The 144,179-nt window shown below is 34.6% G+C and overlaps 1 protein-coding gene across 3 annotated transcripts; it reads left to right on the top strand.

The window, feature by feature from the left end:
- The first annotated feature begins 27,361 nt into the window (after window positions 1-27,361).
- On the top strand, window positions 27,362-118,012 carry Ccdc172 (coiled-coil domain containing 172). Of its 3 annotated transcripts, none has more exons than XM_087185254.1 (9): window positions 27,362-27,437; window positions 27,779-27,921; window positions 28,134-28,219; window positions 55,621-55,701; window positions 62,831-62,996; window positions 78,515-78,616; window positions 78,958-79,060; window positions 96,511-96,598; window positions 97,492-118,012. In XM_087185254.1, the coding sequence occupies exons 2-9, from the start codon at window positions 27,843-27,845 to the stop codon at window positions 97,555-97,557; spliced, it is 771 nt and encodes a 256-aa protein (XP_087041380.1). In that variant the 5' UTR covers window positions 27,362-27,437; window positions 27,779-27,842; the 3' UTR covers window positions 97,558-118,012. The 3 variants fall into 3 exon arrangements, with proteins under 3 accessions (XP_087041380.1, XP_012925280.1, XP_021109027.1); XM_013069826.3 differs by having other exon boundaries at window positions 55,585-55,701; window positions 97,492-118,011; XM_021253368.2 differs by having other exon boundaries at window positions 55,585-55,701; window positions 96,511-96,618; window positions 97,492-118,011.
- Window positions 118,013-144,179: the final 26,167 nt, after the last annotated feature.

Raw genomic sequence — 144,179 nt, 5'->3', positions numbered from 1 at the left:
AAAAACAATGCAAAATAAATGGAATCTCATTAACTCAAACTTTTCTTACCAAGCACCTTTGTTGTGGCTTGAAAAGTAACAAGGTTTTAGGCAGAACGTAAACTCACTTTATGTTAGAAGAGGTGCATATTTGGGCAGAATCCACAGGCAGTGACATTCCTTAATGGAAATCCTAACAGGACAAAGCAATCACTCTTGAGGGACTCAGAATGTATTGTGTATGTCACTAACTAACTTCTGATTTATGGGTGAGACATGTGCTGTAACAGAATATGAATCTGAACTTCCTCAGCCTGGCCACTCCTTTCAAATCATTGCTAGCTAACACCTTCCCCAAAATAATAGTCAACTGTGGTATCAAAATCAAGTTGATCACCCTGCATCATTGGACTTGAAATGTTCTCTCTAACCTGGAACGGGAAGCAGATTTGCATATTAGAGAAATCTATTAGTTGGAATGCTTTTAGATGGAAGTGACAGAAACCATACTCAAACCAGCTGAAGCCAGGATAATTTATGACCATGGGTTATTGGAAAATTCAAGTCAAGCAGGATCCAGGAGTTTAAGTGATGCCATCAGGACTGTTTGTTTCTCTCCATCTCTCAGCTGTGCTTCATGTGTAATGGAGTCATTCTCAAACTGGTTGCGACCACGTGGAAGACTCCTGACAGCAGGGCTGCTGTGAGCTGTTGCAGGCCTGGAGGAAATGTTTGTCAGGGTGTTCCAGCAAGAGTCAACTGGTTTCATATATAGTAAACTGGTTTGGGGTCTATTTGTACACTAGGCACAGAGGACTCTTTGGGACTTTAATATGGTCCCAAAGCCCATATTTGAGCTCATAGTATGGTCACATGTGCTATCTACCTCTCCACCTCTATATGCTTTTAACTTTTCCCTTCATTGGCCCGGATCATAGGTTTCCACAGTTCTAGATGTAGAACCTCACCAAACTGTAGTCCTTGTCTCTGTCTTCCTCTTTGTCTGCTTCTCTCCCACCTCCTTGATTCCCAATCCACATGTAATTCCAAACCAGGACACCCATTGGTCCTGTTAGTGTAACCCCTAACCCTGTCCAATCACAATGCCCTATGAAATGTAGTATTCTGATGGGCCTAGGATATGCCTGCCCCATGGATACAGAGCCTGTCTTGACAGGCCCATGAATTACATGCACAATGGAGTGAGGGAAGCAGTCCCCAAAGGAAGCATGCTATCTTGCACAAAGAAGAAACAAACTCCATCTCAACTCTTAAACTACTGTGTAGAGTGGGGATTTGTTGTTTGATGCTGTTCTCCCTGAATCCAGTTTTCTAACTCAGCTGAAAGCCACAACATTCTAAAAAAGTAGTTGAATTAAGTTAAATCTGGAAATTGGCACTAGAAACTAATTAAGGAAAGGGAGATATCTTCGTTCTTCATGCTATGGTATTGGATCCTTCCTCACCAAAAATGTGTTGCTCAAACTTGTACACATTTGCCAAGGTTCCAATGTGTGAACATGGCTCTGGGCCCTAAAATAATGAAACTGGTGGTTACTGTAGGAAATTCCCTTAGAAGGTGACTAAAGTGGATGTGCCATTCCTGATACAAACTGGGTGAAATAAAGATGTCTTGATCACCTCTTGAGTATCGGGCATTATAGGTACATATTGATGAATTAAAAAACAAAATTTCCTGCCTTCAGAAAATTCACAGGTTTTAGGGAATGACAGCTATCTACAATGACATGATGGGATTGATGCTGATAATGGATATAAGAGAGTATTAAAGGAGCAAAGAGGAAAGAAAGGTGATTAATTTTGCTGGGAATGGACTGAATGAGCAGTAATCAGGAAAAAGCAATAGAGGAAGTGTCCGTATAAGTTTCCCAGGAGGGTGACATCTGACCTGAAGGATGAGAGGGAGTGTGATAACTTTGGGAGAGAATAGCATTTCAGGCAGAGGAAACAGTGACAGAAGGGAGAGGGAAATCAATCCAACACGTTTTAATAGTTGCTGGCCAACTTTCCAAGGCCAGCACAAGAGGGAGGATTGAAGCAATTATTGAGAAAATTGTCTCAATCTTTTCTCGTCTCCTGGCTGTGGAAATTTGGCCATTGCTGTGTTTTTCTAAGAGAAAGAGTCTTGATTCCAGGGACCACACAATGTTACATGATGGAAAAATTATTTTGTAGACAGAGCAGAGCAAAATCAGAGCACCTGAATTCAACTGGGAAAAACTTGATGTTGTAAAAGAAAAAATGGAAACCTTTCTTCTCTTTCTTCTCTATCTCTCAGTCAACTCACTCTTCCCTTTTCTTTTTTTGGCAGGGAGGGGAAAGTCTCATTTTAAATAGCAAATTCACTGAGCAAGAAGCCTGAGTACATACACATTCGATGATTTGTGAGAGCTTATAAATACTTTAGTAAGATGATGGTAATTATTAAAACAATTTTTAAAGAATTTACTAATATCAAAATCAAAATAAAATATAGCTCAGGAATAGATTCCTATGCCCTCTTCTCCATTACCCTATCTCCCCAAATATCTGGGTAACATGTTAGCATTCAAGGCTGCCTTGGAAGATTAAACAGCATTAAATTTTTGTCTTGCGAGGAAAGGGATTATGAATTTATACGAAAACAAGACTTGGGTAAAAATGTGTGTGGGAATCTAAAGAGGGTGGATTCTGGCTTAAAGTCTGGAAAATAAAATACACTGCAAATGAGCAGAAAATGAAAGGACCTCTATTTGAGTTTTAGTGCCATCATTTATGAACTATTTGCTTTTGGACCAGTTTCTTTATATCTTTAAACCTCAGTTTTGGAATCAAGGTAGTGACAATATCTACAGACTAGAATTGCTTTGAAGATTAAAAGGAACAATCAATACAGGAGTCTTCAACACAGTGCCTAGTACATGGTATTATCTTGAAATCAACAGAGCAATGGAAGTACACAAAATTTTCCCAGCATTGGCACTAACCACGAAGCAGACATTATATCGAGATTGTAATCTGGTACCATCTGCCTCATCTGTTTGTCCCTTCATTAAAGTGTTGCTATGCACACGATTTGGGGGCTGTTATTATGACATTGATCCATATGTTGGATACTACCAAAGGGCCTAGGGATTACCTTTAGTATTTTTGACCCTCCTGTTATTTGCCAAAAGGAAAAAGAAGGGCATTAGATTCCCTTCTCTGAAAACCGTGGCCTTTTGGGATAACAAGAATTTGATTTTAAAGAGAAATGGAAGAAGTCCTAATATGATGTTAACACTGACCCAAAAGGCCAAGACAGAAGCCCTTCCAGTACCCTGGGGCAGAACAGCTTATAGCCATTAAGTCTTAGAATGTGCTAATGTTCACCATTTGCCTTGAGTTGCAAAGAAGAAGAAGGAAGGAAGAAGGAAGAAAGTATAAGTTTCTTACTAAAGTGTAGAGTGGCTAACAGTGGAGTTGTCTATAGTTCAAAAATGAATGTTCCCTTTATGTTATACTTCAGAAGTATACATAATTCAATACTGTGTGTCTTTAAATATATTTGCCTATTGGGTTCTTGGCTTTGGAACTGACTTCTTACAAAGAAACTAAAATATTCTTCAAAGGGAGAATTTATGTGAAAACAGAAGTCATGATAGAATTTCTGGTTATTAGTATAGTAAACAGATGTTTTTGTACCTTATTTTTTTGCATTATCAATTATTCATTTTAATCATTGGAACATTTTAGATATACAATATAATGACATTCATCATTGGAAATTTGCACCTTTACATAATCTCTCTTGGTTCTTATTTTTCCCCCTTCCCCTGCCCTCCCTTCAACCCTTCCATCCCTCCCTATTTACAAAGACTTTGTCTCCATTTTTTCATTTTCTCATATTAATTCCATTCCCTTCTTTCCTTTCCCTTACCCCTCCCACTTCTCCTTCCCCTTAGCCCCTTTTCTTCTTATTTTACATTATCTATTATATGTTTTAGTCCTTATTTACACTTTCAGTTTCTCACACCAGAGAAATTATTCGGTATTTATATATGTGTGTCCCATTTATTACACTTAAGAGTATCGCCTCAATGTGCATCCATTTAACTATAAATGTCTCTAATTTCTCATTTTTTAAGGCTGAGTAGTACTCCATTTTATTTAAAAAACCACATTTTCTTTATCCAGTCTCCAGTTGAGGGGCGTTTGGGCTGTTTCCAAGTTTTAGCTATTATAAACTGTGCTGCTATGAACATGGGTGCACATATATCACTGTGGTATGATTCTTTTAATTCTTTGGGAAGACACCCAGCAGGAGAATAGCAGGGTCAAATGGGACTTCCAGTCCTAGTTCTTTGAGGTATCTCCATACTGATTTCCACAGTGGTTGCACTAGTCTATATTCCCACCAGCAGTGGAGCAGGGTTCCTCTTTCCCCACAGCCTGTACCTTATTTTTATAGCTATCTCAATCTATTGCTAATTTATCACATTTAATATATATATGGAATAAAATAGTTATATAGGATTATAGGTATAAAATTGAAAATAAGCACTTGGGAGGGAGTGCTTAGGGTTGTACACATGGGCAGAATATCCTATGCTCATATACCTGCCATTTAAATTCACTTTTAGGCAGACATGTAAACCGAGGGAATGTGTTGGCTGTGACTTATTGAAACAGTGGACAATAGGAGTATAGGTCCTTGTGGTCATCTCTCAGCCTGAATGATTAAGTACAAAAGAGAGATATAGTTTAGGAAAAAAAACATAAAATTGGGAAACAGGAATGAACCATATCATGATTTGTATTCATAATCAAATTTCAGAAAAAATTAACTGGAAAATCATAATAGATACGTTACATTTTGCAAGATCAAATAAACATGACTATGCTCAATGGTGAAAACATGATTTCATTCATAATTAAATAGTACTTTCTTAGGTTAGTTTTTCATGTGACCTTATTATGGTCTCCATTTCTCATCTCCATTAAAAATTATGAATTTGAGAGATTTTCTTTTTTAATGGACAAATAAGCTATACACTTTAAAGCTTTTAATTTAAGAAAAAGTTAATCAAAATAGGGTCTTTTGAGCCTACAGCCAGCTTTGTCACTTTGTAGATGAGAGCCTCAGCTTTCTGGTCTGTAAAAGAGCAATGTATGCACATGCCCTGTTTCTCTGGTGACAAGCAGTTTACTAGAATGTCAACCTAGACCAGGATTACAACTGTTGGAGCTCCTGGTCCAGTGCTCTGCAATTAAGGCCTTTGTACCTGCCTAAACAGAAATCCACACCAGGGGTTGAACCACAAATTATATTTTGGAGAATACTGTTAACCCTAACATATTTAAATACACTTCATAAATAAAAAGAGATTGGTGGCTAAATAAATTGGAAATATTGTACTAAACAAAATGAACCAGGTTTCATTATTGCAAGCCTTCTCAGAACCTTTAATAAACAAATGTGCATTGTGAATCTCCAAGGAGCTTTAAGACTACAATTTCCCATTTTATTTTTATGTGGAATAATAATTTTTGTTTTCAAAAAAGCTTGTGAAAAATCTTGAGGAAAATAAGGAGTTTCTTAAAACACAGATTGTAAAATATTTCTTCATGTAATTTTTCTCAAGTTCATTCACATCTTTTTGGCTGCTGCATTTTAAATAATAGGATGATGTTGTAGTCAGGATTTGCAAGGGAATTGATTTAATACTGGGTATATAATTGATAGGATTATTTTACAATATTCACCAAAATATGTCAAGTTTTGGGAGTGTAAGAGATCTGTCCACACACTAGAGATGTGAAGAATCCATCTGAGGCCCTGGATCCCATGGCAATGTCCTGCACAAGCCCAGCTGAAGGCCTCGAGCCCAAGGCAGTGTCCTCCAAGAGTCCAACGGGAGGCCTCGAGCCCAAAGCAATGTCTTATGCAAGTCCATATGGAGGATCTGAACTGGAAAGGCCCAAAGGCCAGTGGTGGAAGCCAGAAAACCTGCACCAGGGGGTGAAGGACCTGTGTCACCAAGGTGAGCGATCTGCACTGGAGCCAGGAAGTGATGCTCCCTGTATTGACCATCCTTGGACTCTGTCATAAATATTTCTTATGATCATAAACTCCCCTTTCAATACCCATATAAGCCTAATTCCTTTCCTAGTTAGCTGTTAACATCTCTCTTGACATTAGCCCATCCACTCATGGATAAAATCTCTCCCAGATAGTTGCTGATAGTTCTCTTTCAAATGTCGGTCCATCCACACACGGATGGGTGAAATAAACTTGACTTTTCCCAGCTAGCTGCTCAAATCTATCCCTGATTTTAGTCTCTGTTCATTGGAATAAACTTTTCATTTCCTCACAAAAGCTTGTCTCCAGGGAGTGCTTTCATGTGTACCATTTAAAACAGAGTTAATTATGGCTTGTTAGTGATTTTGAAACGAACATCTTCCAAGTCCTAGAGATTGTTGTAGAACATAGAACAACATGCAACATAAAACTAGATGTAAGTGAGATCTTTTTGGAGCCCCTTAGTGTAATTTAGAGATGATAAAAACTTTCTTTTTATGGATTAAAACAAAATTGTTAACTGCAGAGCAGAAGTCAGGTCAGACAGTTATACTACTCCTGAGAATGTGCTGATTACGATTTGTATTTTATGGTAGCTGAAGAGTTGGAGTTGCTTGTTAATGAGATCAAGTACCATTACATATATTAGTAGCATCCTTAGAAGCTGCAGATTCATTGTGAAACAACTTTATGCTACAATTGTTCAAAGCATTGTCTTTCTGTTAAATGAATTCACCTGCACATTATATTTTCTCCACAATATATTACTGATAGTCTGAAAAATATTTCTATGTATCTCTTTGTCTGAATTTGGAAGCTATGTGTTTTCTTTGAGCTCCATTTTTTTCCTGAAAACTAGTTGTTGACAAATAAGACCGTCAAAATGATTGCAGGACTATATTACCCTGTTGATTTCCTAATTTGTTGCCTGAGTTGTAATGTCTCAAAAAAGTGCAGTTTCTCTAAAATATTTTGTCATCTTATGTTGTTTGAAAGATAAATGGTCTTAGAGTAGTTGTTGAGTTTCTTTGCTAGAACTGAATTTTTAACATTAAGTTCTATATCGAAGAAAATGTAGGTGGCAGGGATTTCTCTTTTTGAAGGAAGCTTTTCTAATTTAAGTGGTAGAATTCTAGAGTCAAGTTTAAAGTAAAAATGAGATAAAGAAGATGGATTTTCAAGTTAACAAGAAAATTGGGATGTGTGTATAAAGACTATAAAGACTTCAGATATGACTTTAAAGTACCTGTTTAATTTCTTTTGTATATATATATATATATCCAGAAGTGGGCCAGTTGGATCATATTGTAGTTTTATATTTAATTTTTTGAAGAACTTGCATACTGTTTTCCCTAATGGCTGTACCAATTTATAATGTGTTCCTTGCATCATTATTCACAGTAGGAAAAATATGGAAACAACCCAAGTGTGACTCTACATATAAATGGATAAAGAAAATGTGGAATATTTATTCAGTGAAATATTATTCAGCCTTTTAAAAGAGGAAATCTTACCATTTGTATAAATACAGATGAACCTGGAGGATATTATGTAAGCAAAATGAGCTTGACTCAGAAAAACATACACTGCATGATCTCACTTATATGTGGAATCTAAAAGGTCAAACTCATACAAGTTGAGAATAGGATGGTGATTGTCAGGGACTAGGGAGTGGGAACACCAAAGATGTTGGTCAAAGAGTGCAAATTTTCAGTTATGTAGAATGCATCAGTTCTGGAAATCTAATGTACAGCACTATGACCATAGTTAATAACACTGTACTGTGTGCTTGATATTTGCCAAGAAGGTAGATCTTAAGAGTTCTTACCACAAAAGAGAAAACAAAGGTAACTATTGGAAGCAGTGGGTATATTAATTAGCTTGAATATGGTAATGATTTCACAGTGTGTGTATATATCAAATCATTATGTCATTCACCTTAAATATATACAGTTTTATTTGTCAAATATACCTTAATAAAGCTGGGGGCAGGGGACAGGAAAGTAGAAGATTCAGGTTTAGATTTGTGAGGAAGCTCCGGGTAAACCAGGCAGCTGTCCATATTATGAAATGAAAGTCAGAGATATCAGTAATCAATAAAAATATGTTTTTCATTATAAATTTGGTATGAAAAGAGAGAGGGAATAGAAAAAGTAGAGTCTAGCAAATAGCCATAGAATTCTTTTCACATTTTTAAATATGGAGGAAATCATACTATTTGGAATCATACTTTCTATATTCTTTGGCTACAATTCTACGTGTAGATTAGCAATGGCTCTTAGTTTGGGAGACTTTTGAAAGATGGATGAGTAAATCTGATTCAGTTCTCCCACTAGCATTTTGTATGTTGTTGTATGCCTAGAATTTTTATGCCTTTATTTTTTGCCACTTCTCATTTGAAAGGCTTTCACTTACTATGCCTATAAGCTATGGCATTAAGGCTCAATACCAGTAAAGTTTCAGGGAAAAGAGTGAGAAAATTATTTAAAAGGACTGCTTTTTGATAATGGCAGTGTTTTGACAGTTTTTGACAGGCAATTTGGAATAATGCAACCTCCTGGATCACAGCCAACCTCAGAAATGGGCTGTAATTTAGAATGATGGCAGCTTCTATGACCTCTATATTGGAGAGTCACTGGAATTAAAAAGAAAAAAAAAATTCTTCAAATAGGTCTATATTTGAAAACCTGGTTTAAATGTTCTGATATGTAGTCATTTTATTTAATGAAAGGATTTTCTTGTCTTTTTCACAGTTTCAAATACTAAAGCTGAGAAGATTTTCGGCCTTTTTGTGTATGATAAAACTCTTCTCCAATTCCACTTCTAACCAGATTGCGAACATCTGAAAAAGCTGGTTGTGGGTATATCCATCCTTTGTGTCCCTTGGATGAAATTAGATCCAGTAGGGTATGGGAAACTGTATCATGTTGTCACCCCTGGGTGGATGGAAGCTCTGAGTTGGCATAGCTTCCAAAACTTTCTTCACACAAATGTGCTGTTTCAAGTTCTGAGTTGGTTCTTAAGGTTCCTTTGAAAAATAGATTCTATTACTCCCTTAATTCTGAGAGTTAAATGCTTTTTAAAGAGCTGTGTAACTTAAATATGAGCTGGGTGAGCAGTGCAGGATTTTTAACTGAACCGCAATTCTCCAAACATACCAATACATTCCAAAATTGCCAGTTGCAGGCTATAAAATATTTACATTACAGAGTTAATAATGTATGTTTAGTAAGAAACAATGAAATATTTACAGTTTTTCTAAAGATACTGTATGGATTTTTTCCTCTGCTACAGCCATTTTTCTTGAAGTAGGCAAAATAGGCAACTTGAAAAACTCTGAGAGCAATATGGTAGTACCTCTGAAGGAAAACAATGTTCAGAGATGATGAGTAGAAAAGCTTCCATAAGGAAAAGAAACATCAACTGATGGTAGATATCAAGATACATTTTTCATATGATTGAGGATAGAAGGAGGCATTAGTAAATGATTTTGGTAGCTTTAGCATTAAATTGAAGAGTTTCTAGACTCAGTTGTTGGTTTGTCACAGCTATTCATGGGAGTGTTATGACCCTCAAAGAATGGCATGACCTTCCAAGCTTCTTCAACAAATGAACTTTAAAAATCTTCCACACCCTCATTAACCTTGAACATGCATGTATTTAGGAAAGCAACCAAAAAAGCTCTTAACCTAGATTTTAAACAGACTTACCTGAGAGAGTTTTACAAATAGATTCTCAGGCCCCCGCCCTAAGAAATCCTGATAGGAATAAAACAGTACAGAGCCTGGCAGTTCTTATTTTTGGAAAGATTTCTGGGAGATGATTGTCCAGGTTTGGCAGCTGTGGTAGACTGAAAAATGGCTCTCCAAAATATCCATCCCCTAATCCCTAGAACTTGTGAGTGGCAAAATACTTTATATAGCAAAAAGGAGGCTGCAAATGTAATTAAATTAAGAATATTGGGGTGGAGATATTATTCTGGATTAGTTGGGTAGGCCCTAGATATAGCCAAATGTCCCTAAAAGAGGGAAGCAGAGGGAAACCTGACACAGATGAACAAGCAAAGTAATGATGGGAGCAAGAGTGCTAAGCTGTTGGCTCTAATGAGAGAGGCAATGACTATAGGTGTACTCTACAAATGAGAAAAACTGAGGAAAGAGATTCTGCCCTGGAGTACCTAGAAGGAAGCTACTCTTTTGCCATCTTGATTTTGAATTTCTGACTCTTAGACTTGAAAGAGAATAAATGTGTGTTGCTTTAAGCCACCAAGTATGTGGGAGTTTGTGACAGCAGCAATAGGAAACTAATACATGAACTATTGCCCCATTCACTTCAGTTTTTTTTTTTTTTTTGGTACCGGGGATCAAACTTGGGACCTTGTGCTTGCAAGACAGGCAACGAAACCACTGAGCTAAATCCCCAGCCCAATCCACTTCAGTTTTAATATCCCTTTATTTCTTTTTTTTCCCCATTAACTTTATTGGTACATTGTAGGTATAAAATACAGTTACATTCATCATTGGAATCTTGTACCATTACATGAGTATCTTGGTTCTTATTTGTTTTCCCTTCCCCTGCCCTCCCTTCACCCCCTCCACCCTTCTCTATTTGCAAAGACCTTGTTTCCATTTTTTTCCCCTTCGCATATTTTTTCCTTTCCCTTTTTTCCCTTCCCCTACCCCTCCCAATTCCCCTGCTCTTTTAGACCTTTTCTTCTTGTTACACAATATCAGTTATACATTTTTAAAATTACAATATTAGGATCTAGGAGATATTACCACAGATTTTACAGAATTTAAAAGGATATAGAAAGCATATTACAAAAATCTTTTTTGAAATAAATTTGACAACTTCTAAGAAGTACCTTGGAAGACAAATTAATGAAACTAACTCTGGAGGAAATATAAAATTTGAATAGCACCTATTAAAGAAAGTATATTCCTAGCTTGAAAATCTACCTATATGACAACAGCAGGCTCATAAACATTTTAACTGATAAATTATATCAAACAATTAAAGCAGAAAAAAGAAGGAACACTTCTCCCCTCATTTTAGGAACTCAACATTATGCTAATCTTAAAACTGGATAAAGACAATAGAAGAAAAATGTATGAACATAGATAGAAATTTATTTAACAAAACAAACTCTTAGAAGTCAGATCTGGCAGAATGTAGAAAGTGGTTTTGTTGTAGGGATGGCAGTGTTGGTTCAGCATTGGAAGATCCACCCCCAAAAGTCATCATTTTAACAGAGGAAAGGAAAAAGCCATATGATCCTGTCACTAGTAGGAGAAAAAGTATTGGACTAAATTCTACAGCTGTTCATGGTAAAAGCTATCAGAAGACTAGAAGTAGAACAGAAACTTCTCAACAGATTAAAGACATGTACTCCATACTTCCAGCGAGAACACATTATATGAATGCAGAAGATACAATGCTTTCTCCTTAAGATGGGGAACAAGGGCAGATATGCTTACTCTTTATCTGTCTATTAAACTTTGAAACCTAGTCCCCACCAAAATAGTCTGGCAATAAAATGACACAATTAGGATAGGATTGGCACGGCAGAGGCAAAATCTTTCTATGTAGATGAAATGATCATCTACAGAGAAAATACTAAGAAATCTCTAGGAGCCCCTTGAACTTGTACTTGAATTTAGCAGGATTAGAAAACACACGGTATATATAAAAATTCAGGTCTGTGTATACTTGCTACAAATGAAGAATTGGACATTGAAATTTAAAAGTTATGTAGGAGTACAAAGGACCCAGAAAATTAAAAAAAAACAAAAATAAAAACAGTGTTGGAAGACGTTTAGTACCTAATTTTAAGACTTCTTCTAAAGTTACAGTAATCAAGGCAGTGTTGGTGTAAGGAAAGACATATAGATCATTGGAATAAAACAGAGAATCTAGAAATAGAACCACACATATATGGTCCACTGAGTTTTGAAAGATTATTAACATTAGCATTTTATAGAATTAAACTCAATTCAAGAGCCGAGGAAGAGATAGTGTTTTCAGCAAATGGCATTAGAACACCTGGTATCCGTATATAAAAAATTAATCTCAACCCTTTATTTCCGTACATGAAAATAACTTGAAGGGATCTATGAACCTAAATATGAAAGCCTACAAGTACGAAACTTTAAGAAGAAATTATAAGGGAAAAGGGTATTATTATAAGGGTAGGCAAGAACTACCTAGGATACAAAAAACATGATGTATAAAAGAAAAACATTGATAAATGAGATTCCATCAAAATTTAGAACTTTAAATGACATCATTAAAATGAAAAGTAGTCTTAAACAGACCGTATTTACAATGCATATAACCTATGACCAGAATATATAAAGAATTCTTAGAGCTCATTAATAGACAACCCAATTAAAATGTAGACATAAGAAGATGATAAATAGCCAGTATAGCACAAGGAAAGGTGTGTGCAACTCTAGAATCAGAAAAATACAAATCAGTACAATAACAAGATTGAATTATACACTCATTAGGGAGATGAAGTTAAAAGTTTTAAAAGCCTTGTCATGACTTTTTCTTTTTGTTGGATTCTCCCCCTTTGCATTTAATATGTCACACCCAATGGATTCGTTCTGCTGGGTTTCCTGGGGTTGTGATCCTCATTGTCTTTTCCTAGGGTATTGTCTAAAATTTTTTGGAGTGCTGGTTTGGTATTCATGAAGTTCCTGAGGTGCTCTTTATCATGAAAGTATCTTATTTCTCCATCATTTTGAAAGATAGTTTTGCAGGGTACATCAATCTAGGTTGGAGGCTGTTTTCCTTTAAGGTTTGAAATACATCACTCCAAGCTCTTCTTGCCTTGAGGGTTTGCATGGAGAAGTCTGCTGTGATTCTGATGGGCTTTCCTTTGTATGTGATTTGTTTCTTTTCTCTCATTGCTTGTAGAATTTTGTTCTTCTGTTGGATTTCTGGAATCCTAACTATTATATGCCTATGTGTAGATTTTTTTTGATCAAGGCTAGCTGGAGTCCTATATGCCTCACTTATCTGTTTGTCAAGTTCCTTTCCCCTGCTTGGGAAGTTTTCTGCCATCACTTCTGTGAACAGTTTTTTTATGTCATGTGCACTCTCTCCTGTTTCTTCATTGACTCCAATCAGTCTTATGTTATTCTTCTTTGCATCATCTAGCAGCTGCTGGATTGATTTCTCATGTTCCCTTACAATTTTAAAGCAATTTTCCTTTTCCTGGTCACTAATTGCAATCTTATCTTCTATATGTGAAATTCTATCCTCACATTGGTTCACTCTGCTGTGCAGACTTTCGATGGAGTTTTTAATCTCTTGGAAATCTGTTTGTATCTGTTTTATGGATTCCATTTGTTTCCTATGTTGGGATTCCATCATGTTCCTCAGATCCTCTATTTTTTTATCTGTGTCCTCTCTAGATTTATTAATCATGTCTTGCACCATGAGCAAAATCTTTGCTGTTATCTGAGTAATTATTTCTGATTTCATTTTTCCCAGATCCTCTTTTGTTGCCAGTTCAGAGAGTCCAGGTGGTTGAGTATCAGATTGTTCTATCTAGTTTCCCTTTGGGGTTGCTGTAGGTGATCTGGAAGTCTGTTTTTGAGGCTTGTTTATGTGTTTTCTCATTTCCATGGGGCAGGGTGCTTCTGGCATCCACCTGGCTCACCTTCTCTGCCCTAGGAGCTTGGGATGGCAGTGGGGGAGCTTCCTTCTGGGTTCTGGGACTGGCTGAGCTTCTCTGCCCTAGGAGCCTGGGACGGAGGTGGGGGAGCTTCCTTCTGGGTGCTGGGACCAGCTGAGCTTCTCTGCCCTAGGAGCCTGGGATGGAGGTGGAGAGCTTCCTTCCAGGTGCTGGGACTGGCTCACCTTCTCTGCCATATCCCTTTATTTCTAAGCACAATTATTTAATCTTCAACTTGAAGGCCCTAGGATTTAACCTGTTCCAACTATGGAGGGATACCAAAGCATCTTGCTTCTAGAATATATCACTGGCCCCTCCTCCCATATGCATTGAACATCTCTCCCACAGTCTCATTCCCCTGAGAACTCCAGAAGAGGCAAGGTAGCAGTGAAGGCCTGTGGCCAGTGACTATATCCCTCAAGTTTGGACATCAAGCCACAAGAATTTATCATACTTCTCCTGTGTGCTCAGCATTCTGCCACTACTATGGGAATTCAGTGAATCAAGAGAGGTCATTCTCCACTCTCCTGCTGAGTACAGACATTGCACAGTGATTACAAACACTTAGGTTGCATTTCCAGGAATATCAAAGCTGAGGCTCCCCTGGCTACCGAAGGTATTATCTCATTTGGGGACAAGACAAATGCATCATAGCAGTTTAAGAGAAGAAAATGATGTCAAAGCATGAGCTTATCAGTTATACTCTGATTAGAAGATCTGGAAATCAAGTCATTTTCCCATACTTTTAGGCTTCCCGGAAGCTGAGGCATGTAACAGTGGATGTATTCCAAGGTGGGTGAGGATGTATGTGTGGAGAAATCTATTTTATTGGTGCTTGTTCCTATCAGAGCTCCTCATGGTGAGATAATGAAAGGCGGGAAATGATGGCAGCTGCATAGAACGAGGATAGCATCTCATTTCTATGGCAACAGTATCTGCTCTGCTCCCAAGCTCCATCTGGTATTTTCAGGCCTAACAGTCAGGTAGCATGTAAATGCTTGATGGCAAAAAAGCATCAATAGAGATTCTTTGGATCAGGCACAAATGAACACAGCAACACCATGCCCTTTCTAAGAAAAACAATGTGTGCTTTACTTCACTAGCAACAGAGCTTTATGAAGACAGACCACAAAGTACATAGAACATGCTCAACTCTATTTCCTGGACTAAGCAAGCACAACATGCATATAAAATTAAGTAGCTTTGGGGACTGAGATGGGGAGCTTTTTCCTAAAGACAATTTAGCAATGATCTCATGGGATGATTTTTTTCCCCTTGCCCCTTGCTTCTTGTTCTGGTTCTGCTTTGTCAGGTTGTGTGTGCTTTAGGTAATATGGATGTAGCAGCTCTTACCTGTCTCACTTATCTTCCTTTCAGATTTTATCCTTGCTGATTACTGTTCCCTGGTAGTTCTGCAGAATTTATGAGAAGCTGCATTTTAGTTCTCCTCCATGGGTCTGGGTCAAAGAAATGCATACTTTCGAAGCAGTAGAATACAGTTCAACTATTCTCCACTGTCCTCTATACCCACCTTTGAACATATTTACCTAGTGAAAGTACCTCTTGTTTTTTAAGTAATAACATCATTAAAAACATAGTATCTTCATCAAGTTATAATTTGCCTAAAATACAATACAATATGACTGTAAAGATTGATTGTCATGAAATATTTTGGAAATAGAATAAAATTTATTCCTTATTTATCTGACATTCCAATTTAACTAGATATCCTGTATTTTTATTTGTTAAATCTGGCAACCCTATTCATGGGCAGGAACATAGGTCTTTAAATTCATTTGATCATTTAGATTTCAATAGAATTTATCAAACTGCAATACATTGAATTAAGTATTGGTTCCTAGTTATTTCTGGTTGTTAAAACAAACATATAAATGCTCATTGTTTTACACCAAAACTTGTCAGTCTAGGGTTCAGTTGGACTGATAACTAGCTCAAGGTCACATAGTTATTAGTCCCATTAAATCTTAGATCTGGATCAACATGCTTCATGGTCCATGTTGATGCACCTGTCCATGGTGATGTGTTGTCAGTCCTCCACCCAGAAAGTAGTGCTTTGCTGTTATCTTTTATTCTTAAAATCCAATAATTCCTCCATGTAACTCTTCAGGGAATTCCACTGAATTTTTAATAAAATCCAAACTCCTTGCATTGCCTTCAAGGACCTGCATAATTGGGCCCTGATCCTTTTGACAGCCCTATCTGCACAATGATCCCACTGGCTTCCTCTCTGTTCTGCAGATGCCAAGTTTTGCCTAGCCTGAGGGACTGTTTGAGGCTAAATGTGTTGTGCACACTGTCTACACCAGGTCCCTATCCTTCACTGTTATTTTTGGTGCTTACACTTACTGTGTTTGTATTTTTGCTGCTCCTGTTGGATCTGTTAGTGCCAAGAGCACATTTATCTTGTTCACTGTTGTGGCAGAGTCTGACACATAGTAGGTCTTCAGTAAACACTTAATGAATGATGTCCGTGGTCATCTCTCATGAACTCACCCTAAGGCCATAGCATCACTGTCACAGCACAGAATGGCTAGTCCAGCTTGTAAACCACCTAGACATGCTGCCAATCAGATGTTGCAACTGAATAAAAGAGAGAAAGGTGTTTGGTTAGTTACATAAAATATCACGGCCAGCACTTAAAGGATGTGGAAACCAGCTTTCTGACCTCTGCAGTAATCAGCTTACACCATGAAGCAGGAGATTTGAATCTCCTTATCTACTCTCAGATGAGAGTATTATGTTTCATTTACAGTTACAGCCTTCTGGACTGAAATATCATATTTTATAAGTAATAGCATCTGTAAGTAAGATAAAAGACATCACAAAAGAAAATGAAAGCATTTAAAATACAACAATTACTGAAGTAAAATCATCTTAAGGACATTTTTCTGACAAGTTCTCTTAGGTTTTATTAATTTGTTCTAAGAATATCACCATGAATCTTTTTTATGAGTGTTTAGATCCTGTGCACACTGTTCTTGCATTTATTCACTGAAAACTAAGGCAAGACACACTGTAGAATCGCAGCCATTTCTTGATTTTCTCTGGATTAATGCCTTGAAAAAGAAGATAGTAAAGGATAGATTATCAAACAATTCAGGTAACCTGTGCATGCACACATTGTGTAAGTAGAATGGTGAGATATAACAAGCATTGAACTATAAGGATGTCAAACGATGACATTTGTACAACTTCCTCAGAAATTCAAACATTTTTCAATATTTCATTGTATTTCCAGTGATATTTAAATTCTTTTCACTCTTTTTCCTTCCATACAGTTCTATTTCAGAACTACTTAATATTACCTAGGCAATAATCAGAGTATTCTCTGTTTAAAAATGTTTCTTAGTGAGCTCTTTTATTTAAATGCTAACTAATTATTTCCTTTAACTATCTTACAAGGTTTTCTATATTCTATTATCAACACACCTGCAATGTCAAATAAAAGATAAGATTTATGAGGCATGTAAACTACGATAAAACATTTCAAGCTCTCCATGGGATTGTGGAGGGAAAATAATGGCAGAGTCTGGTTTTTATAATGTAATACTATTGTGCTGAGGCCACTAAAGTCAATTTAAACATTGAAAGCATAAAGTAATTTTATCCTTATAAATGAACAATTTAGGAAAGTGTTTTAAGAAAGTAGGATTTATAGCTCACTCTACCTACACATGTATATGTAAATATATACATTAATTGTTTTCAAACTTTCTAGAAACTATGAATAATTCATAGAAAGTCATAAAAATATTAAAATTTACTCCAAATTTTCAAATAGTCAATGACTAATATATTGAAATTAATAGAATTCTTCATTCATATAAAAACTAGATAAAATATGTGAAGTTTTTGTTCGAGTTTAGACCTACTAAACAACTAAGAGTAGATTGTATGTATAGTGGCTAAGTAACTGTTTACTTATAAGGTAAGAAAAAAATTATTTACTATAACAAATAACCAGTAAGCAAAAAGACACTTTTCTCTTTTAAACCACTTAAATTTATTGTCACAGAAACTACAACTTTATACAATCAGATTTTAAGGCCCCTGTCTTATTTATCTTTGTAATGCCAAATTCTTCCTTGCCTAAAATATAGTATACTGTGTACTCAATAAAGTTATTGAATAAGTGAGCAAATTATACATGATGAAGAATAGTGGCTTCCAAGTTTTATTTTTGTTTTCTGAAGCTCATAGGCTGCTCTCCTGGGTACAGCACCTGATACAATCTTCCTGGTCCCTGTGCTGGGCTTTGGCCTCTGAGTTTGTAAAAATCCAAGTTCACCAACTACACTGTAGATTTTTCTTCCAGAAATTTTGATACTTAATGACTCCTAAAGTGTTAATAGAATTTCTTTAATCAGTAATTAACCCTTCCTTTTATTGAAGAAATATAAGTCTAAAAATAAAATTGATACTTTAAAACACTTTTATACTCATATACATGATTTTAGCATACATGTATCAACATGTATATCTATATATGTGTATATGTGTGTATGCATCTTTATTTTCTCTATCTACCCATATATCATCTATCTAATCTCCTTAATGGGGAAGCATTACTTACACTAGATATTGCCCTAGACCAGCCACACCCTGGCTGTTATATCTTTTGGTTAAATTCTTACAAAAAAGTTCAAAATAGAAAACAAAGAAAAGAGAAGTTATTTGAATTGAGGTGGGTAAAAGACACTGGTAAACAAAAAAGATCTTCCATTGAAACAGAAAAAAGTAAAAGAGAATTCTAGACCTAGCTCTGATATTAACTGTACATTCAATGTCGTGGAAACTCTTACCTCTCTAGCTTCAGTGTTAATACCTATAAAAGGATTAGGCAATATGTTTGCCAAAGTCCCTTAAGCCACTAAAAATTCTTTGACTATAATATAAATAAACCAGTCTTACTTAAAAATTGAAAAAAATACTATTTCTAGCAACTTAGCTTTTAAGGGCTGTTATGGGTTGAATTATGTCCCCCCAAAAGATATGTTGAAATCCTAACCCCAAGTACTTCAGAATGTGACCATATTTGGAAATGGGGTCATTTGCAGATATAAGTAGTTGAAATGAGGTCAGACTGGAGTAGGGTAGGCCTTTTATCCCATATGACTGGTGTCCTTAAAGGAGAAGAGAAGAGAAAGACACCAGGGAGAATTCCAAGTGAAGCCAGAGGCAGAGACTGGAGCAATGTGTCTACAAACAAGGAATGCCAACCATGACCAGCAAGGACCAGAACCTGGGAAGAGGCTGGAAGGAACCAACTGTGCAGACCCATTGATTTTGGATTTCTAGCTTGTAGGGCTGTGATAAAATAAATTTCTGTTCTAAAACACTGAGTTTTGACATATTATTATAACAGCCCTAGGAAACAATTATGAGTACCAGGAAACAAATACAGTATTTTGGATATTAATTTCATTTTTAGATTAACATATTGGATAGTATTTATATTTTAAATAAGTGTTTACTACAAAGCATGACACATTCTCAATTTTTCCTTTAGATGACATTATTTAATTCATTACAGATGCATTACATGACTAACTCACATTCTAAGATTATCTCCACAAAAATACTAATTGGTAATAACCATTTTTTTTCCCATTAAGTTTATTGGTACATTTTCGGTATACAATACAGTTACATTCATTATTGGGATTTGGACCATTACTTGAGTATCTTGGTTCTTATTTTTTTTCCCCTTCCCCTGCCCTCCCTTCACCCCCTCCACCCTTCCCTATTTGTAAAGACCTTGTTTCCATTTTTTTCCTTCTCTCATATTTTTTCTTTTCCTTTTTTCTCTTTCCCCTACCCCCCTCCCCACTTCTCCTGCTCCTTTAGAACTTTTCTTCCTATTACACAATATCAATTAAACATTTTTTAAAATTACTATACCAAGATCTAGGAGACATTACCACAGATTTTACAGAATTTAAAAGGATATAAAGCATATTTCAAAAATCTGTTTTGAAATAAATTTGACAACTTCTAAGAAGTACCTTGGAAGACAAATTAATGAAGCTAACTCTGGAGGAAATATAAAATTTGAATAGCACCTATTAAAGAAAGCATATTCCTAGCTTGAAAATCTACCTATATGACAACAGCAGGCTCATAAACATTTTAACTGATAAATTATATCAAACAATTAAAGCAGAAAAAAGAAGGAACACTTCTCCCCTCATTTTAGGAACTCAACATTATGCTAATCCTAAAACTGGATAAAGATAATAGAAGAAAAAATATGAACATAGATAGAAATTTATTTAACAAAACAAACTCTTAGAAGTCAGATCTGGCAGGATTTAGAAAGTGGTTTTATTATAGGAATGGCAGTGTTGGTTCAGCATTGGAAGATCCACCCCCAAAAGTCATCATTTTAACAGAGGAAAGGAAAAAGCCATATGATTCTGCCACTAGTAGGAGAAAAAGTATTGGACTAAATTCTATAGCTGTTCATGGTAAAAGCTATCAGGAAACTAGAAGTAGAACAGAATGTTCTCAACAGATTAAAGACATGTACTCCATACTTCCAGCGAGATCACCTTATATGAATGGAGAAGATACAATGCTTTCTCCTTAAGATGGGGAACAAGGGCAGATATGCTTACTCTTTATCTGTCCATTAAACTTTGAAACCTAGTCCCCACCAAAATAGTCTGGCAATAAAATGACACAATTAGGATAGAATTGGCATGGCAGAAGCAAAATCTTTCTATGTAGATGAAATGATCATCTACAGAGAAAATTCTAAGACATCTCTAGGAGGCCCTAGAACTTGTACTTGAATTTAGCAGGATTAGAAAACACAAGGTATATATAAAAATTCAGGTCTGTGTATACTTGCTATAAATGAAGAATTGGATATTGAAATTTATACCAGCTTTTTCTCTTTTTTTTTTTTGGTACTGGGGATTGAACTTGGGACCTTGCCCTTGCAAGGCAGGCAGCAGAAGCACTGTGCTAAATCCCTGGCCCCTGGATATTGAAATTTAAAAGTTATGTAGTACAAAGGACCTAGAAAAGTTAAAAAAAAAACAGTGTTGGAAGATGTTTAGTACCTAATTTTAAGACTTCTTCTAAAGCTACAGTAATCAAGGCAGTGCGGGTGTAAGGAAAGACATATAGATCATTTGAATAAAACAGAGAATCTAGAAATAGAATCACACATAAATGGTCCACTGAGTTTTGAAAGATTATTTAACATTAGCATTTTATAGAATATAAACTCAATTCAAGAGCTGAGGAAGAGATAGTGTGTTCAGCAAATGGCACTAGAACACCTGGTATCCGCATATAAAAAATTAATCTCAACCCTTTATTTCCATACATGAAAATAACTTGAAGGGATCTATGAACCTAAATATGAAAGCCTAAAAATATAAAACTTTAAGAAGAAATTATAAGGGAACATGTTTATGAATTCAGGGTAGGCAAGAGCTACCTAGGATACAAAAGACATGATGTATAAAAGAAAAAAAATTGATAAATGAGATTCCATCAAAATTTAGAACTTTAAATGACATCATTAAAATGAAAAGTAGTCCTTAAACCGGCCATATTTACAATACATATAACCTATGACCAGAATATATAAAGAATTCTTAGAGCTCATTAATAGACAACCCAATTAAAATGTAGACATAAGAAGATGATAAATAGCCAGTATAGCACAAGGAAAGGTGTGTGCAACTCTAGAATCAGAAAAATACGAATCAGTACAATAACAAGATTGAATTATACACTCATTAGGGAGATGAAGTTAAAAGTTTTAAAAGCCTTGTCATGACTTTTTCTTTTTGTTGGATTTTCCCCCTTTGCATTTAATATGTCACACACAGTGGATTCATTCTGCTGGGTTTCCTGGGGTTGTGATCCTCATTGTCTTTTCCTAGGGTATTGTCTAAAATTTTTTGGAGTGCTGGTTTGGTATTCATGAAGTTCCTGAGGTGCTCTTTATCATGAAAGTATCTTATTTCTCCATCATTGTGAAAGATAGTTTTGCAGGGTACATCAATCTAGGTTGGAGGCTGTTTTCCTTTAAGGCTTGAAATACATCACTCCAAGCTCTTCTTGCCTTGAGGGTTTGCATGGAGAAGTCTGCTGTGATTCTGATGGGCTTTCCTTTGTATGTGATTTGTTTCTTTTCTCTCATTGCTTGTAGAATTTTGTTCTTCTGTTGGATTTCTGGAATCCTAACTATTATATGCCTATGTGTAGATTTTTTTTGATCAAGGCTAGCTGGAGTCCTATATGCCTCACTTATCTGTATGTCAAGTTCTTTGCCCCTGCTTGGGAAGTTTTCTGCCATCACTTCTGTGAACAGTTTTTTTATGTCATGTGCACTCTCTCCTGTTTCTTCATTGACTCCAATCAGTCTTATGTTATTCTTCTTTGCATCATCTAGCAGCTGCTGGATTGATTTCTCATGTTCCCTTACAATTTTAAAGAATTTTCCTTTTCCTGGTCACTAATTGCAATCTTATCTTCTATATGTGAAATTCTATCCTCACATTGGTTCACTCTGCTGTGCAGACTTTCGATGGAGTTTTTAATCTCTTGGAAATCTGTTTGTATCTGTTTTATAGATTCCATTTGTTTCCTATGTTGGGATTCCATCATGTTCCTCAGATCCTCTATTTTTTTATGTATCCTCTCTAGATTTATTAATCATGTCTTGCACCATGAGCAAAATCTTTGCTGTTATCTGAGTATTTATTTCTGATTTCATTTTTCCCAGATCCTCTTTTGTTGCCAGTTCAGAGAGTCCAGGTGGTTGAGTATCAGATTGTTCTATCTAGTTTCCCTTTGGGGTTGCTGTAGGTGATCTGGAAGTCTGTTTTTGAGGCTTGTTTATGTGTTTTCTCATTTCCATGGGGCAGGGTGCTTCTGGCATCCACCTGGCTCACCTTCTCTGCCCTAGGAGCTTGGGATGGCAGTGGGGGAGCTTCCTTCCGAGTTCTGGGACCAGCTCACCTTCTCTGCCCCAGGAGCTTGGCATGGCAGCAGGGGAGCTTCCTTCTGGGTGCTGGGACTGGCTCACCTTCTCTGCCCTAGGGATAATAACCATTTTTGGAAAATATATTTGCCTTGAAATGAGAAAGCACTTAAATGGTTGTATTTCTCCAAGTCTCTAGATTTAGAGGCAATATGAAGTGGTTAAGGGGCCACTAGGATTCAAATCCTGAGTCTGCTTCTTCCTTCCTACTGTACATACTGTGGACAAGTAACTTATCTCTCACTGCCTCAGTTCCCCAAGTAACAAGAGAATTTATCTCAGAAGGTCGTTAGGTTGATTAAAAGAATCCATTCATGTTGAGGTCTCAGATGATAATAGGTACACAGTGAGTGCTATGGTCTGAATGTTTGGGTCCATTGCCAATTCATATGTTGAATTCTAACTTAAAAGATGATGATATTGCAAGTGGGGCTTTTGGAAGATGTCTAGGTAATGAAGGCAAGGTCCCCATAATTGATTATTGTCCTTATAAAAGAGACTGTATATTATTATTGTTCTTATAAAAGGGACTTCATGTGTTAGCCAGTCCCTTATATCCCGTGAGGATGAAGTGAGAAGACACTTTGTATGGGCCAGGAATCAGAACCTCCCCAGACCCAAATCTGCCAGCAAATTAATCTTGAACTTCTCAGATTCCAAAACTGTGAGATATAAATTTCCATTGTTTTAAAAACTACCCAATTTATGGTATTTTGTTATAGCAGCCTGAATTGACTGAATAGACAGAAAGCTACTCGATATATGCTAGATGTTAGTTTTTTCCCTTTCAGTGCTTCTAACCCACTGCTATGAATTTACTGCATAGAGAAACTGTGACGTGCCACTCTCCTGCTCAGAAACATTACATGGTTCTTCATCATGTACATGAAAATGTTAAACACTGTCCAAATGTTGGCTCTATGTAACTTTCTGCTCTTTTCACCCTTCTATCTATTGCAGTTCCAAGCTGCTTTAAAACCCAGCTCAGATATTTTCCTCTACCAATGAGTCTTCTCAGATCAAATATATTAGACTTAATCACTCTTCCTCCACCTTATACCCATTACACAAGGGTGAGAGTGTTACATACAATCTTCCCAGGGCTTATTTGTGCATACTCTTCCCCATTTGATAGATTATAACCTCCAGGAGAGTAGGGTCTGAATCTTTCCAATTTTGTACCGTCTGTAACACCCATGAGAGAATTTTACATTTAATGGATACTCAATAAATGGATGTTGAACTTGGTTGAACCCACATTTTTTCCTTTGTGTTAGATGCCCTCAGAAAAACATAAAATAAATGAATTACTTTTCTTCTTTCCATTGCAATGTATAGGCCCTGGGCTAGTGGGTATTTGCAAGCCCAGTTTAGAATTTAGGGAAGTCATCAATCTAAGAAAAGAGAAGAAATGCATTTTAAATCACAAGAGCAATGTAGCCTTATATAAGGCCTTCTAGCAAAGCAATTATTGATGGCTCCATAACCCAGGTGCTGGGGTTATTATAAACAAAAGTCTGAGGTTGAGAGACAATGAGTGATCTTAACTTTTATGTTCCATAGGTATGCAATTAAATGAAACATGTACAGATGGAAAAGTTTAGATCTGAGAATCGTATGTGGGTATCATAATACAAATAATTGGTTTTCTTTGTAAAGAACATCTGTTGAAACATCTGAAAGCAGTTGTTTATACTGCTGCCCAAATGCTGAAAAATATAGTAATTCTCCAATTAGGTTAGCAATATCCAGGGGAAGAAAAATGTTTTTTATATAGTACTGTTTTTATTAAATCTTGTTTCTTTAATATGGCACATAGGAGATGTTCAACAATATTAGTTGAATGAATGTTGAATGAAAAGCAGAAACTCATTAAACAGTTGTTGAATGAATTGTTTCTTTTTTGTTAGACTTATAGATACATTTTCAGAAAATAGTATTCCCACAAAATTTTATCATGTCATATTCCATTTTTATTTGGCATAAATTTAAGTAATGTTACTCTTGCTCTGTACATTGCAGAATATAATCAGTATATATATATATATATCCATAGAGAAAAAAATCTTACAACTATACCAAATCTCTAAATAAAGCTAGATATATGACAGAAGCATCTTAATATCTTAATATGCTATGTTGATTTATCATAATGAAATATGTAAATTTTGAATTGTAAGCTAATATAATTGCTTCAATAAACAAAATTTAAATTTAAACTCCTCCTAATATCTATAGTTGTATATGTCTAAGAAGATTATAACAAGATATAAGAGCATCTGTATGTTCTAGAATGTGAAGAAGATAGTTGCAGATGAAGATGCCATTTCTCCCTATTCTCCCTTTCCTGCATTTCCAGCTCTCTCTTCCATAGTCCCATGTGAATGAGGCGACTGAGCTCCCAAAGGCTGCCCAAATTTCACTCTGCCAAATTTCAGTACAGAAAGAGCATGTTAAATAATAAATGGAGTTTGAGCCTAACTAATAAAATTGGAATGTTAAATAGCATCATGCTTTCGAAAACCAGCCTCCTTATGAGGATGCTCCCTGTGCAGGTCTACAGGGAATAATTCTGGAGGGACTGGTAGTAATTAGTAATATAATTGATCTTCTGGAAGCCCTCTCCTTTGATGGCAGCCATGGTACAGTTCAGAAGCCTCCAAATGAGAGCTCAAACAAAAAGATTCAAAGCACATCAGCTTTGCTTTTCATCCCTTGAACAGATACAACAGTCAAATTTATTTCTATATACCTAAATTATATACATTCATCTGTAATGAAGATTATGAGTGATAAAGATATATCTATGTAAATTTTGAATGAAACAGTAAAATTCCTGTCATCCAATTCAAGGAAAAAAGAGCAGAATCCAACATTGAATGTGTGGCTTCTGATCCCAGATTTCTTAGTTTCCATTCTCTGCCCTATATTAGGTATGTAACTTGACAAGGTACAGGGTTCAAATCCTGACTCTGCTACTTTCTAGTTGTATCAGTCAGTGCTTATTAGAGAAACAGATTTAATGCAAGATATACAAATATATAAGAATTTACAAGATTGGCTTACAATGGCCACCCGCAGAGTCAGGTGTGTAAGAGTGCAAAAGGGTGTCTATGTGCTGGAGATCACAAAGGTCCAGTTGAAGCCCTGGAGCTCACTGTAGTGTCCCATAGAAGTCCATATCATGAGACTGAAAGGTCTGAGATGGAAGGCTGAAGGGTCTGTGCTGGAAGCCAGGAGACCACATCCAAGCTAAAGGTGAAGACTGGAACTTCTCTGAAGAAACGGAAGGGAGCCTTCCTTCTTGGTTTCCTTTTCATTTTATTCAGGCAGGAAGCCTATTGGTTGCTGTCACTCACACCCAGGGTGGGGCTTCTGTCTTCAATAAATCCCTTCAGCCACACCCACGATCAGTTAACTATCACACTAGTCATTGTACGTCTCTTGGACAAGTTACTTAGCCCTCTCTGTCTCAGTCTTGTAATTAATAAAAGCACTGATCTCACAGTATTGTTGGTTGATTAAAAGACACATCAAAGTCTCAGAGTGAATTGATGAGCGAATTGTTCATTGAATTCAATTTGTACATTGATTTGTTCTGTGCCTCTGTTTCCTCAACTATACTATGAAGGTAAACAACAAAGTTCACCTAAAAAAGGATATATATTTCTCAGAATAGTATTTGGTAAATATCCAATCCATTATATTTTATAATAATGACCACTATTATTATTTTAAACATGAAAATTATAATAATATTATTATTTATTCACTATAATTTTAAATTTTATAAACAAAAACTGCTGAATAAGGAGGGTTACCTGGAACAGTCAAAATTTCATTTCTATTTGCCTCTGGATATTCTTATGGGCATTTATTTTCCTCCTCATGACATTTTTCAATATGTATTCTTTTATAATAAAGTTAAAAAAATAATTTTATGCTGAAATGACTTGATGAGGATTATGATAGAAATCTAGATTAGGTTAAAATTTGTAAACAATTACACTGTAGCATTAATGAAATAATTAAGCCCATTATCACATGACAAAAATTTTAATTTTTGTACCTTATTTTACTGAATCTAAATACCTTCAAAATAGAAATTTCTTTTAAAAGTTTAACCAATGTGAGTTTTACAGAACCAAAGTCAGATATTTATTACAATGTCAATATTTTGACCTACTAAAACCAAAAATATTTTATTTTTAATTAAAAAAAAGCTAGTGCAAAAGTCCCAAAGGTGCCTTTCATATTTAAGCTTTAATTAGAAACCACTTTGGTTTCTGACACCTATTGCACAGATATTGAAGTGTTAATATTGCTGCAGCTTGATTACAAAAGGCAATGATTAATTTTAAAGCAGACAAAAAAGATAGGCTCTGATTACAAAGGAATGATTAAGGCGAATGTCAGACATTGCATTTATAGCAGTCTTTTGCCATTATCAAAGAATAAGACTTTAGAAAAGTTTATATTTAGAAAGCGGGACACTTTGTACTTTATACTTGAAGACTGAGCACTCCAACTCCAATAAGGATTGAAGACCATGGGGTTCGGCCATAGCAAACCACTCTGGCCGCAGAATGGGCCCAAGGAGCCACCATAGTTTAAAATCTCGCGGTGCCAGACCCGACCTGGGGCCTGGCAGGAGTCGGAGGGAAAGTTTGTGGCCTGAGGTAGCGCTGGTAGGTACCAGGTTGCTGAGAGACCCTGCACTTTGAGGAGCTTATTCCCAAGAAGGGAGAGGGAGGGAGGGAGGGAAGAAAAGGCTGACTGTAAAAAGAGTTGCTACCCAGACTGAATCAGGGCTTCGGTTTTTGTTACTAGAGCCAAAACAAGCCGGAGAGAAGCCAAGGTGTGGTCTCAAATTGTGTCGGGGCAACCAAGGCCCTGGGCTGGGCTCTCCAGACCCTCAGGGCCCTGACTCGGTTCTAGGAGAGCTCCGCTCAGCGAGGGCTGGGACAGCAGGAGAGGGAGAGCTAGCTGGGAAGAGTCCTCGCAGAATCTGCCTTATTGTGCTTTGCAGGATCCTCAGACTTGGCTGTAAAATATTTAACAGCGAACAAGGATCCCCAGGAGCCCGGGCCGAGATGAGTTTAGAGTCCTTGTTTCAGCACATCATCTTCGCCGAGCATCAGGCTGAGGAGAGTCGACGGATGATGCGAGAAGGTCGGGTGTTTGTGGTCCTCTGTTTGGGGCTTTTGTCTTCTCTAGCTGGCTGCTTGGAGCAGAAAGAAAAAGCCCAAAGATAGTGGTCAGAGCCATTAGGGGAGTTTACCTCTCACACCCAGGGAAAGACACCTAACAAGTGTCAAACCAGATGGAATGGAACAGAGACTTTACAAAGATTGATGTGTTTAAAGATTTAATTTGTATTACAGTAAGGTCAGAAGTAACCAGATGTCGTGAAAAAATAAAGAAAGCAACAGAGGAGCTGAACGGAGAGAAAATCAAATTGGAATTTAAGGTACTGAAGCACAGAGTGTGCTAAATATCACTTGAAAAAGACTTTCTGAACTTGACTTTTTGGGGATATTTTACTGTTTAACCACTTGTCCTTCAGCTGTGAAACACAGGACTCCTCGTGCTTCTTTAGTGTAGTTTTGTGTTATCTCCTAATAATTAGAATTTTAAATCTGGTGATAGCTTCAGTTCTACTGTGAACTCTTTCCTTAAAGAAACCAGGTTAAGCAATGGAGAATTCATTTTGTGGAATGATTAAAAGAGCACAGTGTCATTGGAAGAGTAATTGTTTAATAAGTAGTTGGCCTAGTGTATACATTTTGAATAGTAAATAATTTAAATGTGGCATGTGGGATGTAATGGATTGAATGTAACTTTCAAATGAGTCTCTGTCTTTTGGTTTTCAATTCTCTACCAGATTTTGGACAGGTCTTTCATCCAAAAGTCTACCGCTAGCATTTCTCTTTTCTGCAGCATTTATAAAGTTCTTTTATTTTGAAAATAGAAATGAGACAGTCTGATGGCTTCTTGAAGAAGGATTTTGAAGGGTGAGTAGAATTATGGGGAACAAAGACAAGTATAGGAAAAAACAGTGTGGCAGAGGCAAGAGGCAGGTCTGTCCCGGGCAGGTTGAAAGAGGAATTAGGTTAAAAGCAGAAAGCTGATCATCTGGGAATTAGAGGAAACTATTGGCAGTTTTGTTTTTTGGTACTGGGGATCGAACTCAGGTCCTTGCGCTTGCGCAGCAGGCGACGAAACCACTGAGCTAAGTCCCCGGCCCTGGTGGCAGTTTTTGATCAGGTTTTGGCATGATTAAAGTAGTTTCAGGAAGATCTTTCTGAGTTCTGATTGGGAGAATAAGAATAGATAGGAAATTAGAAGCATTTAAGTATATCACAATGAAGGGCTCACTAGGGTATGAACAGACAGTTCTTCAAAAATAATTGTTCAACACTTAAGGATGAACTACGTGAGCAGTATGCAATGGGAACTCTGAGAAAGTCTGTTTATTTCATATGTTTATCTTAGCTTACTACAGTGGAGAATTTTCAGTTTTGTGAATAGAATAATCCTAGAATCTTCATCTTTTGAGCTTCAGCTCTTTGTGCCATGTCGTTTTCAAACATCACCATAAAGCTCTCCCTGGACACCTTGGTAAAATTATTTTATTAAACAACAATAATACTTGTGTTTGGGTACCACATTATTTTGTGAGGAATATATTTAGAAAAATTTTTACCCATTTTTATTCTCATATACATTTCCTAGTATATGTATACATTAGTGTATACAATGAACTAACGATTATTAATAGTGTGATAGGAAAGTACAGTCTTTAATTTACACATAAAATTGTATCTATCTATGAATGTTATGTTTCTATACATTTTGTAGTGCTCAAATCAGGGTAAGCATATTTATCTTCTCTTCTTTATCATTTCTTTGTGGTAAAAAACATTTAAAATCTGGTAGCTAATATACAGTAAATTATTGTAATCTATAGTCCCCCTGCTGTGGAATAGAATACTTCTCTCATCTAACTACAACTGAGTGCTTGTTGACCAACCTTTCCTCATTTCTCCTGACCCACTAAGAGGGACTGATACATGTTAAGATAGAATTTGGAGCTCTTACTGGGTGGAGACCCTATCTTGGATTTTGCTTGTGAATGGCAGATGAACCAGCTGCTAACAACAGTGCCAAAAGCTCTTGGGGCTTACAAACCAGAGAGAAAGTCACGGTGCAGCTTTCTTTTCCTTGAAAAAAATTAATACATTTTCAGGCCTACTAATTAGAAGCTAGCAGAATAGGCAAAATGTGTATAACTAGCTCGTGCATAGCTAACAGGTTTATTGGTACTTATATTCTGGGCATCGTTTTAAATGCTTCACTTGTATTAACTTCTTGAAGCCTGACAGGAAATCTGTGATTAAGCACCATCCTTATCCTCTCTTTGTAGGTGAGGAACTTGAGAGGTAAAATGACGAATGTTCATCATATATAATTTTAAAACAAACTACTGTAATGAAAATAATAATTGAGTGGTGCCAGCATATTTTATTAAAACAGATTTCTTGAGCTTATCTTGAACTTTTTGCTTCATGACATACAAGGATACATCTGAAGCTTTGGATCTGGGGCAATATTTTTAAAAGGTCACTTATGTAATGTTTTGATATAAAATGCATTTTTCCTGGATTGGTGAAGATAGTGACTTGACAGATAACATTTTTTTAAATAAAATGCTCACTCTCTGTAATATTTTCTTTGTAAAATAATGTTTTTCTCTTTGTAATATTTTATTAGGTTATTTTGCTTAAAAATGAAAATACAATTTGTTGATATATACATATACATAAAAAATTTTGATTCAATTGTTTATATTAAAGAGGAGACAGAGCAAATCTCTAACATTGTTTAGAAACGTTTGCTGAAATTACTAATTAATGTAGCCTCATAAATGTGCATTGCTTTTTAATCAGCTCAGATACATGGGTTATAATACTATTGAATCTTACTAATAAAATTAACATATGAGGGTCACAGTTCATGCAACACTAATTTGTAATTGAAATAATTTGATTTATAATTATAGTCAAGATGATATGTGTGTGTTTATAAAGATTTTAAAAGTGGAACTACAATTATAATGTAAATGACTAATGGGAAGAACTAAAGAAGTAATCATAAATTGATTTCTTGTTTCTTTTATTCTCTGAGTTAATTATATGTCTGCCTATAACAATGAAAATATATTTACTTGAATATTTGACTTGGCATTTATTGACCCATTTATCAAGTGGAAGCAGCATAAGGAGAAACTAGAACATAATTTGAATAGAAGAGTGCTTGAGCTATTGTACAATTGTATATTTGGAAAATATTTGGAGCATTTATTTTGGAGCCTGCTTGTGGTCAAAAATGTATTTGGGAAGTACAGTATTCATTTTTTTTCCTGTTCTGTAAAGCTCAGGTAGCATGTAATTAGAACTTGAATGATACCACTTGCTTTTCAGGGCTCAGTGGATCCTTTAAAATATATAGTTGCAAAAGTCTCAGATTATATGCTATGAGTACTTTGTGAATTGGACAGCTACAGTATGCCTGGTTAGGTAATATGAAAAACAGAAAGATGAGAACATGCCATAGTTTTGCATTAATGTTTACTAGTACACCTAAAGATTCTGCTAGTCAAGGAAAGGTTTTATAATACTGATAAGAGAGCAAACCAAAATTAAGGATGCACAGAACAATTATATCTTCTTTTAAGGATCCATATTTAAAAATGGTATATAATTATAATTTGGGCACTTAATTTTTATAAACATCTGACATAAAACCCAATATAATACCATCCTCCTGTAAGAGGGAGTAATAGAGGAAAATCTAGGCTATTTTGCTCATTTTACTTCTTCCAATTTAACTTACTGCATAAATATCGTAAGAATAATAATATTTTATAAATTTTAAAAGAATGATATTGAAATGAAGAAGTAACTTAAGGTAGCTCCATTTACTTTTTTACTTCAGAATGTCCAATTTTTAAAAAGTTGATAAAAGTTAGGAACTTTCCTATAACAGGAAGCAAAGTCATATTCCTTAGTACTGTATTACCTAACTAGAGAAGAACAAAACCACAAAATATTATCCTTTATAATATGGAAAGAGTCTTGCAATTGAGATAGTTTTTTTTCTTTATATTTTAGCAAAGAAGAATTTACATCTCCCTCATTATTTCACTTTATTGTTGATTAAAAGTTGCTTAAAAACATGGATGAAAGGACATTATTTCTCCCCTCTTAACATTTGTTTAGGTAGCATGTGAGTTGTTCGATCTTCATTTTAGAAAAAGTGGAAATTTTATTTTTCACAGTATAACACATCACTCTATTTATATCAGTTGTGGCCAAGAAAATTTTAAGAACAGTCACAATTTGTTGCTTACAAAATCTCTGTGACTTTGTCACAGGAAATTCATTTAAGCCAGTTGGCTTAAAATGTTGAAACTCCCCAAGGAAGCAGGAGGGAGATGGTATCTGGAGCATAACCAAATTAGGCTTACATAAGAGGAGGGATATCTCTTGTGTTGTAAAAACTAAAAATAATAGGTAACATTTAGTAAGCAGTTCTATATATCTGTCCTTGTACTGAGCATTTTATAAATATTATCTCAGTTCTCAAAAAGAATCCTATGAGGTATTATTGTTATCCCCATTTATATTTGATAAAATTGACTGAAGAATTAACTAACATGAGGTCATGTTAGCTGTTAAGTAGCAGATCTAAGGTTTGAAACTATATTGTTTGACTAGAGAGCTCTCAGCTTTAACCACTATGCTGTAGTATACAAAAAGGAAAAAGGAAAGGTGGAGAGTAGATACAAAGAAGTTTGAAGAATTAGTGACAGAAAATTGAAGACATGATTTACTAAAAGTTGTCTCTTAGTTTTATTATGTCAAAAAATTTTATAATATACTGTATGTGTCAGTTATTTTTAAAGAATATTGAAAACGTGCCATTTACTTATTGCTCTGCTTTATTCATTGTGTAGCTTTATATAAGCAAGGCAGTACAATTCTTTTGGAAAGATTTCCCTGTAATTCTCTGGGAATAACATGATTGTTTATTACTAAAGATGCATGCCTATTGGCCAAGAAGCTGGTTAGGGTGAATAATATATAGTCCTTGCCCTTCAGGTACTTAAAGTCAGAGGAATTACCCATTCCTTAGAAAGGAGGCTCTGACAGCTTAGGGTTTTCTTCATTGCCAGTAATAGAAGTTCAGTTCAAAGTGGCTTAAACAGTATTGGGCAATTACTGACTTATGTAATTGAAAACACAACAGTTGATTTGATATTTTTATGATTTATAATTGCATCAGGTTGCTTATAACAAAAATCTGGGCATGGTGGCTTCACCAAATAAGGTGGTTTTGGTTTTTTTTCATAAAATAGAAAGTTTGAAGGTGGGCCATCCAGGGCCATTTTTTTGCAGCTACTCCTAGAAGACCCCAGCAATTCTATCACTTTCCTTTTTTTTTTTTTTTAGATTGTAAGCTTTATTGTACAAGGAAAACTGTGTAATACATCAATTTTCATGTTTGTTTTGACTGCCTCAATTCTTGGAGCTAAATCGAACTGTAAGTTGTTATTAATTTTTTGATGACTTATATAATTATTGTCTTCAAAATTGTTTTGGGTAATGCCTTAGCAAAGCCCTTTTTTATTTCCTGTTTTGTAATACTTATCTCAAGCAGAATTCTTCACTTGCTTTTAATCTCTGACTCAGGTAGAACTGCTTTATGCTCCACTGTTTCTCATCATCCAGCAGATAATAAATGTTGAATTACTACTGGTTTGCACTGTTTTGTATGTTTTAATAATTAAGCAGTCTACTTTGAAAATAGGAAGTGAAATTTTAAACCATCAGGAATGACTAATAAGACTATTGAGAATAATGAATACATAAAAACAGTAACAATTCTTAGGAACATTTTGAAATCAATTTTTCTCAGAGGTTGGCAATATCCATTTATTTCCCTTGATTTAAAAAAATTATTAGAGCATGTTAGTAATACATAATGGTGAAGCTCACTTTGGGAAATTGATAACCTGTTATGCATTTAACATATCCTAGTGATTTTTCAGTCCCTTTAATCTCTTCTCCCTTTTGGCTCTCTTTTCCTAGCCCCCTTCCCCCTCTCCAAAAGTCTAGCTTCTAGTTTTCTGTCATTTCTCTTTTATTTAATTAATTTATTGATTTGGTTTCTCATGCAAGAAGCCATGCAATATTTAACTTTCTGAGTCTGGCTTATTTTCCTTAACATGATTGTGTCCAGTTACATCCATTTTCCTGCAAATGACATGATTTCATCCTTTTTGATGGCTGGATAATATTCCATTGTGTATATATACCACATTTTCTTTATTCATCTATTGACAGAAATCTAAGCTGTTTCTACCAGCTAGCTACTATATATTGCTGTAGCATGCTGTCTTTCTTTTGGGAATATACCCAGAAGAGGTATAGCTGGATCAAATGGCATTGCTACTTTTTAGTGTTCTGAGGAATTTCCATATTGGTTATACAAGTTTACATTCCTACCAATGTAGGAGGGTTCTTTTTCTCTCTGTGCATACTAGCATTCATTGTATTTGTACGTTCTTGATGACAGCTGTTTTTACAGGGATGAGATGCAATTTCAAGATAGTTTTGATTTGCATTTCCCTAATGGCTAAAGATGTTGACCATTTTTCATGTATTTATTGGCCATTTATTTCTTTTGAGAAATGCCTATTTAATTCATTTGCCCATTTTTTGATTGGGTAGTTTTTGAGTTCTTTGTATTTTCTAGACATTAATCCTCTATCAGAGGAGTAACTAGCAAAGATTTCTCTCCCATTCTATAGGTTGTCTCTTTACTCTGCTAATTGTTTCCTTTGCTGTGTAGAAGCTTTTTAATTTGATATAGTCCTATTTGTTGATTCTTGATATTACTTCCTGTGCTGTTAGAGTTATAGTCAGGAAGTCTTTGCCTGTGCAGTGGCTTCAGATGTTTCTCCTAAGTTATCTTCCAGCAACTTCAAAGTTTCTGGGTTTTTAGCTAGGTTTTTAATCCATTTTAATTTGATATTAATATAGGCTGAGAGAAAGGGATTTAATTTCAGTCTTCTGTATGTGGATATCCAGTTTCCCCAGCACCATCTATTAAAAAGGCGGACTTTTCTCCAACATGTATTATGTATGTAGGGTTTTTATTGTGAAGGTATGTTGGATTTTGTTGACCATTTTTGTTTTGCATCTATTGAGATGATCATGTGATTATTAAAATTTTTGATTTTGTTTATATAGTGTATTAAATTTATTAATTTACATCCTTGGACCAGTTTTGCATCTCTGGGATGAAACCAACTTGGTCATGGTATGTTATCATTTTAATGAGTCGTTGAATTCTGTTTGTAAGAATCTTACTGAGGATTTTGTTTATATGTTTGTCAATGATACTGATCTGTGGTTCTCCTCTTTCTGTTGAGTCTTTTTCTGATTTTAGTTTTGGAGTTCATAGATTTGATTTGGAGGCATTCCTTCCTTCTCTATTACATGGAGAAGTTTGAGGAACATTTGCTGTTCTTCTCTAAAAGTCTGATAAAATTCAGCAGTAAATACTTCATGTCCTAGGCTTTTTGTAGTTGGTAGATTTTTTGTTGTTGTTTTATTGCATCAGTCTCATTGCTTGCTATTGATCTGTTTAGTGTTTTATATCTTCTTGGTTCAATTTTGGTAGGTCATGTGTCTGAGAATTTATATATTCTTGATTCTCTGATTTATTAGAATGTTTTCAAAATAACTTCTAATAATGTTCTGGATTCAGTGGTATCTACTTAATTTCAGCCTTTTCATCTCTAATTTCATTAATTTGGGCCTTCTCTACCTCTTTAGTAAGCTTGGTTAAGGATTTACTAATTTTGTTTATCTTCTCGAAGAACTAACTCTTAGATTCAGTGATCTTTTGCATTTTTTAAGTCTAAAGTTCATTAATTTTCACTGATCTTTATACTGTAATTTTTTCTCTCTGCTGGTTTTGAGATTTTTGTTTTGTTTTGTTTTTCTATGATTTTAAGATGCATAATTGGTTTATTTATTTGGGACAACTTCTGTTTTTCCAGTATATATACTCACAGCTGTAAACTTTTCTCTTAGAACTGCTTTTGTATGTCTGACAAATTTTGACATGTTGCATTTCCATTATCACTTAATTGTAGGAATTTAAAAATGTCTCCCATTTTCTTTAATGACCAATTGATTGCTTTAGAGTGTATTATTCAGTCTCTATATGTTTGTATGGTTTCTGTGGCTTCTGTTGCTGTTGATTTCCAGTTTCATTCCATTTTGACCTGAGAGGCTGTGGGAGATTATTTCAATTCTTTTGTGTATTTTGAGACTTAAACTTTATGGCCTTAAATATCCTCAGTTCTGTAGAAAGTTCCATGGATTGCTGAAAACAATATGTATTCTGCTGCTGTTGGATAGAACACTCTGTAAATGTGTATTAAATCTATTTGGTCTATAATATCATTTAATTCTGATGTTTCTTATTGATGTTTTAATATAGTAGACCTGTTTGTGAAAGTGAAGTATTGAAGTTCTCTACTATGATTGTATTGGTGTCTGTCTGCCCTTTTATATGAAGAGGTGTTTTGTGAAGTTGCATGTGGTTATGTTCAGTGCAAATATACTTATAATTATTATCTCTTCTTGTTGAATTGTACCCTTTGCCAATATGTAGTAGCCTTCTTTGTCTCGTTTGACCAATTTTAGTCTACTTGGTCAGAAATATATAATTGTTCCTACTTGCATTCAGATTTCAGCTGCTTGTATCATATTCTATTTTTTCACTTTCAGTCTATGTATGTCTTTGCAAATGAGGTATGTTTCTTGCATCCTGGCTGCCAGTCAGTACTTTTTAAGTGGAAAAAACCATTTATAATTGAGTGTTATTATTGAAAAGTATATACTAATTCCTACCATTTTATTATTTTTCTGATGTTTAATTTATTTCTGTTTCTCATTTATCTACTCACAATGAGGTTTATTCTTTCCCTTGGTCTCATGGTGGTCATTTTCTTGTGAGTCTGTATTTAACATTCCCTCATATATTTTCTGCAATAACTGCCTTAATGGCCATGGATTTCTTTATATTTATCATGGAAGGACTTTATTTCTACTTCAGTTTTGAAGGTTAGCCTTGCAGAATATAGTATTCTGGATTGCTAATTATTTTCTTTCAGGGCTTAAATACATCCTTTCAAGATCTCCTGGCCTTTAAGATTTCTGTTGGGAAATCTGCTGTTATTCTGATGGGTTTGCTCTTACAGTGATTTGGCACTTCTCTCTAACAGCTTTCAATATTCTTTCTTCTGAATTTCTGGCATTTTTTGCTATGATATGTCATGGAGAGGTACTTTAAAAAAATTCTTTTATTGGTACAGTTTAGGTATACAATACATTTACATTTATCATTGGGTGCTTGTACCTGTACATGATGGATCTTGGTTCTTATTTTTTCCCCCATTACCTGTGCGCCCTTCACCCCCTCCACCCTTCCCTATTTACATAGATTTTGTTTCCATTTTTTTTCTTTTCTCATAATTTTTCCTTTCCCTTCTTTCCTTTTCCCTTCCCCTCCCACCACCGCTACACCTTTGGACCTTTTCCTATTTCAAATTATCAGTTATTCATTTTAATCATTTTAATCCTTATTTACACTTTCAGTTTCTCACACTAGAGAAACTACAGTATTTATACATGTGTGTCCTATTTATTTCACTTAAGAGTACGGCCTCAATATGCATCCATTTAGCTATAAATGTCTCTAGTTTCTTGTTCTTTATGGCTGAGTAGTACTCCATTTTATAAAAAAAACCCCACATCTTCTTTATCCAGTTTCCAGTTGATGGGCACTTGGGCTGTTTCTAAGCTTTAGCTATTACAAACTGTGCCACTATGAACATGGGTGCACATATATCATTGTGGTATGATTCTTTTAATTCTTTTGGGAAGATACCTAGCAGGGGAATAGCTGGGTCAAATGGGACCTCTAGCCCTAGTTCTTTGAGGTATTTCCATACTGACTTCCACAGTGGTTGCACCAGTCTGCACTCCCACCAACAATGGTGAAGGGTTCCTTTCTCCCCACAACCCTGCCAGCATTTGTTATTTGTTGATTTCTTGATAGCAGCCATTCTTTCTGGGTTGAGGTGGAATCTCACTGTTGTTTTCATCTGCATCTCTTGAATGACCAGTGATGTTGAACATTTTTTCATATATTTATTTGCTGCTTTTACTTCTTTGTCTGAGAAATGTCTGTTCATTTCAGATGCCCATTTTTGAATTGAGTCTTTGAATTTGGAGGGGGGTCTGATTTTTTTCAATTCTTTATAGATTCTAGATAGTAGATCTGAGGTACAGCTGCTAAAATTTTTTCCCACATTGTAGGTTGCCTCTTAGCTCTGTTGGTGATTTCTCTTGCAGTGCAGTAGCTTTTTCATAAGATGAGATCCCAGTTGTTGATTCTTTGTGTTAGTTCCTGTGTTACTGAGGTTTTGTTCATAAAGTTTTTTCCTATGCCAGTGTCTTCAAGGAGAAGTTCTTTTCTAGTTGTGTCTATTTGGGGTTCTAAACACCTCTTTGACCTGTGTATCCATCCCATTCCCCACATTTGGGAATTTTTCAATAATTTTAGTGAATAGATTTTTTTTTATGCCCTTAGCATATACTTCCAAACCATCATGTGGGTGGATTATTCTTAAATTTGTTCTTTTGAAGTTATATTAAAGCTCTTAGATAATCTTTACATTGTTTCTTCTTATCTCCTTTTCACTGATTGAATGTTTCAGGATATCTGTTCTGCCTTTAAGTCCTTATACCCTCTTTTCTGATTCATCTTGCCAATTGCTGAGAGTTCAGTTGAGTTTTGTTTGTTTGTTTTCATTTGACATATATGAGAGGTTTTCATTTCCAGGAGTTTGATTCTTTTCAGAACTTCTCTTTACTGAAGTAGTCTTTTGTATCCTGCATTGTCTTCCTTAATTCATTCAGCTATTTATTTGTCTCTTCTTTGAGCTCACTGATTATATTAACTATCAGCTTTTTATATTCTTTGTCTGGAATTTCATCTACTTCAGTACCTATGGAATCAGATTTTGTGAAGTTATGAATTTTTGGAGGGCTCTTGTTGCCTTGTTTTCTTATGATTCTTGTGTTTTTGTGTTGAAGTTTATAGATCAGTAAGGATGGAAAACTATTATGTGGAGATTTCTTTAGTGTCTTTCTCCCTATGTTGCACACTTGGCTTGGGTATAACTCAGTGTGAATGCACCCACTCAACCTATTCAAGTTGAACCCCTAGCACTTGACTATCAGGCGAAAATAGTTATCAACATATAATTTGAAACTTGTTTAAAAAGTTCTCCATTTTACTAACCTAGGATAAAGAAATAGTCATAGTGTGGGATAGACTCTGAAAAAAGAAAAAAGAAAAGATAAAAAAATGTTTATATACTACTAAAGAAGGGGAAGAGTGGGGAGGTTTAAGAGATTATATGAGGGGAAGGAAAGAGTAGAGTAGGGAGAGGAATAAAGTGACAGAAGATAAAGGGAGATTGAATCCAACTAACACACTTAACAGAAACATAAATTTAGCAAACTCTCTGAAACAACCCCTGGTGTGGGAAAACATGACTTGATACACGAAGACACTATAGAAACAAAAACAGTGGCTAACACTCAAATACAATTACATATACACATGCTCCCCAGGCACATATAAAAAGAAACACCAAAAAAACCAAAAATTCTGGTATTCCCCCACCTTGTACTTTTTTTTTTTTTTGGTACCCAGAGATCAAACTTGGGTCCTTGCACTTGCGGGGCAGACGGTGGCACCACTGAGCTAAATCTCCAGCCCTCTACCTTGTACTTTTTATACTGGAGTCAATGGATGTTGCCTGACAAAAGCGAGGGAGATGCTGTGAAAATCTTTGTATTGTTTATTCTGGAGTTCTCTTCCATCACTATCTAAGTAGGAGAGAACTCTTAGAGCAGGTTGGAGGCTGTGTTATTTTCCTCTGTGTTTGTGGGTTGTACTTGGGTAGGTCCACCAGGGGTGGAACTAGCTTACACCTACTGATTTATTCTCTTCCATACTGGAAATGAAGGAGCTTGGAAATCTAGGCCCTCTGCTCAATCTGTCACTCATGTAGTCCATAGCCAGGTCCTGAGAGTGGGCCAAAGTTTCATAAATTTCCAGACGATGCTTTTGGAGTGTGGCTGGCCAGTGTCTGCACTGCTGTGGTATTTTCTCTGAATGCCTCTGAGCAGATTGGAGGAGACACTGGCATGTAGAGTCAGTGTTTGTATTGAGGGCAGCCAGGGACCTAGCCTTCTACTGGTCTCTGCAGGGCTCTCTCCAGATTCAGACCCTGTTCCACAGAAAAACACAACACAGCTAAACTCATTGCCTGCTGGTACTTACAAACTGCCATATTTGATGCTGTCTGTCACCATGCCAAGATTCTTCTAGCTTAGAGTTTAGTCTTCCACAAGACAGGGCCTAGGGTCTTTCTCCTGATCTCATGAATCTAGTGTCACCATGTAACAGCTACCTTTTTCCTGGGCCAAGCTATTAGGGCATGTCCACTTCCTTCTTGTATCATGGTGGCAGCTATATCTTATAGTTATATAAAATGTAAGAATATTTATGAACTTAGGCAAGAGTTATTTAAAATGTCTTCCTACCCCAATTCTGCTCAAGTCCATCTCCTGCTTGTTCTACTGAGGCAAGATGGGGCGAGGAGCTTCTAAAATGGCTTCCTAATCCAACCCTCTCTAAATCTGGAGAGAAAAGGTGGGAATTATCACTCCTATCACTGTTCATTTCACTATACTCAGATCTCCTGTCTGCTCAGTCTGTATTTCTGTTCAGAAGCAGAGTGTCATTGCTCAAAAGAGTATGCTGAGCTTTTCATTTTACTGATGAATGGAAGCAAAAGTTCCTCCTCCATCGCTGCAGTTCCTTCAGTATCAAAGTGCATTGCTTCAGTTAATTTACTTATCTTTCTGAATACTGATATTTCATGGTTTTGCTTGGTTCCCAGCTTTCTCAAGTTGCAGACCTGTAATTTCCTATGGTAGCCCCTGTGCTCACAGAGGTGTGCAGATGTCCTTTTAGATGAATATTCTGGAGCAAGTTGTGAGTTCTGCCTCCCTCCAGTACTCCATTTTATGATCCCTATACAAATATTCTTTTATTCTATCATTTTTAGCCAGCATCTTTCATCGTTCTCATCAAAAGTACTGTCACTGGCTAGCATGAGTTGCTTTAGTGAAAATGGAAATTAAAACTAATGCAATAGTATGAATTTTCAGGCAAAGGTTTAATTGGAAAGTAAGAAAAAATGGTAAAGAACTTTAGCTTGAAAAGCTGACAAAGATCAAGCCAGCCCCTTAACAACAACAACAACAACAAAGTAAGAGAAAATGAGGACAAGACTCCAGTCTTGGTAGCTCTTTGGGGCACACTGATGAAGAGCAGACTGGCTTGCCAACAGAAGAATGGGCACCAATTTTATGGGGTGCTGTTGTGGGCTAGGGTCTGGTTGATCATCATTTCTGTCCTGGTTTTATAGTTCTGGAGGAATCCTCATGACTTAGGACAGTATGGTTCCCATAAGATGATTGTCTCATAAGATATTCCCATAAGATGAGACTGCTTGTGGCAGTCTCAGTCATGCGAAGCTTTCCCAAAATTCAGGGTAACCCTAGGTTTAAGTCAGTGGAGACTTCTGGGCATACCTAATGTCCCTATAAATCTTAGAAATTATATTTGTTACTCTTATCAAGGGGCCCTCAGTCTTGAAGAAGGAAATAGGCTGGATAAGTTGAAGACTAATAAACCTTGTTTTACAAACTTTTTCTAAATGATTAACATACCCATAACCAAAATTTTAAAGTACTAAAGGACACAAAATGAAGATCAAGCTTCATTTTTCTTTTGGTTACCTGTCTGGCATCTGTAGGCCCAAGTGAAAGGTCATAAGTTTTAGCAAAAACTGCTTATAGTATTGTATACCTAAAATGTACCAATAAACTTAACAAAAATTTAAAAAAACTGCTTATAAATCCCTGATTGTCTCAGACGAAAGCATAAATCATGTTTTTAATCAGTAACAGGTTAAGAGCCCAGGAGTTTATTTTTCCCCCTTCCCTATAGTTATTTCTGATATTGTTAGGAAGGCTAAAAATCAAAAGGCTTCACCTACAGCTTTATATGATTTTAGGGAAGAGAAGTCCACTCTTAAGGATATAGGCCTGCATCTCAGTTTTACCACGTGGTCAACATTGGCAGAGGAATATGGTAATGTATTTTTAACTGAGCATATTAGTGCACTGGACAAAATTGGAATTTTATTACTAAAGTAGAAAAGTATAATGACTGGTAGCCCTTGTGTCTCTCAAATAATTACTAACAACTTCTAGGGTCACATCCATTTTTTGTACAAAATCAGAGACAGAGAAGCTTTCCTTGAAAAGAAAGGAAATTTCTTTTCCAGCCCTTATCAGATAACTTTTCCTTCGTGTCTTATTTCCACAGATTGTGATTTTAGACAACCCTATCACTGTGGTCTTCTGAGTTCATTGGACTGTCTGGGCTAACTAGTTACTAAGGAAAGGAAGTATGTATGTAAGAGAGATAAGCACACAGTGCCTACAAACAAAGTCTTAGTGGTTGAAATCAGAATAGTCATTTGCAGAATCAGTGCAGTTGGTTGAAATATTTTAGGCTAATTCTTGATAATGTTTTATCATTAACATGATTTTACATGACAAAATTTAATGCAAGATTTTCCCCCTTGAAATTACCCCTCGGTAAAGGAGTTATTTTATGTGAGTCCTTTAGAAGACTTTGATATATGAAATACACTTTTACATTTTTTATTATGAACGAGAATATCAATTAGTGGTAGTTTCTGATGATTGGATAAATCACCTGATTGAATTGATAAAATGGGAAGTAAAGACATTTAATGGACTTAGTTACTATTCCCTGGGCCTATAGATGCCAGATAGGTAAACAAAAACTAAATGAAGCTTAATCTTCATTTTGTATCCTTTATTACTTTAAAATTTTGGTTATAGGTATGTTAATCATTTAGAAAAACTTTTTAAAGCAAGGTTTATTAGTCTTAAACTGACCCAGCCTATTTCCTTTTTCAAGCTTGAGGGCCCCTTGATAAGAGTAACAAAAATAATTTTTAGAATTTACAGGGAATACAAACTCAGAATTCCATATGCCACATGTCATTGTAAAAAAGTCACTTAATGATTTAAAAACAATTAATAAACCTCTAAGATATAATGTGATTAAAAAAGCAACCTATAGAAGTTTCTTAAGTATGATACCATTTAAAAATATGCAAAGTGAAATTATATCTTGTGAGAGATACATAAATATCTTAAAAGTATAATGACATGCATAGAGATGATAAATAGCACATCAAGATAGTGTTTATCTCTGTTGGAGTGGACAATGACTGTAATCAGGGAAGGCTGTACAGGGCACTTAAGCTGCTTATAATATTTTATTAAACTGAGGGTGAGGATATAGCTGCTAGATCACTTTGCAAAATAAAAATTATAAAAGCAGTGATTTTTCATCTTTTCACAAGTTTGTGCACCATCACTGTCTAACTCCAGAACATTTTCATCACCTCAAAAAGAAACCCTATATTCATTAACAGTCACCTTCCCATCCTCCATAAGCTCTTATCAGCCTTAGGTCACAGTTAATCTATTTTTATCTCTGGACAATGTCGCATAACTAGAATTACATAGTTTGTGGCCTTTTGTGACTGGTTTCATTCACTTAGTATGCTTTAAAAGTAAATCCATGTTTTAGCATGTTATCAATACTTTATTCCTTTTCATTGATAAAAAATATTCCACTGTATATATACACAATGTTTTGTATATCCATTCATCAATTAAGAATTTGGGTTATTTCCACTTTTTACCTATTCTGAATAATGTTACTCTATTTATGTACAAATCTTTCTCTGAACCTACATTTTTAAATCTCTTCAGTCTTTTATCTAGGAATGGAATTGCTGGGTTAGGTGGTAACTCCAGGTGTTTGCTGTTGAAATGTTTTTAAAATTTCCCAGAGTTAACCTTTCATATAGGTAATATTAATAGATATAACTCACAAAAACAATCAGACAAAAATCCTGCCTAGCTGGGCATGGCATCACACTCCTGTAATTTCAGCTACTTGTGAGGCTGAGACAGAGGATTGCAAGTTTGAGGCCAGGGTGGGCAACTTAGCAAGACCCTGTCTCAAAATAAAATAATAATAATACAAAAAAAAAAGACTGGAGATATAGCTCAATGGTAGACCTTTTGCCTAGTATTTATAGGCCCTGTGTTCAATCCCCAGTACTGAAAAAATAATTTATTTTTATTAATATATGTTTTCAATACATAATAATTACATTTTTCCTGGGGAGTTGGTACATATAATATCTTAATCATTTTGCTTCCCCTTCCTCTTCCCCTTCCCAACTTCCTGTCTCCTCCAACCCCCAACCCCCTTCCTATCTCCACGAACTCTACTCCCTATTTTCTGTCTTTCAATTTGCTCTTTAAATTATTTAGACTTTGTGTTTCTCATATAAAAGAATCATAAGATACTTAACTTTCTATGTCTGATTTATTTCACTTAGCATTATGATCTCAAAGTATATCCATGTCCTTACAAATGACTCAAATTCGCCCTTCTTTATTCCATTTTCTTTATCCATTCATCTCTTAATGGTCATATAGGCTGCTCCAGAAATTTAGCTATTATGAGTTATGCTGCTGTAAACATATGTGTGGATGTGCCATAGTAATACAATGTCAGTAAATCTTCAGGGAGGAGGTATAGCTGTGTCAAATGAAGTATCTATTTTTAGATTTTGAGGAATCTCTATATTGATTTCCATAGTAGTTATATTCTCACCAAGAATGTAGAAATGTTCCTTTTCCTCCCACAATCTTGCCAGCATTTTTTAAAAGTTTTTGATCATAGCCATTCTTTCTAAAGTAGATGGAATCTCAGTGTCATTTTGCTTTGTGTCTCTCTAATGGCCATAGATGCTGAACATTTTCTTCATGTACTTAATAGCCATTTGTCCTTCATCTTTTAAGAAACATCTGTTCTTTTCAATTGCCTGTTTTTTCATTGAGTTTTTTACTTGGGGGAGTCTAAATTTTTTTAGTTCTTTCTATATTCTAGATATTAATCCTGTGTTAGAGAACTAGAAGGCAAAAGTTCTTTCCCATTGTGTAAATTATCTTTTCACTCTCTTATTTCCTTTGCTGTGCAGAAGCTTTTTAATTTGATACAATCCCACTTGTTGATTCTTGATGTTATTTCTACTATAATTGGAGTTCTGTTCAGAAAGTCCTGCCTATGTCTGTATCTTTAAGATTTTTAACTATTTTGCAGCAGATTCAATGTTTTCTAGGTCTTTAATCCATTTTGATTTGATTTTAGTGCAGGATGAGAGAGATGGGTCTAGATTCATTTTCCTTCATGTAGATAACCAGCTTTCCCAGCACCATTTGTTAAAGAAGTTGTCTTTTTTGAAGTGTATGCTTTGGGCCACTTCTTCAAAAATCAAATGGCTAAACATGCCTGGCATCATTTTTGGATCTTTAGTTCTCTTCTGTTGATCTACAGGTCTCTTTTTGTGTCAGTGATACATTGTTTTTTAATTATTGTAGCTTTGTAATATAACTTGAGATCCAGAATTGTGATACCTCCTGCTTTGCTCTTGTTGCTTAAAATTGCTTTGGGTATTCTGGATCTCTTCTGATTCTGTATAAATTTTAGGATAGTTTTTTTTCTAAGAATGTGAAGAATGTTATTGGTATTTTGATTAGGATCACAGTAGATCTATGTATTTTCAGTAATTTGATTATTTTGACAATATTCTGCTTATCTAGGAATAGGGAATGTCTTTTCATTTTCTAATGTCTTCTTCCATCTATTTTTTCAGAGTACTATATTTTTCATTCTAAGAGATTTTTACTTCTTTGGGTTAGGTTAATTCCTAGCTATGTAGTCTATTTTGAGTTCTGAATGGGATTGTTTTCCTGATGTGTTTCATAGTAGATTCATTGTTAGTGTACAGGAATACAGTTGATTTTTGCATAATTAATTTTGTGTTCTGCTATTTTGCTGAATTTATTAGTTCTAAGAGTCATTTGGAGGAGATTTTTGGTTATTCTATGTAAAGGATCATGTCATCTGTGAATAAAAATAGTTGAACTTCTTCCTTTGTTTCTACTTCTTTCTCTTACCTGATTGCTGTGGCTAACATTTCAGTACTACTATATTGAACAGTAGTAGCAAGAGTGGATACCCTTGTGTTGTACCTGATTTTAGAGTTAATACTTTGTTTTTCACCATTTAGTATGATGTTGGCAGTAGATTTGTCGTAAAGGGCTTTTATCAGTTTGAGGGAAGGTCCTTCTTCACCTGTTTTCATAAGGTTTTTTTTTTTTTTTAACATGAATAGATGCTGTATTTTGCTGAAGGCTTGCTTGCTCACTCACTTGCCTTTTTTTTTTAATGGTTTTTGAGACAGGGTCTTGCTACATAGTTCACTCAGGCTCATTATATCGCCCAAGCTGACCTTGAACTTTCAATAACTCTCTTCGCTCAGCCTCTGAGTGCTGAAATTACAAGCACACACCACCACACTCGGTTTGTCAAGGCATTTTCTGCATCTCTTGAGATAATCACACAATTTTTGCCTTTGCTTCTGTTTATGTAATGTATTACATTTATCAATCTGCAAACATTGAACCATCCCTGCATTCCTGGAATGAAGCCAACTTGGTTATGATGTATGATATTTTTGATGATTTGTTCTGTCCTGTTTGAAAGTATCTTGTTGAAGATTTTTGCATCTATGCTCATTGGGGAGATTGGCCAGTATTTTCTTTTTTTATTAAATTCTTGTCTGGTTTTGGTATCAGGGTAATTCTAGGTTCCCAGAATGAATTTGGTGCTCCTTTCCTTTCAGTTTCATGGATGAATCTGAGGAATACTGGCATTAAATCTCCCCTAATATTTGGTAAAAATTTTGAGGTAAACCCATCCTGGGTTTTTATTTGGTGGGGATTTTATTACTACATTTATTTCATTGCCTGTTATTGGTCTACTCAGCTTTTTTATATCTTCTTGGTTTAATTTTGGTAATTGATATGTGTTTAGGAATTTCTCAATTTCTTCTAGGTTTCAAAATTATTGAAATATATGATTTTGAAATAGTTCCTTAAAACCCTATAGATTTTTATCAATATTTGTTGTGATTTCAACTTTTTCATTTCTAATTGCTTTGATATAGGTTTTTTTCCTTTCTTCTTTTGGTGTATTTGGCTAGGGATTTATCAGTTGTTTATTGACCTCTTTGATTCATTGATCAATTGCATATTTTTTAGTCTTGATATTATGAATTTCCACTCTGACAGGATTTCTTTCCTTCTACTATGTTTGAATTCGGATTGTACTTTTTTTTTTAGGAACTTGAGATGTATAACTTGGTTATTTGAAATCGCTCTATTCTTTTAATATGTGCATTCTCAACTATAATCTTCCCTCTTAGAACTGCTTTCATTGTGTCCCATAGGTTTTGGTATGTTGTACTTCCATCCTCATTTAATTCTAGGACCTTTTTAATTTCTTCCCTGATTTTTTTCTGTGATTTATTGATTATTTAATAATGTAATATTTAATTCTATGTTTGCATAGCTTTGAGGTTCTTTTGACTTGCTCTTCTTTTTCTAGAAGCTTAAGGTTTAACATTAGGTTGCTTATTTGAGCTTGCTCTGTATTTTAATGTGGGCATTTACTGCTATAAACTTCTCTCAGAACTGCTTTCATTGTGTCACATAAATTCTGGTATGTTGTATTGGCATTATCATTTAATTGTAGAAACTGTTTAATTTCTTCTTTAATTTCACCTGTGACTCATTGCTTATATTTCCACGTGTTTGTGAAGCTCTTGTGGTTTCTTTTGCCATTGATCTCCAATTTCATTGCACTATTGTCTGATAGGCCTATCTTCCTAATGAACATAGACACAAAAATCCTCAATAAGATATTAGCAAACAGAATGTAGCAGATCATCAAGAAGATCATACACCCTGACCAAGTGGGATTCATCCCAGGGATGCAGGGATGGTTCAACATACACAAATCAATAAATAGAATACACTATATTAACAGAACCAAGGACAAAAACCATATGATCATCTCAATAGATGCAGACAATGCCTTTGGCAAAGTCCAACACCTATTTGTGATTAAAAACCCTACAGAAAATTGGAATAGTTGATCTTTATCCCAACATGATAAAAGCTATCTATGACAAACCAACAGCCAACATCATATTAAAACTTAAAATTTTCACTCTAAAATCAGGAATGAGATAAGGATGTCCACTATCCCTACTCTTGTTCATTATAGTTCTGGAAATATTAGCCACAGCAATTAGACAAGAGAAAGAAGTAAAAGAAATAAGGATAGAAAAAGAAGAAATTAAATTGTCATTATTTACAGATGACATGATACTCTACATAGAAGATCCCAAAAACTCCACCAAAGACTTCTAGAATTAATAGCCAAATTCAGTAGCATAGCTGGATACAAAGTCAGCACTCAAAAATCAGTAGCCTTCCTGTGCACAAATAACAGACTCACTGAGAGAGGAATTGGGGAAATGACACCTTTCACAATAGCATCCAAAAAAATGAAATACCTTGGAATCACTCTAACAAGAAAAGTAAAAGATCTCTACATTGAAAACTATAGTACTCTGAAAAAAAGAAATCAAAGAGGATATTAGAAAATGGAAAGATATCCCTTGTTTTTGGGTAGGAAGAACCAATATAGTGAAAATGGCCATACTTTCCAAACTGTCATACAGATTTAATGCAATCCTGATCAAAATTCCAACAGCATATTTCACAGAATTAGAGAAAACAATCCTAAAATTCATTTGGAAGCAGAAGAGACCTAGAATAGCAAAGGCAATTCTAAGCAACAAAGGCAAGGCAGGGGGCATCACAATCCCTAACTTGAAAGTATACTACAAAGCTACAGTGGTAGAATCAGCATGGTACTGGCAATAAATCAGACCTGAGGATCAGTGCAACAGATTAGAGGATGCAGAAACAACTTAAGACATACTTAGTTACCTTATTTTTGACAAAGGAGCCAAACACCTTCCCTGGAGGAAAGATAGCCTCTTTAATAAATAGTGCCAGAAAAACTGGGTTTCCACTTGCTGAAGATTAAAACAAGACCCCTATCTTTTGCCATGCACTCAACTAAAATGAAATGGATCAGAGATGTAAATATTTAAACAGAAACACCAAACCTGCTGGAAGATAGGTTATGTAGAACTCTTGAAGACACTGGCATAAGAAAAGACTTTATGAACAAAACCTTGGTTGCACGGGAACTATCATGAAGAATCAGCAACAGGGATCTTATTTTACTAAAAAGCTTTTGCATAGCAAGAGAAACCATCAACAAAATGAAGAAATAGCCCACAATGTGGGAAAAAAATTTTACCAGCTGTTCCTCAGACAAAGCACTATTATCTAGAATATATAAAGAACTCAAAAAAATAAGACCCCCCAAGTTTTACAGACCTAATCCAAAAATGGGCATCTGAAAATGAATATACACTTCTCAGATGAAGAAGTAGAAACAGTAAATAAATATATGAAAAAGTATTCACCATCACTGGTTGTCTGTGAGATGCAAATGAAAACAACAGTGAGATTCCATTTCACTCAGAAAGAATGACTGCTATCAAGAAATCAACCAATAACAAATGCTGATGGGGCTGTGGGGAAAAAGAAAGTCTTCTCCACTGTTGGTGGGTGTGTATACTGACTGGTGCAACCACTGTGGAAATCAGTATGGAGATTCCTCAAAAAATGAAAACTAGAGGTTCCATTTTATTCAGCTATTTCCCTCTTGGTATCTTCCCAAAAGAATGAAAAGCATCATACCACAGTGATATATGCACACCCACATTTATAGTGGTACAGTTTGTAATAGCTAAATCTTGCAAACAGCCCAAATGCCCATCAACCAATAAATGGATAAAGAAGATGTGGGTGTTTTTTTTTTATACAATGGCCTACTACTCAGCCATAAAGAAAGGTAAACTTGAAACATAGCTAAATGGCTGCACCTTGAGACTATACTCATAAGTGAAATACATTGGACATACATGTGTAAATACCACATTATTTGTCTGGTGTGAGAAACTGAAAATGTAATTGAGGACCAAAATGTATAATAGATATTGTGAAATAGAAAGAAAATGTTCAAAGGGAAAGGGGATCTATAGAGGGGGAGCCGGGGAAAGGAAAGAGAAAAATGAAAAAAGAAGGAAAAAATGGAAATAAAGCTTTTATAAATAGGGAGGGGTGGAGGGATTGAAGGGAGGGAAAGAGAATGGGAAAAAACAAGAACCAAGATATGTCATATACATGTACAAATTCTCTGTGATGAATATGATCTTTATGTATACCTAAAATGTACCAATACACTTAATTTAAAAATTCATATGGTTCAGAATGGATTAACTTTATTTACCTTGAACCTTATGGTAAAATTTGATTCATTTCATGACCAGTTTGCTCAAGACTAGAATCATGGAGTGAAGTTTGTGAACCAAGGTACCATTGTATGTTCTGAAAGATACACCCCATGGGATTGAATTTTAACATACCAACTACCCATTGTTATCTCTTTATTTCTGGCATGAGATTTCCCATTTTGGTTTGGCTTAACTATGTAAGGTATACATATTTTAAATGTAGCTTATTTTATCCAGAATTTCTCTATATTTGGAGTAGAAAGTGTTTTTTCCCCTACATTTGCTTATAGTGGCATACTAATCAGATTTTTTCATCAAAAAATTTTAATACTGCCAATTTCTTATTACTGTGTTCTAATTTTTGCTTTATTTTTAGATGACTCTGTAATTGTGCAAGTAATTTCTCAGGAGGAATATGTGAATTATAGTTTTATAAACTGTTAATACCTGAGAATTTCTTCTGTTGTCTTCATATATGTATGACAACTTCTCTGTATATGGAATTCATGAGTCAAACCTACTTTCAGAAAATCTTTTAGATCTAGCACTGTTTTCTTCTAAAAATTATTATTTGCAAAAGAAAAGTATTGAAATCAGCCTGGTTTTTAAAAATCCTTTTTAGGTTACCTGTTTTGTTCATTTTTCTTCCCTGACTGCTTTAACATTTTTATCTATAATTCTAAATTTGTGAGCAGATATATCTATTCATTTTGTTTTGAACAAGGATGATTCTCTAATTTTATTTAACCTCAACTATCATACTACGATTTCTTTTTCAAGTATCCACAATTTTATAGTTTAGATGGTAGTTCTCTATCCTCTGAATCTATTATTTCCTGTTATTTGACTACTAGTCCTCCACAATTTGGGATAAGTTTTTATACTTTTATCAGTGACTCCTTCTTATATATTATTAGTTTTGTGCTTTAATGCTCTGCAAATTTAAATTTTGTTGCCTTTATTTCTACATTTCTGTAATTTTTTGTCTTCCTTTTTATCTCAGCTTGTTGTATTTTTATCTTACTCTTATGTTCTTCATTTTGCTTTTTTAATGGACAGATTTTTTATTATATCTTCTTGAGACATCAAGCAATTGATTAATGAGTTTGTTTCTTGCCATCCAGTAGTAAATTATTATATAGGGATGTGGTCCCTTTTCTCTATAGTCTGTTAGATTATATTCTGTTTTTTCATCTGTTAATCCTATTTTTCATAGGGTTCATGTTATCTCTGAGATCTGTTCAGATGGTCAGTTTACCAACAGATACTATATATATGTATATATATATAAATTATTCTGTCTTGTTCTTGTTTTCTTTGATTTTTGAAGAGAGAATTGTCTTCTTATAGCTAACAAGAGTTGATAGAAGTATCTCAACCAATTTCTGGTATTCTTGTAGTATAGCTTTACTTGCCTGAGATATGATCTACTCTTGCTCATGTGTCAAGTTTTCTTCTTATGAGGAGAAAAATATATGCTTTAAAGAGTCCTGACATTTTATAGTTCTTTCATCCAAAGCCATACATGAAAAACCTCTACCTCAGTATTGCATTGTTTTATATCCTGACAGAATAAATAGGTAGATATGGTGATAGGTAAGGTATTGCTGTCTGGATTGTCAAATGACAAAGAAGTTACCTTATTTCAAAGTTACCTTATCTTCTCAGTGTCTTTTCAGATTAAGAAGTATTATTGGAAAAATTTCTTCACCTGTCAGAATTTGTTCTACTGTTCTTTCCCTAATCACGTTAGTTGAGATCACGTTAGCAGCTTGAGAAGGAAGTTTTATTTAAGAAAAGGGGAACAAATAATTTCATAGTGCAGGGGGTATTTTGAAAAGGATAGATTTAGGTTGTTAAGAACTTCGGAATACCAGATGACTTCAGAAAAGATGAATGGCAGAAGTCAGAGGCAAACCGGCTACTCTGTGCCTACGTGTAATCCCAAAGCTGCTGAACAGAATTTCTCATATAAGACTTAGTGGTTATATAGTCTTATGAATTATTATTGCCTGGATTAATATTTCAGGGTAAGTTGAAAACTACATATCTTAGGTTCTTTGATTCTGAATAGTACCAGGGCTCCAAATATAGTCTAGTCCTGGTTAAAATTGTAATTAATTCCTTCCATGAGAAGAGAGAAAGAACAAAAAGTAGATATGTGATCACCACAATGAGAAAATAAATCAGATTTTTACTCCAAAGTGTTCTTTTCATTATGTGCTCCTTAACCTCTCCATCTTTATTAAAAGTGTTATTTCCCTACTAGACGAGTAGATGTATTCCTGGAAAATTGTGTGGGACTTTTACCATTATATTTGGTGAATATGTAGGTTTTCTTTCAAAATTAAAATAGCTCTATTGTTTTATGAATGTAATGCATGTTTATTGAACTATTCTAAAAATAGACATAGGTAAAGTGTAGCCTGAAAATCACTTGTAATTCTACCATGGAATTTGTATTTTCATAGATATTTGTTATTTCACCCTTTTAAGAAAGAGGACATTAGTGTAGTGGAAATCTTTAGCTCTTAGTTGTTGATACCTAAAATAGAGCTACTAACTTCTGAGTCCTTAGTATAAAACTTTCCTGAATTTGAATAATAAATTTGATCAAATCACATTGAAGAATTTATTCAGTGAGTGACATTTCTCCATTTTTGTGTTTGACACAGGTCTTTTTCTAAAAGATCAGTATCAGAAAAAGAATTAGAATTCAGGAATTTTGATTTTGAAGAACATCATATTTGAAATACCTTAATAGATTAAACCGAAGTTTATCTAACCCAATATTTGGTCTCTGAAGCATTTTTGGACATGGTTTCTGTTCATAATAGTGATTGTAAGAAGTATGTACTACTTATAGCCTTTTCATAAACGGTGATGGACTTAATATTTGATAATTTTTTAAAATGTCTCATAAGCTCATGTACTTTCAACTTATACTATTATGGGAGACTGAAGTTCTTTTTTGTACCAGAATTACTTTTTCATTTCTTTGAAATAATTGTAATATTTCCATGTTAATATCATGATTTAGAAGAAAGGAAGTCAGAAAATCTGGATTTTTAGTCCTGGGCTTGGGACTAAAGATTAAAGATTGAACTTCTCTGGACATTATTTTATTCTCATTTGCATAAACATTAAATATCCCTGAAGTATTTTCTTATTGTAAATGTAATAGAATTCACCATCACGCTATTGTTTGTCCTTATTGGTTTTTACATGATTTGATAGATTTGGACATATGTTTTAATTCCTTTTTCACAGACAATGAATTACCAATTATTTAATTCTTCCTTCCTCTAATTTAAAAAGTATTATCTCAATTTATTTAGTCATGTAAATTGTATCTCTCTAATCTTTGTCTGTTGATTTCACTGTTAAAGTAGGGTTGCTGAGAATAGCACCAGGTACTGTAGCTGTGGGCGGATATACTGTAATCATCTACAAATGTAAGATCATATTTTCTATTTTATTTCAGCTACTTTTTAAAAATGCCAATATTTCTAGGACTTTTTAGCTGTCATATTTCAAAATGCTTTTTAAGCCAACCTTTGCCTCTGGACTAGACTATTCCTAGGCCATTTACTATTCAGTATCTTCTGGGACAGAAATTTCACAACCTGCCTCTCACCTTGAGAAAGTTCTTATAAGTAACATAAATCTTGTTTTCTGCAATTTAAGTTGAATTTATATACTTTTTCTTTTTTCTGTAAAGATAGGAATATCTCCAAACTGCAAGTGATGCTTTCTTATGAGGGCTAGTATTGAACATTGTAGAAAAATTATTTTCAGAGTAGCATTATTTTTAGCTTATATATCAAAGCTCCCTGACTTTCATTTCAATATTCATGTCTCAGTAAGTACCATGGTTTAAAGCCCAAATAAAATAATATGGTAGTTACATATCTAATACAATGGACCCTTGACCTACGAACTCAGTTGTTTGTGAGGGCTGATTGTAACTCACGTTGGTCAGTTGAAGGCTCAGGCTCCTCTACACAGCCTTCAAAGTCTCTCGCTTTTATATAGGGTGATCTCGGTGTCCTTAGAGAGCTGTAGGCCCAGTATTTCTCAACCCCACACAGGAAAGGATGTTGTAAATATTCCTTCTAGAACTCTTCAAGGGTTTCATCTGTGTCTGAAACCATCTGGAAGCACAAGCAGCCAGCATTTGGGTCGTAACTCGACTATTCGTAAGTTAAAACTAAACTTGCGATCATAACCCAGGTTGTTCATATGTCAGGCCAGTTGTGACTCAAGGGTCCACTGTATTAATATTTGTTACATCTGTTACTTTTAGCACAAAATGAGGTACTAAAATGAAAAATTAGTTCTTGAGAGGAGTAAGCAAATAAGAGGTCCTCTTCCCCCACACACATTGAGATACATCTCATTTGGTCTTTGATCTTGCTTGTAAGGAATTTGTTGGCTGAATGTCTAGAGGAGGAGGTGGAATGGTCTTCAGATTATACCAGGCTAGCATTGCTAACTCACTGTTGTAGGTTCTGGAAATAAAAAAGGATCTTGAACCACCCTCTAAAATTAAGAAAAATAAAGAATAATCGTAAATGAGTGCTTAAAACCTGTTTGAGAAACTTAAAAAGTTTATGCTTTATATGATATATTTATGGGACTGAGTTTTTGCCTTTATTTTGTATATTTTATGTCATTATTTTACTTGTTTTGTTTTGCGGTGCTGGAAATTGAACTCAGGGACTTGAGTATGCAAGTGTTGTACTTAGCTACATCCTCATCCCATCCCATTATTTTGTCATATTGTGTAACTAATTTATCCATCATAAGTTGTGACAATAGAAACCTGTTCTTTTAAACAAACTTAACAGATTTCAATATGTATAGTGAAAATGTTTTGGTACTTAAACCAAGAACTCTGCTAGGCATGGAAGGAAAAGGAAAGCATATTCCCTTCCCACAAAGAGCTGATGGTCTTGTTGGGAGAGGTCTTAAAATTGTAATTATATAGGTAGGGTATATACACTAGGATGTTTAATGTGAATTTTATTTTGCATTTTAAAGATTAATGCAGAAACTGTCTTATTTTATGCAAATCTGTTGTTAACTAAGATACTCTAAAATGTCTAATTGTTTCTGATTTCTTTTTTTTTATTTTGAAGGTTCAACAGTGTTCTGAAAAATCCTCTGTCTTACAGCTTCTACAAGCTCATGAAAATGCCTTAGAAAGACAATGCAGTGAAATTACAAACCAAAGGAATATGCTTCTCCAGACCTTTGTAAGTCTAACCACTTAGAAAAATCCATTTCAATAAACATGTCAAAAATCTTTCAATATACTTAGTGTAATTTTAGAAAATTATCCAGGTCCGTATTGGCAGATAGTACTATACAGATAAGGAAAAGTATTAAGCACTATTTAAAACTAATTGGTAGAGAAATATAGTTTGAAAGAATTCTATTAATAGGGATGTAATATAGAAATTATATGCAATTGTAATAATGCCTATAAAAAGGGTACAACTGATTTTAATTGCTTAGGCATTGAGACTGGTTTTAATGCTTTAAAAGGTTCATACTTTAGGAATATTTATGGATGTGAATGAAAATGTGGATATTGCTTCATCTTTTTATCTTAAATCAGAACCAACAAACTGAGCGACAGTGTCAGATTAGAAATAAGACTTGTGATTAGATGACATTTTAAAGAAAAGACATGTAAAAGTATTAAAAATACAGTTCAGAAGTCAGAACCAAAAGATGTGGTGGTTTTGAATGACATGGGAAGTTTCTTTTTCTTTTTAATTCTTTTATTGGTACATTTTAGTTATACAACACAATTACATTTCTCATTGGGAACTTGTACCTTTACATGATGCATCTTGGTTCTTATTTTCTCCCCATTCCTAGCCCTCCCTTCACCCCCTCCACCCTTCCCTATTTACAAAGACTTTATTTCCATTTTTTCCATTTCTCAGCATTTTTCCTTTCCTTTCTTTCCTTTCCCCTGTCCCTTCCACTACCCCTACCCCTTTGGACATTTTCTTCCTATTTTGCATTATCGATTATTCATTCTAATCATTGGTACATTTTAGGTATACAATATAATTACATTCATCGTTGGAAATTTGCACCTTTACATAGTCTCTCTTGGTTCTTATTTTTCACCATTGCCCAGCGCTCCCTTCAACCCCTCCATTCCTCTCTATTTAAAAGATTTTGTTCCTATTTTTCCATTTTCTCATATTAATTCCATTCCCTTCTATCCTTTCCCCTAGCCCTCCCACTTCCTTCCCCTTTGCTCCTTTTCTTCCTATTTCACATTACCTATTATACATTTTAGGCATGTACAATTTCAGTTTCTCACACCAGAGAAATTATTCGGTATTTATATACGTGTGTCCCATTTATTACACTTAAGAGTATCGCCTCAATGTGCATCCATTTAGCTATAAATGTCTCTAATTTCTCATTTTTTAAGGCTGAGTAGTACTCCATTTTATTTAAAAAATCACATTTTCTTTATCCAGTCTCCAGTTGAGGGGCGTTTGGGCTGTTTCCAAGTTTTAGCTATTACAAACTGTGCTGCTATGAACATGGGTGCACATATATCACTGTGGTATGATTCTTTTAATTCTTTGGGAAGACACCCAGCAGGAGAATAGCAGGGTCAAATGGGACTTCCAGTCCTAGTTCTTTGAGGTATCTCCATACTGATTTCCACAGTGGTTGCACCAGTCTACACTCCCACCAGCAGTGGAGCAGGGTTCCTCTTTCCCCACAGTCCAGGCAGCATTTGTTATTGGTTGATTTCTTGATAGCAGCCATTCTTCCTGGAGTGAGGTAGAATCTCAGCATTGTTTTCATTTGCATCTCTCGAATGACCAGTGATGTTGAACATTTTTTCATGTATGTATTTGCTATTTCTACTTCCTTGTCTGAGAAATGTCTGTTCATTTCAGATGCCCATTTTTGGACTGGGTCTTTAAATTTGGGAGGTCTGATCTTTTTAAGTTCTTTATAGATTCGAGATAGTACACCTTTGTCTGAGGAAAAGCAGGTGAAGATTTTTTCCACATTGTGGGTTGTCTCTTCACACTGTTGGTGGTTTCTCTTGCTGTGCAGAAGCTTTTTAATAAGAAGAGATCCCACTTGTTGGTTGTTTGTGCTAGTTCACGGGCAACTGAGGTTTTGTTCATAAAATCTTTTCCTACACTGATGTCTTCAAGAGTTCTACCTAACCTCTGTTCCAACTGGTTCAGTGTTTCTGTTTTAATATTTAGATCTTTAATCCATTTCGATTTTAGTTGAGTGCATGGTGAGAGATATAGGTCTAGTTTTAATCTTTGGCAAGTTGAAACCCAATTTTTCCAGCACCATGTATTAAAGAGGCTATCTTTCCTCCAGTAAGGGTGTTTGGCTCCTTTATCGAAGATAAGATGGCTGAGTGTGTCTGGTGTTGTTTCTGCATCTTCTAATCTGTTCCACTGGTCCTCAAGGTCTGTTTCTTTGCCAGTACCATGCTGTTTTTATCACAGTAGCTTTGTAGTACAGTTGCAGGTTGGGGACTGTGATACCCCCTGCCACGTCTCTGTTACCTAGAATTGCTTTTGCTATTCTGGGTCTCTCCTTGTTCCAAATGAATTTTTGGATTGTTTTCTCAAGGTCCGTGAAGTATGCTGCTGGGATCTCAGTTGGAATTGCATTGAATCTATATAGCAATTTTGGAAGTATGGCCATTTTCACTATATTAATCCTTCCTCCCCAGGAGCAGGGGATGTTTGTCCATTTTCTGATATCATCTTCAATCTCTCTTTTCAGAGTGCTATAGTTTTCAGAGAAGAGGTCTTTGATTTCTTTAGTTAGGTTGATTCCTAGGTATTTCAGTTTTTTGGATGCTATTGTGAAAGGAATTGTTTGCCCTGTTTCTCTCTCAGTGAGTCTGTCATTCGTGTAGAGGAAAGCTATTGATTTTTGTGTGTTGACCTTGTAACCAGCTACTTGACTGAATTTGGTTATGAAGTCTAGAAGACTTTTGGTGGAGTTCTTGGGGTCTTCTATATACAGTATCATGTCATCTGCAAATAATGACAATTTGGCTTCTTCATTTCCTATCTTTATTCCTTTTATTTCTTTCTCTTGTCTAATTGCTGTGGCTAATGTTTCCAAAACTATATTGAACAAGAGTGGTGATAGTGGACATCCTTGTCTTCTTCCTGATTTTAGTGTGAAGGATTTCAGTTTTTGACCATTTAGTATGATACTGGCTGTTGGTTTTTCATAGATGGCTTTTGTCAGTTTGAGGTAGAGACCATCTATTCCAATTTTTTGAAGAGTTTTTATCATAAATGCCTGTTGGATTTTGTCAAATGCTTTTTCTGCATCTATGGAGATAATCATATGGTTTTTGTCCTTGTCTCTATTGATATAGTGTATTACATTGATTGATTTGCATATGTTGAACCATCCCTGCATCCCTGGGATGAATCCCACTTGATCAGGGTGTATAATCTTCTTGGTGATCTTCTGCATTCTATTTGCCAGTAACTTATTAAGGATTTTTGTATCTATGTTCATTAGTGAGATTGGCCTATAGTTCTCCTTTTTGGTTGGGTCTTTCTCTGCTTTGGGGATCAAGGTGATGCTTGCTTCCAAGAATGAAGTTGGGAGTATTGCTTCCCTTTCAATTTCATTGAAGAGTTTAAACAGTAGTGGCAGTAGTTCCTCTCTAAATGTCTTGTAGAATTCAGCAGTGAAGCCATCAGGGCCTGGGCTTTCCTTAGTTGTTAAGTTTTTAATTACCTTTTCAATTTCATTGGTTGACATTGGGTTGTTTAGAATTTTTAGGTCTTCTTCATTCAACTTTGGTAATTCATATGTATCTAGGAATCTGTCCATTTCTTCTTGGTTTTCCATCTTATTGGCGTATAGGTACTGGAAGTAGGTATTGATGATCCTCTGTATTTCTGCTGGGTCTGTTGTAATTTCACCCTTTTCGTTCCTAATTGCATGGATTTGGGCCTTTTCTTTCCTTTTTCTGATAAGGTTTGTTAAGGGTTTGTCAATTTTGTTGATTCTTTCAAAGAACCAACTCTTGGCTTCATTGATTTTTTTGTATCGTTCTCTTAGTCTCCATTGCATTGATTTCTCCTCTGATCTTTATAATTTCCTCCCTTATATGAGCTTTGGGTTTGTCCTGCTCTTCTTTTTCTAGAAGCTTGAGGTTCAGCATCAGGTTGTTTAATTGGGCTTGTTCTGTTTTCCTAATATGCGTATTCACTGCTATGAATTTCCCTCGTAAGACTGCTTTCATTGTGTCCCATAGCTTCTGATATGTTGTATTGTCATTGTCATTTAATTGAAGGTACTGTTTGATTTCTTCTTTAATTTCCTCTGTGACCCATTGGTTATACAGAAGTGTGTTGTTCAATTTCCATGTGTTTATGAAATTTTTGCAGTTTCTTTTGGCATTGATCTCCAATTTCATCGCACTATGGTCTGATAATATACAGGGGATAACTTCAATTCCTTTGCACTTACTTAAACATGTTCTATATGTGACGAGTATGTGGTCTATTTTGGAGAATGACCCATGTGCAGCTGAGAAGAGTGTGTATTCTGATTTTGTGGGGTGGAAGACTCTGTAAACATCTGTTAAGTCTATTTGTTCAAGAGTTTGATTGAGTTCTAGTATTTCATTACTTATTTTTTGTCTAGTTGACCTATCTGTTTGTGACAGTAGGGTGTTGAGGTCCCCCACTACAATGGTATTAGTGTATATATGACTTTTCATGTCCGTTAGTATTTGTGTTATATAGTTGGGCACACTAGTGTTTGGTGCATAGATATTTATGATTGTCATGTCTTCCTCTTGGATTGTTCCCTTTACAAGGATGTAGTGTCCTTCTTTGTCTCTCTTAATCAGTGTTGGTTTGAAATCTACTTGATCTGCAAAGAGGATAGCTACTCCTGCTTTTTTTTGGGTTCCTGTCACATGGAGCATTGTTTTCCACTCTTTAACTTTCAGTCTATGTGTTTCATTTTGAATTAAGTGTGTTTCTTGTATGTAGCATATTGTTGGATTTTGCTTCTTGACCCATTCTGCCAGTCTATTTCTTTTGATTGGTGAATTGAGACCATTAACATTGACGGTTATAAGTGAAATGTATTGACTTATCATTGTCATGACTTTTTCTTTTGGTCGGGATCTCCCCCTTTACATTTAACTTCTTGTCATGCCTGATGGGTTCATTCTGCTTTTCTTCCTGGGGTTTTGATCCTCAGTGTATATTCCTAGGTTATTGTGTAAAATTTTTTGGAGTGCTGGTTTGGTATTCATGAAGTTTCTAAGGTGCTCTTTGTCATGAAAATATCTTATTTCTCCACCAAATTTGAAAGGTAGTTTTGCAGGGTACATCAATCTGGGTTGGAGGCTGTTTTCTTTTGGGCTTGGAATATGTCACTCCAAGCTCTTCTTGCCTTGACGGTTTGTGTTGAGAAGTCTGCTGTGATTCTGATGGGCTTTCTTTTGTATGTGATTTGTTTCTTTTCTCTAACTGCTTGTAGAACTTTGTTCTTCTGTTGAGTTTCTGGAATCTTACCAATTATATGCCTATGTGTAGATTTTTTTTGATCAAGGCTATTTGGAGTCCTATATGCCTCACTTATCTGTATGTCAAATTTTTTTCCCCTGCTTGGGAAGTTTTCTGCCATTACTTCTGTGAGGAGTTTTTTTTTTATGTCATGTGCACTCTCTCCTGTTTCTTCATTGACTCCAGTCAGTCTTATGTTATTCTTCTTTGCATCGTCTAGCAGCTGCTGTATTGAGTTCTCATGTTCCCTTATAATTTTGAAGCAATTTTTCTTTTCCTGGTCATTAATTGCAATGTTATCTTCTATATCTGAAATTCTGTATTCACATTGGCTCATTCTGCTGTGTAGACTTTCAATGGAGATTTTCATCTCCTGGAAATCTATTTGCATCTGTTTTATGGATTCCATTTGTTTCCTATGTTGGGATTCCATCATGTTCCTCAGCTCCTCTCTAGATTTATTAATCATGTCTTGCACTACAAGCACAATCTCTGCTGTCCTCTGAGAAATTGTTTCTGATTTCATGTTTTCCAGATCCCCTTTTGTTGCCAGTTCAGCGGGTCCAGGTGGTTGAGTATCAGAGTGCTCCATCTCATTTCCCTTTGGGGTTTCTGTAGATGATCTGGAAGTCTGGTTTTGAGACTTATTTCCGTGCTTTCTCATTTTGACTTGGGGGGCAGGGGTGTGCTGTTGACTTCCACGTGGCTCACCTCCTCTGAGCTGGGTGAGGTGGGCCAGGGGCCAAGAGCGGCAGTATGGATGGTGGCCCGAAAGCCCCTTCCTCTGGACCAGGAGCAGTGGGACAGCAGCTCAGAAGCCCCTACCTCTGGGCAGGAATTCTTTAAATGCTGAGAACTTGATTAGCTCCAGTTCAGTGGTCTGGTGGTCCAGTGTATTCTGTGTGTTTGTAGTGTGGAACCAGGTGGCTGTACAGAGAAGAGGCCAGAGGAGCTGGGGGGTGTCCATTGGATTGCTGCCAGGGCGCGGGCTGATTTGGTGTTTTCTGCGTGACTGGCGACCTTGGGACCTCGTCGGCAGGACATGGGAAGTTTCTGAATGTGGTTCATAATTGCTTGGCATCCCTTAGAAAAAATAGAAAATATAGTAATTTTTAAGTTATAATAATGTCAAAAAGTTTAGGTTTTTGTGTTGTCCAAAATTTTGAAAACTGTTATTTTCTACCATGTTGGTATTTCATAAAATATAGATAATTGCTTAAAACTGATTTTGAAATAAATATATAATTATGCCTTCATCAATCTACATTTTAAAATATTTCCTTAGATATCCTTATTTGTTAATTTTTCTATTTTTCCAGCATAGTAGTAGTTCTTTGAGTGTAATTTTTAATTTTTTAAGATTGGTTATTATTTTATCACTTAATTTTATATTGTGATGACAAAATGGCATAAGTGGTTATAAAATTCAAATCACAAACACAGGTGCAATGATGAGTGGTAAAATTTCTTTTTTTTTTCACTTTTCTTTTTTGGTACCGGAAATCAAACCCAGGGCCTCGTGCTTGCCAGGCAGGCACTGTGCTGTGTAGCTACAACCCCAGTCCTATTATTTCTATCATAATAATTCTTCCAAAACTTTAAGGATAAATCTTTCATCTGCTGATAGTTTATTGTTATTATAGCTTCAGTTTTTTAATAGTATTACTGAGAAGTAAAGTATTTTTGTAGTAATACCAGGAAATACAATTTCATACTTTGTGTTAATAACACCAAATGGTGTATTTTAAATGATTAAAGAAAAATGTTGCTGCAAATAACACCTACCTATATTTGATCTATGTTTTTGTCTTTTCAGGAGACTACAAAGAAAAAAATGGTAGAAGAGGAAGAAAAATTTATTAAGGAAATTACTGACTTTAATAATGAGTATGAAATAACAAAGAAAAGAGAGCTTTTGCTGAAAGAAAATGTCAAGATTGAAATATTTGACTTAGAAAACCAAGCAAACATTTTGAAAAGAGGTATGAATACATAGTACCACTTATTTGAATGGAATTAATAAAAATAACTTATTTTGATCAAATTAATTTTCTATAAATTTAACCTTTTTAACAAATCAGGTTATTACATAATTACATCCTTGCTTTAATCTTAATTGTCCTAATGAATTAATGAATAATGTATTTTTCATTGTGAACAGTCTGAAATTCTTTCATAGTACGTGTAACAAGCATTTGGTCATTCATTCAATATAAATACTTGTTTACTATCTGTTATAGGTACTCTTATAGGTAACAGTCATAGGTACTGTTCTAGGTCATGGGGATATTAAACTAAAAAGTGGAAGAAACCACCACATAAGCAGATAATTTATAGTGCAATGTGATGGAAACTATATTAGGGGTTAGAAATAGTGTTTTGAATCTCATTTTACCATTAATCCAGTATAAACTGGGAAGTAAGGTTACATAATGAGGTGAATTTTATTTCAGGAATAGTAGTTTGCAGGTTATTGCAGTCTGTGATAAAATGCTAAATTAAAGCAATTGTCAAGGAGAGGAAGGAGTGAATTAGAGGTTAACAAAGAACAACAGGAGTTTATTATTGATTAATGTAGACAGAAATAGGGAAAGTAAAAAATAAATCACAGTTTTAAACTTCAGAGATTCTATTAGGGCAGTTGCTTAACTGTCCAGTATCTCTTCATCTAAATCAGGTCCAACTCCACACTGTAGAGGCTACAGTAAGAATTTCTATTTTTATTTATTTTTAGAAATCTCCATACAGGTTTCCTTAGTGATTACTATTCTTTCTGAAACAAAATGAAATCTCAGTGTTGTTTTAATTGGCATTTCTCTAATGGCCAGGAAAGTTGAACAATTTTTCATGTATTTATTATTTGTATTTCTTCTATTGGTGTCTATTGGTTTCAGTTGCCCAGATATTCTGTCTTTTTTATTTGGGGAGAGGGGGTCTAAATTTTTGAGTTATTTGTATATATTATTTATATACTCTAGATATTAGTGCTCTGTCCAAAGCATAGCTGGCAATATTTTTTTCTTATTCTGTAAGATGTCTCTTCCCTCTGTTGGTTGTTTCCTTTGCTGTGCAGAAGCTTTTTAATTTGATATAATCCCATTTGTTTACTCTTGCTGTTATTTCTTTTGCAATTGGAGCTCTGTTTAGAAACTCCTTGCCTACACCTATAACTTCAAGAATTTACCTAATTTTCCACTAGGTTAAATGTTTTAATATTTGGATCTTAAATCAATTTTGATTTTAATTTAGTACAAAGTGTAAGATATGCATCTAGCTTTAATCTTTGGCAAGTGGATATCCAATTTTCCCAAAACCGTTTGTTAAAAAGGCCACTTTCCTTCTGCATATATTTTGGCCCCTTTGTTAAAAGATCAGGTGGTTGGGCCCGGTCCAGAGGAAGGGGATTCCCAGCCACCATCCATCCCACCAGTCCCAGCCAGAGGAAAGGGCTTTTGGGCTGCCATCCATCCCACTGCTCCTGGCCCAGAGGAAGGGTTTTCTGAGCCGCTGTCCCACCGCTTCCGGCCCAGAGGAAGGGGCTTCCGGGCCGCCATCCATCACATTGCTTCCGGCCCAGAGGTAGGGGTTTCTGAGCCACAATCCCACTACTCTTGGCCCAGAGGAAGGGGCTTATGGGACACCATCCATCCTGCCACTCCCAGCCCAGAGGAAGGGGCTTCTGAGCTGCTGTCCCACCTCTCTCAGCTCAGAGGAGGTGAGTTGCGCAGGCACCAATAGCATCCCCCAGCCCGGGTCAAAATGAGAAAACATGTAAATCAGTCTCAAAACCAGACTTCCAGATCACCTACAGCAACCCCAAAGGGAAATGAGATGGAACACTCTGATATTCAACCACCTGGACCCACTGAACTGGCAACAAAAGAGGATCTGGAAAACATGAAATCAGAAACAATTTCTCAGAGGACAGCAGAGATTGTGCTTGTAGTGCAAGACATGATTAATAAATCTAGAGAGGAGCTGAGGAACATGATGGAATCCCAACATAGGAAACAAATGGAATCCATAAAACAGATGCAAATAGATTTCCAGGAGATGAAAATCTCCATTGAAAGTCTACACAGCAGAATGAGCCAATGTGAATACAGAATTTCAGATATAGAAGATAAGATTGCAATTAATGACCAGGAAAAGAAAAATTGCTTCAAAATTATAAGGGAACATGAGAACTCAATACAGCAGCTGCTAGACGATGCAAAGAAGAATAACATAAGACTGATTGGAGTCAATGAAGAAACAGGAGAGAGTGCACATGACATAAAAAAAAAACTCCTCACAGAAGTAATGGCAGAAAACTTCCCAAGCAGGGGAAAAGAACTTGACATACAGATAAGTGAGGCATATAGGACTCCAAATAGCCTTGATCAAAAAAAATCTACACATAGGCATATAATTGGTAAGATTCCAGAAACTCAACAGAAGAACAAAGTTCTACAAGCAGTTAGAGAAAAGAAACAAATCACATACAAAAGAAAGCCCATCAGAATCACAGCAGACTTCTCAACACAAACCGTCAAGGCAAGAAGAGCTTGGAGTGACATATTCCAAGCCCAAAAGAAAACAGCCTCCAACCCAGATTGATGTACCCTGCAAAACTACCTTTCAAATTTGGTGGAGAAATAAGATATTTTCATGACAAAGAGCACCTTAGAAACTTCATGAATACCAAACCAGCACTCCAAAAAATTTTACACAATAACCTAGGAATATACACTGAGGATCAAAACCCCAGGAAGAAAAGCAGAATGAACCCATCAGGCATGACAAGAAGTTAAATGTAAAGGGGGAGATCCCGACCAAAAGAAAAAGTCATGACAATGATAAGTCAATACATTTCACTTATAACCGTCAATGTTAATGGTCTCAATTCACCAATCAAAAGAAATAGACTGGCAGAATGGGTCAAGAAGCAAAATCCAACAATATGCTACATACAAGAAACACACTTAATTCAAAATGAAACACATAGACTGAAAGTTAAAGAGTGGAAAACAATGCTCCATGTGACAGGAACCCAAAAAAAAGCAGGAGTAGCTATCCTCTTTGCAGATCAAGTAGATTTCAAACCAACACTGATTAAGAGAGACAAAGAAGGACACTACATCCTTGTAAAGGGAACAATCCAAGAGGAAGACATGACAATCATAAATATCTATGCACCAAACACTAGTGTGCCCAACTATATAACACAAATACTAACGGACATGAAAAGTCATATATACACTAATACCATTGTAGTGGGGGACCTCAACACCCTACTGTCACAAACAGATAGGTCAACTAGACAAAAAATAAGTAATGAAATACTAGAACTCAATCAAACTCTTGAACAAATAGACTTAACAGATGTTTACAGAGTCTTCCACCCCACAAAATCAGAATACACACTCTTCTCAGCTGCACATGGGTCATTCTCCAAAATAGACCACATACTCGTCACATATAGAACATGTTTAAGTAAGTGCAAAGGAAATGAAGTTATCCCCTGTATATTATCAGACCATAGTGCGATGAAATTGGAGATCAATGCCAAAAGAAACTGCAAAAATTTCATAAACACATGGAAATTGAACAACACACTTCTGTATAACCAATGGGTCACAGAGGAAATTAAAGAAGAAATCAAACAGTACCTTCAATTAAATGACAATGACAATACAACATATCAGAAGCTATGGGACACAATGAAAGCAGTCTTACGAGGGAAATTCATAGCAGTGAATACGCATATTAGGAAAACAGAACAAGCCCAATTAAACAACCTGATGCTGAACCTCAAGCTTCTAGAAAAAGAAGAGCAGGACAAACCCAAAGCTCATATAAGGGAGGAAATTATAAAGATCAGAGGAGAAATCAATGCAATGGAGACTAAGAGAACGATACAAAAAAATCAATGAAGCCAAGAGTTGGTTCTTTGAAAGAATCAACAAAATTGACAAACCCTTAACAAACCTTATCAGAAAAAGGAAAGAAAAGGCCCAAATCCATGCAATTAGGAACGAAAAGGGTGAAATTACAACAGACCCAGCAGAAATACAGAGGATCATCAATACCTACTTCCAGTACCTATACGCCAATAAGATGGAAAACCAAGAAGAAATGGACAGATTCCTAGATACATATGAATTACCAAAGTTGAATGAAGAAGACCTAAAAATTCTAAACAACCCAATGTCAACCAATGAAATTGAAAAGGTAATTAAAAACTTAACAACTAAGGAAAGCCCAGGCCCTGATGGCTTCACTGCTGAATTCTACAAGACATTTAGAGAGGAACTACTGCCACTACTGTTTAAACTCTTCAATGAAATTGAAAGGGAAGCAATACTCCCAACTTCATTCCTGGAAGCAAGCATCACCTTGATCCCCAAAGCAGAGAAAGACCCAACCAAAAAGGAGAACTATAGGCCAATCTCACTAATGAACATAGATACAAAAATCCTTAATAAGTTACTGGCAAATAGAATGCAGAAGATCACCAAGAAGATTATACACCCTGATCAAGTGGGATTCATCCCAGGGATGCAGGGATGGTTCAACATATGCAAATCAATCAATGTAATACACTATATCAATAGAGACAAGGACAAAAACCATATGATTATCTCCATAGATGCAGAAAAAGCATTTGACAAAATCCAACAGGCATTTATGATAAAAACTCTTCAAAAAATTGGAATAGATGGTCTCTACCTCAAACTGACAAAAGCCATCTATGAAAAACCAACAGCCAGTATCATACTAAATGGTCAAAAACTGAAATCCTTCACACTAAAATCAGGAAGAAGACAAGGATGTCCACTATCACCACTCTTGTTCAATATAGTTTTGGAAACATTAGCCACAGCAATTAGACAAGAGAAAGAAATAAAAGGAATAAAGATAGGAAATGAAGAAGCCAAATTGTCATTATTTGCAGATGACATGATACTGTATATAGAAGACCCCAAGAACTCCACCAAAAGTCTTCTAGACTTCATAACCAAATTCAGTCAAGTAGCTGGTTACAAGGTCAACACACAAAAATCAATAGCTTTCCTCTACACGAATGACAGACTCACTGAGAGAGAAACAGGGCAAACAATTCCTTTCACAATAGCATCCAAAAAACTGAAATACCTAGGAATCAACCTAACTAAAGAAATCAAAGACCTCTTCTCTGAAAACTATAGCACTCTGAAAAGAGAGATTGAAGATGATATCAGAAAATGGACAAACATCCCCTGCTCCTGGGGAGGAAGGATTAATATAGTGAAAATGGCCATACTTCCAAAATTGCTATATAGATTCAATGCAATTCCAACTGAGATCCCAGCAGCATACTTCACGGACCTTGAGAAAACAATCCAAAAATTCATTTGGAACAAGGAGAGACCCAGAATAGCAAAAGCAATTCTAGGTAACAGAGACGTGGCAGGGGGTATCACAGTCCCCAACCTGCAACTGTACTACAAAGCTACTGTGATAAAAACAGCATGGTACTGGCAAAGAAACAGACCTTGAGGACCAGTGGAACAGATTAGAAGATGCAGAAACAACACCAGACACACTCAGCCATCTTATCTTCGATAAAGGAGCCAAACACCCTTACTGGAGGAAAGATAGCCTCTTTAATACATGGTGCTGGAAAAATTGGGTTTCAACTTGCCAAAGATTAAAACTAGACCTATATCTCTCACCATGCACTCAACTAAAATCGAAATGGATTAAAGATCTAAATATTAAAACAGAAACACTGAACCAGTTGGAACAGAGGTTAGGTAGAACTCTTGAAGACATCAGTGTAGGAAAAGATTTTATGAACAAAACCTCAGTTGCCCGTGAACTAGCACAAACAACCAACAAGTGGGATCTCTTCTTATTAAAAAGCTTCTGCACAGCAAGAGAAACCACCAGCAGTGTGAAGAGACAACCCACAATGTGGGAAAAAATCTTCACCTGCTCTTCCTCAGACAAAGGTCTACTATCTCAAATCTATAAAGAACTTTAAAAGATCAGACCTCCCAAATTTAAAGACCCAGTCCAAAAATGGGCATCTGAAATGAACAGACATTTCTCAGACAAGGAAGTAGAAATAGCAAATACATACATGAAAAAATGTTCAACATCACTGGTCATTCGAGAGATGCAAATGAAAACAATGCTGAGATTCTACCTCACTCCAGGAAGAATGGCTGCTATCAAGAAATCAACCAATAACAAATGCTGTCTGGACTGTGGGGAAAGAGGAACCCTGCTCCACTGCTGGTGGGAGTGTAGACTGGTGCAACCACTGTGGAAATCAGTATGGAGATACCTCAAAGAACTAGGACTGGAAGTCCCATTTGACCCTGCTATTCTCCTGCTGGGTGTCTTCCCAAAGAATTAAAAGAATCATACCACAGTGATATATGTGCACCCATGTTCATAGCAGCACAGTTTGTAATAGCTAAAACTTGGAAACAGCCCAAACGCCCCTCAACTGGAGACTGGATAAAGAAAATGTGGTTTTTTAAATAAAATGGAGTACTACTCAGCCTTAAAAAATGAGAAATTAGAGACATTTATAGCTAAATGGATGCACATTGAGGCGATACTCTTAAGTGTAATAAATGGGACACACATATATAAATACCGAATAATTTCTCTGGTGTGAGAAACTGAAAGTGTAAATAAGGACTAAAACATATAATAGATAATGTAAAATAAGAAGAAAAGGGGCTAAGGGGAAGGAGAAGTATGGGAAGGGAGAAAAATAAGAACCAAGAGAAATTATGTAAAGGTGCAAATTTCCAACGATGAATGTCATATTGTATACCTAAAATGCACCAATGATTAGAATTAATAATTGATAATGCAATATAGGAAGCAAAGGTCCAAAGGGATGGGGTAGTGGGCGGGGCAGGGGAAAGGAAAGAAGGGAAAGGAAAAATGTTGAGAAATGGAGAAAATGGAAATAAAATCCTTGTAAATAGGGAAGGGTGGAGGGGGTGAAGGGAGGGCTAGGAATGGGGAAAAAATAAGAACCAAGATGCATCATGTAAAGGTACAAGTTCCCAATGAGTAATGTAAATGTGTTGTATACCTAAAGTGTATCAATAAAAGAATTTAAGCAATTAAAAAAAGAAAGATCAGGTGGTTGGACATGTCTGGGGTTGTTTCTGCATCTTTTCTTCTGTTTTGTTGATCCACGTGTCTGTTTTTATTGTAATACCGTATTGCTTTTAGCACAGTAGCCTTATAGTACAACTTGGAGTCAGGCATTGTGATGCCTCATGTTTTGCTTTTGTTGCCCAGTATTGCTTTTGCTATTCTGTGTCTCTTCTGGTTTCATATGAATTTTAGGATTGTTTTCTCTATTTCTGTGAGGTATGCTTTTGATATTTTCATTGGGATTGCATTAAATCTGTGTTTCAGTTTGGGTAGTATGGTCATTTTGACAATTTTGGTTCTGCCTATCCAGGAACAGAGGATATCTTTCCATTTTATGATGTTGTCTTCAATCTCCTTTTTCAGAGTACTGTAGTTTTTGTTTTACAGTCCTTTTACTTCCTTGCTTAGATTAATTCCTAAAGATTTAATTTTTCATGATGCATTTATGAATGGTATTGTTTTCTTTATTTCTTTCTCAATGAATTCATTTTTAGAGTACAGGAATGCTATTGATTTTTGTGTCTTTGTATCCTACTACATTACTGAGTGTGGTTATTAATTCTAGGAGTCTTTTGGTGGAATATTTTGGTTCATCTATGTAGGAGGTCATGTCATTTATGAACTATGATCATTTGACTTCTTTCTTTCCAATCTGTGCCACTTTTATTTCTTTTTCTTTCCTGATTGCTCTGGCTAACATTTTGAGTATATGTTGCATAGGAGTGATGATAGTGGGCATTCTTACCTTGTTCCTGATTTGAAAGGAAATGCTTTCAGTTTTTCCCCATTTAATATGATGTTGGTCACTGCCTTGTCATAAATGGGTTTTGTTAGATTGCGATAAGGTCCATCTGTACCTATTTTCTTCAGGGCTTTTATCACATATGGGTGCTGGATTTTGTCAAAAGCTTTTTCTGCATCTACTGATATGATCATATATTTTTTGTCCTTGCTTCCATATATGTGATGTATTACATTTATTGACTCACACATGTTGAATCATCCTTACATCCCTAGGATGAAACCTACTTTCATCTTTTTAATGATATTTTCCATTCTATTTGGCAGTGTTTTACATTTTCTTACTCTTTATTGTTCATTTATTTATAGGTAAACCACTTTTTTCCATATTCCAATTTTTCAGCAAGCTATGTTGCTGAATTCTTTTATTGTTTACAATTGATTTTACTGAGTTTTCTATGTGTTTTTGTGTTACTTTCAGCTACTTTGTTTTCTAATATTAATTACAATTTTAAAATCTATTTACATGTGCTTGTATTTTTACAATGCTTTTGAATACTAGTGCTAATATTATATGCCTTTTCCTTTTACTAAATTTTGTGGAAATATTTCCAGAGTTTTATTATTAATCCTGATGCCAGATTGAAGATCTCTTCCCCCCCCACCTTTTTTTTCTTTTTTTGGTACTGGGGATCGAACTTGGGAGCTTGAGCTTGCGAGGCAGGCGGTGGAACCACTGAGCTAAATCCCTGGCCCTCTCTTCTATTTTTTTTCACTCTTCCCTGCCTCTATTCCCCAGCCTACCCCTTTTTGAGATGATCACATGGTAAATTTTATTGATAAATATCCTATCCTTAACCTTACTTAGTTCTGGCCTCAATTCTTATATTTCTGAATTGATTGATATTGTTTAATATTTTTGCATCCATATTTGTGAGATTAATCTTTTTTATGTGTATTGTATTGACTTTACAAAGGGAATGGAAATGCTTCTTTGTCTAGTTGGAAAAATATAAATACTAAAATTATTTGTTCTGTCAAGGTTTGGAAGAATTCACCTGTGAAACTATTTCTGATGAGTTTTTTCTCCTTGGGAGTAGAGGCAGAGAAAGGAGTTCAAATTTGAACAGATATCAGAGCTATTCCTTCCCCTGGCAAAGTTTCCATTCTTGCCTATCAGTATTTGCTCTTCCATTCCTTCTTTGAATTTGTGCCACCACATCTGTTATTTTCTGACAGTTGAATTTTTGCTCTCTCTTTTTTCTTGCCTTGGCTTCCCCCTATGACCTCTCACTTAGCTTTTAGCTTTTAATGGTGATTAGTCACCTGTCACATTGTTTTTTGAATAATCTCAATTTTTATTTCTTCTTAGCTGTTTTTATTAATTTCTAGTACTCAACAATGTTTTTATGCCACTGCCAGACATATTCTCTGATTTACTGTTTTCAATTCAGAGTTAGATTCTATTTGTATAGCTTGAAGTTGCCAAATTGTTGACCATGTATTTTTAAAATATATTATTTATGGGTGGAAGGGGGAGGGAGGGAAGGGAACAGGGATGAAAAAACGGAATGAAGATGTATTATGCACATGTACCAATTCCTTACAAGGAATGTAAACTTTATGTATTATAAACATGTACTAATAAAAAAGATATTATTCTTACCACGCTATTATGTTGAGCTTCTTAAATTACGCTCTGTTCAAAAATTTTATTACAAACATAGCAAACCAATTTCTTCAACATGTTTTGTCATCTCTACAATCTCTCTGCGTTCCAGCTTTACACAGAAACCTTGGCTCTTTGTGCTAAAGGCACATTAGCCTCTTCTGCTTCCCATTTATCCCATGTTTCCTTCTACCTCAGGGCCTTAAATGTATTTTATTTGGAAGCCTTTCATTATCTTTTAATTACTTAACTCAGTCATTCTTCTGCTCTCTGATTAAGGATTACTTTCCTAGGAAATTCTTCTCTGTTACCCCCCCAGTCCCATATTATCTTAGTTCCTCTGACTATAGTATTTCATAGCTCTCTGTACTTTTTATTCAGAGCAGTATAATTATATGTCTGTATGCTTATTGATTCATATCTGTCTCCCCAACTAAAGTATAAATTTCTATAGGGATAGGAACTATATATTTTGCTTATAGAGGTACAGTATTTCTGAAATTTGTATAGTACATTTCATTTATTCACCCGGTAATATTTATTGCACAATTTTTATGTACCAGGCACTGGTGTTAACGGCCGTGACCAAAAAGAAAAAAAATAAGAAAAAAAAAGTTCTGCCTTCGTGTATCCTATAGAAAAGATAGGAAGGTAGGGATGGAGGGATGAGGGCTAGGAGATAAAAGAGGGAAGAAGACCCCCCGATAGGTAAGTTTTGAGTAAAACCTGAAATTGGTATGGAAATGAACCAGACAAGTATCTGGCTAAAGAGCACTTCGCTGATAGGGGATAATGCAAAGCCCTTGAAGAGAGATTATGCCTCATCTGTTTTTGAGTAAAGGCAAACAGCCTAATTTATTTGGAGTAAAAAGGAGAGGCCATGTGTTCAGAAAGATGACAAGAATTCAGACCACTTAAAACTTTGTGAGATAGTCTAATGACTTTTATTAGAATGAAGTTAGAAGCCCTTAGAAGCCCTCAGAAAGTTTTGAACAAAGGAGTGAAAGGTCTCATACTTTAACAAATTACTTTGGTGACTATTGAACACTTATGAGAAGCAAAATCAGAAACAGAAAACCTCGGAGACCATAGCAGTAGTCCAGATGAAAAATAATATTAGCTTGGATAAGTGATGTAGGAATAGAAATGACAAAATGTATTCAGATTCTGGATTTACATTTCAAGATAGATGAGCAAGATTTAATGACAGACTAGATTTGGGCTGTGACGGAAAGAGAGGCATTAAAGTTGATTCCAAAGTTTTTGGCCCAAGCAATTAAACATATGGAATACTTGGCATTCAATATATATTTGTGAAGTGACTAAATATTTATTCATTTTTAATATCTGGTAATTCATAGATAAAAACATTCATCATTTTGGCTTCAAAATAACGATTGTAATATTGTCATAACATTTTTCTTAAAATAATCCTACTTATTTCTCCTAGTTGGTGAATTGGCTTTTCTTGGATGTGAGATAAGATGTATATTTCACTTCTTTTCTTGGTAATACCCACTAATGATTGGCAATGTACATATAAGAAAGACAACTCACATGTTAAAAGAAGAGGATGAATTTTGATTGTCTTAGTTTGGCTTAGTATCCATAGACATCAAACCTAGCTATTGATTAAAACATTGGAGTTTTAGACAGTAAAAGAAATTAAAAGTAATCACTACATCAATTCTACCTCAATAAAGCTGTGAATTTAAAAATAAAATGAGACACTAGAAAATGGGGAAAAATGTTATCACCACAAGACAAGTGTTTATTATTCCAATTTTATAAGCTTCAATAGGAAATGAAATGTTTTTTTCTTTAAAAAAATCAATCCTCAGACTACTTTACCTAGAGAGTCAGGATGAAGAAAAATAATATATCCTCCAACTCAGGAATATTTAAAGCTAACATGTCTCCATGATTCTTGCCTAAGATTTACTTGTACAAAGATCTTACCATCATATATCTGATAAATCAACTAATAATGAATAAAATATTGTATATTTTTTCATCTCAAATATTGTGTTATAAGATACATCTATTAATTATTAGCATGTATTTATATTTGTGTTTTAAGTTTTTATTTAAACAAGGAACAGAAGCATAAATGTCAGTCTCTTTTCTTAAAACTGTCTACTTATTTACCCACATTAATTGTCAAAATCATTGTGAATAATCAAAAATATTTAAAGACAATTATGATTTAATATACTTTATTGAAAGCCTGCTATGTGCTGTGTATGTACTAATGCCAAGTATGCTTCAAGAATTAAGGGTTTAAGATGAATGAGGCATACTTCTTGTTTTCAAGGAGCTTATAATCTAATGTGGAAGAGAGACAGGTAAAAGAATGAATTGATTATTATATAGATAATTTCCACTTATGCTCATGAAGGAATAATTTTATGAAATTTTCCTTCCACAAACAACTAGAAGACTGGAGGAAATTATATGACAAACTATTTTTAGGTATTGAGGATAATAAAATTACAGAACTGTGATCTTTGAGAGAGGGAAAACAAATAAGATAAGCCCTGTCGTTGTCCCAGCTTTCTACTTGGATACAGCTTTTAGATAATAGCACTGGGAGGAGAATCTTAAGCAATGCACAGTGGTCTGAGTTGAAGATGCAAAGATTGGAGATCAGGGAGGCCAAGTCAGCCAGAATTTTCAAGAAAATGTGCTTAAGAGGACAGGTTCACACAGAGAAAAATCTGCATGGAGGTCCCCTTGAGTCTTTTTCTCTGTATAAACCTGTGCTCACATGGGGAAACTCCAGCATGCTGAGTAAAGAAAAACTACTTGGGAGTAATAAAGTGAGAAATGCTAAGAACTCACATGGAACTGGGAGATATAGTAAGATTTCATTACACAGAAGAGTCTGGCCTTAATAGTAGGATTAAATTTTCCTTAGATTGAATGCTGTTATATAATCATTCTATAAAAATGTTCTAAACAAGTTTGATCCATAGGTAACTTAACTGTACTAAAACAAGCATCAACATCATTTAGAGGAAGACAGCAAACTCAAACATTCAACAAAATTTTAAACATAATAGCTTGTATCGCATCAGAAATCACTAAGAATGTGAAGAAGCAACAGATTACAACTTAGAGCAAGGAGGAAATTGGATCAATAAATATATACCCAGAAGTGACAGAGATGATGCAATTAGGAGAAAAAGAATTTAAAACTGCTTTTATTTATTAAGTATACTCAAAGAAATGAACATAGAGAAATAGACTTTATAGAGAAGGGAAGAGGATGGGGGGGTACTAAATAAAAGACATAAAAAAAACCAAAGATACAGTAACAATATTTGACAATATTCTTTCATGATAAAACAAAGAATTTTCCTCAACTTTATGTCATTCTTTTTTTTTTCTTTTTTTTCTCTTTTTTTGGTACCGGGGATCGAACTTGGGACCTTGCGCTTGTGAGGCAAGCACCCGAACCACTGAGCTAAATCCCTGGCCATAATGTCATTCTTTGTTTTGTTTTTTGTTTTGGTACCAGAGATCGAACTCGGGTCCTTGAGCTTGCTAGGCAAACAACGGAACCACTGAGCTAAATCCCCGGCCCTATAATGTCATTCTTAATGGTGGGAAAATGACAGTTTCCCACCTACTATCAGGAAGAAGAAAAAAGTATATACTCATACTGCCACTTATAAACAGGGCTGCAGATTTTAGCTAGGCAAGCAAGCAAGAGAAGTTACCAAAAGATGATTGGAAAGGAAGAAAACTTACCTAATTCAAAGATAACATGAGCTTGTATTGAGATTATCCAAAGGAACTAAAGAAAACTACTAGAGCTAATTCAGCAAAGATGCAGGGTATAAGATCAAAAATCAATCATATTTCTACATATTGTCAACAATTTGTCAGCAAATTTAAGAAAATTCTATTTATAATAACACCAAAAATAAAATACTTAGGAATACATTTTTTTAAAGTACAAGGCATGTAACCAAAACGTATAAGAAACATTGAAGGAAAATAAAGAAATAACTACATGAAAAACTTGTTTGTAGATTGGGAGACAATACTGTTAAGATGGCTGTACTGCCAAGTGTTACATGAAGATCCAATGCAACTGCAACCCCCATCAAAATCTCAGGTAGAGATTTTGCTAAACTCTCTTGCTAAACTTGGAAAATTGACTCTAAAATTCACTGGGAAATACAAAGTATCTAGAATAGCCAAAATAATCTTGAAAAGGAAGAACTGGGTTGGAGAATTCACAGTTACTAATTTCGAAGTTTATATAAAGCTACAGTAATAAAGATAGAGTAGCACAGGCATACAAATAAGCAAGATCAATGGAATATAATTAGGGATCCAGAAATAAACTCATCCTCCATGGTCAATTGGTTCTTGACAATGATGCCAAGATAATTCAATGAGAAAATAATAAACTTTAAAAATAATAGCCCTGGAATAACTAGATATCCACATTCAAAAGAATGCACATGAACACAGCATATACAAAAATTAACACAAAATGAATCAAAGACCATCTCACCATTGATGCATTTCACACCATACACAAAAATTAAACAGTGTTAGAGCTAGAATATAAAACTTTTTTGTGGTACTAGAGATTGAAGAAATATAAAACTCTTAAGAAAAATATAATTGTAAATCTTCGTAATGTTGTGTTAGTGAATTTTTTTGATATGCACAAGTAATCAAAGAATGGGTAAATTGGACTTCATTGAAAATCGAGAACTCTTATGTTTAAGAGTTCTATCCAGAAAGTGAAGACAACCACAAAAATGGAAGAAAATATTTTCAAGTAATATATCTGATAAGGGACTCAGATCCAGAATATAAATCTTGCAACACAACAGTAAAAAGACAACTCACCTTAAAAATGAACTAAAAGTTTTAATAGACATTTATTCAAAAAACATATACAAAAGGCCACATTAAAAAAATGCTAAACATCTTTAGTCATCAGGGAACTGCAAATCAAAAGCACAATGATGTCACTATCATAAGGGTGGGCAGTAATAGTGTGGTGAGACTACAAAGAGATTGAAAATGCCATGAATTACAAGTAGGATACCAAATCATACAACTGCTTTGAAATGTGATTTATTTATCAGAATTCATGCTTACAATCCTAGCCTTCTGGGAGGCTGACGCAGTAGTATAGTTAAGTTTAAGCCCAGCCTGGGCAACAACCTGTATCAAAAACTAAAAAAGGCTGAGGATGTATCTCAGTGCAAAGACCTTGAGTTCAATTTCTGGTACCACAAAACAAAAAACAAAAACAAATTAGCCTAGAGTTATTACATGACTTAGCAATTTCACTCCTAGGCATTTAAGAGAATTGAAAACAAAAATGCACCTGAGAATTTGCACGTGAATGTTCATGGTAGCATTATTCATAGTAGACAAAATAAATAGCTCAAAATATAATTTGATGAATGAAAATATAAAATATACTATATATATAAAATAGAATGTTGTTAAGGCATAAAGAAGAAAAAAACACTGATATGTGGTACAACATGAGTGGACCTTGAAGTCATATTAAGTAAAAGGTCAAAAATTAAAGGCCATAGAATGTATGATTCCATTTTTGTAAAATATTCAGAATCAGCAAATCCATAAAGAAAATTGATAATTGCCTAAGGCTGGTGGACCTGGCAAAAACTGGCACTGACTGCTATCAGGAATGGAGGTTTTTTTGGGGGTGATGAATGTCCCAAAATGGGGATTGCATTAAATTCTATATATTGGTTTGGGTAGCATGGACATTTTACTGATACTAATTCTTCTGATTCATAAACTTGGAATTATCTTTATTTAGTTGTATCTTCTTCAGTTTCTTTCATCAATGATTTATATTATCATAATAGAGATATTTCATTTGTTTGATTAAATCTATTCTTATGTAATTTTTGATGTTATTGTCATTATTTGTAGAAATAAAGTCCATGGAACATGACAATGGGCAGTTCAGTGAACTTCAAAAACAAAAGAGTGAATTGATACAAGAATTACTTACTCTCCAAAGAAAACTTAAAGGTATTACTTTTATGACTTAGTTAATTTTGCCAACAAATATTTACATTTGCAAACAAATGATAGGGTTAGTAATCTTAAAAAAGGAATTAACTTATTGGGATATAGTGCCAGTATTGATATAAAAAAGAAATAGGTAAATAGTAATTAGATCAGTGTTAAAGGCGGTGTTCCTATTGCCACAAATTCTGTGAAGATCTTTTTGTATAATTGTGATATTAAAGTAGAAAATAATAATTATCACTATGCATATTTAACATGAAGCATCAAAAGAGTATTTTTTAGATGAATGAATAAAGATAGCCTTTAGGTTTAATTTTTTTAAATATAAGAATTTTCTTCAGTTCTTAAGGATGAAGAGAAAGAAGCAATTTGTACTACCAAATATCTAGAGGCAGAAAAAATAAAGATCAATGAAAAGCCTCAAAATGACACTGAATGCTTAAGGTGAGAGTTGTCTATTTTAACTTGATATTAATGGTGCTAATTTTTAAAGTTAGAAAGATTTCAACATAAAAATAAGTGCACAGACCCCTGCAAGCACAGAGGAGGTGAGCCGCTACCAGCACACAAGAGGAGGCTTCTGGACTGCCGTACCCCTCCCACCCCAGTGAGCACAGAGGAGGTGAGGAACTCCCAGCACAAAAGAGGAGGGTTCCAGACTGCCGTAGCCCATCCCCCCCCCCAACAAGCACAGAGGAGGTGTGCCACGCTGGTGCCAGCAGCACGCGCCCACCATGTTGAAATGAGAACACATGTAAACAAGTTTCAAAACCAGATTTCCAGATTACCTAAAGCAACCCCAAAGGGAAACGAGATGGAACACTCTGATACTCAACCACCTGGACTCCCTGAACTAGCAACAAAAGAGGATCTGGAAAAAAATGAAATCAGAAATAATTTCTCAGATAACAAGAGAGACTGTGCCCATAGTGCAAGACATGATTAACAAATCTAGAGAGGACGCAGATAGAAAAATGGAGCTGAGGAACATGATGGAATCCCAACATAGGAAACAAATGGAATCCATAAAACAGATACAAACAGATTTCCAGGAGATTAAAAACTCCATTGAAAGTCTATGCAGCAGAATGATCGAGCACGAAGACAGAATTTCAGCTATAAAAGATAAGATTGCAGTTAGTGACCAGGAAAAGAAAAATTTCTTTAAAATTGTAAGAAACCATGAGAAATCAATCTAGCAGCTGCTAGATGATACAAAGAAGAATAACATAGGACTGACTGGAGTCAATGAAGAAAAGGGAGAGAGTGCAGATGACATAAAAAATCTTTTCACAGAAGTGATGACAGAAAACTTCCCAAGCAGGGGAGAAGAACTTGACATACATATAAGTGAGGCATATAGGACTCCAAGTAGCTGTGATTAAAAAAAAACCCCTACACATAGGCATATAATAGTTAAGATTCCAGAAACCCAAGAGAAGAACAAAATTCTAAAAGCAGTTAGAGAAAAGAAACAAATCACATACAAAAGAAAGCCCATCAGAATCACAGCAGACTTCTCAATGCAAACCCTCAAGGCAAGAACAGTTTGGAGTGATGTATTTCAAGCCCTAAAAGAAAACAGACTCCAACCCAGATTGATGTAACCTGCAAAACTATCTTTCAAAATTGATGGAGAAATAAGATACTTTCATGACAAAGAGCACCTTAGGAACTTCATGAATGCCAAACCAGCACTCCAAAAAATTTTAGACAATATCCTAGGAAAAGACAAGGATCACAAGCCCAGGAAGCTCAGCAGAATGAATCCATCAGGCTCGACAAGAAATTAAGAGCAAAGGGGGAGAATCCAACAAACAGAAAAAGTCATGACAATGATAAATCAATATGTATGAGTTATAACCATCAATGTTAATGGTCTCAACTCACCAATCAAAAGAAATAGACTGGCAGAATGGGTCAAGAAGCAAGATCCAACAATATGCTGCATACAAGAAACACATTTAATTCAAAAAGAAACTCAGTCTAAAAGTTAAAGGGTGGAAAACAATACTCCATGTGACAGGAACCCCCCCCCCCCAAAAAAAGCAAGAGTAGCTATCCTCTTTGCAGATCAAGTGGATTTCAAACGAAAATCTGAAACACTCTGGTTCCAAGAATTTCAGAAAAGGGATAGTCAACTTGTATGTACCAATCTATTGTGAACATGTGTTTTCATTCCTCTCAAGTAAAAACTTAAGAATAGGACTGTTGGTTCTTAACAGTAACACAAGAAATTTCTATATTGTTTTCCAAAATAGTTTTGTCATTTTACATTCACATTAGCAGTATTAGAAAGTTCTAACTGGTTCACACCTAAGCTGACATTTGTTTTTTTAAAAGTTTTAACTTCATCTCCTTAATGAGTGTATAAGTCAATCTTGTTACTGTACTGATTACTATTTTTCTGATTCTAGTGTTGCACACCTTTCCTTGTACTCTACTGGCTATTTATCATCTTTTTGTGTCTACTTTTTAATTGGGTTGTCTATTAATGAACTGGAAGAGTTCTTTATATATTCTGGTCATAGGTTATATGCATTATAAATATGGTCTGTTTGAGGACTACTTTTCATTTTCTTAACGATGTCATTTAAAGTTCTAAATTTTGATGGAATCTCACTTATCAATTTTTTTCTTTTATGGTTTTTGTATCCTAGGTAGTTCTTGCCTACCCTAAATTCATAAACATTTTCCCTTATAATTTCTTCTTAAAGTTTTATAGTTTTAGTCTTTAATATTTAGGTTCATAGATCCTTTCAAGTTATTTTTATGTGTGGAAATAAAGGGTTGAGGTTAATTTTTTATATACGGATACCAGTTGTTCTAGTGCCATTTGTTGAAAACACTATCTTTTCTCTGCTCTTGAATTGAGTTTATGTTCTATAAAATGTTACTGTTAAATAATCTTTCAAAAAATCAGTGGACCATATATGTATGGTTCTATTTCTAGATTCTCTGTTTTATTCCAATGATCTATATGTCTTTCCTTATGCCAACACTGCCTTGACTAATGTAGCTTTAGAGAAAGTCTTAAAATTAGGTACTAAATGTCTTCCAACACTGTTTTTTTTTCTTTTTTACTTCTCAAGGTCCTTTGTACTTCTACATAACTTTTAAATTTCAATATCTAATTCTTCATTTATAGCAAGTATACATAGACTTGAATTTTTATATATATCTTGTGTTTTCTAATCCTGCTAAATTCAAATACAAATTCTAGGGGCTCCTAGAGATTTCTTAGTGTTTTCCCTGTAGGTGATGATTTCATCTACATGTAAAGATTTTACTTCTACCTTGCCAATCCTATCCTAATTGTGTCATTTTATTGCCAGACTATTTTGGTTTGGGCCTATGTTTCAAAGTTTAATGGGCAGATGAAGAGTAGGCTTATCTGCCCTTGTTTCCCACCTTAGGGAGAAAGCTTTGTATCTTCTCCATTCATATAAGGTGTTTTTGCTGTAAGTATGGAGTACATGTCTTTGATCTGCCAAGAAGGTTCTGTTCTACTTGTAGACTCCTGATAGCTTTTACCATGAACAGCTCTAGAATTTAGTCCAATACTTTTTCTGCAACTACTGACAGATCATATGACTTTTCCTTTTCCTCTGTTAAAATAATAACTTTTGGAGGTGGATCTTCCAATGCTGAACCAATACTGCCATCCTTATAATAAAACCACTTTCTACATCCTGCCAGATCTGACTTCTAATAGTTTGCTTTGTTAAACAAATTTTTATCTATGTTCATACTTTTATCTTCTATTATCTTTTTCCAGTTTTAGTATTAGCACAATGTTGATGTCCTAAAATGAGGGGAGAAGTGTTCCTTCTTTTTTCTGCTTTAAATGTTTGATATAATTTATCAGTTAAAATGTATGTGAGCCTGCTGTTGTCATATAGGTAGGTTTTCAAGCTAGGAATATACTTTCTTTAATAGGTGCTATTCAAAGTTTATATTTCCTCCAGAGTTAGTTTCATTAATTTGTCTTCCAAGGTACTTCTTAGAAGTTGTCAGATTTATTTCAAAAAAGATTTTTGTAATATGCTTTCTATATCCTTTTAAATTCTATAAAATCTGTGGTAATGTCTTCTAGATCTTGATATTGTAATTTAAAAAATGTATAGTTGATATTGTGTAATAGGAAGTAAAGGTCTAAAGGAGTAGGGGGAGTGGGAGGGGTAGGGGAAAGGAAAGAAGGGAAAAAATATGAGAAAAGGAAAAAAATGGAAACAAAGTCTTTGCAAATAGAGAAGGGAGAGCGGGGAAGGGAAAAAAATAAGAACCAAGAAACATCATTTAAAGGTACAAGATCCTAATGATGAATGTAACTGTATTTTATACCTAAAATGTACCAGTAAACTTAAGGAAAAAAAATAAGTGCACATATGTTTTTTAAAAGTTCCACATAATGACATTATTTTCCCTGTGTGTATTCTGTAACTTGTAACTAAGGAAAGACTTCACTGGCTAGCAAGTACTACATGTAAGTTCATGATGTATTAGATTGATGATGATGAAATAAATTTTATCTTTTCTTATATCCTATGGATTGTTACTCATATTCTGATACTAAGCCTAACTTTTTGGATTAAAACAGATGAAATTATATTTAATCTTTCTAGATTCTAGGGAGAAGAATTACAATCTAGTTTACTTGAAATTGTCACTCTGGTTTGGTTCCTAAAGAATGGAAATGTGTTTTCTGTGTGAGATATTTAGATGCTTTTTATGTATTTGGGTAATGGAATAATGGCAGATGTTTGAAATGACATAATCATAAACACAAGGAGAAAATACGTCAAGTTTTAAAGTTTGACTTTTATTTATTGAGAATTCAGGTTTATACTTTCTGGATTCTAAGTTGTAAAGAAATTCCTACGCTTTCCAGGCTTAATATGAGAGAAGAAACTTCATTACTGAATCTAAAAGAAGTAAATGAATCCTTCTTTCACATAAATCATATAGGAAAAATGTCCACTAGAGCTGAACAAATGTTTCATATTAGCAGTGTATTGCCTTAGGCTGTAATTTTAGTAGATAGTGAGGAAATATTTACAGTTTAATTTTATGTTAAGTTTCATAAGCATAAAATATCAATCTCTTGAGTGATGTGTATAATGTAGAATGAGTTTCTGTAATGGCAATCTGCTCATTGATTGCTTTATACTTTTAAAAATGGTAATGCACACTGGTATCATTATACTTAGTAGTGTGAGGGCTTCCGATATAAACTCCAGTTTTGTGGGTTTATCACTCAGTCATAAAAGTTTTCCCTGAGTTAAAATTAAACACACAAAGTCTGCTAGAGAGTGCTTTCTACTTCACAAATGATGACAGAAGAAATTTGGAAAGAAATATCAGTCCATTTACCTAATCCATTCATTGCTTTTTAGCAGTTATGAATGAGATGAAAATATTTATCAATTCTCACTTTAAATTCTTTAATTTATATACTTAGTTTCTTGATTTATATGTTTCACAGACATGGGAAATAAAGATTCAGTAGTCCTCTCTTTTCTGTGGGGAAACAATGCAAGGCCCCGCCCCCATGGATGCCTGAAACCACAGATAGTACTGAAGTTTGTATATACTGTATATTCCCTATACATACATACCCGTGATAAAGATTAATTTATATTTTAGGCATAATAAAAGATTAATAACAATAGTAAAATAAACAAGTAAACAATATACTGTAATAAAAGTTATTTAAAACTTAGGAATTGTTCATTACTGGAATTTTCCATTTAACATTTTCAGACTGTAATTGACCTTGAGTAACTGAGACTGTAGGTAACTGAAACTTCAGAAGTGTAATAGTGAATCTGTTTATAAGAAAAGATAGATAGACAGACAAAGATATATATGTAAAGTGCTTTTAAAATTATTGTAGTCAGTATTTTAAAAATTAGCCTATGTTCTGTTTATTTGTTGGACTCTTACTTAGATGTTATCCTTTAATGTGCAGAACCGGTCTCAGTACTTGATATTCACAGTTGTTTAAGTAATATTTTAAGTAATATTTACTTAAGTAATATTTACTTATTTATAAATGTCAAGATGTTGATTTATTTAAAATATTCTATTGTGAAAAAAGTGGAGCACATTATAGCAGCTAACCTGAAAATTACTGCTATGATTAATACTTAAGCAGATTAGTTCATCAGAAGCCTCTAAAAGGATTATGTAACTATAACTGAGCTAGTGTTTTAGAAATATCATATGAGGAGGACAGAAGTGAAAAAGATCTGAGTCTTTACAGGCAATGAAGCCTAGTGGTTAAAATATAAATTCTTTTGAATCTCATGCCATCACTTAGTAATAGGTCGATGACCTTGGACAAGGAATTTAATTTATTTGTGCCTGAGTCTCCACAACTAGAAAATGAGGTTGATAACAGTATGTATCCCACATGATTATAGTATAAAATAATTTATTAATTATATTAAACTCCTTAGAACAGTGCTTGGTACACAGAAAATACTCTATAATTATTAGCTATAACTACTTACAGTTTTATTTTTATTTCATACATCTGTGAGGATTTTGTATCTTTTGAGCTTCTTTGTCATTTGTCCTTCTGCGTGTCCTTTCAGTGTAGAGGCTTCCCAAAACTTAATCATTGACACTATTTTCACTTTATACTTTCTAGTAGGTATCTCACTTGGTTTGGTGATTTACAGTCCTCATCTATAGATGATTTCCAAACCATTGTTCCAAATCCCTCTTTCTTTTTTAAAAATAATTTTTCTTTCTAATTTCTTCTTTCTGTTTGTTTGTTTGCACATTGTTTTATTTGATACAGGTCTTCCAGTTTTTCCCAGGCTGGTTTTGAACTCGTGGGCTGAAAAGATCCTCCTTACTCAAAATACTGAGTAACTAGGACTGCAGGTTTAGCTTGGAATCCTTTCTTCAGCTCTCCATTCCTAAATTCCCAGAAGTCTAGTGTAAACATAGAAATGAATATGTAGTGTTGCTGCCCTCATTAAATAAACAGATAAACAAAAACTTTTATCAGTAATTCAGGGGCTTTCAAATTCTATGCCTAGCCACTGTCTTCCTGCATTTTATTGCATGCACTATTATACTACTGTATCAGAGAGAGTCCTTGACTCTTTCTTTTCCATTAGCTAAAATCCAACTCAGTCTTCAAGACTCAGTGTATGTGTTACTTTTTTCTAGGTATTTCTCAAGTCCAAAATGTGGTAGGCATTTTTGACATGTTCACAAATCTTACCATTTTTACCCTACTCCAATCTATCACCACGTTTTGTGACTCTGCACTTGTCTGTATCCACTGCTTCTGTCCAGGTTGTAGCTACCATTCTCGTTCACTGAGATCTTAGTACCAGTCTGTTTTCTGCTCTCCTTTCACCCACTCTTGTAGTCCACAATCCATAGTAAATTGAATCACATCACTCCCTTACTAAAGTCATTTAATGACTCTTCAAACTATGGCTCTGACCACCTCCCTCACATTAACTTCAATCATGATCTACTTCTCACCCTGTTCCTTCCAGTCCCCAATTTTTTTATACCTAAAGACCTTTGTATCTACCTTTCCTTCTACTGAAATTATTTGTTCCCCACTCTTCCTGTCTATTTATTGTCTGGTGAGTCATATGTGATCCTTAGCGCTGAGCTGAAATACTTTCTCAGAGAACCCCCCTTACCCTGTAATCTAAATCATGTAACTTCTGTTATTTTTCCCTAATCACATCCTGTGTATTTTCCTTTATAGCACATGTTCCATTTTCCAGTTACATATTTATGTACTTATGTTGCTAGTATCTGTCTTGCCCATGTGCTAAGAAGAAATATCTTGTCTATTTTGTTCACTATTGTATATCTAATGTCTAAATCTTTGGTAGAGATTGGCATACAGTAGATGTGGAGTAAATAAGAATAAATGAATGTAATTATGAAAGCTTTCTTCTATTATTTTCTGTGTTCATGGAGAACTTGTTTATAATTGTTATATTGTTAGCCATAGTCAGTGATATTTGTGCAAATCAGTCTATCTCATCAGACTGGGAATTCACTCTACTTTTTGTTCATCTGCCTTTCAGCATCTGCATGTAGCACAGTCAAAAGCTCATGGTGTTCAATAAATACCAGTTCCAGTGATTTAGTTGACATATAATTGAATTTTTGCTACAAAAGATAAATTCTTCATATAGTTTCAAATTTATTTGAAAAACATGGTATATTCTAACTATTGGGACAGCCTCACTTTAGAATGGAATTCTTTCACTCCTGATTTTTTTCTTCATTGTGGAAAAAGCTTCATTCGTTTAACCCTCCTGGTTTTGCCCCGGGGCCCCCATGCTCATCCCTAAAGTGTGGAGGAGTGATCCAGTCTAAGAGTTTGAGAGGATGAACTTGGTAGTATGGAGCCCAGCCCCTTCCTATTCCCCATCATTTTTGAGTTTTGCCTGCCTCAGAAAGATGTGCTCCACTCAGCTGCTATACCCCCTTAGTTTTATAGTAGTAGGAGTCTGTAAGAGAAAGCTTATGGGGTCCTGGAGTACCTATAGTGGTATTAAATTATTCTAATTCTGGGGTTCAATATTGGAAAATCCTTGCCTACATATATAACACGTATTCTCCAGAATATGCTGTATCAGAAGTATATGATATACTTTGCTTTATTTCTGCTTTCTTTATTTTGCAAACTTGAGAGACAGGAAAGAATTATATTTTGGGACCCTTCAAACTTCCAGAATCTATTATTTTTTATTTTTACTCAACACCAGGATTACCAAAATATAGTTGACAGTAATTCTAAAAAATTTACTCGAAATAGTAACATTACAGACAACTTTAAACATTTTAGGCATTTTCTTTACCAACAAAACTTTTTAAAGTTATTTTACATCTTGTATAACCAGTATTTGTGCTTGTTTAATACATCAGGACACGTTTCAGAAATAAGTCTGCAAAGTCAATGGCATAAGATTTTCATTCTTAGCGCTTAAAATATAGTGTAGTTTTTGTGAAGAGCATATTTCCAGTGGAAACTGCACAAAAATTAAAAATTAATCTGCATCTTCCACTGAGAGACTAAATGCATCTACAGGTAGTAGTAAAGCAATGCTGTTGGCTTTTCAGTGAAAAAGTCATCCAGTTAAGTTAGTCATCAAGGTCATATTGATGATCCTTAGATTTATAAGAAGGCATAAACACATAGTATTAATGTACTCTCAACCTCTCAAAAAGGTACACTGACAAAATATACATTTATACATGTGTACTTTTTCCTTTTACTAAATATGCATGTATATACACACATACTTATTTTTAAATTGTGAGAGTAGGTTATATTAAGTAAAAAATTCAAACACTATCAAAATGTACAACTATCTATCTCCCTTCTCATCACCTTATTCTGTATGTACTTGTCAGTTTATTTTTCTGTATGTGTGCATGTGCACATGTATGCAGATGTCTTCTTAGATGTTCAGCAAAAATGAGATCATGGGCTCACACTTACTATTCTACAGTATGCTTTATTCCTTAGCAAAATACAGACATTTCCACATTAGTGTGTACTGATGAATTTTATTCCTTTTCATGTCATTGTGTGGAAATGTCATATTTATCTAATCATTCTCCCATGAATTCTTGCAAATGCAGTTTCTAAATATTCACAATTAGTTACATTTCTGTAAGAGTATCCTTAACTACTTGCAGGAGTGTTTCTGTAACATTATTTAGAATAAGCATCATTTAATAGAGTAATGGGAATTGTTATCCAGACTACATTTAGATAATAGTCTGTATTTGCTTTGCTCTCTGTTTTTAACAAGACTAACTCAAAGTGGAGAAGTGTAATAAAATCTCAGCTCTAAAGTTTCTGCAAAATACTAGTCAAATACTTGTATCTACACCCAACCAATATTGTCTTTTTTTAAGATTTATAAAATATAACTATGTATTTTGTTGAATATTTCTGTTGGCTCTGCATCTTTTCTTGTAGAACTTCATCATTTATTCTCTAACAGAAATGTCTGTACAGCATTGAGTAGCGTTCAAGCTAATAGAGATTCCCTGTTTTGTGCATTCTTGGCATATATTATAGTTATTAAAGCTTGGGGAAATTTTTGATAGTGGACTCAATAGATTATTTTAGAAACCATATTCTGATACAAATATACCTGTCTCCTAAAGTTTGAAGTCATTTTGAATATTATGCAAGAAATATGCAATATGACAGTGATCATTAACAAAATTCACTGGTCTCTGATAATATCATACAAGTTTGAAATTTTTAAATTTTTGTTGTTGTTGTTGTTTTGGTTGTTTTTTTTTGGTATCGGGGATCGAACTTGGGTCCTTGCGCTTGCAAGGCAGGCGACAGAACCACTGAGCTAAATCACCGGCCCCCAGAAATTTTTTAATTTTTGTGTTTATCTTTATAAACAAATCCTTTTTGGTATGGGATTGGGGAAGATGACAGAAAGTATGTGGCAAAAAGAAATTCCCAATCCAACCAACCCAAAATTTGGAGTAAGGAATATCTGGTAAGATTCCTTCCTTTTCCAGTTGCTTCTCAGCAGATGACTCTGTGAAGGTTCTTACCTGTCTGATAATGGCCCGGACTAAGGGAAAGCATACATTAAAAAATGGATAATTCTGCTTTCACATATTTGACTTTCACACTCACTTTAAAAAATAAATTATATGTCAAAGGAGACCACCTACATTAGTTTAGAAAAGTAATTTTATATTTAAATGGTACAAAAATAATCTTCATATGAATTAATATAGAGAAATAATATTAAGAAAGTCAAGCTATGAAAAAACTACTGGAAAGTAGCTATGAAAAAACTACTGGAAAGTAGAAAAACCTCAAGTGTAATTAAGGAAACCAAAAGGGACAAGAATAACATGTAAGGTTTAAAATATAAAATTTAAAATTCTTTGTGTCAGAAATATCGACAGGGAATGGAAACTGGGCAAAACTATAGTATTTTTGGTACTATGACAAACAAGAGATAACAGTTTATTAAATGATCAACTGATAAAAATCTATAAGGTAACACTAAAATAGTTTTTCATTCATGCATTTATCCAACAAATCTGTTAAACAACTGCTTTTTATTATGTACTCTACTATGTTAGTTATTAAGAATACTCCAATGAATAAAACAAGTTAATTCAGGTGTACTATCAATAAGGGGCAAATTAAAACCACTGAATATTGTGTCTTTCTATCAAATTTTCAAATGCATTATTAAATGAGCATACTCAAAATTGGCCAAGGTGTGGCATAGAGATGACTCAGACATCACTATTAGTATGCATTGCTAATTCAGTATTTAAAATGAAATTAAGATTATATATGTATATATATACACGTCTATATGTTTATGCCATTTGACTCAATAATTCCTCTTATGAGCTCTATCCTAAGGAAACCAATTTTAAGTGCAGAAGCTTTATGCCCAGAGAATGTTAATAATAATGTTATTTATGGTAAAAAAAAAAACAATTGAAAAGATCAACTATAAATTAATAAATTAACTATGATGTAGCCACTTGGACTACTATGTATTTATCTTAAATGGTATAAATTGGCATATATCACTTACTGGGGGAAATATATGATAGAATTAAGCAAAAGAAATAACTAAGATAAAATTGTGTATGATTGCTATTATATCGAAACTAAAGACTGCAATGAAATATACCTAAATTTTAACAAAATTTGGTTTAGGTACTAGGACATTGGCTGAAATTTGTCTTAATCTCTACTTCAATTATAGTTGTATACAGTCTGATAACTAAAAACTGTATGTTGTTAAGGCTTTTCTGTGTCATTTAGAGGTAACTGAAAACAATATTGGAATGGTATAGCAAATCATTAAAGTACTTTACATGGAACATAAATTTTGCTAAACTAACTAGCAGTGTTAACTTATCCCAGTCATTATTTTATGATTCAGAGAAAGGTAACAATAAGAAATGCAAACTACCTTAGTTACTGTGCAGTAGATGAATGAACTTCTCCCCTGTAGCCAATCAGCCTAGGCAATGAAGCATAATTTCAGCTTACCATTATATTGCTAGCTGCAAATGCATTAATATTCATGCCATTATCATCTAACTTCTTTTAAAGCTAGCATTAGCAATCTTTTCTTTAAATGCAGATCTAAATTCTATAGCTTGATTATATGCTGAATAGAGAAATACTTGCTATAATTTGCTCTGAATGTCTTCCTTAATTTCAAGTCTTTCATTCTTATTATTAGGTAACTGAAATAGAGAATGGTCACCCCCTAATTCTGATGGGCATAAAAGATCTTGCAGAATATGTAGTTCATTTGAACTACAGTAAAGCAAGTATTGATGATAGCGTGAAGAAAGAGCTATACCATTTTATTTGAAAAAAATTAATATATTAAAATGAGGCCTTACGTACATTATTATAGCAGAATCTAGATACAGTGTACCAACCACAGCACATTGTAGCTTGGCATTTTGCTTTCCACTTATTCTTTAGAAATATTTAATGCAAATGTTGTTATACTTGTGTAAACATCTAATCTTCAAAATTGTTACTCTCCTTGTTACCAAAATGTTCCTTTAGGATTCCTATTTACTATTAAATGAATTTCACATATAGGATAGTATTTCCTTGTCCATTCTTATTTTAAATATTATGTTTTCTTTCCCTAGTGGGTCTTAAAATAATGCATGGAAACTATGTAATTTAGAAATATAAAAATAATTGAATAACTATGAACCAATTAGAATATTACCAAAATCTTACATTAGGTATGGGTCCTTTTGTATCCCATACTCTCTTTCCTACAGTAGATGTAATTTATGTTCAATATTGTATTTTATATTGTGCATAATATGACTTATTTGATTCATTTTCTTGCTTTATTATATTATATGATTTATTTAAATTTATGTCATATATTTTTATATACCCCCATCTATATGCAAGCCCAAATAGTCAGTTCACTATATTTATTTCTTTTTAATTAAGTAAAAATAGTACTGTACTGTCTGGGACATGTTCTTTATTCAACATTGTTTCTAAAAATTAACCCATGTTTGTGACTATAGACAAACGTATATACTACAATTTTTTTTTGTTTTCAATGGCCATTTGTAATGCTTCCAGGTTTTTGCTATCACAGCAGTTGAAGTGTGTGCACTAGTGCATATATACAGGAGTTTCTCTGTGTCTGTTGGAATTGGAGAGTGTTGGGCACCTGAATGTTGAACTTCAAGATAAAGACAAGCTATTTTCCAAGTGATTAAACCAAATTATACTCCCATTAATACATTATAAAATGTCCAGTTAGTCTTCATCCTCAATATTTTATTTTCAGAATTTTTTTTCTAATCTATGTATATTGGTATTTTGTTGCCATAGTGTTTTCTTTGTAGGAAATTTTGGGCCAGCTATTTGATTTTTCTTAAGTTACAGTAGTCTTTCTGCTTCTTTTAGAATGAATTTGCAGTTATATTTTTCTTAAAAATTATTTATTTCAGGCCAGGGATTTAGCTCAGTGGTGCCGCTGCCTGCCTAGCATGCTCAAGGTCCTGAATTTGAAACCCAGTACCAAAAAAAATTTTTTTTTTCATGTAAGTTTTTAAATTCATGGCACAAAGTTATTCATTGTATTATTCTCATTTAGGAGAAAGAACACTTATTTTACCCTCAAGATTTTTCTGAACACCTATAAACCCCCTGTCTATGTATCTATTCTATCTACCTCCCTACCAACTAACCAATCATTTACCTATCTATATTATATATAGCCATGGGTCTGTTTCAGGACTTTCTATTCTGTTTCTTTGGTCAGTTAGTTTATTTCTATGCAAGACTTGTAATTACTATTAAATGCATACTATACAATAATAACAACTTAATTACTGCTATTTTATAATGAGTTGGTATAAAGTAGGGCATCTCCTACACCTTATTTTGTCTTCACCAAGAGTGTCTTGGTTATTCTTAGCCCTTTGCTTTTTTTCCATACATTTTAAAATCTGCAAATCTGTGATTTTGATTGTAGTAATTCCACTCATTCTACAGTTCATTTTGGAAGAATTTATACAATTATTATAATGAGGTCTGTCTCAGAACTTAGAATACCTCTATTGATTAATTTTTTTTAATATACTTTAAATTTTTGTTTGTCAATCTTTCATATCTTTACTAAATTTTGTTTGGTAAATTTACCAATTTACTATTAAATTCTTAAAAGCTCAGAGCACAATGAACTTCACATTTATAGGACTTTATTTCTTTATCCATTCTTTTTATAAATATTATATTTTGGTAAATTTGGAAAATTAGTAAATTTTATTTTTAGGTAGCTTGTAGTCTTAGGTACTATTGTAAATGGTACTTTTAAAAAATCATGTGTTTCAATTGTTCATTGCTTGTAAATAGAAATATAAGAGAATTTTAGATGTTGACTATATGGCCACTATCCAAACTAAGTCCTCTATTTTTAAATATCTATGTTTTAATACACATAAAAAAGTAAAAAGAACAATATAATGAACCAAATGTAATGATCACTCAATTTAACAATTCACAATCTATAGTCAGTCTTGTCTAATCTGTCTCTGCTCACCTTTCTCCCATATTACTTTGAACTGAATCATAGATATCCTTTTATATTATATATCTTCTTAAAAAGAACTTGAAGAAAATGAGAATCCATTATCATACACAGAATAATTAATAGTAATTAACTGATACCATAAAATCTCCAGTCAGTGTTCAAATTTCCAATTATCCATAAATTTCATTTATTTTTCAGTTTATCTAACTTAGGTTTTAAATAATGTCTGCATATATCAGTTGGCTGGTTATGCCTTCTAAATCTATTTTAATCTAGAACCTACTTCTTCCTTTTTAAAAAAAATTTGCAATGTATCTGTTAAAGAACTTAGATTTTTTTATCCTGTAGAGTTGCTACGGATTTCTTTTAAGTCATGAGTGGGTATTTGATTTTATCAAATGATTTTTTTCTGCATATTTTGAGACAGACATGTGTATTTTCCTTCTTTAATCTATTAGTATAGTAAATGACATTTATAAATATGTAAACATTAAGCTATCCTTATTATATTCCTGGAATAACTCAACTTGATCATGGTGTATATTTGTAATTGCTGTTTTTCTGATATTTTAATATTTTTAAATTTACATTTATGAGTGAAATTGACTTTTCTTTTTATATTGTTGTTCAGTATTAGTACAACTATTTATACTTGGATATATGTCTGTCCTCTGTGCTCCACTGCTGTATTTATATACCAGTACTACATTGTTTCCATTGTCAAAGATTAATAGTATGTTTTAATATCTGATAAGGCTAGCCATTGCCCTTTTCTTTTTCAGTGCTTTCCTTAAAAGACAGGCATTCAAGAGCTTTCCTTGAATGTTTATTTTTTTCATATCAACATTAGGATCAATTTGTCTACTCCTTGGGAGGAAAACTTACTGGCATTTTTAATTAGGGTCATATTCAGTTGATTTAACTTGGAATAATTGATATTTTTATGATATCCTGTCAAATAAAAAGTCTTGTTAGTTATTGGTATAATAGACTATGTTTCTATGCTAATCTTATATCTTGCCACCTTAATAAATTTTTTTATTGTTTCGTCGATTCTTCAGGTATGTTGTTATATCACCTGAAATTAAAGTAGCTTTATTTCTTCTTTCAAATTCTTATGTCTCTAGTTATGTTCTGTAGACTAATTTTGATGGCAAATTACTCCAACAAAATATCAAAAAGTAATAGGGGCAACGAGCTTCCTTATTCCTGACCTTAAGAAGATTGCCTCTAGAAACTAAGGTGCTACCTCAAGACTGACATTTTTTTATTATATAAAAGTATCCATTAGTTCTGATTTTTATTGAGAATGTTTATTGGGGACACATTTTTAACATCTCAAAGGTTTCAGCCCCTCTGGAAATAATCATATTATTTTTCTCCTTGGAAATGTTAGTATGGTCAGTTACATTATGAGTTTGTAATATTGAACCACGCATTCATTCCTGAAATAAATTTTAATTGATCATAGAATATCATTTACTTAATGTGGTATTGTCTTATTTTTGCCAATATTTTGTTTATAATTTTTGCATTGGTATTTATAGATGGATGTGTGTGTGTGCATTATCTTTATCGGTCATACTTGCTTTAAGAACGGAAGTTGACTGTTTTCTCTGTTTGTTATACTCTAAATCAATTCATGTTATTTTGGGGTTATTGGTCTTTAAATGCATTTTTGCTTTTTCTTCATAGTATGGATCTTTAAAACCTTTCTCCATTACAAAACAAAACCTTTTTCTATACAGCTATAGTTCCTTGTGAGAAGTAGGCAAGGTGGTAGGGCTTTAACCTTTAAAGTCAAACAGGAAGCAAGTAATGAAAACTGAGGGACCTAGAGAGACCAGTCATTAAATCAAAAGACACAAAAGACCCTTCTCACTCAAATGATGAGAGAGCCATTGATTTAAAAGAAGTCAGTACTCTTTCAACTCTTAGGCATGCATTTAGTGTTTTCCTACACAAATGAGACTCTGAGACTTTAACTTTCTATTTAAAAAAAAATACACCTTAGGTGTACGAATGGAATGTGATTCCTTTGCCAGCATTCTGAAAGTTGTTGTTTCTTCACATCTCTGTCACACCTGGTATTGACTTTCATTTTAGATATTCTGGTGGTTGTTCAGTGGGATTTCATTATGCTTTCCTTTTATTTTGTCAGTCACTAGTAATCACCAATTCATATCTTTATTAGCTACTGGATATCTTTTATGAGAAATTATTAAAAGTTCAAAGGGTTTTATTTCCTTTGTGTCCATTTTCCTTTGTGTTGTACAATGAATTATTTCTTGTCTCTGGTGACTTATACTGTATTTCCTAGTTGGGTGCTTGGTGCTATATTATTATAAGCTCATTCTTTGTTCTCAATATTTAGAAGGCCTTTGGTCTAAATATGTTAAGGTTTCCTTTAGAGAGAATTTTCTTATACTATTCCTGGTATCCAGGGAATATTGCTGATGTAAAATTCCTTCCTTTGACAGTCAGGGATCAGCAAAGGTCCAATATGATCCATTCTTTTCACCTTATGACTAGCCCAAGAGTTGTTTAGGTTTGTGAGAACAGTGTTGCTTATAGCATCTGCCCTTAGGGCTGCTTCACACTCCTACTTACCCAGTTTCAGATCCTAGCTCTCTACCTCTCCAGTTACAGCTCAGTTTTTAATTATGCTTTCCTTTTTGGAAGAAATGTTAGTCTTAATGCTAGAAAAGGAAAATGGTTTCTTCACTATTATCCACATTAAATACAAGTTTAAAAAGCATTTTTAAAAATTCAAATTATATAAAAGATTACTTAATTGAGAAAAAGAAAGATTAATGTTGAATTCTACCTCTCAAATTTAAGAATGTATTTTAATTTTGTATCTATATTATAAAGTTAGTTATCTTTTAGTTTTAGAGCAAGTAGAAATGTCAGGGGTCATTTCTTTTACTTAAAAAATATCCAGGTGAGATTTAAAGATGCTAAATGATTTAACCAAGCTTATTTAGCTTGTGAGTGGCCAAGACTAAATCAGAAGTCTTTAAAGAAGGAATTATATTTTTTCATTAAACTGGAATTACCACAAAATTATTAAATATCTGTTATTTATTGTCTACTTTATTGTCTTTATAGGATTTTTTCCCCCTCAAATTTTCATATAGTCCTTATAGAACAATAGAGAATTAAAATTCTAATTTTTTTAGTTTAGACTTTAAGTTCTGATTTTTGGAGCTACAAACCTGCCTCTCTGTGTAATAAAAATTATTATAAGAGTTAATTGTTCAAATAATAGTATGAAATTTTCTTTTAAAACAGACTTAAGAAAGAATTAGAACTTTATAAGGAAGATGACATGGAAAGTGTTTATGAAACTCTCCAAACAGAAATAGAATTTTTGGAGATGGTAAGCTATCACTTCTTCTGGTAAGGATGATTTTACTAAATTATATTCTTGAACCAGTTCTTTGCTCCTCTGCAAAACCCAAAAAGCAACAATGAATAAAACTAAAGTCAGGATATAAATCCGTGAAATGTTTTGAGTACCTGGAGAGTTAGGTGCTACATAAAGCAAGTTATAGTCAAAGAGAATATTTACAATTTCAAACTAAGTTTAAAAAATTTGAATCTGACCTTATAACATTTCCTTGACTGAAACTGTTCTGTTATTAGAGGATTAATTCACTGAATGAGTTTAACTATCATAATGCTTAAAAGCTTTTTGTTTTTGATAGTGATAAATTATACTTTTATTATATTTAATGCTAAAACTTTCTTATTACAGACTTTTATGATCTCAGAAACTTTAGATTCAATTATTTGAAAATTATTTTCAGATTGTGTGGGTGTACTTTAAATTACTGCTTACTTTGGTTTTATAAAATTAATACACTATTTTCCATACTCTATTTTAATACAAGACATACATAAAGTATGTTAAAATATAATTTTAGTTTAATATATTACATTTTATTTTATGTGTATTCTTTAAACATTTTCTTGTTCAAAAAACATTCCAATTAAGTTATGTTTAGATTTATATTTTGTGTAAAACATTAAACATGTAACTCAAAAAAAAAACAAAACATGTAACTCAGAAATGCCAGAGTTATTTCTGGGCTAAATTTAGATAAATTTTGTGTAATTCCTTTATTAAGAATTTAGTTTGGACTAGAGATGTAGTTCAGTGGTAGAGTGTGGGATGTTTGCCTAGAATGTACAAGGCCCTGGGTTCTATCCTTAGCACCACAAAAAACCAGAATTTTCCTTATGGATATTTATTATATATTTACTTTTCAGACATTGGCACAGAAAAATCTTCAGAAAAACAACTTTTCAAAAATTAATGATCCATCTGAGACTTGATCAAAGCATCTTAGAGTTAAATTGTGATACATGAATGGTTCCCATTACAACAGATTCTTGTGGAAAACATGAGGTCCAGAATATTCAGAGATGTTGATATCTACATTTAGTTTATTGGCACATCACAATAATAATGTTTCTGTCTTGTTGCTCACTATAACTCTAAAAGTTTTATATGGTATGATTTTGTTTCTAAATGGAGAGAAGGGAGCAGTAGATATTGTTTTCCCAGGCTTATATTCCTCTGACTCTTAAGCTGATCTATATTTTTCACTGTGTATTGTAGATTACCTCAGGCTTAGTCAAACACAAACAGAAAGAAATGCTCAGATTGTTGACTCATTTTTTGGTACCATTTTTACCTACAAAGGTGCTTACTTCATTTTAATCCTTCTCCAGTCAGAAGTAGTTTGTTGACAGAGGTCCTCTGAGGCCTTTCATCTGTAAAAGCCAGTTTTCTCCATTTTTCTCTGTGTGTTTTTGGAGTTAAAGTCTAGGGCATCGGCAGCTGTTTTCCAGCAATTTGTGCTTACCAGTTTTCTTCCCAATGCCAATACTGGTTAAAATGAAAATAAGTTATCTACTAGGGGAGGTACTTAATCTCCTTATGGCCATTAGGATTCATTTTTGCAGGTGGCATGAAAAATTATAATTGAAAACTGTACTTATGGTCAGGTCAAACTTAGTATTGCCACCAAAATTCCGACATCATTTTTTTTTCCTCTGTTAGTACTCTTAACTAGATAGAAAGGTATATTTTCACTAGTGCCTAATAGTATTGAAACTGTTCAAAAAGACCTTATTTTAGCTTAGGTAAAGGAAGGAAACAAAACATATATTTTAAAATATCCTCTGCTGATGTTAGAATCCTTATTTTGTGGTTGGGCTTTCATTAGTTAAATGTTAAATATGAAGTGTTCACAGCTGCCTTAGATCCACTTATGTTAAGGTAGAATTTTTAAATTCTAGTTTCAGAGAAAGCCTTATTTTTCCAGATTTTTATGAATGTGTTGTTTTACATCCTTATTTTTGAAAAATTAAGCAAACTTAAAATTCTCCTTTGGGGTGTGTAGCAATTGCCATCTGTTTAAGTAATTTGCATTGTCAGAAGTGAGTCTTATTTTTATTTTTTAAATATTTAAATGCTTAAGAAGAAAAAAATAATTCTTCCAGTGAATTGCAATCTATTTTATATACAAATATAGAGTGGAAAATAGTTGTTGGGACTGCTCCTGACTGTAATTCTGTCTTATTTGAGTCTATTTGTCTCCTCATATTCTGTGTCTTGTGAATATTTATTATTGTATGTATCTCATATTATTAACATGCAGAGTGAATTTGTACATAAAGCCTTTTTTGCTTGCCAATAATGTTTTTCATTATTGGTTTTGTAGCTAAAGTATTAATGTGAACTAAGATTACCACCCATTTTTACTACTTACACACAATGCCATATATGCAGAATAAACTATTTCTGATGCTACTGTTCTTTCACATGTGCACCATACAGAATATGTAGATGGCATATTCAGTAATACAATCAGGATTCATATGAATTTAATTTAAGAAGAAAACCCAAGGGTTCAGTGTTTTCATTATATCAAAAATGCTTTTTAAGTGAATATTTTAAGATTTAAATTATTTTTTATAATCAAATGAATGATTATTTTGACACTTCATAGTAGAGTAATACAAAACACAACCTAAGTAATACCAATCAAAATAACTAGGACTGCTTGAATCAATTTAATCAAAAGAACAGGTTCTCTGAAGCAAAAGAAATACAACAGTCAATAAAAATCACAGTATACAAAGCTAAATTGTGTTATCAGTGTAGCATACCAGCAGTATTATAAGGTCTAGATTTTTAAAAAGAATTTGTAAGTCATAAAAGTCTTAGGAAAATTAACTGCAATTTTCTAGGTAAAAATATGTCTCAAGCTAAATTTAATGACTCTGGAAGGAAGGCAATTTTAAAATGAATGCACATTCTTTAAGTAAATTCTTTGAATTTATCACATACTTAGTTATAACCAAAGTGAAAACTAACCCAAAGTAATACTGATATCTGCCCTGGGATTCCTGGCATGCCACCATAGTTCTTTAATGAAACCAAAGTTCTTTCAGAAGCAACTTTCTAATTTTCAGCTCTCCACTGGGGATAATATTGGATTATATAGATAGTTTGCTGCCTGTTTTTATTCCCCCCCTGCTGATTAATGGAGCTATTTGGCTAGGATAAAAACAGTAACAAAATCATGGAACATGACCACTGGACTAAAAATTTCTTTCTTCCTGAAATGGGAGGAAAAGACAAAGAAAAGGAAAGGTTTAAGGTATGTATGATGGGAGGGTTTCTATACTATCATTGTTTTGTCAATAGTGCTGTTTTTTTCCATAAAAGAAAAAAAATTAGAGTTCTCTGCCTGCCTGTTTTTTTCTTAGAACTTGATTAATCTTGGTGAGATTCAGAATGTCTAACGTAAGTTTGAAGTCATTGTATTTTTGAATGGAATCTAGAAAAGAGTCAATTGGCATTGATAATGTATTATAGAGTGGTAATTATGCTGTGAATTATGTTGTGAAAAAAATCTATTGAATTTTACCAGATGGGCAAGCAGTAATTCAGCTGCTAGAACAGACAACGTATACTGGACAGCCCCTGTTCTACGTTTTGCTGAGGACAAAGTCCCTTTCTATTTCATACCAATCAATCATACATAACTGTGTCACACTATGATGAATAAATCATTTCTTTGCAGTCCAGAAAACAGTAGCAGTTCAGTGACATAATTAGAAATAAATATGAGACAATTTTAATCCTGGCTATACTAGGGTAAGGTATTATTTCAAATATATATAGTTTGAAATTTGAAGTTGTTCAATATACTAAAATATATTTTAGGAGTTGAAGCTGATCTATTTTAGCTGAACTTTTACATTTCTTTTTTGACCCATCTTCTCTCCTTTGTCATCCTGCAAAACTTAAGTGAACCAAATACGTTTGCCTCTCAGAGTCTAGTTCAGAACATTTTCTGTCAAGGGAATTTCTTCAGGATGTGAACAAAAAGTGAAAAATATTCTTTGTCATTAGCCTGAAGCAGAGATTAAGTCTTAAATTTTGTGCCCCTTTTATCTTAAGATAGTGTGTGTGTGTCTGTGTGTGTGTGTGTCTTTGTGTGTGTGTGTGTGTCTGTGTGTATGGTAGGAATGGGAAGGATGAAATTACCTTTGAAATTTTTGAGATAGAAATGTATAGTTAACTGCATTTATGCTTTCTAAACATTATATTTTCAAGGTAACTTAAGTGTTTTCTTGGTCTAATGGTCACCTCATCATACCAACAAATAAGCTTTATTTTCTTATTTGATTTACTAGCATGACAAAAAATAGCATTGAGACAATGTTAATTAATACTATATGAAGGAAATGATGTAAGAATCAAAAATTTTTTGTTCATTTATAGAGGGTCACATTTATTAAATGTGAGGAAAGTGTGCAGAGTATTGTGTGTTGTAAGAACATACTTTTGTTTTTTGGAGGAAAAAAGAGTGTAACAGAAAGCCATGACTGATGGTAAAATTCTATCCCAGCTGCTGCTATGAAAAGTATCAAGAGCAAAACTGTTAGAATTGAATGTTTACTTAACCAACTGTCCTTGGTATATACCAAATTTATCTTTAAAAGGTCTTCATGAAATCAACAGTGCCAGAATTCAGATGTCTAGGAAAATAAGGAGTAAAATGGGAAATTAATACCAATGACTGACATAAGTCGCTGTTTCAAACCAGGCCCACAGAGTAGGAGAAAATTATTTTTGTTCTTACTATCATAAGACCTACCGTACTCTAATGATTCTAAATTAATTATTTTCAGACTTGTAATACATTGTCATTCTAATGACCTGATAAATAAAATTTTGTTAAAATAACACCCTCTTAATCTACATTTCATAAATGCAAATACAGTTACTAATGAATATTTCTGGATATGTCTTTGTGACAACTGAAAGTATTCACGGTATCAAACCACCATTAAAGAGTATGGTTGCTGACATAGTTTTTGTGGATGTTAGAAACACTCCTGATTGGCCCGGGGATTTAGCTCAGTGGTTCTGGCGCCTGCCTCGCAAGCGTAAGGTCCCGAGTTCGATCTCTGGCACAAAAAAAAAAAAAAAGAAAGAAACACTCCTGATTGGGTTTGGATGACATGGGGGTAGTCATAGGATCAGTGTAATGTCAACTGTAAAATCTAGTGTCAATCAAAATTTGTAAAATGCTGAGGTTTTATTTTTTTTTTAAATGTTTTTACCGGATAAAATCAAAGCTCTTTTTTGAGATTCTAGGTGGAGATCAAGCATATATCTCACCTTTTGTAGGAAGAACTGAGATGTTGATGGATGATTTAGTTTGTGTGAGATCACAACACAGTGAGCCTCTAAGGTTTAATTGCTTGTACTTCAGTTCTAACATACCTTAAAATACTTTGCTTTGACAATTTGTTTGTTAGAAAATTTACACAAGTTAGTATTAGAAGATAAGAGATATTCAAAAATTATTGAAATCATTAATTCATACACTTGGTACCAGAAAACACTGATTAATCAGAATCAGCAAATATAAATCATTAATTAAATAAGAATATCTTTCTATACTCCTATAGAAGAAGTAAATCAATGCAAAACAGATTCAAATCAAATGTTATTGAAAATCCACATTCTAGTTATCTCTTAAAAGTACTGCCTATTCATCTCACTGTATTATATACAAATGTATTTTTTCCAGTTGTCTTCTATGGTCTTTGATATGTAAAATGATAACAGCTGGGTGCAGTGGTGCATGTCTGCAATCCCAGCATGGAGGGAAGCTGAGGAAAGAGAATTGCCACGTTTGAGTCCCTCCCCTGTCTCAATATAAATAAAAAATAAAAAGACTGGGATGTAACTCAGTGGTAGAGTACCCCTGGGTTCAATCCCTAGTACAAAAACAGAAAAGAAAACGGAGGTTTGGCAATTTCTGCAAATATAAAATAATAGTTATATTCATTCTTTAGTATACATTAAAGCAGGAATATGGGCTAATAGAAAACTTCCAGAAAGATCAACATGTAAAAATAATCTCTAAGCTGAATTTAACACTCTTGCCCATTTCTTTCTTTTCCCATTTTGTTCTTCCTATCTCCTTTCATTCACTTAGCCATCCATCCTGGCTTCTGATACCTCTCAACTCATGTTATAGCACTGTCCTTGCACATTCCTCTCTGGCCACATGAGACTTCTTTTTGCTCCCTGAATTGGCCTAACTTATTGTAGCCTTAGCAATGTTTCACAAGTTGTGCTCCTTCTAGCTGGAGGGTCCCTTCTTCTGTTCTATGCATGGCTGTCTGCTTCTGTCAGTCAAGTGTCAGCTCAAAGAAGCCTTCCTTTAAACAGCCAAGTAACATAGTCACTCAGTCACACTATCATACACTTTAGTTTCTCTTCGTGCTTTCTATAATTTCTTTTTTTCTTTTAACTACCACTAAAAGATAATTTCCATGAGATTGAGGATGTTGTCTTGCATTCTACTTTCTCTTAGCACCTGGAACAGTGTCTGCCTGGCATATAAAAAGTTTTCAATAAATATGTGTTGAAACATGGTTTGAATTGTTCTTTAGCTCATATATATTAATTAAGAAGTTAAGTATAAATGATCAGTTCTTTAAAGAAACTGGATTCTTTTATCCTTGCTTATCTTTCTTGTTTGAATTACTTCACCCTCTCATTTCTTACTCTTTCTGACTCTCTGTTTACCTAGGTGAAAAAATGTTAGTGATAATTTTTGCAAAAACTATCTATGCAAAACAAACAATAAAAGCTTTAGAAATAAAGTAGAAGAAAATAATGATACCACATTCCATCATGGAAAAAGTTTGTGGGTCTCTCAGTGGTCACTTATAGCTCTCTATTATCAAGCTGTTGATTGGCAGATAATGATTATGAAAGCTTACTTTCTACCAGATGCTAGAATAGAAAGTGAAAATTGTAAGCTGCTTACAAGCTATGAATGTGCATTAGAGTACCTTAAAAACATTAGTTCTGCATAGCAATAGAAAGTTTTGAAATCTCTTTGCTTGTATGGTTTTATTCAGTCTTTCTGATCTGAAATGGTACAAAATTTAAGGAATCCCAATTTCTTTCAAAACTATATTTTCAAAAATATGAGTGCCATCTCCTGGATTTCTCTGGTACCACATTGAACAGGATGATTCCATAAAATTGGAGGGAATTTTTTTTTTTTATTCATGTTTGGGAATGACATATCCTTATAGAAGAGCGATCATTCCTTTTTTCCTTTTTGACTTTCTTTCCTTTTCATCTTTCCTTCTCTCTATCTTTATGTAAATATAAAATTTAAATCTCAGTAAAATTTTTCAACTTTTCAAATATATATACATAAAATTTAAAAATATGTATTTGATGCTAATATAAAATTAGTAACACATGTACCTTAGAGAAAATACAGATATAAAAGTGAAATTTTAGTAATGTTAGAGTAATTTCCACTTTAGCTAACCTTAAAAGAGCCTAATTAGTTTATTGCATTTTCTTTATTTTTGAACAACAAAAAGTTAATAGACTTTATGCTTTTAATGTTTATAATCAGTTTTCAAAGATTCATTCATGAATTGTTGATCCATCAAATAAAGTGAAGTCACTCTACTTAAGGTCTTTGATAATAGTCTGCCAATCAGGTTTACCATCAGATATTTGTTTCCTTTTAAACTTTATTTTAAAAGTAAAAAGGTCAAGTTCAGAATTCCATCCTTGATCTCTCATGGTATTGCTTTATATAAATCATCTCTGATCTTTATTATCAACTTAAAAGATGAGTATATGGATGGCTTTTATAAACAAGGAAACAGCCTGCCAGGCTGAGTAAATTGTCAGTATACATACATTGTCAATTTTAAAGTAGATTCAAACCCAGGACTTCCTGAACTCAATACCTCTAACAAATGCTGTATTTCCTAATTCAAGATGTTTAGGAACTGACTTGGCTGGGTTTAGAAAGGCAGTAAAGAGAGTCATTTTTGTGTGTGTGAGAGACAGGGTCTTACTATGTAGTTCAGGCTGACCTTGAACTCACTGTGCAATCCAAGCTGGCCTCAAAGTTGTGATCTCCCTGCCTCAGCCTCCTGAGTATTGGGATTACAGGTGTGCACCACCATGCCCGGTGGTATCTTTAACAGATACAGATAGCAGTTTGCTCAGCACCAAGAATGTTTAAACTCTTCCAGAAGGGAAACCACTGCTTAGTCCTTCCCATCATGTGTAGAGGTAATTGTAATAAAAATAGCCATTCTTTTCCTATTTTACACACCTATTCCTTTTTCTGCCACATGTCTTCCAGTACCGCCAGGAAAACTGAACATGCTGTCTTTGCCCCACAGTTTTTCTAGATTTTGTATTATCCAGCAGTGGTATAATTATTAGTCTCCTCTGGATTGCAAATTCTAGAAGGCAGGAATTTTCATTCATTTGTATATGGTTTTCCAATGCATATCAAGAGTGTCTTGCAGGTACCAACTAAATGTGAAAGACTTCATGTACATAAATAATAATTATATTTCATATACTTAATACATTGAAGAGGTTGTCCAAACTAGCCTAGGACCTAATTATTTTTACTGTCCTTGATAAAGGGACATACATTCTGATATTTAAATAATGTAATTAATATTAAGTTTTAAAGAGGATTGCCCCTTTTTTTTCAATTCACAAATACTTTTTCAGGTGATTTTTCTCCTAAAACTTAAATTTTCACTCAATGTAACCAGTTGTCATTTGCCATCACAGTAGGACCTTGATAGTGTTGAAAGAGAAATAATCACTAGTATGGAACATTTAAAAATGGATGAAAGAAGCTTCTACAGGAATAGCTTATGACAGACTATCATGATTAGATAATTTACACATAAAGATTAATGGAAGAAATTCTTAGGAAAGGGTGTATCAGTTAACTCCTCTATGCAAGTGTAGAAAGAAGCTGACTGGACTAATATAACACTGTGCTAAATGGGTTATATCCATGTTTAATTCAGTTCTAATTTTATAAAACTTCACTGATTAGGTTACCTGGGAATGAATATGGTTATTTGAAATAGTAGACAACCAAGTCAGTTTTTGCTTTGTGGGAAAAATGTGGTTTTAATTTTACTTGGATACTTGAGAGTCTATTACCTTGTTTTAGTGACTAAGATAAGATTAGGAGTTTACATATATTGTGCCAAAGTCAGTTGTATTAATTTTCCATTGCTGCTGTGACAAATCTATACACATTTATTATTTTACAGTTCTGAAGGTTAGAAATCTGATGTGGTTATCACTGAACTAACGGCAGAGAAGCATTCCTTCTATAGGGTCTCAGGAGAATCTGTTCTTGTCTTTTCCTGCTTCCTCCATCTTCAAAGCTAGACTGTTGGGCTGAGTTCTCTTTTTGGATCTCTCCGGTTCTTTCTCTTATCCCTCCCTCTTTTTCTTCTTTTTTTGTGACTATCGAGCCCATTGAGTAATCCAGAGTCATTTCACCATCTCAAGATCAGCTGCTTAGCAGTATAATTCCATCTACAACTTAATTTTTCCTTGCTAGTCAATGTAACATATTCATAGGTTTTAGAGATTAGGATGTGGTTATCTTTTACGAGAGGTATTATTTTGCCTCCCACATTGAAGAAATGTTTGTGTTCTTTAAAAATAAGTTAAACTGTCTTTCTAAATTGTGCAGCACATTTTCTAAGTACTTTTAAATTGAGTAAAAATTCAGTATTAAATATATTTTACTTTTTATGATTTTTACCTACAACAAATTAAAAAGATGTTGTTGAGCGATTCCCCCACCACCAGGAAACAGGCTCCTGTAGTTCTAATTAAGCTAGTATTCTTCTACTTCCCCTCTATCTTTTCCTTCCTCTGTTAAAAATCCTCTTCTTTTATTTTCTGACCTTCTTCCAAATACATTTTCATAATTTTGTTCTTATTCTTTACTTCCACTCTTCATGTCAGCATTTACCTTGTTTATCTATTTTACTGGATTACTTCCACTCTTAGTAAGTAAAGTCTCTCTCTCTGTCTCTCTTTCTAAATATAATGATCACCACATAACTAAATCTCCCCTTTCTGGGAAAAATTTTCATTTGAAAGTCTCCCTAAAGAACATAAAGCTTCAGAATAACTTGTATAAATTAAAGCAAGAATATGTATTCTCAAAAAGTATCCTTTGGGAAAACTACCTTGTTGGTTCGAGTATTAAGAATCTTTTTATTTTTATTTTATTTTTTTGTACCAGGGATCGAACTCAGGACCTTGTACTTGTGAGGCAGGTGGCAGCACCACTGAGCTAAATCCCCGGCAAGAATCTTTTTATTTTAACAGAACATTGTAACATGAAGTTACATGATAAGGTCTGTATGCCTCCGAAAGATTTTCAGTAACACTGATTCCCTTGGCAGAAATCCGTCTAGTGACTCCCCATATATCTATATTGAGTGAACTTGTTCTTTGGTATATTTACCAAACTATTATAATAGTCTTTTATGAGTATTTCTTTTTAGAATTTTTTTCTGGTAGGTACTTTATGGGTTACAGATAATGACGACGACGACGACGATGATGATGGTGATGATGATGATGTGGAAGTGGAAGTGGAAGTAAAGGAGAAAAAAGATATTTATTTAAAATAGTCATGCTGTATCTTTAGAATGAGGCAGACATTCAGTCCTATTCTGGCTTTGCCTTTTCTGGGTGGCCTTAGACCAGTTGATTCATTCTTCTGAGTTCATTTCTTAATTGGTAATAAAAGAATACAATAATATACATTTTGTTGGGTCATTGCACACATTTTATGATATAGTGTATATAAATGCTATGGCATAATTCCAATTCCAATGCTTAGTATATGCTCAGTTAATTGTCATTTTAATTCTTTTTAGTCAGAAGACAGTATGGAATATGTTAAATGAACTTGCTGGTTCATATACTTTCTTGGTTGTTTGCTTTTTTGGAGACAAAGTTTCACTATATAGTTTAGGCTAGCCTTGAACTCACTATGTAGCCCAGGCTGGCCTCGACCTCATGGCAAACCTCCTGGCTCAGCCTCCTGAGTGCTGAGATTACAGGCACGTGCCACCATACCCAGAAAGTTCATATACTTTTATCTCTTGCTTTGATTCAACACAATTTCCTACGTTTGGCTTGTATCCCCAAACCATGACCCACGTGGCTATGGTTGGAGTACAGCCTGAAGCTGTGAAACAGATTTCCCTGTGAAAACAAAATTGGCATCTTTTACAGAGCCTGAAACAACTGAACTCACCAGCCTAGAGACACTTTGGGGTATGGTTCAATTTGCTTTCAAGAAAATCCTATTTGTTTTATACTCTTAGGATATAACAAAAGTCTAAGAATGTGATTTTTTGGACAATAAAGTCTCTTCTAAATTTCTATTGAATTTAGCGTATCAAACACAAAATTTTACCTCTATTCCTTACCCCCAAAGTCTACTAATACAATAGTAAAACTATGTTTTAAAGACCTAATGGACAATGAGAAAATGATATTGAGTTGGTAGCAATATGACCTTGATAGTTAGGAAGTAGAGAGTTGAATGGGGAATAAATAACTTAGCAAACTTGAGAAAGTAGATCTCAGACCAGCAGAGGGAAACAAGGAAATGGGAAAATCATTTTAATTTGCCCCTACAGAATTTGCAAAACACTGAAAAGTGGCAGTGCTCAGTACCTTTGGAAGTGGGTGGATATAAAGGTGGAACTGAAAGAGATTGGCTTAAATGTATATTTAAGAAATACTGAAATCCTCAGATCCTATTCCCTGCTTTATCTGGGGAACAGCCTCTTACTACTTTGGAAGAAAATTGTAGTTTTATTTTCTGGAGAAAATAGAAGGTCTTTAGACTGAAGTCACCAGGCACTGTTGAGAATAGAATACTGTATCATTACTGAAAACAGAAGGATCAAGCTTTGTATTCTGAATGTTGTGATCTCCAACCTTTTACTCTTATTCAGGTCTCACTTTAAGTAATCACATTTATATCCTTCAGGCCAGTGTATTCAAGTGTGGTCTCAGGACTGGCAGTATCAATATCATCTAGAAATTTGTTAGAAATGCAAATTTTACAGCCCTTCTGCAAACCTCCTGAATCCAAAACTCTGTAAGTAGAGCCCAGCAATATTTTAACAAGCTCTCCAGGTGATTCTAAAGCTCACTCATTTGAAAACCACTCCTATATGCAAAAGATTAGAATACAGTCTGATAAATTTCACAAAAGAAAAGAGTTGATGAGGGTTTCAATTAAACAGCTAGCCAGATGACCCTAGAATGATGCCCAGAATTGACAATCTATCCATGTACTTAGAATTTTCATTTAATTCTAGAGCTTCTCTGAAGCACACAACGTTCACATATATGAGTCCTCTCCAACATGAAGAGTTATCCAAAAAACTAAAGGAAAAAGCAATTTGGAAAAAAGACAAGGGGATTAAAACTTTTTAAAAATCATTGATATCTTCAGAGAGATGAGAGAAGATACTTGTGATTTTAGAATGCTTTAAATAAGTTAAATTTACTGTAAGTTAGCAGTTTTTAAAAAATTAGTAAAAATTAAAAGCTGAAGATATCTCTTAGAATGTAGATTTAAAAGAGAAAAAATGAGGGAAAAAGATAAGAGAATCAGTTTATTTTGTTCAATATCTGAATAATAGGAGTTGAGAAAAAAAGAGAAAAGGAAATTTTTAAGAATTAAAGGACATGAAGTTTTAGATTCAGAGAGCCCATTAAAGAACCGGTGGAAAGCATTAGACTTACTTTCCACATGACATCATAACAAAATTTCAGAATACTCAGAACAAAGATAAGGACCTAATACAAACTTCTAAAGTGGAAAATATGTCTACTGTGTTAGTTTTGTCATCACTGAGACACAATATTTGACACTCACAAGTTAAAGGAGGAAAAGTTTATTTCAGCTCACAATTTGTTGAGGTTTCAGTCTGTAGTTGGCTGGCTCCAAGGCAGAGCAGCATGGCAGGAGGTGTCACAGAGGAAAAGCAGTTCATGGTGTGTCAGGCAGAAGGCAGCTAGGCAGTGAATCAGGAACAACAAGCCTCCCTTTCCCTTTTATCCCATCTTAAGCCTTTTGGGTGGTGCTACCCACACCCAGGGTGGGTTTTGACATTACCCACACCCAGAACTGTGCTAAATCAATCAGTGGACTAATTTAGTAATCATACCGTTAGTCTACATTCACATACCATAGGTCCAGCCACCTCCAAAAAGCCCCACCTATGAGCACAAAAGGCTTTGGAAGGATATCTAGATACAAGCCATAATATCTCCTGAAGAATCACAAATCAGAATAACTTTGTATTTCCCAAAAGTCATACTTTGATGACCTGTCCAACAACTGCCTTACCAATTCACAAGGAAGATGATGAAAACCTAGACATGGAGAAGATAAATCCCAGGATTATAGCTGGTGGGCACAAGACTTACACAGCAATAAATCCTATTATAGTGGCAGCAAGAGAAGATGTTTCCAAAAAGAAGACTGAATGAATAAGTGTTAACCACGGTAAAAAAAAAAAAAAACTTAGAAAAATATTAAAGGCACGATATATTCTTTATTTGATCTCCTTTCACCCTACCCCATACAATAAATGCAGAGAAGGTCTAGCTGGTTTCACTAGAAACCAGATATAACCTGATAGGTGACAAGGGGGTTTGGATGTTGTTCTCTTCCTAAGGATTTATGTGGCAGAATCTTCATCACCAGTGTGGTGAATGGAAGTAGTGGAACCTTTAACCGGTGGGGCCTAAAGGGAGTTCCTTCAGTTATTGGGGATATACCCTCAGAGGAGATTAATGTTCTTGTGGCTTCCTGTCTGTCAATGTGATCTATCCTTTTTGTTCACGCTCCTGGAGTTGTGGTGTCATCTACCATGAAGCAATGCACTCAACAGCTCTCTTGCCAGAGATGTGCTGTTTTATTTGGATTTCCAAATAACATAGTGCAAGCTAAAACTGTAAACTGTAAGCTGTAACATAGTGTGAGCTAAAACTATAAGTACCCAGCTTCAGATATTTCTTCATAGTAATTTTGAAAATTCACTAATTACTAATAAATTACTAGATTACTAATTAATAAAATTACTAATAGTAATTTTTAAAAAGGCTAATACTGTCAGTCTAAGAGTCATTAGAACAAAGATGAAGACATTCATTTTTGTTATTTATAGTACAAGAAGATAAGAAAAAACAAATTCTTTGCTCAAATTTCCATGAGTGTGGCAATAGCCAACTCTGGTCCTGGAACCTGGTTTGCATTTAGCTTCTGTAGCAACACCCCCTCCCCATTTTTTGTTGCTTATTAAAGAAAGGTATATTATAAATAAGACTGTCTTGAATAGAACCATGTTATGTTAAGAAGCACAAATGAGCCAGTTGTGATAGTACACACATGTAATCAGCTACTTAGGCAGCCAAGGTTGGGGTAATTGTGAGTTTGAGGCCAACCTGGGTAATATAGCGAGAACCCAGCTCAAAAAACAGCAGGCAAACAAGAAGGAAACAGAAGTTAGGTTTTGTGTCTAGAGAATAGCAGTAATATTGAAATTATGTGAGACCAATTGAGAAGATTTCTTCTGCATAATTTGATTACGCAGAAGAAGTAGTGAAATCATTTCATCATGAGTTGGCAGTGCTTTGCTCCTAATGCGTGCTATTGGAATATAGCACACGTTATGCAAATCTTTGACATTAATAAAGAATAGGAATTGTTTCCTGATGTTTGTCAGGAAGAATGACACCAAAATGAATGGTTTAAGGATTGATTCTAATAGTTTAATACAGATGTAATTGCGTTCTGCAATGTTGTCTGGAGTCTTTTTTTTTTTTTCAGTGCATGAGCAAATTAGTCTTCCATGAACAAACCTGGTCAAACTATTCCTTTACAATGTACCATATTTCTTATGTGTGACAGTTTGAGAGGCACAGGGGAGGCCTGTTAGCTTTCTGTTATTATAAAAATACAACTGAGATAAATCAACTTTAAAGTATTTTGGCTCGCAATTTTGGAGATTTCAATTAATGTTTGGGCTGACCTGTTGCCCTAAGACCTCTGTGTGTGAGAGAGGGCACATTGTGGCAGCAGTTTAAACAGCAAAACCATTAGCATAATCTCCAGGCTGTAAAGAAAGAGGAAGAGATAGGGGCTGAAGTCCCACTATCACCTTCAAGGGCACACTCCAGATGATTCCAAGACTTTCCACTCTGAAAGGTTTTACCACCTCCTAATAATGCCACTGTCGGGGAATAAACCTTTAACACACAATGCTGCCATCATTTTCAAGAAAGTTTCAGTTAAGCCATATTAAAACTAAGTTTCCTATTTTGCTTATACTGTTTATTCCTTTAACCTGGAATCTCATCTCCTGTTTCCTGCCTATTAACCTTTTATCCATTTTAATAGATATGTATTGAATACTGAATAAGTTGGAATGTTTTTACTTGGAGATTGACCAGGTACCCCACTTAAACTAGTTACAAAAACCAAAATAGGATTGTACTCCCTCACTTAATTAGGAAGTCCTAGAATGCATCTTGACTATAGGTACAGCTGGATACAAGGGTTGAAAGTCATTAGACCAGTCTGTCCTACTCCTCGATTGGTTCTTTCAGCTTCGTATCTAGGCAGACTCTGCCCTTGTGGTGGCAAAGTAGTTCCTGGCAGCTTCAAACTATTTTCCTGTGAGTCTAACTATCCCAATGGTCAGCATACCTTTATCCAATACTTCTAGCAAGTATCTCAACTGGCTGTCATTAGCCTGCCTTGAACTAGGTGCCAATGCCTGAATCTCTCCCCGTGATCCTGATTAGCTAGGTGAGTCTGTGGGACAGGGCAAGGAATACAGTCAGCTTAATGCAAACTTCATACACTGAGAAAGAGGAGGCATAGTTCTCTAGTAGAAAATGGGAGTGCTGTTACCACAAGAAGGAAGAATGAATGTCAGGCACTACCAGAAAACACCTTACATATTCTGAGCCATTGGTGGCAAACCTATGGCACGCATGCTGCAGTGGGCTGTCTGTTGTCATTGAAAGCTCTAAAAGTTTTGCCACTCCAGAAGTTTGCATATTCTTCAAAGTTGATTCAGGTGTCATTAAATCTTTTCTTGCCTGTTCAGCTACAGGCAGCATTAGTCAATCCTTTAATTTCCTTTTAACTTTTATATATACTTAAATTATGACACATCATTTGTATTTGATTATAGTGTATCTTCTTATTTTCTGTTTTTTCCAGACTCCTTGAGGGCAGAGACTATTTTGTTTTTTGAAATCTTGTTATTCATTTAGTCAACATATATTAAGTTTCTATTGTCACTGCCAGACATAATGCCAATGCTGGAAAGATGGTATTCCAGAAACACATTGTCCCTGAACTAACAAAGATTAAGTGGAAAAAAATTAATGAAGAAAGAATTTCAAAGTATATGTTGAGTTTTATGATGCATATTTTAAAAAGGTACTGGGAAAACAGGGATGAGGTAATGACTATTTTGAGAGTGATAAACTGACACAAATAGAATGAATGAGTTAACATTAAGAAGAGTGGAGTGGAGGTGGGTGATGATTTTTGAAGAAGAGAGAATGGCCTCTGTGAAACCCCTGAGGCAAGAGATACACCAAGAGCACTCAGTGATCTGAATCACATATAAGAAAAAAAAAAGGTAAGCCTAGGCCTGATCTTGGAATGCATTATAAGCCACTTAGACTGTTTAGATTTTACCTCATGGATAATGAGCGAAGTATTTTAATTATATTTACATTTAATTCATTTTGACTATCACTGGGGAAGAAATTGAAGGTAAGCAAAACTCAGAGCAGGGAGATTGGAAACCATTGTAGTAATATGAGGTGAAATTCAAAATGACTTGGACAAAAGTCATGTGGTAATTATTGGGAGGAGAAACCCATTTAAGTCATAGAATTAAGACTGCATGGTAGAAAGGAAGGAAGAATGTGGAAGAAGGAATCAAACATGACTACTATGTTTCTAGCTTGAATACTAGGTTGCATAGGAGTAGTGTTTATTGATATAGGTGCTGTCAAGCAGTGACAGATTGAAGGGCAGTGAAGGGGAAAAACAGTGAGTTCTAGTTTCATGTGATGCATACAAAGCATCTGTAAGATATCCAAGTGGAGAGATCCAGAGGCAGTTGGAAATATGATCTGTCTCTTGAGCGGGGGATGTGGGTTGGAAATTAAGATTTGTTGTCAACTATGGACAGTAATTAAAGACTTGGAGATGAAATGGCCTAAGGAGAACCAGTAGATTTAGAAGAAGGCCTGTAACAGGCTCTGGAGGAATTACCAAAAATTAAGGGCCATTAGAGGAGGAAGAGACAGCAAAAAGCAGTGAGGATCGTCTTAAGAGACAGAAAAAAAGCAAGTTAGTGTGACACTGACGAGGACTAGCAATAGAGCTTTCAATAAGAGACAATTGTTTCAAATGCTAAAAAAAGATAAAACTACAAAAGATGTTCATACTGCCGAGTACTACCTAACTTCATTCATTTATATTCCTTTATATTCATTCATCAAAAATGTTTATTAAATAATAATTGGGGCAGGCTCATTAAGTGCTAGATACTAAGGGTATAAAAATGTATAAAAACTATTAGTAAGTGTATGATAGTTCACTGATTTTGTCAATTTGAGTAGGAAATGCCTAACGAAATTGGGTCACTATAGTTGTGAATGTGGCTGAGGGGATTTACTCAGAACAGAAGACCCACCCCGGGTGTGAGTGGCACCAACCAACAAGGTTGTCCCCAGAATGGTATGTATAGAGGGGAAACAAAGAAGGAAGGCTCGCTTCTGTTTCTTTGGAGGAGCTCCAGTCTTCACCTGCACCTCGGATGTCCTTTCCTGGCTTCCAGCACAGATGCTTCAGCCTTCTAGACAGAACCTTCAGCCTCCCTGCACAGACGCGTCAGCCTCCAGCGCAGACCCTTTGGCCTCGCAGAGGACACCACAGTGAGCTCCAGGCTTCGACTGGATCCTTTGGTCTCCAGTGGACAGACAGACCTTCTGCACTCTTCCTCACCTGACTGCAGTCAGCCATTGTAAGCCAATCTTGTAAATGCTTATATATTTGTATATCTTACATGAAGTCTGTCTCTCTAGTAAGCACTGACTGATACAAAGTGATTAGTAGTTTTCTGTAGAAAAAACTATTTTTGGTAAAACTTTAGCTGAGAATACTTGAAAACAGAATAGGACATCTAAGGATATACATAATTAGAATGTTAATATTCAGCTTTCTTCTCTTCCCAGTGGCTGAACAATCTCAATGAAAGACAGTTGACTTACACTTAATTAATTCAAGCCAAAGGAAAATGTCTTTGGTAGGTAAAGGACTCATTAGTAGGGCATACCTGAGTAATTAGGATTTGTTCCTTGAAAGGCCTCATTTGCAAGTGTAGTTGGCATTCAGGTTTCTCATTCTCTCTTGATTCCTCAGTGAAGCTCTGTTTTTTCATAGGTTTACACGAAGCCCCTGACGCCCCCCGCCCCCTGCCCCATATTGAGAATCAAACTCAGGACCTTGTGTTTGCAAGCAGGCGTGGCGCCACTGAGCTAAATCCCTAGCCCCTATGAAACTTCTTAAAATGTGCCCATCTTATCAAACAGCATTTGCAGAGATTGTATATTATTATTGAATTAAAGCCATTCGATCAAGCCAAGCAAGGTAAGTCCATAAAAAATTTTCCCTTATGGCAGAAAGTATACATGGGGAATACAGTGTATTACATCAGCATTCTTCATTTCTTGTCCATTGCCCATTGTTTTTATCAAGGAGCATGAGACAGTAACTGCAAGGATGACTGACACCTGTTACAGTTTTGCTCCTTGGAGGATATTTTACTCTCAAGAATGAGTCATTAAATTATTTTCTACTCTTTATCATAAAAAATAGTATATTTTAGTATGAATTAGTTTAATTAAAACAGCTTCATTAGAAGATTTAAATTTAACTGTTTTAGTAGCAGAATATGAGAATTAGAAAGAAATAGCTCTCCAGGACAGGGGAGTGGGATGGGAGTGGAGTTCCAAATAAGTCAGAAGTATAAAGAAAATGAAGTGTTTAGTTTCCTAAATGACTTCAAAGGTTGAGGCAGATGAGTATGCTGATAGTATCAGCCACCCCTCCACTCACAGATAGGATTAATAGCAATAAAACCGGCCATGGTGGCACACATCTATAATCCCAGCTACTCAGGAGGTAGAGATAGCAAAGAAGTTAAGGAAGCTACGACAGGAAGATGGTGAGATCAAGGATGACTCGGAGATGTGGCAAGACCGCAACTCAAGAAAAAAAAAAAAGAATTCATAGCATAAGTCCCATGCATTAAATGAATGCCTGTGCCAGACACTTCATAAGTATTCATCTGATTCTAATACTTACAACAAAAAATATCCAACACCACACATACTCACAAATGCGAAAAACAGGGAAAATATATTTGCAACAACTGATGGGGTGATAAGGGTTAATAGTAATAACAGAGAACTTTAAAAATTAATAAAATGAAACTAATAAAAAAATGGTCAAGGGATATTAATAATTAAAAGAAAAAGATACAAATCCTAATATTCATATGAAAAGATGCTCAAACTCATTTATAATTTAAAAATCCAAATAAAATCAAGATACAATTTATCTAACAATGAGGCAAAAATTAAACAAGATTATGTGAGAATTCTTTAAGTTAAAAATAGAAGGCATGCTCTTCTGTTACAATATTTTCAGAGAATTAACTTATAACCCAGCAAGTATTACTTGGTAACCAGGATGTGTAGTGTGAATATTTGTGAACAAGAATGTAACATTTATAGTTTTTTAAATGCCCTAAATATTAATATTTTGTAATAGTTAAAAATTGAAGAATATTTATTTTACATTTGTGAATGTTTATGTTTAAATCTATGATGTATATCTTGCACATGTATATGTCTAGATATTATATATGGATTCATAGACAGTGATAATTTTATTAGTTTCCTATTGCTGCTGTGAGAAATTAGCAGACATTTAATGGCCTAAGTCTATATACATATATTATATTACAATTCTACAGGTCAAAAATAAGAAATGGAGCTCACGTGGTTAAAATCAAGATGCTTCAGGGTTCATATATGTTGTAGGTTGTATCTGAATTTTTGAGGGGGGAGTTTTTTGAAACAGGGTATCACTATGTGGAGAAGGCTGGCCTTGAACTTGCAATGATCCTCCTGCCTCAGCCTCCTGAGTGCGGGTATTACAGGTGGGAGCCAACAAGCCCAGCAGGATTTCTTTTTTTAAGGCTGAATAATATCCATATTGTGTATAATCCCATATTTTGTTTTTGCATTCACCACCAGTGGACACTTGAATTGCTTTCACCTTTTGTGTATTATGAACACTACTGCTATGAACAAAGGTATACAGTATTTGTGTGAATCTTTCTTATTCTTTTGGATGTATGCTCAATAGTGAATTCCTAGGTTAGATGGTGCACCTATGTTTAGTGTTTTTAGGAGCACTCATACTGTTATTTACAGCTGCTATACCATTTTCCATTCTTATCATCCATCAGAATGTAAAATTTCAATTCTTCGCATACTCACTAACATTTTCTATCTATTTTTTTAAAAAAATAGGTATCATGGTGAATGTGATAGATAAGTTTTGACAAATATAAATATTTGTGCAGTGTTATCACCCAAAACAAGATAAAGTATCCATCCCATCACTGTAAGAAAGTTTCCTCATGCCCTTTCCCAGTTAACTATTCACTCCCCTTTCCTTGTGAAGCCATCACTTTTTGACTAGCAACACCACAGATAAAGTATATTTCTGGCCTCTCTATTGTGTTCCATTAATCTGTATGTCTATCTTGTATCAGTACCACAGTGTTTTGATTACAGTAAATTTAAGTAATAATCAGGCAGTGCCCTGTTTCCAACTCTGCCGGTATTTCAAGATTCTTTTGGCTCTCCTTTGCATTTTCATATAAATTTTAGAATCAATGTGTATTTCCTCACAAAATCCTGCTAGTATTTTACAGGGATTTTACTGAGTACAGAGACTAAATTGGAAAGACTTAAAATCCAAACAATACTGTCTCTTCCAATTCATGAACATATTTCTCTATTTAGGTGTTCTATCATCTGAGTAACACTTCAGACTTTTCAATTAGAAATCTTGTACATTATTTGAAAGATATTCTCCAAAGTATTTGATTTTTTTATGCCTTTGTACTTTATAACTCTTTAATTTTATAATTATACATTACTAGTATATAGAAATAGAATTAATTTTAATATTGCTTGTATACTTTGTAATCTTGCTAAATGCACTTGTTATCTTAGATCTATGAAGATGCCATAGGATTTTTATATACTTTCTGACATCATTTGTAAATAATGACAATTTAACAACTTATTTTCCAGTTTACATGCCTTTTGTTTCTTCTTCTTGCCTTAATGCACTAACAAGTAGTAGTACATTGTTCAGTACAAATGATGATAGAAAATATCCTTACCTTGTTTCTAATCTTAGAGAGAAAGAGTTTAATATTTTACCGTTAAGTATTATGCTAGCTGTAGCTTGTTTTGTAATGCTATCAAATTTGAGGAAACTCCCATTTAGTCCTACTTTGTTGAATATTGGCATTCTAATGATGTGTATCCTTGTATATTTTATTCCATCTTCAAGAATATCCATCTAAATTTTTAACAAAAACAAAACTAAAATAAGCAATCAAAAACTCATGCCAAGGTATTAAGGCTCCCCAAGTAATTCCAATATTTAGTAAAAGCTAACAAGTAATCTCATGGTTTTGGTATTACTGGGTTCCTTGAGAAAAACATTTTTCAATTGGCCAATCCAAAGATACTGTCTCATCTTCACTTTGTACTGTATATTTCAAAATTAGATTCTTAATATTTAAAACAGAAAACAACCCTGGTCCAACTCCAGGGGTCTTTACAAAAGTCAAGTTACTAAAAATGAGTAAAGGGTAAGCAGAGGGAGAACAGCTTTCAGAATTGTATTGTGAGTCCTCTAAGTTTGTTCCCCAAAGCTGAAGTAAGAATGAGCACCATTCCATTTGTCTTCAGTGGTCAAATCCTGACTAAAATGGGACGTGTGAGCCTGTAGAATGATGAGAAGCCTGATGAATCTTGATGGTATTCTTCAGTATTATTGCATGCATCATCTTTCCAGCTTGACCATTTGCTATAATCCACTATGAGAGTGGTTCAAATAATCTCTTACTTTACAGACTGCCTAATAACAATTGAAACATACTACTTGTTTATTAAGACTCAACCTCAGAAACTGTGATCTCTCAGTTGCAGGTAACTACAATACAACTGTGATTGGGTGATAAAAGTCTGTTTTGCTGCTTGGCTCAGAGCCAAAGATAATTGTTTGATTTACACCTTTGGATTGCACCCTTGTAGGCTACTGTAGAATTTGGGGAGGTATGGGTTTTACTGATGTGTCTCTGTCAGCTGTTTTTCATTTTCTTTCTGTACATCTCTAGTGTTTGATTCTCTTGCCTCTTTCTTGTCCCTTTTCTATTTGAGAGGAAGGATAAATCACTGGACTCTGTTCTGGCATCCTGATCACTAATCTACTGTTTCTCTGGATCCTTCCTCTCCACTAAGGCACTGATATCTGACTCCACGTGAGTAAGGCTGAGTTTCTCTTTACCATTCCTGTCAGAAAGTTCAAGTCGTATTTATCTATTCACTGTTGTCCTTCTCCAGGCTTAGCCATTTACACTAAATCTCTCACTATAGCATCTCTCTGGTCACAAGTCCAAAACATATATATTTTCCTTTTAGTCCAGAATATAGCTTGTAAACACTATAAGTTATATAGATATAACTAGAGGCATAATTCTAGCACTGTTTGACTCTGAGATAGAATCAAAGGCTTCTTTTATTTGGTCCCATTTTGTAGATGATGTGCTTTAAGAATGAACATTTACCCTCAAAACCATCTGATTTCTAAATGTGAAGCAGAAGAAATTATGGTTTATGTTTTTATTGTTCTGGCACAAATTCAGGACTCCGTACCTGCTTGATATTCCAGAAAGCATCTCTTGTGTTGGTGGATTTAATATCATAAAACAACATTTTTCTAGTGGGTCTTAAAATAATTCAGCAGTAGTTCACATTTATAAAAATATGGTAAAAACTGAGCAGCTTGTATGAACTAAATATGAGTGCTTAGGTTCTTATTTGATGAGCCTTTAGTGGCTTCTGAAAATGTTCCTGTGGTTTTAGGTTTAGGATCTTTTTGAAAGGACTGAGACTCTCTTTTTCATTAAATTAATTGATATTCAGTATTTTATAGCAAGAAATGCACAGTTTACCTTTCAAATAAATTGGTGTAATGTCTAAATCCGGATGAAATTAGATTAACTTTTATGTATAAACATCTCAGTTCACATTATGTTACTAGTTTCTTAGGTTATATTTTAGAAAAGTTGTCAATAACTTGCTTAGGTCATATTAGCAATTTATTAAACCTGGGTTCTTACTGGTATAAATCACTTCTTTCTCAAAATATTTTTCTTTCTTCCTTCCTTTCTTTTAAAAAAAAATTAAGACAGAGTCTTGCTATATAGCCCAGGCCGGTCTCGAATGAAAAATTTTGCTGCCTTAGTCACCTGAGTGGTGAGACTACAGATATTCATCACAATGCCTTGTTTTCCAAGATACTTTCCAAAGACGTCACCCTGCCAGCCTGGGTTGCTATTGTTCTCTGTACCATTATTAGTTATCTCAGCTCTGCTGGTGATCACTGTGCCAGACCATGTGAGGAAGAATTCACTGCTAATTGACTTCTAAGAACTGCAACAGACATAGCTCAGTTGTGGCCATTTTGAAAGCTATTGCTCATGTTCCTTTGCCCTGTGACCTTTTCTAGACCTTCTGAGTAAGACACTTTGATTGTCAAGATCTCATAAATTTTCACACCAATCATAAACATTATAATATTACTAAGTCCATGCCCTAACAACAGGTTCGATGAAAGTAATACTTCCTGAGAAAAATGTTCACACTACATCCTTGAATTTGTAGATAAAGGTTTAGCTAACACATAGTCAGAGGCAAATTTGGTGTCCCTCCTTGTGTTCTGTTGCATGAATTTCTTATATTCCTGCTGACTACGGCAGCAGCTTTCTGCCAGTGTAATATGGACATTGCTATTAGAATGTGTTTCTTTAGCAATTGTGATGCTTGGTTGTGTGATATCATAGGCAGGTGATTTTGTACGGGCTGAGTTCAGTCAGGAAGATTTTATTGCTGCTATAATTTGGATCCTAAGTGACTTCCAAAGGTCTGTTTAGTAAAAGCCCTCCTAGAAAGTGGAGGGGCCTTTATGAGATGGAGCCTAATGGGAGGTCTTTGGACCATTGGGATCATGCCCTTGAAGGGGATTTTGGGTCTCCCTCTCTTTCTCTCACTTCCCAGCCATGAGGTAAGCAGTTTTTCTTCACCATACCCTCCCTTGATGTAGTACCATGATGTACTACCACAGGCCCAAAGCAATGTGATCAACTGATCAGGAACCAAAATATCTAAGCATTTAAGTGGAAATAAAACTTTTCTCTTTATAAGTTTCTTATCTCAGGTATTTATTACAGTAATAGAAAGCCAACTAACAAAGTAGTGGACATCATATTAGACTTTCATCTTATGTCATATAAGGAATATGAAAGAAATTGAAATGTAGAAACAGATATATGGGTCTTTAACATAAGTAACCTAGTTCTTGGCTCTAGTTTTGAAGAGACAATTTCTGAACCATGTCTGATTCTGTGGCTCTAATAATCAAGGTGCAACTCTAAGTAAAATAATAAGAGATCTCACTAAAATATGTAAATTTGTTCTGTAAACTGTTCAAGGACCTCTATTTCCTTTTCACAAAGGAAATTTGTCAAATCCTGGGACATGCTCTGATCAACATCAGTCTTAGTGTATCCCAAAGTACTCATTTTAAAACAAAGGATTACCTGGTGAAGTGCTGTGCATCTATGGTCCCCTCATCTAAGTATAAATAAGTAAATAATAAATAAATAAATACCAGGATGGAGATCAGGCATATTGACAAAGCTTTTATCTCCTCTTTCTTCTGTAGTTTATTTTTCAATAGAATTCCATGTTTGTCTTTAGAAAATAAATAGAAGGTAAGCCTGTTCTTCCATATAGACAATTCCCTCTTATTCTAAAATATTGAATATCCATGTACTCAACAAAGACTATAAAAGAAATAGACATTCCAACAGTTGATCAAAATGGGACATGTAAAATTTTGTGTTAGTTGCTAATCTTATGCTAGTTCTTTCATCTTATCCTATAGTTATTCATACCAACCCATCATTTCAGATCTCAATAGATGAATGCAATTTTAGGTTGACTTTCATTAATTTTTCTTTATTTAACATGATAATAAAAATGATTCATCTTATTTTTTCTTCAAAGGTAACCCTCCAGTCTTAGTTGATGAGATGTTATCTTCATTTCTTTTCTAAAAAAAATCTGGTTATGTCTACAAATAATACCCATGACCTTTCACTCATTCATTAATTCCTTCAACATTCTTACTCTGCTCCTTTTCCTCATTCTCTTACTATGCCAGGTACTGGAGGTAAAATGATGAGTAGAACAAGGCCCTGCCCTCGAAGAAGTCACAGTGTAATGGAGGAATTAGATTATATACAACCCTGGTTTATATCACTTAGGAGCTTACAATTGAGAGGTGACAGAACATATTATGATTTTTGAAAATCAGTTCGGGAAAATATTACTTTCCAGAATGTAGAGCATCCCTTACTCTCTGAAAGTTTGACTCACAATAGATGGATCAATAGGAGAAGAAGAATACAATTTTTTCAATGTGTATATGAGTGCAGGAGCTATATAAATATGAAACTCAAGGAGCAGATGACTGATATCTTCTTCATAGAAGAAATGGAAGTGGAGGCACTCTAAGCATTTTTGAGGGGTGATAAATGATTTTCAGGGGAATTGAAAAGAGACAGTGGTCTGGGACAAAGTTCCTTTGACTCTAGGTGCAGTGGTTTGATTTTCAGTTTATTCTCCAGTGATTAATTCTGGTTAATGAAATGTCACAACACTTACATTCTTTCTGGGAAAGAGCTTTCCTTAGAGAAGAAAACATCAGAAAAAGCCTCTCTCAGCCTTTCAGGAGAAAAAGATAAAAAATAATCAAGAGAGATAGAGCTGGAGGATGGTCAGAGAGATCCTAGTTCTGAGGCTGCTTCTCCAGCTCTGCATGGATAATAACCCCAAACTTCTGTGAGAATTCAGTGTTTAAAAAATTATGTAAACATTTAAAACAATTTAAACTCTAAGCACTTGCATGTGTAATTATTTTAAAAAGAATATATCTGTGTAGATTATCAGTTTTATATAAATATAACATAAAGTAGGGAAAGAGGAACCCAAGATTATATGACACTATATTCCATTCCAAGAAAAATAAAAATTTTAAAAGCTTAGCAACAGTAGCTAAGCAACACACTAAAGAGTGCATTGATTTTTCTAGAAAGAGATTTGCTCATTGTTGGATGAAAGGCTTAAAATTTTAGAATGCTATTATTTAAGATTGGTATATTATTGATGCTACATTGCTGTTTTATTCATTTGGTATTTACTTGAACTAAAAGTCTATGTTTATCCTTCAGGTTAATGAAGGACAAAGGATTTTAGCATAAAATGTCACTTTAAAAGATATCCACAAATATTCATGTTTCTCTAGAGCAAAAATCCTAAAAGTGTAAATTTTCATATTTTTAAATCTTAGATTGGCTGATCTAAGATTAGTTCTTTTGTCCTTATACAACTAAAATTCAGATACCACTTTTCATCTTCATGCATTCATAGTTTGAAAGTAGCTGAATATAGATTGTCAATTAAGAAAATAGAGTATGGGTCCAGGGATTTAGCTCAGTGGTTTCGCCGCCTGCTGCGCAAGCGCAAGGACCCAAGTTCGATCCCTGGTACCAAAAAAAAAAGAAAAGAAAATAGCGTATGAAAAGTTTATTTCTATCTTAACAAGAGAAATTTCATTATAGTGATTACACTGAAATTTGGTCTACATTGTGAGGCAAACTGGGTCACATTCTTTATACACATTGTTCATTGAGATATCAGCCAAAATCTTTCTTGATAATGTATTAAATTTTAAAAGCTTATGTGCCCTTATATACTTATTATTTCACAGGATACTTTAAAAACTGTGAAGTTGGTTCAGTAGGTGATACGTCTCTATTTTATGTGTGAAAAAACCGGACAGTTAAGTGAGTTGCCCAAGACAAGTTACCTGTAAAAAATGTAATAACAGAATTTTAGAATAATAGAAGGTTGGTTACCTGACTTGCAGAATAGATCCTTCTGTGCTTCTGACGACCTTGATTGATTTCTGTGTGTGAGTTCGGTGGCAAAAGTTATAGAGAAGAGTGACCTGCACAAAAGAACCAGAAAAGGTTGGAATTCCTGAAGAATTCAGGAGGGAGATTGTGTAGAGATGATAATAGGACAACAAAGGGACCTGAGAATTACACAGAAGCTTCACACTTCCTCAGAGTTTTAAAAATTTTAATAATTTCTACTGAATTTCCAAAACAATTTGCATAAAGTGGGAGAGAGAGACTTAAGGGGACAAGAGATGTGGATTCTCAGGTCTTAATCCATGACTTGATACCCACTAAAGTGGAGTGTTAACGTGTTTCGCATGTGCCTTCTTCTTATCTCCCACTCTTACTGCAAGTACAAAGTACTCTATACAAGGATGAGAATAGCTGCTGATTTGTATCTTACCCTGGGAGGAAATCGCCTAAAACATTAAGGGAAAGTCTCCAAAATACCTTGCTAATGACCCCCTGGAAAATTATTAGCCTCTAGCCCACCATCGTGGTGCCATAAGAGCTAGTCCTGTTCTTTTGTCAATGGCCAGTTTGATCCCCTTTATCAGGGTTATGCCTCTGGTTTAAATCTTGTGTCCATGTGTAAATCCTGCATCTGTGGCTGTGCTGCACCACCTGACATCATCTCCATGACAGCGGATGCGTGATTATGTAACAGGCAACTGCAGTGGTAGGAAAAACCTATTGGAATAATAAAAATATGAGATTCACAGTATAGCATCTGTAAAACTTTTTGCAAATTTGAATTTTGGGGGAAGATACAGTATCCCATTTGATGTGACTGATAACAGTTTCACAAAAGTAGAATTCTATGAAAATATAAAATTCTTTAACAGAGAAATTGCACACTGGTTTTCTGTGGGGCTCTTCAAGATTTATGATGTGTTCTTCTGGCCTCTTTACCTGTTCTGCTTTTTAGTTTACTTTAGTTTAGGTCTGATTTTTAATTGAACCAATCATTTTTCATCTTCTCTTTTTAAAAAATCAATTCTGATATTACTGGACCTGCATTCTTGCATGGAAGCAATCAGTCACCTCTTCCATATGGAGCAGCAGCAGCTATTTCTTTATGGGGCATTTGGTGTCTTGATAGCCACAAGCACCATTACTCCCTGTTGTCACACTGAAGCTGTTTTCAGTTATCACTTGCACTTGTTTCTCCTATTAAAAGTTAATTGCTTCTGTATGCCCATATATTTGCTGAATGTGGGAAAGTGAAGTTTAATTCAAGCACAGTAGAAGAGATTATTTTTCTTTGAGGAAGTGAAGGATATTTCCCCGTGTGTAATATGCAAATACATCAAAGATGATTGTATTGGAAGAACCACAAGTTAAGAGATCATTATGAGATAAACTATCATAAAGTCTGACTGCAATATAGAGAAGATGAGGGATGGAGAAGTTAAACTGAGAAAAGGACTGAACTTGAACAAGCAATTATTTTTGAAGATGAATAAAATATCTAATGCCACATAAATGAGGTTACATATGAAGTGAAAAAATACCCAGATATCAAGATATCAAGAGCTTTTATAGATCCTATATAAAAGAACACAATAAAATGCTACAGAAATTGTGCCATGCACTGATAAAAGCATTTGTGTATGTATGTATGTATGTGTGTGTGGGGGGGCTGTGGTACTTAGGATTGAACACAGGGCCTTGAACATGGCAAGCAAGTGTTCTATCACTTAGATGAGTTCCCAGCCTTTAAAAAACGTTTTGAGACAGGGGCTCCCTAAGTTGCCCAGGCTGGTCTCAAAACAGCGATCCTCCTGCTTCAGCCCCCCAGAGTGCTGAGACTGCAGGCATTTGTCATACCCCTAGTTTGAGAAAATTATTTGTAAATATAAATTTTACTGTAAATTCTCTTGAGCAGTATAGTAAAATTATGTCTGAGCATGTACAGAAAAATTGTACAGATACAGTTTAATTGCTTGCAGTAGTTTATTACAAATGATGAGAGCACAAATAATACCATCTAGTAAGTGATATTTAATTGGTGATATTGACAAGAATTAAAAATGTAATATATCATAAATGTGTAGTAATTAACACTTCTAGCCAGATAAAATTCCGTGGCTGAAATCTAGATACTCTGTGGCATCTTTTATGAATAAAATGTATGGTGGATTATACCACACAGATTTTGTAGCTGAATGCTAAGGGTTATTTCTGGACAATTTTATGTCATTCAAGGGGAAAATTCCTACTCAATCCCTAACAATGAAAAGTAGATCAAAATCTTGGTCTTTTCAGCTGATATGAGAACCAGTAGACTCAATATTTGATTGATACTAGAACCTGTAGACTCTGAAGGCATTCAAAAACAGCTACTCAGATGTTTGATTTTATTTGTTTAAGTTATACCTTTGCAAAACTAATTTGGCAAGAAATAACCTGGCTCATTAGCCCACAGTACAATCATTTTCCTAAATGAAAGTCATAATGTGAACTACATTATCAAAACTGTACAATTGAAAAAGGAATTCCAAAAAAGTGTTTTTTTCCTTTAAAATTTTAAACACTGCTAATGTCTTACATGCCAATTTGGACTGTGTTACATACTTCTGTCATTGTTCAGGAAACATAAAGTAATTTGGCTTATTCTTCTGATACTTGATCAGACTGGCATCTGGTCTGCTCTACTTATTTATGTGATTAGATGGCCCCTGAATGAATGACTTCAGCCCTGACCTAAGCCTCTGTATGATGGTCCATCTTGATAGGGTGATGAAAGACTACATTAAAGAAAATAACCCAAATGATGCTTTTAAACAGAGAGTCTAAAGTGTGGGGATTTTGAGTATCTCCAGCGCTATCTACGGGGAAAATGTACCCAGACCAGTGACCTCAGGATATTGTTTCTGTGGAGACAGATGCCTTATCTTTGTCTAGATTGATAACAATGTCCATAATTATCATTCAGCTGTGTACCTTTGATCAGATGCAATGCTTACCAAGCAATGGAAAAATCATTGATCGGCCTGGGTAGAAACCATAATTACTGTACCAAGCTCAAGAAGCGAATTTTTTCCTTATATATTTGATTAGTTACTTTTCTCTTATTGTGGGACAAAATACCTAACACCCAAAGTTAAAAGAAGAAAGTTGTATTTAGCTCATAGTTTGTAGAGGTTTCAGTCCATTATCGCCTAGCTCCAAGGCAGGTTGACATCACAGAGAACATTTCATGGCAAGCAGAGGGTAACAAAGAAACAAGGGACCTTAACAGCAGCTACCCCTTTTATCTTATCCAGAGTACTTAGGGTGGATAGCACTCACACCCTTAATCCTACTGCCCTAGCATTGCAGCATGAATCAATTCCACTGTCACACACTCTAGATCCAGTCACCTCTGAAAAAGTCCCACCTATGACTGCATGGGCCTTGGGGGACACCTAGACACATATACATTGATACACTTGCTTTCCAGTTTACCTAGCAGCCCCTCATCAGTTTGCGTGGCTAAATCAGTTGCTAGAGCCTTATCACCTCTGGGCATCCTCACAAAGTATCTTAATATGTAAACAACAGGCCAGACTCTGCTCTTTACTTATTTGTAATTCAGTGTTTCAAATACAGACCATACATATCACTGTTAAACTGAATTTATGTATATGTGTGTAATAGTGAAAGGTTTTTCTTACTATGACCATTTAAAAATAAAATTATTGGTACTTTGTAAGCTCACATAAAATGCATGAATTTAGCCACTTATAAATACGTTTGGAGAAATTTTTGGACCATTAGTGGGTAGTTCCCAGAAAAGATGTTTCTATGGATGCTTAATTTTTATTTTTATCTAGTTTGACGGCTTACATCTTGAAAATTTTACCCAGTAGGGTAGTTGAATATGAGTTTACTTTAAGAAGTCACATCAAAGTGGAATAGTCTGAGCCTACAGTGCCCTCAACTGTGGCCCGTGGCTACCAGCACTTCACTCTATAAGGCAGAAGCAAAGTGGTTATGACCCTGATAGTTTTCCCCACAATACATTAATTACTATGGAGTTTACATTCTTCTCAGAGGTGAATAGGCATTTTCTGACATGCATACATTAATATGTTATGAGACAAAGTAATTTAATTATGTATCATGCCACATAAGGCTTTACAACTTGTACCAAGTCTGTCAATATTGAAGTCAATAAAAGTTGAGTGACTGTGAAATAAGATTCTGAACAATTAATCTCAAAGCTAGAGTAGTGAAGAGTACTTTGAAATTATAGATATATATGTAAGTTTATTGTATTGGTCCCATTTTTTTAGTTTGTGTTATCCAAAATAATTAACCTTACTTTTTAAAAGGTCTAATATGAATATATTGAAAAAATATATTTACATTTACTAATGAAAAGATGACTTGGGGTGAATCTGCCTTTTAGAAATTGTTTTAAATATTTTTGAGTTTTTCTAAATGAATTTGTAGGTGAGTTTTAAGTAAATTAATTAAGAATGTTTGTTCTAATAAATAATATTGAAAATTGATATTATAAAAATAGACATGTATTTCTGAAAGAAAAAAGCAATATTTAACTGAGATGTGAGTGGAACAGAAAATCAGACAGTACCGGTTTTTTAAAATCCTTACTACAGGATTTGATGGACTTAATAAAACCACAAAGCATTTGTTGGAGAGAATCTTGAAGGTTTTGTGGTTTAACTTTCTACTGAATGTATAAATCTCTCTTACGTCACCCCAAATAGTCATGCAACCTCTCCTTGAACACTGCCAACGACACTGGATTTATTGCCTTTCTCACTCAGTTCATAAATTTTATCTTCTATCTGGTTTTAAAGGTCTTTATGTACATACCATACAACTTTAAGAAACTGTAGTCTCCTTGAGGGCAGAATCATTATTTAAATCCCTAAGGCCCTGTTTATAATCTGTCTTCTCTTTACTAATTCTCTCAAATACATTATGAAGTAATCAACTAATGATGTCTAATCTGGAAACATTATACATATTAGAAAGTTCCTTCTTAAATTGAACCTTTTATCTTCTGTCACCTTTCTTAGAAGTCCTGTAGCCCATGAATGAGGCTTTACCCTTTAAGGTGGAGCTTAAAGATGTTTCTTTGTTATTGTTTTCATTATTCCCTTACTCAATGAGAGAAAACTGTGATCTCAGTTTTTGTTATTTCAAAATAACAGTGCTATTCATTCTACTGCAAGGTCTCAGATCTGACTGGAATCCCTTTACTCCCAAGACACACTGATTCTTTGATTATTTTAGTTGCAATTAAAGTCATTCTCTCTTCCTAAAGTTGCTTAATCATATCCTGCTCCAAGAGAGGTGCTCCCTTCTTGGTGGAATTTAGGTCACTTTTGACTATGATCAATGCTGAGAGTGCACAGGTGCCAAGAAATTATTGCACTTTAGGATAGTTTTAGCACAGCATCAGTGTAGAACAGGAAGCCACAGTGGCCAAGATATCTTTTCTCAGAAGAGCTTATTCACATGTTTATGAAAGTGATCCTTAAAATTCAAAGCATAGACTGTTTTCAACCACAAAGAACATTATATCACAGAAATTAATGTTCTTATACAAGAAAGTCAAGCTCCAGATAGGGGATGTTGTTCTAGATTATAGGTAGCTAGTAGAAGCAGTAAGTAGAGAGCAAGCCCCTGAAGTATTTCCATTTGTCTGTAGTGTTCAGATATCTCTTCTTCACACTATTCTCTTAGATGTCAAATTGGATTATCTTTTCTGTATCATGTCTTGTTATGTAAAGTTAAATATTAAAATTAAATATTTCCAAAGGAAATAAGTGGTTTTTAAAATGCATTTTGTGTTTTATCATGTAAAGACTGTAAGGATAAACATTTAATAAACCACCCAGAGTAGCACGCCATTGTCTATAACAGCCCAAGTACTGGCTCTCCTGTAAAAAGAGGAAACTCATTGTCTTCATGTCACCCCAAGTCATCTTTTTATAAGTAAATGTAAATTCATCAAATTTGAATGAGACATTTTGTAAATATGGAATCATAACTAAATGATATAGAATTAGTTGATGAAATTATCCAGTATTTGGCCTTGTTGGAGATAAATGTTGAATTCTTAGCATTATTTGTTGTAGGAATATATATTGTTATATTGGGAGTACATATGTGTATTTTTGTACATTTAGTTTAGAGAAGGGTAGAGGAGGTAGAAGAAGCAGCCTGAGTTAAAGGCTCAGGTGGACAGGAGCAATCAGTGTGAAGGGACAGACTTTAAGGCTCAGAAGTAGAATGAGGAGAGGACAAGGAAACCCTTAATCTAAGTTAAATTGTTTGAACTTCGTTTGATAGAGACATTGGAGTAGAGTGATCGGAGATGTGATTCAATAGTTTATCTGTAAATAGTATCTAGGATGTATGAATGGAGAAACAGAAGCCTTGTATGGCAGCAGTATTTCACATAAGAGATGAAGTGTTGAGTGGGTACTGTGACAGAGACTGGCAGGAAGAAAGAAATGAGGGAGACAGCACAGAGGGAGAACCACTGGGACCCCATGACTTACTGTCAGAGCAGGAAACTTGAGTGTCAGACAGAGAGTGTGGACATTTCCAGTCCATGATTCAAGAATAGCACTTTCTGTAGATAACAGGAACTTGAAATTCTTGGAGAATAATTCTTGGGGAATAACTCTTGAGGAAGAGGAGTTTTTTAGGACTTGTATATGTTGATTTTATGATTTATACAAAAACCCGGTTAGATGTTTATTGCGGCACAGTTTGTAATAGCTAAAGCTTGGAAACAGCCCAAGTGCCCATCAACTGGAAACTGGATAAAGAAGATGTGGTTTTTTTAATAAAATGGAGTACTACTCAGCCATAAAGAACGAGAAACTAGAGTCATTTATAGCTAAATGGATGCATATTGAGGCCATACTCTTAAGTGAAATAAATAGGACACACGTGTAAATACCAAATAGTTTCTCTAGTGTGAGAAACTGAGAGTGTAAATAAGGACTAAAAGGATTAATAACTAATACTTGATACTTTGAGATAGGAAAAGGTCCAAAGGGGTGGGGTGGTGGGAGGAGATGGGGAAAGGAAAGAATGGAAAGGAAAAATTATGAGAAAAGAAGAAAAAATGGAAATGAAGTATGTAAATAGGGAAGGGTGGAGGGGTGAAGGGCGCACAGGTAATGGGGAAAAAATAACCAAGATACATCATGTACAGGTACAAGCACTCAATGATAAATGTAAACGAATTGTATACCTAAAATGTACCAATAAAAGAATTTAAGCAAAAAAATTTTTTAAATAAATAAATGTTTACCAAGGCAACCAAAAAAAAAAACCAAACAGAAACCAAAATAACCCGGTTAGAAAGCCCACAAGGCAGTTAGCAATGCTGGGCTGATGCCTTGGAAAGAGATGGATTTTATGGTGGAATTTTGAGAGCTATTGTTAATGCCTCTGTGACACTTTTTCAGACAGAACTGCTATGATTTCAGCAAGCATCTATGGATTCATTAGCATCTGATTCTCATTAAATACAGTTGTTAAAGTATGAGTCTGCAACACACAATGATAGTCTCTCTAGAATTAGAATTTCTTTGGATGATGTGAGATTGATGATAAAGAATTTTTTTTTCTTTCAACAAATATTGGCCAGACATCTGCTATGACAGACCTGTTGCTAAGTGTTGAGGGTCTAGATATGAACAAAAACCATTCTAGGGGCCTCAGAATGACTTAATCTAGAGAGAAGACTGATAGGCAAGTGCCTAATGATTCAATAATATGCTAGTTGCTATAGAAAGTTCATTAAAAAGTGCTGTGAAAACATAGAAGAGAGAGTAATTTTTAAATTTTCCAATATTATCATTACAGCTCTTTGTATTTTTTCACCTAAAAATGTTGATTAAGGTCCTGATAAGTTGCAGATACTGTGCTTGTCATTTAGGATTCAGACAGGAATAAGATTCAGCCTTCTGAAAGCTGCTACTGATAAATTTATTGCTCATGCTTATTCTGTTCATATGACTGAAAATATTGATTCTTGAAGTGCACCTTGGAGAAAATATCTAGTAGTAACTGGCGACACTTCTAAAGCTTCCATTTTTCATGACATGGTCACCCATGCCGGGCACAATCCTCAGTGCTGCTGAATAGTCACTCAAGCCAGTGTGAACTAGCTTCTGAGGGTGCTAGGAAATATTTCAACCAAATAAAGCACCCAGGAATTGAAACTACTCTTATTCAAATTGTCTCTTTGTTTGATTCTTGCATAATGTAACAAGGTTTGTATGAAAAGGCAGAGTACCTCATAAATCATTTAAATTTTAATGCTATTATGGTAAGAGGGCAAAAACTGAGAAAAATTGAGGAATACTCTCAGCTATCTTCTATGAACATTTAAAAATGGAAAAACTAAGAATATCTGTGGATTGAATGTTCATTACTTTAAGTTAATGTACTAGTCAAAAGGGCATGATATACATTAAAGTATATCATGAAAGTTATGCATAATCATGAAAGGATGTAGTTAGCTATATGTGAATATAAATTTGCCCATATAACCACTAACATAACTGCAAAATAACAAGAGTAAATCTTAACACTATAGTACTTTGTACCAGATACTATTCATTCAATAAATAATTTATTCTCCTTAATCACTCTATGAGTTAGGAACCATGATTATCCTTATTTTACAAATGAGGAAGGGAGTAGCAAGACTTTCTAACCCAAGATCACACGCTAATATTTTGCACAGCCCAAATTTAAACCCACATATTGGGCATTAGAGTCAGTGATGATAACCTTCATTATATTGTCACACAGGAAAAAGGGGAAGATTAGATGTGTTTATTTATTGCACTCAGAATATCTTTATCAAAGTTTTTTGTATTAAATGAATGCTTACACTCATAAATGTGTTAGACACTGAAAATATCTAATTTTAGTTTGGAAAAATACTACCTTTTAATTGTCTATTATCTAACATCTCAAATCCTTAATATAATGTTCAAGACTGGCTTCATTTGTGTTTAACAAAAATATTGCTAATAATGAAATAACAAAACCTTGGAAATTTTTATCACTAATAACAAGATATAAGCCACATTTGGATAATGTAATTTACTTTACAGGGCATAAGAATGAAAGGTGGTATAAGTTACATGCTTTTTTGAACCTAGAGTTTAAATAGTAAATGATGTCATTTTGAATAAAACCACTTAGTATTTTATAGTGAGGTGACTTTACAAGCAAAGATATTCAAGAAGATTTTTATGTGATTTTTAAAAACAAGTTATAGGTTTGGAATTTGGATTGTTATACTCTTTCTTGCTTCTTGGCACATTAAGAGGTAAGACTCATAATTTATAATAAGTTCTTTTAAAATAATGAGTATATTCAAATCCAAAATGTAATTGACGTTGACTTTATTAATTAGAAATTATTATGAATAATTTTATTCTAAAAAAGTGTCCTATGTATATGAATATATTCAAAATATGGACTATATTTATATTTATATTTCATAAGGTTATTGAAGAAAAATTCATCATTTTATTAACACTGAATGAATCTGATTAGCATATGAGAAGCATCAAAGTTGCTGAAAAGTCATTTATTGGGCTCCTAGCTGTGCCACTTGCTAGTCTACAATCCTTAGACTTAATGTATCCCTTAAAATATCAATATCTTCATGCATAAGATGAATATGTAGCAATGAATGAGAAAATATAAAACATTTTCCATCTCAGTACCCAACTCACAGTAGATACTCAATTATTGTTTGAATGAAGGAATAAATGAATTCTTTAATGTAGTTTTGTGAAAGTATATTGATGTGTGGACATTTGTTACTCATTAGCTCAATTTTCATGAACATGTGCTCTGTAGAACATGGGCTTCTCATATATTACTAACTTTATAGTAGTTATTAGTTTTGTCTGCTCTTGCCACTTTGGTTTAATAATGTACCAGAAGCCCTAAAGTTAGTTAATGAGTTTCAACCAAGATAAAATCAAAGAATTATAGTATTTAAAGAGGTCAAGTAAGCAGACCAATCTCTGTCTTTCTCTCTCCCTCCCTCTCTCTCTCTCTCTCTCTCTCTCTCTCCTCCCTTCCCTCCCCCCTCCCCTTTCTCTAGGGATTGCATACAGGACCTCTGTATTGTGCTACATCCCTGGGACATTTTTACTTTTTATTTTGAGACAGGGTCTCATCAAGTCCCTAGGTTGCCCAGTCTGGGTTTAAACTTTTGATATGCCTGCCTCAGCCTCCCAGATCCATGTAACTGGTTGAGAAAGTATGGAAATAAGAATACAGTTATCATGTCAGGGATTTAGCCCAGTGGCACTGCACTCACAAATGCAAGGTCCTGAGTTTGATCCTTGGTACCAAAAAAAAAAAAAAAAAAAAAAAAAAATACAGTTATCAAGTCTTACATTTAGCTCAAACACTGGGTTAATTCCCAACACTGCTTGGATTTGAATTCTACTAACTCATAGTTGCTCAACTTTATGCAAGTATTTAATCTTTCCAAGCCTCAATATCTTTATCTGTAAAACCAAGATAATACGAAAAATAGCCTCTACATTATACAAATAAGATAATTCGTATAAAATGGTAGACCCGAGATGGAACATATTAATAGTGAGCAATCAATAAATGTTAGTTCTTGTTTTTAGCAGATGAAAAAAGCCAAGTACAAAAAGGTTAATTGTGCAAGGTCATGATGCTAGCTGGTAATAGTGGCCAATCTTTGGCTTTCAGTTTAGTATTTTTAGTCCCTGACTTTCAGCTCTCCTCTATGGAATAAAAAATGAAAGAGATATAACTATCATTAGTTTTCTTATGTTTGGGGAACTGTATTCTATTTTACATGATTTTCCTGTCCCAAGACAATATTGATAGAACGCTCACAGCAGTTAAACTAATAAGGACGGAATTAAGACATGAGTTGAAGTCTGGCCTGGTCTGCTGAGTTGATATTTAAAGCCATGAATACAGATGAGATTGCCTAGAAATTGACTACAGGTCAGAAGAGAAGGAAGATCAAAGACTGAGTCCTAGGACACCCCCCTCATTAAGAAATCAGGAAGATGAAGAAACTAGCCAAGAAGACTGCCCAGAAGTTACAGTGAAGCAGGAGGACCAGGAGCATGTCCTGGAAGCAGGAGGACCAGGAGCATGTCCATGGCATACTGGAAGCAAGGTTGAGATGAGAGAAATAGCATGTTTGCATGATTCTGGATATGATGCAGTAGAAAGGAGGAATATTGTTGAAGCAGGCATAATAGAAAGGAGTATTGTTGAGCGTTATCCTTTAGTCAGTAAGACGAGATGAAGTCTAGGACATAGGAGGGTTGGCCTTTGTGGGGAACAAGGATAGTTTTTCTCAGAAGGCAGAGTAGATGGGCAAGTATATGCAGGTAGCTGGAGAGATTGTGGTCCTGGAAGCTTGTGGAAGGCCTCTTTTCTTTGCTTCTATTTTCTTATTGAAGAAGGTAACAGAATCAGCCAAGAGGATTGACCAAGGAAGTATTGGAGGTTTAGGGGGTTGGGGATTGAAATAACACAGAAGCTTGGAAAATAAGTGGCTTATGAAAATATAATGGCTGGGCAATTTTAGGGTCTACTTTAGTTTAATAACCACACATTTAAAGTGAGATTCAGCATGGTATATTATTTTTTCAAGACACATACAGCTGCACAGTTACAGGCAGATGAACAGGCAGTTAAGCCAAGTGAAGCTAGAGCAACAAAGTCCAAGGGATATACAAAGGAGTGATTGTAACTAGTCATGGGATTTAAACTGCATGTGGAGAGAAATGAGGAGAGAGATGGGTGCCAAATAAAAAAATTTCAACAAAATACACAGTTGTATGAATTTTAATAATACATATATTTCTACTACAGAAGTCATTGTAAAATTGTGTCTGTGTCACATTTTACTATTACTTATATCACATTTATTAAATTCATAACTGAGTCAATTTGCAGGCAGTCCTCTGTTCCCTAACATTTATGTTAATACTCCCTAATTCAATATATCTAGCTGAAATTTCCCCTTGAATTTCAGTCTCATATGTGCAACTTCCTCTGTGATATTTCCACTTGGGTATCTAATTAATATCAAATTTATATACAACCAAAATGAACTGTTGCTATCTACCCCAATCTTTTTCCTCCCCCAGTTTCCCCTTTCCCAAATAAAGGCAACTCCTGTCTTTCAGGTACCCTAGGCAAATGCTATTGTTTCATCCCAGACTTTTCTTTCCATGGCTTGTCATGGCCAGCAAATCCTTTTGGAGTCCTCCTTCAAAATGCATCCAGAATCTGAACACTTCTAACCACCTCCACTGCTAGCACCTAAGTATTAACCCATCATTGTCTCTTTGTCTAGTGTATTACAATAGACTCCTAGGTGGCCCCTCAGCCTCTACCTTTGCCCTACTTCAATCTATTCTCAACACAGAAGCCAACCTAAGTTAGTTCATTCACCCTGCTGCTCAGAAGCCTCCAATGGCTTCCCATCCTATTTCAGAGTAAAAGCCAAATGATAAATCCTCGGTTGCCTCTCTAGCTGCTTCTCCTGCTACTTGTTCACTACCCCTTATTCAAACCTGCTGGGACCAGATATGGTCCAGAATACAGATGGGAGGTGATTTTAGAAAGATATGATAATAAATATACTATATAATATATAGCCCTTGGAAGAATCTGAGCAGCACCCCATAACCAACCACATGAGTATTTCTGTAGGAAAAGGCATGATAGTGCAAGTGAGATAGACTATCAATAGCCTTAGGCCAGATTTTGCTGCCAAATGAATTATGAAAAATGAATGAAGAAACTAAAAGCCATATTTTTTCTCCAAAAATTTTTAGATTTTAAGATTAGACTTTCTCTTCCTTCTGTCTGGAATTATGTCTACCCTCTACCCCTATGTCCATATACTTTGCTTCTCATGCCCTCAGGTCCTAATTCAAAGGCCACCTTTTGTAGTGGCATCTTCTCTGGCCACAGATTTGAATTGCAAACTCTTCCTCAGCTAAATACATAGACACTTTCATCCCTTCCATGTTTTGTGTTTCTCCCAGGACCTTTCACTACTTAATGTACACCACATTTTTTGTTTATTTATTCTTGCTACCGTATGTGCCTACATTTCCTACTAGATTAGACTCTCTATGGGTGCTAGGATTATTCCCATTGTTGAATGTCACTGCTAACAGTATCTGACAAACACTGGATACTCAAATAAATATTTCTTGAATAAATTATGGAATTATATTTCAATTTTTTGTGTGTCATTGGAAAAGGCCACTTATGGTAACAGAGAAAATGACTCATTTAGAAAGTGGAAATTTTATGCCAGTTTGCATGATTTCTTAACCAACTAAAACTACCTTCATGTAATGTGCTTTATTTCAAGTTTTTCTTAAAGAGCACTTACATCAATAAGAAAATGAAATATTTTAATTGAAGAACATATTAAAATTCAAGGACTGAAGAATCTAGGAAAAGAATAATGTTGAAGAAAGAATTTAATACAAATAAAAATAAATGTTAATACATTATGAAAACAGAAAAAATAGAATTGATAAATTTATATTGATAAATTGATTAAATTTACTTAATAAAGCTAATAAACCATGATGGCAAATTTTTTAAATAAGGGGAAATAACCTCAAATGTAAAGAAAATTTAAATGATTATACTTTGCATGAATTCATGCTAAAAACATTGAAATTCTAGAAGAAAATTCTATCCCTTATATCAAAATAAATTTCAGATGGGTGAAAATTTAAAAATTAAAAAAGAAACAACAGAAGTATAAAAAAATCAGTAAAATTATTAATTTGACATGATGGCATTTTAAAAAATGATAAGGAAAAAGTGAACAATTTTGATTACATAAAATGTGAAACTTCTATGTGACAAAGTGAAATAAAAATATAAACAATCTACAGTATGTGTGACAGATATGTGACAGAAAGAAAACTTCTCTGCTATTCAAAGAATTTTTACAACTAAATATGAAACTTTAAAAAATGCTCATAGGACTGAAAAATCTGATCCACAGAAAGTGTACAAATGCCCAAAGATTCACAAAGGGCATTCAAACTTTCCAGTAAGTAAAGAAATGCAAATTAAACTACCAAAAAGTTTTCATTCTGTTGATATATACAGAATGAAAACTTTTTGGTATGTATATATATAGATATATATATAGGTGTATATATATAGGTATATATATGTATATATATATGTGTGTGTATATATATACATATATATCTTCAAACCCTTCTGCAAACATTGTATTATTGTTTTTGTTACTTACTCTCCCTCCCTGTAAGATCATTATACCTGCTAACACTTGAGCCTATGGTATGGAAAAGAGCATGCCAAGTCCAAGTACCCTGAAGAGGCTATGGATGGTTCAACTGTTGGATCCCTTTTCTGTGCTTCAAGAATACCATGTTGAGAACAGGGCAGGATCCTACCAGGAAAAAGATGAGTAGGTCAGAGCCAGAGCCAACCGAGAACCATTAAAGCAAAAACATAATCTGAGCACAAAGTTTAATTTTTGAAATTTGAGAGCTATTACCACAGCCTAACCTAACAAAAGCTGATTAATGTACCTCCTAATTTCACTTTGAGATAGAGTGATCTCTATAATGGTTCATTTTTTTCCTGCCACATAATAGCAGAGCATTATGCTCAAATGATTACTTTTTATAAGTTCAGTACATTTTTGCTATTTTAATTATGATTAAGAAGCCAAACCATATTGGACATCATTTGGTAAAAAAAAAAAATAATTCTCTTTTCCTTTTGTGACTTTTTATTATTATAAAGGTAATTTGTATTCACTTTTAAAAATTTGACACCATGAGAAAATATAAAGATGGAAATAAAAACCACTTGCAATCACACCTTTGTTAAAATTTTGGTATACTCACTTTGAATTTTATTTTTCTCAATTACAAATTATAGACATTTCAATGGCTTCATAATAATACCAATACCAAAATTTTCAAACTGTGTCCTATACTATTTGCTACTTAAGTTACTGACCCAATTTCAGCTTATTAATTTTATAGCAAGAATGCTCCTTTTAGAGAACTATTAACCTTTCCATTTTCTCTGAAATGGCTTTAATTTGTGATGTTGCACAGTTTGTTTTATTACATTTAGTTTCCTCTAACTTTACATTCTTTTCATGAGTATTTCCTTATGGAGAACCACAAAGTGGGAAACAACTCTGGTAAGTTATAAATATAGAAATCAAGATCCCGGAAACCCAACAGAAGAACAAAATACTACTAGCAGGTAGAGAAAGAAACAAATCACATGTAAAGGAAAGCCCATCAAAATCACAACAGACTTTTCAAGACAAACCCTCAAGTCAAGGAGAGCTGGAGTGAGGTATTTCAAGCCCTAAAAGAAAACGACTTCCAACCTAGACTGATGTATCCTGCAAAACAATCTTTCAAAATTGATAAGGAAATAAGATACTTCCATGACAAAGAACACCTGAGAAACTTCACAAATACCAAACCAGCACTCCAAACAATTCTAAAAAATATCCTAGAAAAAGACAATGAAGGTCACAACTCTATGAGGCCCAACAGAGGGAAGCCACCAGGCAAGGCAAGAAATTAAAGGGAGAGGGTGAAAAATGAAAAAGAGCCAAGAACAGGAAAATAACATGACAATGATAAGTCAATACATATCAGTTATAACCATCAATGTTAATGGCCTCAATTCACCAAAAAAAAGAAACAGATTGGCAGAATGGATTAAGAAGCAAAATCCAACAATATGCTGTATACAAGAAATGGATCTAGTTCAAAAAGAAACTCATAGACTGAAAGTAAAAGGATGGAAAACAGTTCTCCATGCAACAGGAACCTGGAAAAAAGCAGGGATAGCTTTCTTATTTGCAGACAAAGTAAATTTCTAAGCAAAACTAATTTAGATGAAGAAGGTCACTACATCCTTGTAAAGGGAACAATCCAAGAGGAAGAGATGACAATCGTAAATATATATGCACCAAATACTAATGCCCCCAACTATACAAAACAAATATTAATGGACATGAAAAACCAAATAAGCACTAATAAATTGTAGTAGGGGACCTCAATACCCCACTGTCACAAATAGATCATCTAGACAAAAAAATCAACAATGAAATACTAGAACTGAACCAAGCTTTTAAACAAATGGAGTTAGATGTCTACAGAGTGTTCCACCTCACAAAATCAGAATATACATTCTTCTTGGCTTCCCACAGGTCATTCTCCAAAATAGACCACATACTCGCTCAAAGAACATGTTTAAGTAAATGCAAAGGAATTGAAGTTATCATGTGTATATTATTAGACCATAGTGCAATTAAACTGGAGATCAATAGCATAAGAAACCACAAGAACTTCACAAACACAAGAAAACTGAATAACACTCTCCTGAACAACCAATGGGGTCATAGAGGAAATTAAAGATGGGAAATTAGACAGTTTTTACAATTAAATGATATTGCCAGACCGAATCAGCCCACTGCACACAGGCAGGTCTGGGGATGTGGTCCCGAGGTTGCCAGTTGTGTGGAAAACACCAAATCAGCAATCCACTGGACACCCCACCCCTGCTCCTTTGGCCTCTTCTCTGTACAGCCACCTGGTTCCACACTACAAAGACACAGAGGACACCAGACCACCAGACCACTGTACTGGAGCTATTCAAGTTCTCAGCATTTAAAGAATTCCTGCCCAGAGATAGGGACTTCTGAGCCACCATCCCACCGCTCCTGGTCCAGAGGAAGGGGCTGGCTGGCCACCACCCCTCCTGCCGCTCCCAGCCCAAAGGAAAGGGCTTTTGGGCTGCCATCCATCACGCTGCTCCTGGCCCAGAGGTAAGGGCTTCTGAGCTGCCATCCCTCTGTTCCTGGTCCAGGGGAAGGGGCTTCCTGGCCACCAAACATCCCGCCGCTCCCGGCCCAGAGGAAGGGGCTTTTGGGTCAGCATTGCTACTGCCACTCCCTGCCCCTGGCCCACCTCTCTCAGCTCAGAGGAGGTGAGCCATGTGGATGCCAACAGCACCACCCTGGCCCCCCAGTCAAAATGAGAAAACACATAAATAACTCTCAAAACCAGACTTCCAGATCACCTACAGCAACTTCAAAGGGAAATGAGATGGAACACTCTGTTACTCAACCACCTGGACCCACTGAACTGGCAACAAAAGGGGATCTGGAAAAAAAATCAGAAATAATTTCTCAGATAACAGGAGAAATTGTGCTCCTAGTGGAAGACATGATTAATAAACCTAGAGAGGAGCTGAGGAACATGATGGAATCCCAACATAGGAAACAAATGGAATCCATAAAACAGATGCAAATAGATTTCCAAGAGATGAAAAACTCCATTGAAAGTCTACACAGCAGAATGAGCCAATGTGAGGACAGAATTTCAGATATAGAAGATAAGATTGCAATTAATGACCAAGAAAAGAAAAATTGCTTCAAAATTATAAGGGAACATGAGAAATCAATCCAGCAGCTGGTAGACAATTCAATGAAGAATAACATAAGACTGATTGGAGTCAATGAAGAAACGGGAGAGAATGCAGATAACATAAAAAAACTCCTCACAGAAGTAATGGCAGAAAACTTCCCAAGCAGGGGAAAAGAGCTTGACATACAGATAAGTGAGCCATATAGGACTCCAAATAGCCTTGATCAAAAAAAATCTACACATAGGCAAATAATTGTTAAGATTCCAGAAACTCAACAGAAGAACAAAGTTCTACAAGCAGTTACAGAAAAGAAACGAATCACATACAAGGGAAAGCCCATCAGAATCACAGCAGACTTCTCAACACAAACCCTCAAGGCAAGAAGAGCTTGGAGTGATGTATTCCAAGCCCTAAAAGAAAACAGCCTCCAACCCAGATTGATGTACCCTGCAAAACTGTCTTTCAAAATGGATGGAGAAATAAGATACTTTCATGACAAAAAGCACCTTAGGAACTTCATGAATACCAAACCAGCACTCCAAAGAATTTTACACAATAGCCTAGGAACAGACAATGAGGATCACAACCCCAGGAAGCAAAGCAGAATGAACCCATCTGGCATGACAAGAAATTAAATGTAAAGGGGGAGAACCCAATAAAAAGAAAAGGTCATGGCAATGATAAGTCAATACATTTCAGTTATAACCATCAATGTTAATGGTCTCAGTTCACCAATCAAAAGAAATAGACTGGCAGAATGGGTCAAGAAGCAAAATCCAACAATATGCTACATACAAGAAACACACTTAATTCAAAAGGAAACTCATAGACTGAAAGTTAAAGGGTGGAAAACAATACTCCATGCAACAGGAACCCCCCCAAAAAAGCAGGAGTAGCTATCCTCTTTGCAGATCAAGTAAATTTCAAACCAACACTGATTAAGAGAGACAAAGAAGGACACTACATCCTTGTAAAGGGAAGAATCCAAGAGGAAGAGATGACAATCACAAATATCTATGCACCAAACACTAGTGCACCCAACTATATAAAACAAATACTAACGGACATGAAAAGTCATACATGCACTAATACAATTGTAGTGGGAGACATCAACACCCCACTGTCACAAATAGATCAACTAGACAAAAAAGTAATGACATACTAGAACTCAATCAAACTCTTGAACAAATGAACTTAACAGATGTTTACAGAGTCTTCCACCCCACAAAATCAGAATACGCATTCTTCTCAGCTGCATATGGGTCATTCTCCAAAATAGACCACATACTCACACACGGAACATGTTTAAGTAAGTGCAAAGGAATTGAAGTTATCCCCTGTATCTTATCAGACAATAGTGTGATGAAATTGAGATCCATAGCAAAAGAGACTCGAAAAATTTCATAAACGTTGAAATTGAACAACATACTTCTGAATAACCAATGGGTCATAGAGGAAATTAAAGAAGAAATCAGACAGTTCCTTCAAATAAATGACAATACCACATATCATAATCTATGGGACACAATGAAAGCAGTCTTACGGAGGAAATTCATAGCAGTGAATATGCATATTAGGAAAACAGAATGAGCCCAATTAAACAACCTGATGCTGAACCTCAAGCTTCTAGAAAAAGAAGAGCAGGACAAACCCAAAACTCATACAAGGGAGGAAATTATAAAGATCAGAGGAGAAATCAATGCAATGGAGACTAAGAGAACAATACAAAAAATCAATGAAGCCAAGAGTTGGTTCTTTGAAAGAATCAACAAAATTGACAAACCCTTAACAAACCTTATCAGAAAAAGGAAAGAAAAGGCCCAAATCCATGCAATTAGGAATGAAAAAGGTGAAATTACAACAGACTCAGCAGATATACAGATGATCATCAATACCTACTTCCAGAACCTATATGCCAATAAGATGAAAAACCTAGAAAAAAATGGACAGATTCCTAGATACATATGAATTACCAAAGTTGAATGAAGAAGACCTAAAAATTCTAAACAACCCAATGTCAACCAATGAAATTGAAAAGGTAATTAAAAACTTAACAACTAAGGAAAGCCCATGCCCTAATGGCTTCACTGCTGAATTCTACAAGACATTTAGAGAGGAATAACTACTGTTTAAACTCTTCAATGAAATTGAAAGGGAAGCAATACTCCCAACTTCATTCCTGGAAGCAAGCATCACCTTGATCCCCAAAGCAGAGAAAGACCCAATCAAAAAGGAGAACTATAGGCCAATCTCACTTATGAACATAGATGCAAAAATCCTTAGTAAGATACTGGCAAATAGAATGCAGAAGATCATCAAGAAGATTATACACCCTGATCAAGTGGGATTCATCCCAAGTTGCAGGGATGGTTCAACATACACAGATCAATCAATGTAATACACTATATCAATAGAGCCAAGGACAAAAACCATATGATTATCTCCATAGATGCAGAAAAAGCATTTGACAAAATCCAACATGCATTTATGATAAAAACCCTACAAAAAATTGGAATAGATGGTCTTTACCTCAAACTGATAAAAGCCATCTATGAAAAACCAATAGCCAGTATCAT

Source organism: Heterocephalus glaber, unplaced genomic scaffold (genome assembly GCF_053883595.1).
Source record: "Heterocephalus glaber isolate CG9 unplaced genomic scaffold, H.glaber_assembly_v1.0 deba00001497, whole genome shotgun sequence".
Taxonomy (NCBI): domain Eukaryota; kingdom Metazoa; phylum Chordata; class Mammalia; order Rodentia; family Bathyergidae; genus Heterocephalus; species Heterocephalus glaber.
Note: the sequence above shows the minus strand (reverse complement) of the source record. Positions and strands in the feature narration are given on the sequence as shown.

Excerpts from the sequence above, each read along its gene's own strand:
- Ccdc172 (XM_013069826.3), top strand. The coding sequence starts at position 27,843 with ATGAGTTTAGAGTCCTTGTTTCAGCACATCATCTTCGCCGAGCATCAG. Across the intron at positions 27,922-28,133 it reads TCGACGGATGATGCGAGAAG|TAAGGTCAGAAGTAACCAGA; the intron begins GTCGGGTGTTTG and ends TTTGTATTACAG. Across the intron at positions 28,220-55,584 it reads AAATCAAATTGGAATTTAAG|GTTCAACAGTGTTCTGAAAA; the intron begins GTACTGAAGCAC and ends TTTATTTTGAAG.